This window comes from Rhinolophus sinicus, linkage group LG10, assembly GCF_036562045.2.
Source record: "Rhinolophus sinicus isolate RSC01 linkage group LG10, ASM3656204v1, whole genome shotgun sequence".
Classification (NCBI taxonomy): domain Eukaryota; kingdom Metazoa; phylum Chordata; class Mammalia; order Chiroptera; family Rhinolophidae; genus Rhinolophus; species Rhinolophus sinicus.
The window spans coordinates 80973435-81085161 of NC_133759.1; the positions used below are offsets into that span (position 1 = coordinate 80973435).

At 42.3% G+C, this 111727-nt stretch overlaps 7 protein-coding genes across 23 annotated transcripts; 2 read left to right on the forward strand and 5 right to left on the reverse strand.

The window, feature by feature from the left end:
- The first annotated feature begins 1469 nt into the window (after positions 1 to 1469).
- MATR3 (matrin 3) lies at positions 1470 to 28083 on the forward strand. 17 transcript variants are annotated; one of them, XM_019740281.2, is made up of 15 exons: positions 1589 to 1751; positions 11619 to 12703; positions 17529 to 17590; positions 18564 to 18605; positions 18920 to 19032; positions 19278 to 19330; positions 19771 to 19896; positions 20719 to 20844; positions 20989 to 21156; positions 21537 to 21668; positions 22142 to 22185; positions 22268 to 22637; positions 24426 to 24792; positions 25260 to 25381; positions 26985 to 28083. In XM_019740281.2, the coding sequence occupies exons 2-15, from the start codon at positions 11792 to 11794 to the stop codon at positions 27033 to 27035; spliced, it is 2688 nt and encodes an 895-aa protein (XP_019595840.1). In that variant the 5' UTR covers positions 1589 to 1751; positions 11619 to 11791; the 3' UTR covers positions 27036 to 28083. The 17 variants fall into 17 exon arrangements, with proteins under 17 accessions (XP_074169702.1, XP_074169704.1, XP_074169703.1 ...); XM_074313599.1 differs by having other exon boundaries at positions 24570 to 24792; XM_019740279.2 differs by having other exon boundaries at positions 1646 to 1785.
- Positions 28084 to 35288: 7205 nt separating this feature from the next.
- On the forward strand, positions 35289 to 52756 carry PAIP2 (poly(A) binding protein interacting protein 2). The gene is made up of 4 exons (XM_019740317.2): positions 35289 to 35444; positions 47998 to 48161; positions 49396 to 49575; positions 51968 to 52756. Exons 2-4 carry the CDS (start codon positions 48024 to 48026, stop codon positions 52022 to 52024), a joined length of 375 nt encoding a protein of 124 aa, XP_019595876.1. The 5' UTR covers positions 35289 to 35444; positions 47998 to 48023; the 3' UTR covers positions 52025 to 52756.
- SLC23A1 (solute carrier family 23 member 1) lies at positions 52742 to 65083 on the reverse strand. The gene is made up of 16 exons (XM_019740310.2): positions 64889 to 65083; positions 63719 to 63780; positions 62940 to 63074; positions 62322 to 62479; positions 61523 to 61611; positions 61297 to 61364; positions 60961 to 61142; positions 60708 to 60828; positions 60270 to 60426; positions 59798 to 59945; positions 59133 to 59238; positions 58772 to 58901; positions 58530 to 58673; positions 57938 to 58033; positions 54573 to 54839; positions 52742 to 52854 (listed from the first exon to the last, which is right to left on the reverse strand). The coding sequence occupies exons 1-15, from the start codon at positions 64986 to 64988 to the stop codon at positions 54592 to 54594; spliced, it is 1944 nt and encodes a 647-aa protein (XP_019595869.2). The 5' UTR covers positions 64989 to 65083; the 3' UTR covers positions 52742 to 52854; positions 54573 to 54591.
- A 1224-nt stretch (positions 65084 to 66307) lies between these two features.
- MZB1 (marginal zone B and B1 cell specific protein) lies at positions 66308 to 68372 on the reverse strand. Its single transcript, XM_019740316.2, has 4 exons — positions 68161 to 68372; positions 67242 to 67366; positions 66760 to 66870; positions 66308 to 66663 (listed from the first exon to the last, which is right to left on the reverse strand). Exons 1-4 carry the CDS (start codon positions 68335 to 68337, stop codon positions 66507 to 66509), a joined length of 570 nt encoding a protein of 189 aa, XP_019595875.1. The 5' UTR covers positions 68338 to 68372; the 3' UTR covers positions 66308 to 66506.
- A 33-nt stretch (positions 68373 to 68405) lies between these two features.
- PROB1 (proline rich basic protein 1) lies at positions 68406 to 73688 on the reverse strand. The gene has a single exon (XM_019740388.2). The coding sequence runs from the start codon at positions 73578 to 73580 to the stop codon at positions 70533 to 70535; it is 3048 nt and encodes a 1015-aa protein (XP_019595947.2). The 5' UTR covers positions 73581 to 73688; the 3' UTR covers positions 68406 to 70532.
- Positions 73689 to 75453: 1765 nt separating this feature from the next.
- Positions 75454 to 81086, reverse strand: SPATA24 (spermatogenesis associated 24). The gene is made up of 6 exons (XM_019740389.2): positions 80926 to 81086; positions 79183 to 79248; positions 78823 to 78953; positions 78667 to 78737; positions 75710 to 75812; positions 75454 to 75602 (listed from the first exon to the last, which is right to left on the reverse strand). Exons 1-6 carry the CDS (start codon positions 81040 to 81042, stop codon positions 75473 to 75475), a joined length of 618 nt encoding a protein of 205 aa, XP_019595948.1. The 5' UTR covers positions 81043 to 81086; the 3' UTR covers positions 75454 to 75472.
- Positions 81087 to 88008: 6922 nt separating this feature from the next.
- On the reverse strand, positions 88009 to 108610 carry DNAJC18 (DnaJ heat shock protein family (Hsp40) member C18). The gene is made up of 8 exons (XM_019740369.2): positions 108453 to 108610; positions 106579 to 106765; positions 101378 to 101523; positions 98990 to 99175; positions 98158 to 98267; positions 97079 to 97188; positions 95048 to 95220; positions 88009 to 90181 (listed from the first exon to the last, which is right to left on the reverse strand). Exons 1-8 carry the CDS (start codon positions 108490 to 108492, stop codon positions 90057 to 90059), a joined length of 1077 nt encoding a protein of 358 aa, XP_019595928.2. The 5' UTR covers positions 108493 to 108610; the 3' UTR covers positions 88009 to 90056.
- Positions 108611 to 111727: the final 3117 nt, after the last annotated feature.

Genomic DNA, 111727 nt, shown 5'->3' on the forward strand with positions numbered 1-111727 from the left:
TATAAGTCACCTAACTATAATTCCCATGCCTTCAAACAATGAAAACAGCACCATCCTCCCCATACCTCCAGTTACAGCAAAAGCATGTCATCCTTCCTCTGATCCCATTCTTTTTAGGAGCATCCATTATAAGTTAAAAAATAGGGGAAGAGAGAATTTCCTGTTTTTTCAACCAATGCTTTCCTAAGATAACCATCCTACCAACATAATTGTGCTCAAAACTCTTCCCATAGTAAAACAAACCTTCCTCAACCCTGCTTTCTCCAGTCTCTTACAGCCAAATTTCCTGCTTTCCAAATACTCACCACCTCTGGTCTGATTTCTTCTTCCACTTTGCCAGAAGCAATTCAATGTTAATGCCCATGTTGCTGAATCTTTTGTAGATGGTTTTATGCCTAGTCTTAACCTTGATAGCGTTTGACCCTGTGATCAGTTTGTCCTTTGAGTATGTTGGCTGTCAAGACAGCATACTTTCTGTGCCTGTCCCTTTCCCCATATCTTTTGTTCCTGCTGACCTCCCTCCCTTAATATACCCCCAGCCACCCCCCCACTCTCCCCGCTCCATATTTGGTCTCCTTTGCCATTCAGCTGTACCTGATTAAGTTTCTCAAGGATTGGTCCTAAGGCCTCTATTCACAATACTCCCATTGCTTCATTTATAGCAGCTCATATTTGCCCTAACACACCCTTTTCCCCTGACCTAAAACCCATAAATACGGTACCACTTATTTAAAACTGATGCCAAACAATTTGCCTTATCTCCTCAGCTGAAATATGTTCCAGAGCTCTTTAATAGCACTGCTAACAGTTGTCATTCATCCATGACACTTCTCTCAATCTTCCATAGCCAATAAAATTAACAGGACTTGCTTTTCTGTCTTAAATGATTGCTTCAATTGTCTACTGGTCCCTAGTCTATCTTTGCCCTCCACTGTCTTCACAGCGGACCCAGAATATTTTTTCAAAGACGCGAATCTGATTCAACACACAAGATTTTAAAAATTTGCGTGTTATTAATCAGGACTTGCATTCAGTAATTTACTTCAGACTTCAGGTGACTGTCCCTTTGCATTTGTATTTTAAACTCCAGGGAAATGCCCATTGACTTCAGCCTTAACTATGCAATTTATCAGAGTCCGCCTCACGTTTTTCCACACGTGTTATTCTTTCCCTCATATAGAACCTGTATCAGTCTCGAGTGTTTTACATTCAGTCAATTTCACCAAATGGCGGCGGCAGTCTTTTCCGTGGGATGGATTCGCTGTCTTGCGCCTCAATGACCCTCCACAGAATACCTGAGATCAGCCAAATTGGCATCTGTTCCACCTTCCTTGTGCTACTTACCACTCGGCAAATAATCAGAATAGCAATCGGGTCTAAGCCAGGGACTCCCGCGACTGGCTTCTAACACATACCCTATTTAAATTTTACACCAGGCAATTTAGGGGGTGAGGAAAAGCTTTTTGGGGAAATGGGACTCGAACTTATAGGCTGTGGCTGTCCCATTTCCCGCCACAGGCGGGCTCCGGGATTAGAGAACAACGACCGCCGCCAAGAGCGCCAGTGAAGCGCATGCAATGGGTAGGGGGAGGGGCCTGGCGCGCGCAGACAGAAGACCCGAGGTGGGTGGGGGCAAGCTCTCTCGCGAGAGTGGGTTTGCTCTTGGTCCGCAGCCGCTGCTGCCACCTCTTACCAGCGCCGTTGCTGCGGGGGATTGTGGGATCCTCCGCGTCCCGCTCGCTGGGAGAGAGGTACCTCTCCTTTTTCCCTCTCCCTTTCCTTAAGGTAGGCGTGAAGCGGGTAAGAATCGGGGTGGGGTGGCAGGGGGCTCTCCGCGTCCGCCGGGGGGAGGCAGCGATGGCGACAGAGGCTGCGGGGAGCCGGCGGCGCGCCTTTCTTGCTCGCTCCCGCCCGCCCGCTCTGCCTCCCTCCGCGCTGCGTATGTGAGCCGCCTAATCGGCGGCCGCCATGTTAGGAGCGCAGTGGCGGCGCAACCAGCCTCCTCGGGCGGCGGAGGTGAGCAGTCCCGGAGGGATACACGCGGTCAGCCAAAGGCCCAGGGTGTGGCGGAATAGTCGGGGACACCGAGGGCAGCCGATCGGCTGAGCTTCCCGCGTCTTGGGTTTACTGTGGGCGGGGGCGGGACAACGAGCCCGTTACACGCGAGCTGCAGCGCTGAGGAGAAGGGAGGAGCGCTGGAAGCCTGAGGGACCCACTGTCCATAGGGTGCTGTTTGGGGGAGGATAGTTAAGATAGCGAAGCTCTTGATTAGCGCCAGTCCCATATACGTGTTTGCTTTTTCCCCATTTGCGCCGGAAAATGTGCCCCAAAATGGAGGATTTCGTAGAGTCTGAAAAGCTTAGCCGCTTGAGCAGCGTTTTCGGTGTCACGGCCTCCGCTCTGCTCCTTGCCCATCGCTTCATAGCGCCCCCTAAGACTCCCCTGTCCGCCCACACATGCGCGCGCGATTTTAGCCGGACCTCAGAAACAATTCCTCCCCACCCCCCATCGCTTAAAAATGGCCGAAAAAATGAAACGTTAACGCTTGTTTTTCGTATTGCGTCTTGGATAAAGCCTTCTGCAGTACGCTGCGAGGCAGGAGATTTGTACTTGTTTAGAGAATCACCTCACAGTCCTTTTCCCCCTTATTAAAATACTATCAGTCTAGGTTCCTCCAGAGAATCGTGTGGTGTGGGACCTTCCGGTTTCCAGACAAAGGGTTTGGAGTACCGTGGTGTAGTCGCATCGTTGTTCTTTTCATGCGTTGTGCCATGTTCTGTGTTCCACAGAGACTCTTCCCATTTACCGTGGAGGAATATCTCCGAGGTGTTTATATTGCTTGTGGCCCTATCTTGTGGAATATTCCTGTTGGGTCAGTTACAGTTTTCCAGCCAGATATTTCTAGAATGATTATGGCGATTCCGAAATTTCTAGTCTTGCAAGCGCGCTGGAATAATGAGAGTCGTTGATTTCCCAGGTCGTAGTCATGAGATTTTGTATTGATGCTGCGTTTTGGTTGTTGAACAGAGAGATTGGTTTTAGATTTTTAAACAGTAATGCACAGTTTTCTCCCAGGTAAATTTAAACAATAATTGTCTTGTCTGCGGACAAAAATAATACCTTAGGCTTAAATATTCAAAGTAAAATTTCCTTTTAAAAAATTCAATGGTTTGGTCATCTACGCAGCCTAGCGATGTAATTTTTCAACATTAGTATTGTTCTAGTAGTCAAGAAGGCGAGGAAAACAGGTCTTGTTGGAAAAACGCTCTGTGGTATGCCTTTCCACTTAACTAGAATGTTTTTGCAAACTTGAAATTAAACACAATTGAGGTACTACATGAAGATTTTTTTGGTTGGTTATGTAAGATTTGGAAAAGCGATCTTTAGCCAGACGGTGTTCGTGTTTAAGTCCTTTAAATTTACAATTTTTCCTTTACATATAACATTATATGCTTACAATATTAGTATATACTTTACCCAGAAAGGAAGTTTTCACTTTATCATTTTTATGTATCTCCCTTTTCACTATGTGTACGTATCTCCCTTTTCACTATGTGCTTTTATGTACCATTTTGAACTACTTCGGAAGGATTTAACCACTCTTGATAAGAACATTGTTTATCATAAGGGCTTCTTTAAACATACTAATTTTAGGGCAGTGTAAATGCTAAATAATAATACAAGTCAGTTAATGATAACTAACCAATTTTTAACAACTGCGGAATGCAAAGAAAACGTTTTACATAATTTTATAAATAAAATGTAATTCAAATCCCTAATTTTATAGAAAAGATTAAAGCCCAAGGAGGCTGTGGCAGTGCTGCTAGTGCCTTCTGGAATGCTTGCGCCCTCATTGGATACTTGAGTCAGACTCTTTATGTCTTACTAAATAGGCTTAAAAATGAAAGGACTACTCTTACAGGAATGTAACCTAAGGAAATAGTCTGTTAAGATTTATGTACATAAATGTTAATCTCAGTTACCAAGCATATTAAAAATCTAAAAGATTTAACATTTAGAGATCTAATTATAGTATGGCCCTCAAATGGAAATCTATACAGCTATTTGAAACAATAAGGAGAATAATGATGGGAAAATGATAATGGAATATGGTATTAATTGGAAAGAAAATGTACTAAAACTCAGCTACTGCCAAATTTAATATATTCAAAGGACATATAAATAAGCATAAAAAGAGAAGTATACCCCCCGAAATATTAGCTCTGGGTGTTGGCATTATGGGTGATTTTTCCAAAATTTCCACAAGAAATTATATTTACTTTTGTAATGGGAGGGGACATTTTTGTAAATGTTAGAACTGCTTAATACCAGGATCTCATGTTGTTTTGTATTTTAGGATCTCTTGTATTTTTGAGGGGAATTCAGATAGAAGTGAGCCAGCTTCTTGAAGTCTGAAGTGGAGAGTTTTCAAGTGACATAAAGTTGTCGTTATTGTAAGATAGAAATCTGAAGACATTCTTATGTAAAAATGTTTTCATTGTGATTAATGCTAATTAGATTACAATGTGAACTGCAGCCATTAACTACTTTAAGAATGAGCAAAACCAAAGAATTGGATAACTGTGTATTATATGTTCTTAGAACATTTTTTAGTTAAAAGTGCTTTGTTTTTATATATCGTTTAGTTAGAATTGCTTTAAAAGTATCCCATATTTGTGGCAACAGTTTCTGAGTGCGGGTGACTTAACTTTGGGATAGACAATACAAAGTTGGTTGAGTAGGTTGGAAGGGTTGTAGACTGTAGTTTTGCGGTGTGTGCAAGGTTATTCCAAGGTCAACACTGTCCTGGAAATAAAGCGTTGAAATTTATAATTCTTAGCTATGTAATGGGCATTCTCACTGGTTAAAAATTTAAAAAGCTATTCTAAAGGTTAAAAGCTAATTGATACAGAATACTTGCTTTTTTTCTGGAAAATTTTGAAGATGGCATGTCTCTGACATTCTCTTTGATCACGAGTTACACTAGCCTGTGGTTGGTTGTTGGTACATACCTTAAGGCAGAATTAGGTTAGCAAGAAAACAAAGAAGGTATACCAATGGGGGAATGGGGTGTAGTTCTTCCCAGCGACTGCTGTTGGATAAAAACAACAAAGGGGGGAAACATCTGTGGTACATGTCATAGTGGGCAGGCAGTAAAATGCATCAAATATGGAAAGCAGTCAATTGATATGAGGGTCTAAATAGGATCTTTGATTTGCAGTATCATAATTTGCTAATGAAGGTACAGAACTTTCTAATTTTTCAAGGTGATTTATATGGGTTTCCCACACACGCCCCCTTTGTGGGGATTACTAGGATATTAAACATCTTCCTTTGGTATAGTAACCCATAGAAGGACCTATACCAAATGTGAACTTTTCAAGGGAAGCATTTGAACACCTGATTCATGCAGTAGGTGGGAAAGGAACAGCAATATCAAAGAAATACAAACATTTGTACTTAAAATATTCTTGCTGTGAGGTTTGAGACATCAGAATAATTTTAATACTTAACTATGTGCCCTTGTATGGGCTATGGTATTCTGGGAAACACCATGGAGGAGGAATTTTTACACTTAAGCATCAGGAGACACCAAGAAATATTCATAGCAGCATTCTTGGTAAGGCAAGAAATTGGAAACAGGCTAAATGTTCATCATCTGCACAATAGATAAGTACGTGTGCCATAATGGTGTCTGTATCGCAGGGAAAGTGTAGGTTTAATTAATGAATAAATCAGTTTTTTAAAGCAAGTAACAATACATACATATTAAGTCTGTAAAAAAAATAACTAGAATGCAAAATTACCGTGTTTTTTAAGGATATATATTAAGTGGTAAAACAAAAAACAAAGGACTACAGAAGGGAAGGAGGAATGCATTGGAAATTGGTAGGTAAGAGGTATCTAAGGTCTTGTTAATATTCTGTTTCTAAATTTGAATGTTTGTATACACAGTGGTTTGTATAATGCATCATATAAAGTGAGAGTGCTGTGCCTTAAGAGAATTACTAGTATTAAATGAAGAGAGGAGAAACACATTCCAGCTAATTATATTTGCATGAGTACTGGGCAGTCTTCTCATAAAATGACCTCTCTCATAAGGTGTTGGCATATAGTGGAAAGTGGGTTTGGATAAGTTAGGATGCAACCAGTATGTGAAAGGCATTGAAAACCTTAGTGTGGACTTGATGTGGTGAGTAGTAGGGAGTGGTATGTTTTTGAGCAGTAGAGTGTAAGGTAATGAGATGTTTTAGGACGTTATATTGGGAGCTGTGAACATGGATGCAAGGAGGCCAGCCGAAAGGCAGGAGTACTGAAGATCTCCAGTAAGGTTTTGGCAGAGGAAATAGAGACATACGGACTTTATTTGGAGGATGAGAAGGTAACTTAAAGGTAGATTAGCAGTAGAGAATAAAGAAAGGTTTAATTTGTCCACTTTCACTAGAATTCACTTTTGTTCTATCTTATTTGTCTGGGTTACTACCAATCTCTAAATCTGGTCTTTTAAAATCTGACTTCTAGTTCAGTAACAAAGTTTAAACATGAGTACTGGCTTTAAGTAGAAATGGATAGGACATTTAGGTTGATATATAAAATAAGGAAGTACAGTACAAGTGAAAGGTTTATAAGCTCTTTGTGTGCCGCTGGGTCAGTCATTTTATCAGATTACAATTGATTGTGAAGATCAGATTACATAAAAGGTGGTTACTGTGTGTGCTTACATGTGCCAGACACCATTCTAAGTGTTTTATGTGAACTAATTTATTAAATTTTTACAGCCTTATGAAATAGGTATTATTTTTATTCCCATTTTACATATGAGAAAACAAACTCATGTTAAGTAATTTGCCCAAGGTCACGCAGCTGTTTTGTAATAGAACCAGTATTCAGATCAAGATGTTTGGGCTCCAGAAATCTCAGTATATATCGAGTCAGAGAGTTGTACAGTGTTTGTGGAAACCGGGATAGTAGAACGTAAAGTGAGTGGAGAGGAGAGTCTTAAAGGTGCAGAATGGTTCCTTGATGAAAACCACTAATTCTGCTTTTAAATAAAGAGTTAAGCCAAGTTAGTATCAGTAAATTAAAAATCAAGAGTCAAAATTGTCAGGTAATTGGAGTGACTTTCTACCCTGTAGTATGGGTTTATAAATCAGTTTCCTTCGTTGCTTTAATCTGAAAATTATTTAATATCTAATTCAAAGGCACTAGGAAATATTTTTAAAGCTAGGAAGAAGGAAACTATTCCAAGTCTGAATAGGAATCCCTTCTACTGATATTAACATGTTTTCTATTTTAGCAGCTGAAGGCTCTCTGCAACACTTTTATCATTAGCCTAAGAATCAAGAAGTGGGCGAGAGGTTGAGTCCAGGTCTATAAGATGAAGAGCAATAGTCTTAAAGCATTTTAAAATATGAATGCCTATTTTTCAGCCTTCTTGGCACTATGTTTTATAATGTTTCATCTTTTCCTATTGTGTGATCAGGCACATATTGCATGTATTGCTTTGAACAAAACTGAAATTAATAGAGCTCTAGGGCTTTCTTTCCTAAGGGGTTTACTATTTAAATTAATTTTATTTTTAAAAACCTTTTAAGTCACTCATAGGTATACCATAGTGAGATCAGATTATGACACTAAGGAATGCACATTAAAGTACAAGGTTTTAAAGTGGCTCAAGCTCTACAAAAAAATTGAATAGTTCTTTTAAAAAAATCAAACCTTTAAATGAAATGCAAGTTATAAAATACTGAGAAAAGATAAAGTGGAATGCTGGTGAATGTTAATGTTACTTTACTTTAAAATGATAAGTTATTTATAAAACCATTATAAAATTAAGTGAGAACATTTTAAATAAGGAATAATTTACCTAGCCCTGTATTTTAATTGGAAATGGGTTGTCACTTGATTTAAAAGTTCTGTCTATAGGAATCAGTGCTTTTGTGTGATTGATGACAAAAATTAAGCACCTACCTTTGCAAATCATGCTTCTTTGATATCACTAATAGCTATCCCTGCCATCTATTGGTGACACGATTAGAATTTACTGTATTGGTATTGTTGGTTACTACCTTAAACATATTTGGGATATTTTCACATGAATAAGTTAACAGATCGCAAGTTTGACTGGTGGAACATTAGGAAAATCTGAAATTTCTTGTACGCTTTGTGGTTTTAATTCAGAAGGGGAAAATACTGTAAGAAACTATAGTTTTCTAGCTGTTTCTTGTAAGATTTTTGTGAGATGAAGGGTTAAAATAATGTCAACATGAACACTTTCTTCCTAAATATCTCTATCTACAAGGATTTTATGGTTCTGTCATCTTAAAATCAGTTGTTTCAAACAAGTAATTCACACAATTGAGAACATAGCTAACGATACCTGTGGTAGTTAGAAGGTACCTTTAAAACGTGGAATTTTAAAATTTTGGATTTAGAAGCTGAAGATTTTTTCCCTATATCTTTTAAAGAACTAAAGCCTGCTTATGCTCATTTTAGTAATCCTGCTAAGTAAATAACCCTCTGAAAGAATGATCAATAGGACTAACAGGTAATCTTTATTTTACATAGGAGAAAATCTAGAACAACCATTTGTTTCTGTTCTCCATGAACTTTCTATGTTAAGCTTTGTTTTCTGAAATATTTTTGTATTCCAGTTCTTTAATTGGAGATGAAACTACATCCAGTAAAGAATATCAGATAGGTAATTTATGGAGTGAGAGGGGTTGAATGTTATTAACCGAAGCTTATTTCTTAACCATACATAAACAGATATTTGTTCAGATATTGGACATGAAGCTAGCATATTTAGTAGCATTTACAATTTTTAGGTCATGAACTAGCTTTTAAGTTCTTGGTTAATTATTTAGTAGAATTGTCTGTAAAAATGAGTTTTAAGCTTGTTCATTAAGAATTTGAGTATTAGATATAGTAAACAGCATTTTTGAAGCCTAATGATGAAGTTAGGCATTCTTTTTCTGATTTGGGGTGGAGGTACTTTCTGTTTTGGAAGTGAAAGGTTCTGCGTTGATGCACATTTAAAATTTATTACATAAAGATTATAAATGGGTAAATTAGATTTTGACGTTACATGTTATATTAATCTCAAAGGAACTGTTTTCAGACTTTATTAATCTCTAGTATAATGTACTGTGAAAAGGAAATTTTACAATTGTGGAAATAAAAGAGTAAAAGAAGCTAATCTTTTAAAAAATATTTAGTAATTTAGTAAACATCTCAGTATTATACTACTTTTTAAATGAGCCTTTTAAAATGGCTTGTTTATCTTATGTTTGTCATTGACCAAAGATATTAAAGGAATTGTTTTCATAAATGCTCTTAAACAGTGTTAACATGTCTGATTTCTCTCAATTTCTTCATTCTAATGAAAAAAGTTTAAGAATTTCATTTGGTTATTTGTGTTTCAGTCAAAGGTCTGACTTTTAAATTTTAAGTTTCTTTTCAGTAATACCATCTCATGTTTTTCTGTGGGGCTGCATATAAGTTGAAACTCTGAGTCCAAAATATTAAGGTTATTCTTAATGAAATTACAAGTTGTCATGGGATATATACATTGTTTGTCTTGCCCTTTTTCTGAGTTTTTCTGACATCCATTTTCTGTTTTATCTTTTACCTTCTCTTAACCTTTCTTTTTGCAGATACACCATTTTCATTGTATATGACAAAGAAAAGTGAGCTCTCTGCAATCCAACAACCATTTCCTTAAAATATGATGAATGAAAAAATTTTACGCATGATCGTTATAGTATTGTATAATTTCCCTGAGGGAAAAGAATAATTCTTTCAAAAAACTGGCTTTTCAATAATACAAAGCTTTGGCTATGACATGAAGGGCAAAACTGCAATTAATAATAAGCTTGGTGCTTTGAAATATTGATTTTAAAAAACCCTCTAAAAGTTTTGATCTTTGAAAATAAAGTATATGTGAAAATTTAGAGGGTTCTACCAATGTTTTTACACAGTGTATCAACTGCCATTCTGTATGGCACTTGTACGACATTATCAAAAAAACTTTCATCCAAAAAAATCCACTTAACTCTTGTCTTTATTTTGTTAGACCTATCTTAAAGCCTAAGTTTACATAGCATCCAAAATTAGTTTCTTTGGTGTCTTCTCAAATTCATCTTTCTTGGTGTGCAAAACATCTGTAATTCCAGTCACCTCTGATAGCATTTCTGTGTCTTTAACTTTGTTACATCTTTTTGTAAAATCTAGTCCTGCCTGTAACTTTTTTTATACTTCTTCTGCCACTATCTAGTGTTTCCTTGCTTGATTCTATCATTGGTGGGATTGGCCCCATAATAGACTTGTAACTATTGAATATTGCCTGGTTTTTACTGTAGTAAAGTTTAATATTCTGAACTATCAGTGCTTAGGTGTATGGGTGATCAGATGTATAAAATTTAACAAAACCTCCAGATAGAATTCTGTAGCAAACTACTTACTTAAGACTTAATTTCTGTGTGTAGTGGTGATTATAAAAAGCTGTTTCATCGAGGACATTTATTAACGTACATCATTTAATATTTTGAGAATCATACATAAATGCTTTGCAAATTCTTGCATAACAATTTCTGAGGTAAAATAATTTAAGAAAAAAATGAAAATTCATCTACAAACACGTTTTGGGTGATTGTATTCAGAATTTAAAATTTCCAGGTGATTGTGGCTGTTCTTGTGAAAAATTTACAGAAATCTATGCAAGCAAGATCTCATTTTCATTTTTATGCCTGTTTGGAGCTCTAGAGGTTCTGAAGCCCTGAGCATTAAATGAGTGTTGGTGGATGCTAACTTGGGGAGTTTCACTTCTTTAAATCACCTAAACTTCCTGTACCTGGGTTTTTTCTTGGGAGGTTTCTTATTTCTGTACTGACCATACTTAGTTCTCCTTACCTTGTAAGATTAGAAATGAAATAAGTACTGCCTGATACAGGATGGACAATAAGAAGGCAGTTAGCTATACGGCTTAAATTTGTGCTGAAATCCTTAAACTGTAGGAAGTCACTTATTTTTCTTCACATCTGTCTTCACCTCAAATTGATTTTGCTGCATAAAGGTCTCAGTTACTGTGTTTGGTCTTAGATCTTATACTAGGTACTTATCACCTAAACTTCATTTACTTGTGATTTTTACTTGGTTCTTTCTGATAGTTATAATAGGTCTCATTTTCTAAAGCAGAATACAACTGATTCATCTTTGACTTGCTGACATTGATTTTTTTTGTTTTTGTTTTTAGTCTTCTGGAACTTAAGCATCATACTATAGGGTGTATTTTTATTCTTCTGAAAGAAGAGACCCATCTATATTTTTACTGAAATTTTGATGTACTCGAGACATCTAACCCTTCAATTGAAATGTTTTTAAATTTAGAATGAAATTCCCTTTAATAGTTAAATGTTAGCATGAAAGACTACTTTTTAAATATATGCAGGCTCTGCATACATCTGGAATCTGTTTAAGATATATAATAAATTCCTTGTAAGTTTGAGATCTTAAATGTTTTTTTTTTTTTAATCAACATGATGCATAAGTTTTTTTTCTTTAAAAAAACGGCATCTACTTAAAGGGATTTATGACTAAAATTGCTTATTTTTCTACAGAGTTGTCTGCTGGTTCTCAGCTTGAAGAAGATTCTACAGTCCTTATTGATCCTTTTTCTTGGCGTTACCATTTTTTGAAGCAAAGTTAACCTAGTTTTCTAGTTTGAGCTTTCTTTTTGGCCATCTTAAAAAAATTTTTTTTTAATCTAAACTAGACAAGAGATAGTTCTACAATGTCCAAGTCATTCCAGCAGTCATCTCTCGGTAGGGACTCGCAGGGTCATGGGCGTGACCTGTCTGCAGCAGGAATAGGCCTTCTTGCTGCTGCTACCCAGTCTTTAAGTATGCCAGCATCTCTTGGAAGGATGAACCAGGGTACTGCACGCCTTGCTAGTTTAATGAATCTTGGAATGAGTTCTTCATTGAATCAACAAGGAGCTCATAGTGCACTGTCTTCTGCTAGTACTTCTTCCCATAATTTGCAGTCTATATTTAACATTGGAAGTAGAGGTCCACTCCCTTTGTCTTCTCAACACCGTGGAGACGCAGACCAGGCCAGTAACATTTTGGCCAGCTTTGGTCTGTCTGCTAGAGACTTAGATGAACTGAGTCGTTATCCAGAGGACAAGATTACTCCTGAGAATTTGCCCCAAATCCTTCTACAGCTTAAAAGGAGGAGAACTGAAGAAGGCCCTACATTGAGTTATGGTAGAGATGGCAGATCTGCTACACGGGAGCCGCCATACAGAGTACCTAGGGATGATTGGGAAGAAAAAAGGCACTTTAGAAGAGATAGTTTTGATGATCGTGGTCCTAGTCTCAACCCAGTGCTTGATTATGACCATGGAAGTCGTTCTCAAGAATCTGGTTATTATGACAGAATGGATTATGAAGATGACAGATTAAGAGATGGAGAAAGGTGTAGGGATGATTCTTTTTTTGGTGAGACCTCGCATAACTATCATAAATTTGACAGTGAGTATGAGAGAATGGGACGTGGTCCTGGCCCCTTACAAGAGAGATCTCTCTTTGAGAAAAAGAGGGGCGCTCCTCCAAGTAGCAATATTGAAGACTTCCATGGACTCTTACCGAAGGGTTATCCCCATCTGTGCTCTATATGTGATTTGCCAGTTCATTCTAATAAGGTGAGTTAATGCAACAGATGCTTCTAATTTCTTTTACATTGTAGTGTCTATTCTGTATTTACCTATATCTTTTACTCTAATTCTGTAGTCTGATGACACTAAGTTGATCAAGAATTTTTATACTTTTGAGAATACTTTATTTGGAAGGTAATTGTTTTTTGAGCATTTTAAACCAGGGCTTTACATTAATACAATCTGCCTAGATTACTTCTGGCCACAAAGCTGTCATCCACTGGGATTATCTTGTTGGTTTTTGGCATCAATATGTTCTTCTTAATCATATTTAAGCAGTTTTTTGTCTGCTTTGTTGAATTGTTTTGAGTATTTTTATTTTTATTTTTTATTTTTTTGCAGTCAATGTGCTCTGCCATTCAGGATGCTAGATTTCAGCTCTCCATCTGTCTTGATTGCTGATTTGTATGTAGTAAAGATGGATTCTTGAACAATTCTCTTTTTTTTCTTATCTGTGGCTACAGGGAAAGAGTTAATGTAGAGCCCTGGTGTTTATGTTTCATATTTTAGATTAGTTCATTCTTCCTTTTTTAATTTCCCTTTAACGTAAATTCTCATACTATGACTGAAATTTTTCATCATTTTTTTTCTCCTTTTCCACAACTTTCTTAAACATACTTCAGAACTCACTTTTTATTATCCCATATTACATCTATCCCTTTAGAGACTTGGAGAAATCCACTATTGCAGTATCCTGCTCTGTGTTTCTTCATAAGCATATTCTTTTTCTGACTTAGGCTTAGACTTCTGGTATAGTCATTTGAGGAAAAAAAAGAGATATAGCGTATTCTCCTTTGCTTTAATTATCACATCTGGCAAAATGGGAACTTTTTCAAAAAGCCCTTTTAAATATGTTGTCCTTTCTCTTTCAATGTTTCAATTTTACTTCCTCTGATTTTTTGTCAATATACAGTGCAGTTGACTTAAAGTCAACATTATAGCACTTGACTAGCTTGATCTATAATCTGACCATCCATTTTTCCTGATGTGCTGTATAGTTAATTCTATTTTAACTGGAACATACTGCTACTATGAAATCGATTTGATGGTTATTGTTCAGGGTTTTTTTATTTACAGTAACATCTGGAAAGGTTTTCTTTTCATATCTATCCCTTTTAAATGTATTTTTTAGTGAGTTTTGAGTAAACTAAATCATATAGATCATTAGATTTTGTTTTTAATCTGTTTGGATCACAGTATTTTTGTCACATAATTAAGAGAAAAGACTGTTTGAATTTGGAGTACTTTGAAAAAGTCTTTAAAAAGTAATTCTTAGCTAAATATGTATTTCTATAATACACAAATCTTTTGAATTAATGTACAAATAGTTTAAGTACACAAACAAGGAATATTTTAATCTTTATATCAAAAATTAATACCAAATGCTAAATTTAAATTCATAAGTAAATTTTCATGCAAGACACAGAACCCCAAACTCATAGAAATTAGGACATTCTGTCTGGTTGGTGTTTTTGGTGTTGTCTGTTTTCAAATTTGTTGGATATACTAAGTATATCATGGAATTTAGTTTTTTTGTTCAGTACTCAACTTCGAGTTCTAGGTCTGGTGGGAGTTGATTTAATGAAAAGGTCCATTAAAACTTTGGTGACTCAATTTTTTTCTGTTACTTCTTGCCTATTTGCAATAATGGCAATCTCTAAATTCCCAGGAAAATCGCTAGTTACATTGTCTCAAATTAATTGTAAGGGACTTAAAATTCTTTGTTCTGAAGTCATTGAAATCAAAACCTGTTGTTGGAAGTCTGCTTATCCTGACTTTGAGCAGTAATTTAACCTTGTTGCTCGCACATAAACAATTGAGTAAAGGAACACAAAAGCCATGAGAGGACTTCAATCAGAGAAAAGTTTCTATTTTGTATAGATGATTATTTTTTTCACCAAATTTTGTTACCTTCTAGTTCCTGAACAATGATATTAATAAATAATGATAGTAAATGGACCTAAATTAAAAGAACAGTTTAAAAATATTTGAAACTGTGGATTCGAGAGTAAGATACCCTACCTAGTGCAAGAGGTACTTTTAACCTGTAAAAATGTTTAGGCCCTTACTCTATCAAAATATTGGGAACATTTTAAGAACTATTTTAGAGGCCCTTTGATTGTTTGATTTACAAAATTTATATTTGTAAATAGGACCGATTTTAAGAAGTTTAAGTACCTGGATTTTCAGTGTATTCTAGTTTCCTTAAAGCTCACTTTTTCTGGGTATCTGCATTATTGAAAAAGTAATTAATTTAGTAGTGGTCTTTACTCATTTTAGAGCTGATGTAGAAACAATGACTTTAGAGAAAAATTCCTGTGGTGAAAGTAGATTATGAACATTTTTTAAACATTTAATCCTGCTCTCTGGTATTGCTGCATAACTTGGAAAATCTGTTCTTTTTACCTACTGGTAATGTTAAATAACCTACCTGATCAAAACTTCTTAATATGAAGTAAGAAACTTTTAGTTGAAAAACATCATCTAATTTGTCATCGTTTTTGATATTTTAAGTGACTTTCAGTGATGGTGTTGCTTTTCTTTCTAGGTCATTTTAGAATGTGAAGTGGCTTTTCTGTACAACCTCAAATTCCTTTCACTTAAAGAAAACTGCCCTTTCGCTGTCTTGTCACTTGCGTTCATATTTTTCCTTTTAGTATTATTCTAGAAGCCCTTAAGTTATTCTTTATTCTACCATTCCAGGAGTGTTTCTCCAAATTATCCTTTCTTCATTATCATTTAGGTATCTCAAAGACATCAAGGTGAATGTAGTTTTCCTACAGAATTTCTGAATTCAAAAAATGAATCCTTGTTCTTTAGAAATCTGATGGGAGAGTTACCTCAATGTAGAATCCAAGGATACAGGTTTTTTTTAAAACCCTTTTGATTCTTAATCCTCACCTTAAACCAAACAGCAAAAGTGTGGTAGGACAGGTTAGTAATGAGCGAGCTTGGGAGGTTTGTAACTGAGTCTTTGATCTTGGCCTTCCTTCTAGTACGTTGAAAGATCAGCCACTTTTACCATAAATTTGAACTTTTATAGGGCATGGGGATTGGATATAAATAATTTCTGTTCAACTAGATACCCTTTCCATCTTCTATGAGTTAGAAGCATGCCTAATAGGGTAAACTTACTCCTTTCCTAACACATTACTTCTCAAGGATATTTTATAAATAAAATCTGAGAACATTTTTCATTCAGAAAATTTTAAGTTAATTGTTGAATCCCTCTTCTGAATTTTGCAAACTTTACTCATGGCGCCTCTTGCTTCTAGCAATTTTAAAAGTAGCTTTCAACAAGTCAGTGGTCTGTTGCTTTGCAAGTAAAACCTTTTCATATCCCAAATATCTGGTTGTAGAGCCAACTACAGAGATCTCTTTGAGTTCCTTAGCTATTAGCCATTATTTCCAAAAGACAGTCTAGCTTTGAGAGATAGCTCTTCAAGTTCTGAGAAGTGACATTCTTTTTGAATGTGTTCCATCTTAGTTCTCTCACAGGGTTTTAGCTAATTCTATTATGGCATAGGAATGTATGTAAACTTGTAATATAAGTCAGTTTTTAAAAATTAAGATCCCATTTATAAAATACAATTCTAAAGCTTTTCAAAAAGGTATCTTGTAATTTGGTTTCTTATTTTAGTTCAGCTTTAAGTAAGACCCTTTTTAAAAACATTGCCTGACCATGTTCTATATTCCAAATATAATTGTATTAGGTAGTGTGGGTGTTAGAAAATTTGGTTCATTTTGTGGGAATTTGTAAAACAATAACACGTGTAAAGCAGGAATTGTAAAACGATAGCTTTATGAACAGTGTAATAATCACTTTTTTTGAGCACTTCCTACGTGCCTGGCAATGTTTTGATAAGCAGTTAGTTACCTTTATTAATTCATTTACTGTTCACAGATCCCTAGGAGAATATTGAATCATAGCAAATTTACATATTTTGTGCTAGGGATTCAGGTCTAGCAAGTGGCACCTTGGGAATGGAACCCCAAGCAATGGCAGCAGAACCTACTTTTCCTAACTCTTATATTACCTAAAACATTAATCATTTATATGTGGATTTTTAACTAAAGAAATGAAAATTTATTTGCATAAAATAGGACAAAAGTTAATCCCTTCAAATTTAAAATAACCACAAAGGAGCAAATATTGGCTGAATGTAATGTTTTCCTCCCTAAAAGTTGGAAACAGGCATTCCTGAAATTTGCTTCTTTAATTCTGGGACATGTGAGCTTAGTTTTTTTATTAAATGGGAAGCATTTTCTAGAAAAGCCGTTCCTGTTGAATCAACTTAGCTTTTAATGTCTGTAGTATATTTGGAACATACCTCAAAAGGCTGGATGAAATTAAACATTCTATTTTTAACTAATTGTTCACATTTATAGCATATATTTTCTAGAAGAATAGATACAAGCATGGATATTTTGTCATATTTAGAGTACTATAAAAAACAATTCTAATATAACATGAATAATTTAGTTTGGTCTACAGCAGAAATTAATATGTCTAGCTGATCTCAAGGTCAGTTACTATTCTTGATCTTTATTAACTCTATATCTTTTCCCTGTAAGGTCTATTAGTATGTTAACCAAGTTACCCAGTTTTTCCAAGAATGTGCATGGCGTATTTGAGGGCAGGATCAAGCTACAAGGATTCAGAAAAATCGCTTTAGGTTAAATCAGTGTGATTAGTAAATGGACAGGTTTTTGTACAGCCTATGATGTTGCATATAGATTAACATCCTAGAGTTTGAATGGTTCAAATGAAAATCTTTATTTTTGTTAATTCTACTAATTTACTTTGCTGCAGGAGTGGAGTCAACATATCAATGGAGCGAGTCACAGTCGTCGATGCCAGCTTCTTCTTGAAATGTAGGAGTTTGAAATACCTTTAAAGCATCCTTACCATGAATCAGAAACAGCCATTGATTGGTTTTCGGGAATTCATCATTTACTTGTAATATCCACATTGTTATTCCTGCATAGTTGATACTGTCCAGGCAATACTAACTACAAACAAAATGTTTAGATCTGAAATCTTAATGGAATATTAGATGCAGCGATCGTGGCACTTTGTTATTTGATATTATTTCTAGGGTAAATAAACATTAGTGCTTTATACAAATTGAAAGAATTTTTAATATACTAAAAGATAGCTTTTGGTATATAGCATAGATTCATAAGAACATTCTCAATAACCGTAATACATGCTCTAAAAATATTGAATATACAGAAAAGGGTGGGGGATCGTTAGAAGTTAAGCTGTCAAGCAGAATCCTTCAGGATGTATTTTTTGTGTTGGAGATACCTTTGGTTCTGAGTTTAAGCTGCTAGAATGAAATTGAATTCCTGAAGAATCGCCCTGCCTAAGCAGCACACACAATACCTACTGTTCACGGGGATGGCAGTTTTCACACATGCCTACCTATGTTGGGGCTGTTCTTTCTTTCTAGTGATACAATTCAACTGTGCTCTTAGTACTTAATATTGGAGAAGGAAAACCTGTGATTACAGGTCCCTGTTTCCCTACGTAGCCCATATTTCCAGTTCCTTATGTAGCATGTTCCCTACTTATGACTTAAATACTGAAAAAAAATTTAATTTCAACGTACATTACCTACATTTTCAAGCAGTACAGAACACATTTATTTTCATTCGTGTAGATTAATTTGGAGTTCTGAAATTTTCCTTTGGAAATATCTATATGACAATTTAAATTGTAATATTTCTAACACTTATATTCTCGTACTTTACTAATAAATAATCTCTATTTTAGAGGCCAAACAAGGCTACTTTGTGAAAAGGATAGTTTTATTTTAAAGTTAATTTTCTGGTCTTTTTAAAGCTACCCAGAGTGGAATCCTGACAATGATACAGGACACACAATGTAAGTTAAATAATTTTTAAGCTATGGTTTGTAAAGGAGATCAATATAAGGAATTCAGGTTAAACTTTCAACATTTCATAAAATATTTTCTGAATTATTTTTTATTGACTGGGTGACAAAATTTTTAGTAACTTATTTTATGTAGTACTTTTTATTTTATTGCTATTATAGATTTTTTCCTAATTACTTCGCACATAAATTCCCCTAAAGATTGGAATCATAGTCATCCAAGAGGTGCTTTAACAATAAGTCTTAATTATTTCTGATGGATACTTTTATCATGCTTATTATATTTTATGTCTTCACTTTACTAGGGGCGATCCATTCATGTTGCAGCAGTCTACAAACCCAGCACCAGGAATTCTGGGACCTCCACCTCCCTCATTTCATCTTGGGGGACCAGCAGTTGGACCAAGAGGAAATCTGGGTGATTATAAAATTCATGTTACTTTTCCCTAAGCTTTTACCATAAAAATGAAACGCAGTGATGGTAGGCAAAAGAACGCTTAATAAAATGTTACTCAAAAATAATATTCATGAAAAGACATGGTACTCGTGATATTTGTAATATGTCCTTTTGTTCGTGTTTGAAAGATATTTGTTTTTCAATTGAAGTAGCCTATTATAGCAAGTATATTAGAAGACTGAAAAAGTATATTTTCCCCCATAAAGGTGCTGGAAATGGAAACCTGCAAGGACCAAGACACATGCAGAAAGGCAGAGTGGTCAGTAATAAAGCTCTTGGTTTCACTCTATTTGCTGTTTTGGCAATGTGATTTGATTTAAATAAATCCTTGCTAATTGAATCTGTGTCATACTTCTTAGTATAGTTTGAAAGCCATCAGGATTTTCTGTGGGTTTGATAAAAGTTAAAACTTTAATTTTCATATGCCTGTAGTCTATAGAGATTGCACCTTGTTATCCGATAATATACACAGTATTCAATTTAAAAATCAGAGCAAACTATTTTATGAAACTTTGAGATCTGTCCTACCATACTAACATTTGATTTCCTGTATAGCTTTTAAATTCTCTAGAATGTTATGAGTTGTTACTTTAAATAATCTGTTCTGGTTAACATTAGACTCTAAAAGTTCTAATGCATGACCTGTTTCATGTTGCGTTTAAAGAGATTTACTGACTTGATTTTTTTCCCAATGTATAGGAAACTAGCCGAGTTGTTCACATCATGGATTTTCAGAGAGGGAAAAACTTGAGATATCAATTATTACAGCTGGTGGAACCATTCGGAGTCATTTCAAATCATCTGATTTTAAATAAAATTAATGAGGTATGAGTTGAAAAATGTGTAGTATTTATTCATTACTATATATTTCTTAAAGGGATTACATGGTTTTGTACTAGAAAAACAACCCAGTGTAATCTTAAATCATCAATATGGAATGAAGTAAAGGAAAAAGCCAATAATTGAAGTATGATAATTCAGAGGGTGCGGAAAAAAATGTATACACATTTTAAGAAAGGAAAAACCTGTATTAAAATGTGATACTCAGCATATACCGATAACAAAAGATGAATGAGTCATGTGTATACCTTTTTTTGGCACCCCCGGTATATAGTAAGTCCTCACTTAATGTCATCAAAACATTCTTTAGATGAAATGACAGAATTAAACCATTTTTACCACAGGCTAACTAATGTAAGCAAGAGTTAAGTTCCTGTGGCATCTCATCATAATGAAATGTTATTCACGGACCTGCTGTAAAGATAAATTCTAGTACTGATGGATAATTAGTAACTTTATAAATTGTAGTTCTTAAGCAGTAAATTGTAATCATTTCAAACTTCTACCAAATTGGTGCCAAATCATTATTTCGGATACATTGGGCATAAGTGATAGTTTTAGTAGTAGGAAGATAATAAAATCTGAGATGACCTTTAATAAAATTGCTTAGCGAGTTAGCAATGTTGGGTTTTTTGTTCTACTTTTAGATTCTTGAAAGTACTTTTTATTTAATGATTAAATATATCTGAAAAGACTTTGAGCAATGTTTGTTTATTTGTAATTGTGTACTCCCGTGTGTGTGTGTGTGTGTGTGTGTGTGTGTGTGTGTGTGTGTATGTATGTGTGTGCGCACGCACGTGATTTCAGGCATTCATTGAAATGGCAACCACAGAAGATGCTCAGGCTGCAGTGGATTATTATACAACCACACCAGCATTAGTATTTGGCAAGCCAGTGAGAGTCCATTTATCCCAGAAGTATAAAAGAATAAAGGTAATATTTTTTTCAAATTTGTATTACCAGTTACTTAATACATTGTTTTAATATTAACTTTAGCTATTTAAAGTTGCTGCTAACAACTAGGATAATGTTAACTTGCCTGTTTTTTCTTTGGTTTTTCTGTTTATTGAATGAAAGAAACCTGAAGGGAAGCCAGACCAGAAGTTTGATCAAAAGCAAGAGCTTGGACGTGTGATACATCTCAGCAATTTACCCCATTCTGGCTATTCTGACAGTGCTGTCCTTAAGCTTGCTGAGCCTTATGGGAAAATAAAGAATTATATACTGATGAGGTTGAAAAGTCAGGTAATATACATGTAGATGATAATTGGTGTTTTGTTTTTTTCGTACTTCAACTGGGATTATATTGTTGCTTTCCATATTATACATGATTCTTTTTTTTTAATTCATTTTCCTCATTTATTGTATTTGTGTAGTATCTTCTAAGTATTACTTTTCATTTTTTGCAGAAAACCTACACATAGTCGTTTAATATTTAGTGCTTCTTTGTAAATCTGACAAGTTGCCCTTATTTTATTGGGTGACTTAACTCTTATCTGTGTCTCTGCTAAAGATTAAATTTTCCTACCAAGTGGTTAGAAAAAATAATAAGCACTAGAGTTCTATACTATACAATTTTAAGAAAAATAATGCCCTTTGTAATTTTTTTTTTTTCTTTTTTTAAGGCCTTTATTGAGATGGAAACCAGAGAGGATGCAATGGCAATGGTGGACCATTGTTTGAAAAAGGCCCTATGGTTTCAGGGGAGATGTGTGAAAGTTGACCTGTCTGAAAAATATAAAAAATTGGTACTGAGGGTATGTAGTACTTGGTTCATCATCATTATAAAGCTTGTTTCCACATATTTCAAGCCACAACATTCTTATAAACATTTTAATACGCTAAGAGTATAGGTTTTAGTTGTTGAAAGAGCAACCTTTTCTCTCTGGTTTTCCTCAGTAGCAGGAGATTTTTATCTGGTATTCCATAAAAACACCTTTATTGCTTTTGTCTATTGTATTTTAGCTTTTATTTGAACAAAGTTCTACCAAAATCTTGATTATCCGCTGCTCTATTGAAATGTTGATAGTAATGAACTTCCTGACTTAGGTAGCTTAAATTCTTAGTTATAGTTACAAGGATTGCATAAACTTAGATGATTAAAGGGTGGTAATTGTTAGTTAATTGGATAATTATATTATTCTGCAAATGAATATTTGTTTAATTAATAATAAATTATTATTAAATAAATAATACATTTATGTAACTAATGCAAAATTTTGTCTTTTAGATTCCCAACAGAGGCATTGATTTACTGAAAAAAGATAAATCACGGTAATTCATTCTTTGTGTGTGTTGTATAAGCACGAGTTCGTTAAGCTCAGGGGAATTAATTGAGATGTATGTTTTATTTCAGAAAAAGATCTTACTCTCCAGATGGCAAAGAATCTCCAAGTGATAAGAAATCCAAAACTGATGGTTCCCAGAAGACTGAAAGTACAAATGAAGGTAAAGAACAAGAAGAGAAGTCAGGTGAAGATGGTGAAAAGGATACAAAAGATGACCAGACAGAACAAGAACCTAGCATGCTTCTTGAATCTGAAGATGAACTACTTGTAGATGAAGAAGAAGCAGCAGCACTGCTAGAAAGTGGCAGTTCAGTGGGAGATGAGACAGATCTTGCTAATTTAGGTGATGTGACTTCTGATGGGAAGAAAGAACCTTCAGACAAAGCTGTGAAAAAAGATACAAGTGCTTCAGCAGCTGCAAAGAAAAAACTTAAAAAGGTAAAGGAAGATTGTATATTGATCTATTTTAATAGAAAACTAGATCAAATAAATGTTTCAACATATTTACCATAGTAGGGTCAGATTAAAGAGAATTAGAAAAATCAGATATGAACCACAATATAAACATTTAAGTCTAAACTCTGCAATAAATAGCTTAAATAGGACCTCCTATTATAGTTGCCAAAAAATGTCAGCTCACAAAGAACTTTTTAGTAGTGAAAGAGAAAAACTTAAAACTATGTATGCTTCTATATTGTAGTGGTAGTAAGTACTCATAGGCAGCTGTATACTTTAGCTTGTTTTTAAAAAGATGGAGTATGAGTTTTCAATAAGTTAATTGACCAAAGATACTTAAAACATTTTGCTACTCAGTCAATTATTGAACTTGAAGAATTTTCCTATTTGAGAAACATAAGCTTGATCAGATACTTCATTAGATTTTAAAATATTTTTCTTAGACTATGTTACTAATCAGAGCATATCAGGTTACTGAAGGCGTTAAAAAAGCATATCATGCATATGAATATAAAAATACATACATGGTATAAAGATTAATAAAACAAAAGACCCATGGTATACTGACTACCTGTATTAAGGATTAGAGCATTTAAAATGCCTTTGAAACCCTGTATGTTAAATGGCTCTTGAAATGAAATTTTTGTAATTTTATTCTATTGTTTTCTTTTAAGTAACATTCAACTATTAGAAAGCTAATTTTTACCCCTAGTTTTGTTTGTTTGTTTGTTTGTTTGCCCCCTCCCCCCAACACTGGTTCAAGCCATTGTTTCTCAGTCTAGTTGTGTAGGACACAGCTCCTTGACCCATACTGGTATTATGAGCCTTGCGCTTTCCCCCTTCCCTGCTGAGGCAGTCTGTCGTTGGTCCGCAGCTCATGGCAGCTCTTGCCAGCTCACTCTACACTGGCTGCTGGTCACTCACATTGGCTCCTCATGGCAGCACAGCTCCAGGGAGAGCCATTGTTCACAATCTTAGCTGTAGAGGGTGCAGCTCACTGGCCCATGTGGGAATCAGTCCAGCGGCCTCCACCTGATGGCTCCAACCACCTGAGCCATTAGGCCGGCCCTACACCTAGGTTTTGATGGCTTGGTCAAATAACTTAGTCTTTAGATTATTTTTTTGGCTGAAGTGGATGATTATTGTGTAATATGTTTGTACTCGTAAGAGCTTACAAATTTTTCTAAGCTCTTTGTGTGTGCTAATTAACTTAATCCTCACAACCATCTGTGGTAGGTACCTTTGCTATCCCCATTTCATGAATGAGGAAAGTGGGGCATGGAGAAGTTCAATAAATTGTCCATGGTCATATTGTTTATAAGTGGCAAAGCCAAAATTTAAAGCTAGGCAGTTGTGCTCCAGAGATTGATTTTTTAAAAAAAAAAAAACAACCACTACAGTTTTAGACTGCATATTCTGTAAACAAGTTGTATCATAAGATACTGTCATCCAAAGGACATTATTCAATTCTATCAAATCAGTTCTTTGATACAGTCCCTAGAAGCAAAGAAGTGTCAGAAAGTATAGGATGAGTGTCCTCATATTATTTATTTTCTGCATTTTGTGTGAGGCAAGCCTTCAATTATTTAATTTTAAAACAAGCTAAGTTTGTTTTTTAAAAATCAGTGATTTTGGGGGGAAAAAGAGAAAAAGTCAGTATTTTGAGAGAATGAGTAAAGACAAAGACGCTATCCCTTTCCCTTCAAGTAAAACAAATGGAAGGGATGCTGCAGGATAATTGTTGCAGAGTAAATTTGTCTTTCTTAACAGCGTCGTTTCCCAGGGAGTATGGAAGGTTTTGTCACTCTAGATGAGGTTGGTGATGAGGAAGATTCGGAACTTCAGAAACTTCGTAAATCGGGCATGGCATTTAAATCTGCTGACAAAAATGATGATGATTTGGTTGAAATTAAGGTGGACAAGGTCGAGGAACTTGATCAAGAAAACGAAGCAGCGTTGGAAAATGGAATTAAAAATGAGGAAAATACAGAACCAGGTGCTGAATCTGCTGAGAATGCTGATGATCCTAACAAAGATACAAGTGAAAACGCAGATGGCCAAAGTGATGAAAACAAGGAGGACTGTACAATCCCAGATGAGTATAGAATTGGACCATATCAGCCCAATGTTCCTGTTGGTGAGATTTAAGGCTTTGTTCTTCCCCTCTCACCCTCCCCAAACTCTTACTAAATAAGATTTTTTTAATTGGTCTGTCTTTAAATTGATTTTTAAATAAGCTCTGATAGTATTTAAATTTATTTCTGTACAGAACAATTTGTAAATCTTAATTGATATATTCTCCTTTTTCTTAACCGAGTCTCCTGATTTTGTATCTTTTGTTACCATTATGCAATGTTCTCTTTTCTTCTCATCAAGGTTTCTGAGAATTTCACATCGTTTTTTGTTTTGTATACCTGTTATATTTCTGCCTTCTTAAGAGTATAAATAGGTGGGACCTTACACATCAATTAAATACAACTCAGTTATTAACTAATGTCATTTTTTTTGTTTAATTTTGTTTTAGCTTAGGCCATATTGGATTTGAGAACACTAATTAAAATACTCAGTTTACTGAATTTGTAAGAATGTATGTTTGTGTTCTAGGTATAGACTATGTGATACCTAAAACAGGGTTTTACTGTAAGCTGTGTTCACTCTTTTATACAAATGAAGAAGTTGCAAAGAATACTCATTGCAGCAGCCTTCCTCATTATCAGAAATTAAAGGTAAGGCTAAATCTTAAGAGTTCTTTAGTGAAAACTAACAAATCATGTAATTTATAGAAAATAAAATGTGTATAATACCTTCTGTGGACACAGATAACACATTTTAAGTGTTTTTTTCCAGGACCCATAAGCTCCAAGTCAAGTAGCTGTTTCAATCTAGTTGTGGCGGGCACAGCTCACAGTGGCCCATGTGGGGATCGAACCGGCAGCCCTGTTGTTCAGAGCAACACACTCCAACCCGCCGCCCCCAACAAATTTGTAATACAAATTCCTATTTGGATATTTTTAAATTTGGTATTTTAGTGGCCTCTTTAAGGACTAAGCACTGAAACAAATAATGGGGGGAAACTTGAAAGTAGGAGTTAAACTCATAATTGTAGATAACTTGGTTTTTCACACTGCTGTATAACATAAAACTACAAAACTATCCAGTTATCAGACATGTTCTGTGTGTTGACTAGCTGGATAAAGATAGCATTTAATTGTGGGACAGCCAGTTAGCTCGGTTAGAGCGCAGTGCTCTTAACAACAAGGTTGCGGGTTCGCTGTCCACGTGAGCCACTGTGAGCTGCTCCCTCCACACCTAGATTGAAACAACTGCTTGACTTAGAGCTGATGGATCCTGGAAAAACACACTTAAATAAATAAAACGGTTTTTGGGTTTTTTTGTTTTTTCAAAAAAGGAAGAAAATAAAAGATAGCATTGAATTTAGGAAATCCAGTTCTTGGCTGAATCATTTGTTTTAAATACAAGTGTTCTTTGCTGCTTATACATATGTTTTCATAATGGATATGAAAAGGTTATTTTCAATGGTGGGAGTAATCTTAACAAATTTTATCTGATTTGATATTAAGCTTTTTGGGGGCAGAAACTATGTATTACCTAGATAAATATAAAAAAGTGTTCTCTGGGTTGCTTGATACTTTATAAAGAATATCATGCTTTTGATGTTTCAGATTAGATTTTTTTTTCTTTTTTGTACTTTCATTAATGTCTTGACAGATCTCTTGTTTCCATGAGCTCTAGAAGTTATAGGTCTAATACAAGAGTCAGCAAGCTACACTTTCAACGTAGCCACTGCCTTTTGTAAATAAAGTTTTCTTGGAATACAGCCACAATCATTCATTTAAGTACTGTCTGTGGCTGCTTTTATTGCTATCACAGCAGAAAAGGGTAGTTGAAATAAAGACTGAGTGGCCCACAGACCTAAAATATTTACTACTACTGGCCCTTTAAGAAAAATTTGCCCATTTTTAGTGGACGGGGCATTGAATAAATGCACGTCATTTTCACTAATACGTGTTCTTGGAGTAGCAGCAGTTCTGACTATGGTCGTGTTTTCTCATCTCTATAAGTTAGTGTTAATTTCACCTTGAAAGAAACGTTTTTCACATTTTACCATTTTCCCCCGTCTTATTGTGCTGTCCTAAACCCGTTTTTTTCACTGACTAATAGGAATAACTGAATCTTTAAAATAATGATACGGTTATATAGTTTAATTACACCAAACCCCCAAATTTGGATAGAATATTTTATTTTGGAATTAACCGATTTATGTTCCTCTTAAATAACTTATTTAATCCCTATATGTTTTTTCTGCAGAAATTTCTGAATAAACTGGCAGAGGAACGCAGGCAGAAGAAGGAAGCTTAAGATGTGCAAGAAGCTTAATGATTTCAAAGAAAATAGTGGTTCTTTGTTTTTAATGTTAACCTTTTTTAAATACAGTACTGGTAGTTAGAAGAAAACTATTGTACTCTTTTGTTTTAGTGGAAAAATAATAGATGTCTGTTCATGTGTTAAGTGTTATAGCAAAAATACATACACGGTTAAGTTAATGAAAAATTGTTTTTGTTTTATCAGAATGGTAACAGACAGGAGTACTTAGTAGAGACTGACTTTGTAAAGCTACTTAAGACAACTTGCACCACTAAGAAAAAGATGCATAGAACTATTCAAAGAAATGAAATTTAGTAGTTCTAAGCTTCAAAGAAATGTCAAAACTTTTAATTCCATTCAATAAAGAACAAAAGCAATTGTATTTTTATTACTTTCATCTGAAACATTCCACATTTTAATCTGAGCCTTGCAGACTTTAATTTGGAGTTTGAAGCGCTTTTGGTTGCATTTCATTTTTGGAGAACTTCATTAATGTGAGATTAGCGATTAAAATGCGGGTGCAGTTTTCTTTTAATGTTATGCTGTTGTTTAGGTAATAAGAAATATTAAGTAATTGGCTTTAGATTTTGTAATTTTTTCCCTAAGTTCCTGCTAGATTTCGTATTCTAGTAGTCAATGTATTTTCAGTGAAATGTAAAAATATTCCCGTTCTCTTTGACCAGTATTAATTTCTTGAGACTTTATTGCTTGTCACTTGAATCCTGTAGCTGTCATACATCTGGTATAAGCAACATTTGATTATTGAAGTGTGTAGACCATCTCTTCATATTTTCAAGATGTAATTTTACATTTCTGCATTTTTAAAAACAGTTTGGCCATAATCTAGACGCACGCTTCTAATTCATATATACCTGCACATGTGACCTTTGTGAACAGAAATTTGCATGTATAATCTGTGTTTACTTGTAACTTTCTGGTTATAAACTGCTTATATCTGTGGATTCAAGTTTCTGAAGTGAATACCAATAAAAAAGAACCTAGGCCATGTTCATTGGTTATACATGTTTGGAATGTTAACCAATATATTTGTCAGTTGTGGTTTTTATTCACTATTACACTTTTTTGCATGCTTTAACCAATTTTTACATTTTTAATCTAGAGTGCTCTAAAGACTGCTACTAAAGATTTGAGTTTTAAAGTTTTGGGTGCTGGTGGATTTTTTTGTTCCTGTTACATAACAAAAAAAAAATGGCTATGCATTATTTTTCAAAATCTTGGGAGTTTAAAATGCTAAGGGCAAAGAAATAGCAAACACTAATATTTAGGCATATCTACGTAGTTAACAGTAGAATTGGAAATAACATGGAATAGCAAGAATTCTAGCAGCCTTTCAAAATATGTTGGGATTCTTGATACAAGAGATTATGTTATCAATTTTTTTTTAATTTAAAAAATAAGTAAACTTAAAGGAATTCTTTTCGAAACTCTTAGATCCAAGTGTATTAAACTATATATATCAAATAGTTGGATAAAATTTTGTGGTCTATCTCTGAAGGTCAGGTAGTATTTTTTAATGTAACATGAACAAAAAATCCTTGCCAATTTACTTCTGCAGTTTAATTTTGGTCTTTACTAATTACCCACTTTTGTTTAATTCCAACTTTTAACTAACAGCAACTACACAATGCATTACGTGTACAGTGGAATTCCTAATTGTTTCCTGTCAGTGATAGCTTTTTCCCCTAAGTCCTACTTTATTGGATGTACCACGTTGTGGAAAAGAATGTTTAACAGCTTAATTTGATAGCATTTAAAAAGCAGAAATTCTCAAACTAGTGATGAATAAACCTGTAACTATTTCCCAGATTATGGCAAACCTTTATTAAGTAAGAATATTTCTACTTAAAACTTGCTGGAAAGTTTAAGAACATTTTTCCCGCCTCCATTTTAGCCTTTAATCTTAGTTAATCCTGTGGGAGGAAAACTTAGAAACACCTTGAGTTTGTTTTGCAATATTTTAAAAACCATTCCTGATAAATATAGGCTAAGAGCATGACACTGGTTGAGCTGTAGTATTGACTATCCTAAATATAATTTTGTTTAAAATAAATTTTATTAATGAGGTAGGTAAATTACTAGCCATAGAGTATACCATTGTCTCTAAAGATTTTAAGTGATATGATCTAAGTAACTATAAATTATCTATGAATTCCTTCTAAGACGGAGAGCTCTCACCCCCCCTTTTTTTAGGGCAATGGGGACAAAAGGAAATATACACTATTAAGTATTATGGCAGGTATTAAGAGAACTTATTTTTTGCCTGGCTTTGTTCACAATGAATTTTTGGTTATCTGAACAGTAAAATGCAACATTACCGTGAGTGAAAATAGTAATGAGAGGCTCATGGTGTGTAGGAGAAATCTGTAGGAACACTGCAGAACATTTTTAAAAGTCAGATTAGTAACAAAACTGGTATAATCTCTAGGCTATTTAAAGTAATTTGCACTAGTGCTTGGAGCAGCTCTCTGTACTCTTCTCTATTGGTCTCCATAGAATATGGCTTATAGCTTGAAAGTTCAAATGTTGAATGGTAATGAGTGAGATTTTAGTCCCTGGCAAGGATCCTTAACTATATGTTGAACTGAGGTTGAAGTGCCCCTTCACTCTGATGCAAGCAAGTCCTATGAAAGTCAGGAGTCTGGCTGAGATACTTGTAGACAAATGTTAGCATGCCTCAAAATTACTTGAAGACTTAATTGGAACATTGCTGGGCCCTACTCCTAGAATTTCTGATGTGCGAAGTTTCAGGTGGGTCTGTGTATTTGTAACAAGTTATTGGTGTTTGTGATGTCAAGGCTAGAGACCACACTTTTGAGGAAGATTTCTTACCTACAGATGAAGTGTTTTTGCTAGACAATTGTAATCAAATGCCTGGTTTAGATAACTATTGCTTGAGATACTGGTTTTGCTACTGTTCCAAACCTAAAACTAAGGGTAATAATGGGAAATAATCACCATTTGCGGGCCTGTGCAAATAATTTTTTTAAAGTGAGGCACCCTATTTCAGAACCCTAGATGCTATTTTCCCAAGTCTATCCTTTATTTTTTGCTCAGAACATTTAGAAGTCTTGTAATTTTCTGGGGACCTACTGCAATCAGACATTTCAAGGAAGGTTAGTGGGACAGTAACATGAAGTCTTCAGAATTCACTTTTGCCTGGCCAGAGGTTTTTTCCTTTTAGTTCTTTTTTTTTACTGTGTACCATTGTTAATCGCAACAGGAACTAATTAAAAGGTTTGATATTGACTAGTTTGCAGCAAAATTAAAATAGCTACTTCTCATTGCTCAAGTACATCTATCTAACTTGCTGATCAATGAACTTTATAGTTGATAATAACTACAGCTCAAAGTGCTACTCACAAGGTAAATGAAGATAAAGATCAAATTAAAATTAAGTTGAAAAATTCTGGGTGAGAAGGTAATATATGATTAATTTTTAAAAAACAGTATGTTAAAGGATTTATCTTAATTTTTTATTGCCCTGGACTTTACTTGAACTTAACAGTTCTAGCCTTAGAAAGTTTTATAATTTCCATACAATTCAAGAGCTTTGTAAATCCCAGATGTACAATAGGAAATGTGAAAAAGGAAAGAGGGTAATCTATTGGGTGTAGTAGACAAAATAATAAACATGTCCACCCCAGTAGCAGGGTGTCTAATTTTTTTATGAACTTGGGTGCCTTTTTGTTTTCTCATAGAAACTGGAGCCCATGGAAAATATGTTCTCTCTGTACATTTTAATTTAGTGTCATGAGAGCCTGTGGAAAGGGCTTGCAGTTTAAATGGATGGTGAAACTAATGACACCTAATTTATTTTTAATGTACATTTTAGTGGTAATGCGATCACGTGCAACCATCACCCATCCCCATAACTTCATCTTGTAAAACAAACTATACCCATTAAACAGTAACCCCATTCTCTTCCAGCCCCTCACAACCATCATTACAATTTGTCTTTATGATTTTTGACTACCTCATATAATTGGAATCGACAGTATTTGTCTTTTATAACTTGCTTATTTCACTTAATGTACTCATTTCATCTGTGATGTAGCATGTCGCAGAATTCCCTCCTTAAAATAGGCTGAATAATACTGTATTTCCCTGAAAATAAGACCTAGCTGGACAATCAGCTCTAAGACCTTATATTAATTTTTGCTCCAAAAGATGCATTACAGTTGATTGTCCGTCTAGGTCTTATTTAAGGGGAAACACGGTACTTCATTGTATGTATTAATACAACATTTTGCTTATCCATGCATCCATTGGTGGATACTTGGTTTGCTTCCATGTTTTAAGTATTGTCAGTAATGCTGCTATGAATATGGGTGCACAAAACATTGTTGAGACCTTACTTCCAGTTGTTTTGGATACATACCCAGAAGTAGAATTGTTGAGTCATACAGTAATTATATTTTTAATTTTTTTAGGAACCCCATACTGTGCATAACCGATGTATCATTTTACCTTCTGCACAAGGGTTCCAATCTCATCCTCACCATGTTTTTTGTTTGATAGTAGCCAACCTAATAGATGTGAGCTGGTATTTAAAATTCATTAAAACAATTTGTCTAGGAACGCTGTGTATCCTCAGTAACTAGAGCAGTGCTGGCACATTGACATTTGAAATTTGTTGAATGATGCTTTGTCTCCTCACCTGAATTCTAAACATTCAGAGCAGAGACCATTGCTTACCTTCACGGTGCTAGGTCCTTACTCAGTGGTAGTGTGTACATACTGCTCAGCTTTTATATGATAAAAGGGAGCATAGGGACAAGGCCATTACCAAACCATAAAAACACTAGACTTCAAGTGTGATTTTTTTTTTTTCCCCTGTCCATAAATGCAATTCAAGCTTTCATAGTATAAAAAAGTGTACGGAAGGGAGTAAATACTTCAAAACTTGACCACCGAGAGATATGCTGCTATTCTATCAGATATTTGCATTTTTACCTACATGTGTACATGTTTACGTACTCGTAATGTTAGATTACATGTGCTGTTTTACAACCCTCAAAAAAATACGGGTTATTCCACATCATTGATTATACAACTTTTTAATAACTTCATGATTCGTTTAACCAATATCCTATCGATAGGCTTTTGATTGCGTATAGCATAGCTGTGGATATCCTTATGTCTACATATGTCCAATGTCTGGGCAGACCTATACATGGAGTGTTTGAGTCAAAACTACACATTTTATGTTACAGAAACTCAGATCTGCAGGAAGGTGGTAGTTTAGAGTGGGAGCCTATTCACAGCCATCTTGTGCCTTCATTACCATCCTCTTCTGATTCCTACTTCAACCTCCATCTCAAGTTAGGGTTATTACTACCTGAACCAAATATGAATTTCTACAGTGGCTTATAAACAGCCCACTGTAGTGTCCTTAATTGCAAACTTTTTAGCCTTTGCACTGACTGTTTTCCATTTATAGACCATCATCACCATCATTCAGGTATATCATGAACCCCATTTTGCAAGAGCAGAGAGGGTCCTTAGGATATCCAGGGGATACTAAAGAAGTACATTGAGCGCATCAAACCTCATCCATAATGGTGAACTCACTGTGAGCTGGGATCTGAGATAACTCCTGTATGTGAGGAGGGAAAAAAAATCAAATGATTCAGATTAAGATATCAAAGATTGTCCAATATAACCAAGTGGTTTGTGTTACTAAGTAACAAGTTCAATTAATCATGATTCGATTCTAAGAGTGTCTGGGTCAAGCACAGATTATTTAAAACTCCAGTTTTTATTTTGTTCTCCCTCCTTTTCATGCATCTTCCAGCCTCACGTTTGATAACATACCCTCCAGGTTCCTCGGATGAATCATAAACTCCACAGACCTGTAAAACAGCACCATCTCCTTCCTCCCAGAGCTATTTTTTCAGCAGGCAGACCCTCCCAGTTTAGGGTACAGATCTGCGAACATGGCTAAAGTAAGTAGACCGAGGGGCTATGGCAGCACAACTATGTTCATTGAGGCTTTGGACTGAACCAAAGCAGACTTTCAATGAATGAAATGGCCCTAAAGGGGATTAGCCCTCTTAGATTCAAGCCTTCTCATGGAGAAAACTTTTTTCTTTTCCTTTTTGTAAATATCAAATTTGTTGGCTTTTTGGGGGTTATTTCCCTCCCCTTTTTTTTCACTTCCCCCTCCCCCACTCCGGTTCAAGCTGTTGTTTCGTAGTGTAGTTGTGTAGGACACAGCTTCCTGGCCCATGATGGTATTTTGAGTCTTGCGTCCACCCTCCCCACCCCTGCTGGGGCAGTCGGTCACCAGTCAACGGTCGCTCACGGCAGATTTCACCAGCTGCTGGCTGCCGACCACTCATGGCAGCACACAGCAGCTCCCGATTATCTGCCAGCCACTCATGCTAGCCACCGGCTACTCATGGCAGCACACGGTAGCACACAGCAGCTCACGCTGGCTGCCGGTCACGCTAGCTACTGGCCGCTCACTCACGGCTGCTTACCCTGGTTGCCAGCCACTCACGATGGCCACCGTCCACTCATGGCAGCACACAGCAGCCCATGACAGCAGCTCATGCTGGCTGCTGGCCACTCACGCTGGATGCCGGCTGGCCGCTCATGGTGGCACACAGTAGCACACAGCAGCCGGTGAGGCAGCTCACAACCTCTGGCTGCTCAGGGCAGCCCAGCTCCAGGGAGAGATTGTTGTTCACAATCTTAGCTGTAGAGGGCACAGCTCACTGGCCCATGTGGGAATTGAGAGCAACCTCGACCTTAGAAGCACAGCACTCCACCTAAGTCAACGGGCCGGCCTTATTTTACTTTTTAATTGGCGAACTGTGTGTTTCTCCAGGGCCCATCAGCTCCAAGTCCTCCAGTCTAGTTGTGGAGGGAGCAGCTCAGCCCTAAGTCCAATTGCCGTTTCAATCTTTAGTTGCAGAGGGCACAGCTCACCATCCCATGCGGAAATTGAACCAGCAACCTTGTTGAGAGCTCCTGCTCCAACCAACTGAGCCATCGGGCTGCCCCTCTGGAAGCTGAGGCAGCTCGGCAGCCGGTTGTCTTCAATCTAGTTGTGGAGGGTGCAGCTCTCTGGCCCATGTGGGAATCAAACCTGCAACCCTATTCAGAGCTCGTGCTCTAACCAAAAGCCATCCAGCCGCCCCAAAATTTGTTTTTTTTTTAATTCAAATTTTAGGGGCAGCCAGTTAGCTCAGGTGGTTAGAGCATGGTGCTCTTAACAACAGGTTGCTGGTTCGATCTCCACATGGGCCACTGTGAGCTGCGCCCTGCACAACTACTTGACTTGGAGCTAATGGGCCCTGGAAAGACACACTTAAATAAAAGTTTTTTTGTGTGTTTTTTTAAATCAAATTTTAAAGAAGTAAAATGGTAAAAGTCCCTAATTTTTCTTCCTCAAAGGGAAGACATTAGTTTTTGTGTGTCCTTTCAAATACAACGTACATGTATTCAAACATCCAATATCTTTTACACATACTATATGCACTGTATCTTGACTAGTAAAATTTATATATATGCTTGCTAATAATGATAGCAAGGAAGCATGGGTTGGGTAACATATGGCGATCTGCATCCAGGATCACGGACTAGATAATTCTTGGACCCTGACGTCTCACCAGAGTAATTTCTCTTTTAGCCCCCAAGCATGTTCCACAGTCGACCTGGGATCTATATATTCATAATTTGCGTCTGTGTGAAGGTCTAGCTTCAAAAAGTGTGTATGCCTGCACGTTTCTTGAGTGCAAGTGCTTGTAGATCGGTTAGTATGTCTTTGTGAATTTGTATTGGTTGTTTCTGTGTCCCGATCTCTGGATGTGATTCGGTGCGTGTCACTGTTAATGTAACACCGTGTGTCACATTTGGTGTGTCTGGGTGTTTGAGTGCGCTGTCCTTATCTAGATATTCCTATTTGGTGTCAGTGTATTTGACGTAACCATTGCAGTCTGTGGGTCTGAGTCCGTGTATCTTGTCAGGGACTTCTATGGTGCCCAGCTTCCCATCATTCTTGAAAGATGAGCGGGTGTAGGGACACTGGCCCAGCCCCACTCTGGTCTCCCAGAAAGAATGCGACAGGATTTCCAGTATAACCCGCGGCCGCTAGGGTACACTGAAAGGGCCGTTACGCATGCACACTTGTGCCACCTGGCAGACGAGCACTTTGAGGTCGCGCGCTCTCTAGTGGCCTCGGACAGCAGCGCGTCTGAACGAGGGGGCGGGGCCGACGGCGGAAGTGAAGTCACTTCCGGCCTGGGGTGTTTGTTTGGACTGGAGAAGGGAGGCGGCGGGTGAAGCGCGCGTCGAGCGGGGGAGCGGCGCTGTCTGTGGAGATCCGCGGAGGACGACCAGGATTCGTTGGCTGCCGTCCCCGCTGCCGTGCACTGGGTGAGGGGTTACCTCGGGCGGAGCGGCGAGAAGGGTGCCACGGCCCAGGCGGTCGAGAGACAGCACCTCGACGGCTGAGGGGCCTAGAGGGTCCCCCGGGTTGTTGGCCATCTAGCCCCGTGAGGCCTTTATTCCCTGCCTCTTTCAGCCAAGTCTGAGAGATGAGCTTGGACCGATTTTGTTTCTTTATTCTCTGAGAAATGGCCGTCGTTTTTTTTCTCATTGTCATTATTATTTATGATTTGGATCTCGCAGCACTTTATCCGGGTCCTCGGTGGCGCGCGAGGGTTGCCGGGATGGCACTTTCTCGCGTCACCCCCTCCCTCCAGTCCCTTCACACACACCCCTCCGGTACCCTTTTCCCTTGCCCCCTACTGCTGCCTCGGCAACAAAGCTCATTGTTTCTCCCCACTTTACGCTTGCGCGTCGCCACGCGCAGCTCCTGCTTGCTGCGCTTGCGCGCTCCTCCCGAAACTGGGATGGGGGAAGAAAAAGGGGCGGAGGGACTGGCGGAGGGAGCGTCCTAGGGGAGCTTTCTGCAACCGACCAAGGGCCTGTACCTTTCTGATTCCCTTTCTCCCGTTTCTTCGCTTTCCGATGCCGCCCCCCCCACCCCGACTCTTTTTAGTTATATTGCATCCCATGCTCCGGATAGGAGAGCCTTTGGGTTACTGGGAATCCCTACTTCCCAGGAGGGTTTTGAGCCAGATGAACTTGAAGGGTCCATCCAATTCACATTGTTTGATTCTGGTCACCTTACTTTTAATTTCTCTCTTTGTGCTTACTCCCCTCCCCACCACCAAAAATATATGGTTTGTGGTGATGGTTGTTTCTCAAAATCTTTGTTGAAGCAGTCAGCAATAGTATTTTTTAGTGACTCCAAAAAAGAGACCTTCTCTGCTTACTTTCGTTGTCTTGTCCCTGCTTTTGCAGCCCCATCACCTCACAGAAACCGCAAACTCTAGAAAGAATTTGGCTTTCATTTTTGCCATGGGAGAAGGTCTAACAGCTGACAGCTTTTGGCATTTATTTTAACAAGACAAATTCCCATTTTGCGAGTGCTAATTTTGTTTTGTACCTTGGTGGCATGATTTTTCACAAATTGCATTTGAGCAGTTGGTCAGATATTGGTTTGAGTTTTCTTTAAATAGCTTTTGAAATTTCATCTGCTGCAATTTATGACTGCAAATAAGAAAATTATTTTTAATGCGACTCCCAGTGTTTGCTGTTTTGTGCTTCTGTTTCCGGTTATGAAAAGGATATTTGGGGCATATTAGTCTGTCTATGCTTCTTGTTAATTGTGAACTTGAACATAACTTTTTTCCACAAATAAATGTATGACAAAAATAGGTAACTTTACAAAAGTTATAGCGCGTTTATCTGTTTCTTTAAGGGATGGGAATTAGGCGATGGAGACTCACTAATGGTCAAAGGCTTGGAAGCTTGGCCGTTTTTATTATAGTATGTTGCATATTGTTCCTTAAGAGCTCAAATTGAGGTAGGTAATCTCAACCCTATTTGGGACAGAATGAGTTTATAGTAGCCTCCCCGTCCCCCAATAAGCATTCTGCACCTTATTCGGTTTACCCGTTTATGACTCTAGAGAGTGATGTTCCAATTTTAATAGGAAATATAAACATTTATAAAATGCCCATTAGTTGTTTGCACAGCAACTTCGTGGATGTTGTGCAAGATGAAAGAAAATGGAAAATAAAGCCGCTGCCCCTTTCCTTTTGTGCTTTTACATATTCTCATAATTTACAAACTACTTTCACATCCATTATCATAACAACCTTGAAATAGGCAGAGCAGGTTTTATCTTGCCCGTTTTGAAATTGAGGAAATAGAGGCTCGAGATGATTTTTCTTTTATTAGGCACATACTTCTGTAGCACTTAAAAAAAAAATGCCAGGTATTGTTCTAAGTCCTTTTACAAGTATTTAATCTTCGACGTGTCTCAGTGGTAAGTACTACCTACTAAAGACAACAAATGAGAGATGTGAAGTAACTTGCCCAGTGTTACACAGCTAGTAAGAGCTGGAACTCAATTCCATGTAGTCCAGAAATTATGCGCTCTTAACCATTATCCTGTGCTGCCTGTGATTTAGTGACATCTCCAGGATCCTGTAGGTGGTTAGTAGCATATCTAGGATTTGAACCCAGTCCAAGATTAAAGTTACCCAAGTTACTGCCTTTGTGATCTGGACCACCCTGTTGCACAGGTGCCTTAATAGTTTTCATTTGATACAGCCTAAGGTTCAGCTCCAGTAATTCAATCTTTTTTCCCCTTAATTTTCTCATTGTTGAGAGCAGTTGCTGCCTGATAAGATAGCTACTAAGCAACTGTATCTATTGAACACTTGGAATGTGGCAGGTGCAACTGAAGAACTAAATTTTTAATTGTATTGAATTTTAATTCATTTAAATTTAAATGGTCACATGTAGCTAGTGGTTACGTTGGATGGTATGGTTTAAAGGTTTGAATTGCCCCTGCTGCTTATATTTTGTACCAGTTTTTATAAATAAGGATGGTGTTTCTGATGTGCTTTGGGGTTTTATCAGTAGTGATGATAGGCAGTGGTGAGCCATCCTTACTCTCACTTGATCACCCTTGTTACAGTAGCTGAGATTAGGGTATATAGTCTTTGGGATTTTTCTGACGTTTCACTCCTGTAGGTTTTTGGACATGTGATTTTTTTACCTAATACCTTGCTTTAACAACGTTTTAATTGCTCTAAATGTTTAATAAGCACTGAGATAGGTAATACTATTATATGCCAGGCTCTCTGCCCAGGTACTATTATCCATTTTACAGATGGAGAACCTGAGACACAGCGGTTAAACAACTTGCCCATGAGGTCCAGAGCTCATGCTTTTAATCGTTATTTTATACTGTCAAACATTAAAACAAAAAATTCAGTGCTGCTGACAAACTTCTGAGTGGAAAATAAACTGTCTTTATCTTTTCTCACTAATTGCTAAAGGGACAGCTAGTCCGCTAAAATGGACATATAAATGCAAATAAGGTTAATGAGTCAGTTCAAAGTAGAATCCAGTGGAGTAAGAAAAGATGGTGTCTTTGGAGTCAGATTAATGAAGGAGACAGAAGAAAACTTTATTTGAATTTTAATGAGAATTCTTAAGGTGAAACTGAGGGGAAAGTTTCTAAAACTTAAAAGATTTCCATATTTTAAAATTTCATAGAGACTAAAAGAATGGACACTGCTGGAAACCAGTATGTGTAAGGCATTTCAGGAGGGGAAAAAACAGATTTGAAAGTGCCAGGCAATATTAGTAGTAAAAAAACTGCTCTCATCTAACCAAAATCTGGTGAAATTTCTGAATTTAAGTGTTAAGCTCTCATATTAGACTTTCAGCTAAACAGGATGTTTACAAAAAAAAAAAAATTCATTTTCTACAACAGTGAAAGCGAAGTATTTGTAGATAATTGACAGAAGTCTAAATCTGTCCAACTTAATTATTCAAATATAAAGGCAAAAGACATTTAATATATGCATTGGCTTAGAAACAGATATTCTCAGGTAACCTATGGGAGAACTATTAAACCAAAACAGAGTTGTAATGTTAGGGGAAGACGATGAATAAAAGAAACAATAATGAGCAATAAATCTTGTAAAACAGATGATAATGTGAATTATTAAGTGTTCAATTTTTAAATTCTTTAAAAAGATATATATACTGTAAGGGAAAACCTAATAGTGTAGATCCAACTATGCTAAGTTATTTCCACAAAACTCAGGAGATGGTGTGGGGGAGGAAGCTGGTAATCAAATCATTCTAAAGGTCTTGCCTTGTCTGAGAGCAAGGACTGGGGTGGCTATACTAAAGGAAAAGTGTTTTGAACGTCTCGCATTGGTTAGGGGTGTACAGAGTATATTTTTAATTGACAGGAAAGTATTTAAATCTATTTAACTTCACAATAGATGTAAATCAAATCATTATGCTTACACCTTAAACTTACACAGTGCTGATGTCAATTATATCTCAAACGGGGTGGGGACTGCAATTCTCAGTAGTTTGTAAGTCACAGAAAATAAATCAAGTATTTTTTAAAATCCATTTAAAATAGGAAAAGAAACACTACAGAAATAGAATGTAAAAAGAAACTAAACATGAAATTATGATGGAAGACAAAATCAAATATCAGTTATCAAAAATGTTAATTCCCTATGAGACAGGTTATTTTGTGTCAAATAATTTAACTTATAGTAGAGGGCTTGAATATATCACTTTCAGAATTCATTTTTGTACATAGAAATAGAAGTAACACTTTTTTCCCTTTAGGCTCAAAGAACTTTTGCAAAAATCAATTATAGATGTCTGCAACAAAACTCTAATAAATCCCAAAAAGTAAAGTTTTTTTCTGGCATTTTATAGCACAATAAAAGTAGAAATCAGGGCATCAGAGGTAAGCCAAAGAACTTGGAAATTAAGAAAAATATTCTTCCAAGTCTGTAGCTCATTATAAATTAAATAATTTGTAATTACCTACAGTTGATAAGAACTATATTTTATATAAAATATAGGGAAAATTTATAGGGACAAAATTTTTATTAAGTCAAAGGTTGAAAATAAACATGTTTGTCAACTTGAAAAACAAAGCGACAAATAGGCTGAAATTAAAGAGAAATGGAAAATAAAGTGAAAACAAATTAAAAAAATAAGTAGGGGAGTGGGAGATGAGGGTAAGGGGGATCAAATATATGGTGATGGAAGGAGAACTGACTCTGGGTGGTGAACACACAATGGGATTTATAGATGATGTAATACAGAATTGTACACCGGAAATCTATGTAATTTTACTAACAATTGTCACCCCAATAAATAAAAAGAAAAATTCCATGAAAAAAAAATAAGTAGAAAAGATCAATAAGACAATGCAGGGGTTTTGTTTATTAAAGTTGAAATTTTTAATAGGTAATCCATTCAAATCTCAAAAGATATGACAAAAATATCTCTAGCCACCTAGTTCTCCCTGTGGGTAACCAGTGTTCTCAGTTTTGTTTTGTTTTCAGATTTTTTAAATAGCTCTTATTGAACTATCATTCACAAACCATGCAATTTACCCATGTAAAGTGTATTGTATAGTATTTTTTAGTATATTCACAGCTGTGCATCCATCACCACAGTCAATTTTAGAACATTTTCATTACCCTTAAAAAGAAACCACGTACCCTTTTGTTTTCATGCCATATGTGGTCTTTTGTGACTTCTTTCACTTACCATAATGTTTTCATTGTTCATCTATTATATGTAACATATTGAGTATTTTTTATTGTTGTGTAAATAACATTCCATTGTATAGACATACCACAGTGTATTTTTCCATTTGTCAGCTGGGGGACCTGTGCGTTGTATTCACCTTTTGGCTATTAGAATAATACTACTATGAACAGTGTATACAAGTTTTTGTGTAGATAAATATTTTCTAGCCATTCTAGTGTAGTGTCTCATTGTGGTTTTGATTTACATTTCTCTGGTAGTTAATGATGATGAACATCTCTTCCTGTGGTTATTGGCCATTCGTACGAGGTGTGACCCAAAAACATGGTGAATGTTTAAATAAAAAATGTATTACAGTAAAAGACACATTGCCATTAATTTCCCTCAAAATACCCGCCCCTTTGAACACACTTATCCCATCGTTCTTGCTACTTTCTGAAGCAGTTCTGGAAGTCTTCTTTTCGTTGAGTGTCTTCAGTTGCACTGCTATGGCTGCCTTGATGTCCTGAATCGATTTAAAACTTTTTCCTTTCACGGTCATTTTGACTTTGGAGAAGAGCCAAGAAGCACAGTGCCAGATCTGGTGAATAAGGTGGATGAGGACATACTGTAATGTTTTTATTTGACTGAAATTGCCGTACCAGAAGCATTGTCATGATGTGGAAGATGAAGTAAAGACACTCACGAAAGAGGACTTCTAGAACTGCTTCAGAAAGTGGCAAGAACGATGGGATAAGTGTGTTTAAAGCAAGGGGAAGTATTTTGAGGGGGATTAATGGCAATATGTCTTTTACTGTAATAAATTTTTTATTTAAACATTCACCATATTTTTCAATCATACCTCATCTGTCCTTTGGAGAACTGTCCCTTCATTCAGGTCCTTTGCCCATTTTTAAATTGGGTTGTTTGTGTTTTTATTATTGAGTTGTAATAGTTCTTTATATTTTCTAGATACAAGTCTCTAATCAGATATGATTTGTTTTTTAGTTTTATATCTTTTCAGAGATATTATGCTTTGTAAATTGTGAACACACACAGATCCCCCTTTTTTACATATATGAATTCATTACACTCACTGTTGTGCAAATTGCAAAGCTCAATTTTTGTGTTTTCTAAGATAAATTCCTGGTAGGCCTAATCAAGAAAAAGGAATGTAAAATCAAATTTCCTATGAAACAGAAGAGATTAGAATATTTACATAATGTGCAAATTACATTCTTTGTCATTTCATAACAAAATTGAAATTCTGGAGAAAATAAAGTTTTAGTGAAATATAAATTACCATAATTAACAAAAGACGTAGAAAACCTGAACAGACCAATCATAACAAGAAAAAAACAAAATTAAAGCTTATTAAAGATGTACTGGTTTAAATAGTACCAAGCCTGTATAAGTTTAGATTAATTTACCTTCAGGAATCACCTGGTTCTTGTAATTCAAACTATTCCTGAATAGTAAGGATGGAAATTTTCTAGTTTATTTATGTTTGAAAGCTATTATCTCCAGGAGTCTAGCTTTCTGGGGTTGCAGTTATTTTCCTTGCTTTTCATTATTGTTGAAAAGCAGCTGCTCTTTCTTGTCACTTGTTAAAAAGTATCTTTTTGTTGGATTTTTTTTTCTTTTTTGCTTTTGAGAATTCTTTGATATTCTGCGCTTTGACAATAATGTTTCTTGGTTTCTATCAACTTACCATACTTTGAGATTCTTAGGCTTCTTAAACATGTTGGTTGATATCTTTCATCAGATCTGGAATATTCAGATCCTGCCTCTGCCCCATTTTTTTCTTCTTCTGGAACTTGGTAGTTCTTACTCTGCCCCTTACATTATTTGAATCCTTTTTTGTATGCTTCTTGTCTTTGATGTCTTCTAGATAATCTTTATCTTCCATTTCTTCTGTTGTATCTAATCTGCTTGAAAACCTATTACATTTTTATTTGTGTTGTGATTTCTATATATATTTAGAAATTTTGTCTCTTTCAATGCTATGCACTTTTTATACTTTGCTCCAAAGATATATTCAAGCTTAATATGTAGTAATCATTTGTTTTGTTTATCGTCTATGTTACATAATCCTAATATTTGATGAAGTCTGGTATGTGTCTGATTATGCTTTCTGTAAATTGTGCTGTTTCTTGCTCATTGTGTCTTGTTTTCTCCTTCTGGGTTTTGTTCTCTTTAATCATTTATTGTTCATTGCCCCTGAAAAATTACTTGTGGAGGTCCCTAAGGCCTAGAATGAAGATGCCTTCTTCCCAAGGAGTTTGACATTTGCTTTTATCAGGTACCAGCATTAGGGACACTACCAGTTCCTGACCACTTCATACTCAGTTTGCGACTTGGGGTGTTCTGGACCTCCCAGATGATGAGACTTTATTCCTCCTGTCCACAGTGGGACCAGCCATAGTCACTGTGTTTGTGTTCCTTCCCACCTTTTCCTCTTGATTTGCTTGATGAAGAGTGGGGGTTACTTTTAGTTTACCCTTACCTTGGATCTAGTAGCCCTTAATAGGGTCCCAGCTTAGAATGGGGAGTATTTTCTATTCATTTTTCCATTTTGAGTTCTGTGCCTCTTGCCCCATAATGCATCCAAGGAGTCAACTCAAAGAAGCCTAATGGTCAAAGGCCCTCAGCTCAAAGGCAGCTTCAGTGTTTAAAAGTTCCACTTTACTCTCTGATTTCCCACTTTTTTGTCAACATTTTAGTGTTTTTAAGGATTTCTGATAAAATATGTCCCTTCAACACTTAGTTTTTAATAGAAATACTGGTCCAAATAATATAGCCCACCATTATTGGTAAAAAGAAGTCCTCATACATTGGTTTTAGGAATTAAAACAATTCCAAGTAAATATACTGTCTTCCTGGCCAGAAAGCTTAATGTAAAAATATCAATCCTGATCAAGTTGCAAAATTTAATAAAATGCTAGTCAGATTATTATGGACAGAATGATTCTAAAGTTCATATGAAGAATAAATATTCAAGCTTTTCGCCCCCAAAGAAAGACGGAGAAGGGAATTGTGCTACTAGATATTAAAACTTATTGACAGGCTACTGTAAACCCTCTAGTAACTTCTCATTTTAGTTATTGTAGTTTTCCACTCCAGAATTCCTATTTGGTTTCTTTTTTATAATTTCTCTCTATTGACATTCTCTATTTGATGAAATATCATCCTTATGGTTTCCTTTAGTTCTTTGTTCATGGTTTCTTTTAGCTCTTTGAGCAGATTTAAAATACCTGATTTAAAGTCTTTGTTTAATAAGTCCAATGTCTGGGCTTCCTCAGAGACAGTTTCTAATTTTTTTTCCTGTGTATAGGTCATGCTTTCCTATTTCTTTGCATGCCTCATAATTTTTATTGAAAACTGGACATTTTGCATATTATAATGTGGCAGCTCTGGAAATCAGATTCTCCTCTCTCCCCCCAGGTGTTGTTCTGCTTGTTGTAGTTTATGGCTTTTCTAAACTAATGTTGTAAAACTTTGTAAATTTTTGTGTGTGTGGCCATTGAAGTCTGTTCCATTATCTTAGTGGTCAGCTAGTTATTTAAAAGAGATTTCCTTAAATACCTGTAAATAAAAAACAAAACCCTTCCAGTCTTTGCAGATGGGCTCTTGTGTATGCTGAGGCAAACCTTCACCACTCAGGCAGTTGACAACTCTTTCTTAGCCTTCCCTTTATGTGCAGAGCCTGACGGTCAGCCGGAGGGGAGAGTATAGGGTCTTCTCAGGTCTTTTCTGAGGGCACTCCCAGCACTGGGCATAGGCATGGTGTAGGTTTCCTAGAATTTGCAGGAGCTTTTCAAAGGAGCTTTTCAAAGCCCTTATTCCCAAAGCATCTCCTCTTTACCTTTCTTCCTAGGCTTTTTGTTTTTCTGTTGTTTGCTCCAACTCTTATTTCTTGGCCCTAGGCAATATTGGCTATTATATTTGCCTCTGTTTTCAACATACGCCAATCAAACACTTTAAATCGTAAACTTTATGGTATTTGAACTGGTTTGGTATTCAATTTTTAAAATGGCAAACACACAAAGGACACACTATAAATAGTGTGTTCCAAGAAGTTTCAAGAACAGGCCATAGGAAAAAATTTTAAATACTTTATATTAGAACACCTTATGTTCAATAATTTTTAATTTGTCAACGTTCTAAAAGTAAATGATCCTTACCCGTCTAGCTTTCACTTGACTGGCTGTAGCCAGAAATCTGGTCAGCAGTTGTTCCTTCCCTTAGCTGTATGAGATTAGTGCCGGGGCGCCAGTTCATTCTTTTTTGCTTCAGTTATGATTTGTTTCCCAAATATTGCTTGACAAAGTAATTTCATTTACTGTCCTTCATAGACTTTCACTAGGATTTATACCCAATCCACAGGTTGTTTGATGACATGATAACTGGCAAAAAGGTGGTCTCTAGGGCCTTGTTAAATGCAGGGTTTGGGCCCTGCTTGCTAAGCAGTGTATATTTTATTACTGGTTAGCATCAAACAAGGAGGGAATCCCTTGGGATTCCCAGACTCTAGAATTTGCTAAAGCAGATTTTTCATTGTTTTACACAAGCATGTTCTCATAAAATGTGTGGGAATCACTTTTGAAAAAAACAAAAATTGCATGGAGTGGCTGGTTAGCTCAGTTGGTTAAAGCATGGTGCTGATAACACCAAGGTTGCCAGTTCTATCCCCACATGGGCCACTGTGAGCTGTGCCCTCCTTTAATTAATTAATTAATTTTAAAAATTGCATTTATATATTGATCTATTGAAAGCATATTAAAAACAAGTTGGAAGTTTTGTAGTCAATGATATGTAATAGCTACGCACAATGTCAGGGGTTTGTAGACTTGGGGGAGTTAATCACTTTGTGAAGGGTGTAAATATCTAATCATTATGTTGTTTTGTACACCTGAAACTAATAAAAAATCTTTTTAAAGTTAGAAGTGTTTCTAGGTGGACATGTCTCTTATAAAGAGTTACTACTACTTTTCAATTGCATTTGAATATTGAATATCCTGTACTCTACTAAATATGATTTTTGCTGTTTTTAACTGAGTATAAGTCACTTGATAATATTGTGGTCTTCTGAAAGGTAGGATTTAATGGGTATGAATTGGCATAGGATGCATGTTGGGAAAATAATAATGAAAAGCTGTTATAAATTGGAGTGTCTTTGAACATAGTTTAATGATTGTTTCAAACACTAAGTAAACAAAGTTCCATCTGATTGCAAAGCAGGATTGTTCCCTGCTTTTCTTAGTATTGGGCTAATCTAAAATGTAATTCGTTTAAAGATGAGCATATAAATGTTTGATAGCCTGACATAAAAATGAGTAATTTTCTTTAGAGGAACTGATTGCTTTTCAGTCAGAACTTGTTATCAAAATAAAGGGTTTATTTCATCCAAGATTAATGATAAATAAAAATATCAAAGATACCCATTGTCTGTTTTCTGTCTTCGTCTGTTTTCACAGTGCCTCAAATTCCTAACCCAATCATATTTTCTTTCTACCCACACCCTAGCACATAAATTTCAGAGTCTGTCTCTGCTTCTTTCGTATATATACAGCAATAACTAGGGCAGAAGTGCTCAGTAATTTTTAGTTTGAGAACCTCTTAACAACTAAAAATGTCACCACCAGATGCTATTGTCATAAGCATTCAGTATTTGAGAAAACACATGTATGTCATAATAGGACCCCTACCTGCAGTTTAGCCACTAAATTCATATTATATAAACAGCTCTGAATTTTTACTATACTATTTCCCCTTAAGGGTAAGTCCATAAAATGAATTTAAAGGGCCAGGCAACTCCCATAGAGCAAATCTCTCCCTGAACCTTAACCCAAGGAAAATACTATTTCTAGTAGGAGACTAGTTTCTGTGTTTTGCTTGATTTTGATAACTTCAGAGTAAGAAAGCCTGAAGAAGTTTTCTTTTCTTTTTTTTCTTTTTTTCCACTTTATCCTCATTTAGGTATGCTGTTTTCTTCCTTTAGCACAAGTCACACTACTGTTTGAATTTATGTACAAGTAACTTATGTTGTAAACCCATTTTCAGCAGTTTCAGGCAAAATGAATTGGTAGACTATTGTAGAATCTTAAACTTCATGCTTTGAACTTTTAGCCGGCAATATATCAGTTAGGTTAGATCATGTTATCACCTACAGGCATACCTCAGAGATATTGAAGTTTCATTTCCGGACCACAATAAAAGCATGTCTCGAAATAGAGCCAGTCATAAACTTTTTGCTGTTGGAGGGTCTTGCCTTCAATTTGTAAAAAAACGCAACATCTGTGAAGCACAATAAAACGAGGTATGCCTGTATTGAGTAGAGTGTAAGAAATCAGACCTACTGTATTAGATACTGCTTTTACTCACATAAAAAGAGGTTAGGTGATACAGAGGTGGTTGTACAACATGATGAATGTAATAAAAAAATTCATTGTACAAGGAGTAAATTCAGACATGAAGGAGCTTGACATGGACCTAGAGATAAGCAAACACAGTGACCTTTGAACAACACAGGGTTTAGAGGCGCCCACCTTCCTTCCACACTGTAACTACAGTCAGCCCTCTGCATACACGGATTCTCAGCCACAGAGTTGACCCTTGAACAATGGAGGTTTGAACTGCGTTGACCAGTTGAACTGCAGTCAATTGAAAAAAACTCTGTGTATAAGTTTGAACCCATGTTGTTCAAGGGTCAGCTGTACATGGAATGGGCTACAAAGTTGAGAGACTGAGGAACTAAGCGGTTATTAAAAATTTGTTTTCACTTTGGCCTTTTTAATGTTTTCTTAAAACAATTTGCTTTTTGTAAAATCACTTAAGTCTTGCAGGCCATCCATTTAAGCAATTATTTGCCTTCACTGTTATCTGAAAACATTAGATGAATCTAAGCTGTTCTCAGCTGTTTTTGTTTGTTTGTTTGTTTTATTGGGGAACAGTGTGTTTCTCCAGGGCCCATCAGCTCCAAATCATTGTCCTTCAGTCTAGTTGTACAGGGTGCAGCCCAGGTCCAAGTCTAGTCACTATTTTCAATCTTTGTTGCAGGGGGCGCAGCCCACCATCCCATGTGGGAATTGAACCAGCAACCTTGTTGAGAGCCCGCACTCTAATCAATTGAGCCAGCCAGCTGCCCTCAGCTGTTTTTTAGTTTTTCTTCCCCTCTTCCGCCTCCCCCCACCCCACTCCGTTTATTAAACATTAAAATCATTTTGGGGGGAAAATGGAGATTTCTGGTTGCTCAATGTATCATGTACATAGTAGTAATAGTTGCTCTCACTAAGAGAGAATGACTGATTAACTGTATTGTTCTTTTAAGGTTAAAAACTACAACTAACGCCAGCCATGAAAGATCCAAGTCGCAGCAGTACTAGCCCAAGCATCATCAATGAAGATGTGATTATTAACGGTCATTCTCACGAAGATGACAATCCATTTGCAGAGTACATGTGGATGGAAAATGAAGAGGAATTCAACAGACAAGTTAGTTTTGTGTACAGACATGTTCTTTTTCATACCCCATGAGAGCCCTCAAATAATGTACTTGTCCCAAAATGTGTTTTTCATCTGGTCCCTTATACAGAGGGTGCCAAAAAAATGTATGCACATTTTAAGAAAGGAAAAACTGTATTAAGATTACACTGATGGTAAACACTTTGAGCGCCTCTTGTAATTGCAGAGGTCAAATGTGACTCGTATCCATCTTTTGTTATCGGTATATATTGAGTATTACAAGTTCAGTACAGTTTTTTCCTTTCTTAAAATGTGTATACATTTTTTTGGCAACTTCGGTCTTTGAAATATATGAATGTATGTGCCACCACTTCTGTTTTACCTGGATGCTGATTACTACCAGGTTAGGGAGCTATTTTCATGGTTCCACCCCAGAGATTAAGCTTTAGGAGGACTAGGTAGAGCCTGGGAAACTTGTTTCTCAAAAGTTCCCAGATGGTTCCAGTGAGCAATCAGGTTTGGAAACTACTGCCCCAACACGAGTCATACTGCTCTCTTGCAGTGAAAATCAGAATAAGAATCAAGAGCAGATGGGCACAAGCGCTAGGGTGCAGAATTGTTCTGTTTTTCACATTAGATTTTCTCAATGTAATCAGCCTCAAAAATCTGATATCGCTATTCTCTTTAGAGAATTCTCCTATATTGATAAATGTTGTCTTTTATTCCCGTATTTCTGGTATCTGTTCCCATCTTCCATCATTTCCTCCCTGATTATGGCTTTGGTAATAAGTAGCCAGCTTGATGTTACCATACCAGTCAAGAATAGTCGAGGGTAAAACAGTGAAGTCTTATTTCAATGAGAGTCAGTTGGGTTTTTGTTTGTTTGTTTGTTTTTTAATTACCTGTGTCCTGACCGACTCTAAAAATATTTTTCAGTCATTTTTGGTAGGTTTAAGGTTTTACAGTTTTAAAGTATCACAAGTAATTCTGGCATGCATTCCTCAATGAGAGCACTCCTTTATTTGTTACTTCTTCCCCTCTACCCTCAATGGAAGAAAGTATATTCTGCTAAGACAAGTAAAGACTTAGCAAAACCCTAAACAGATCTTCTCAGGTCTTATGGTAAACATTTTCTTTCCTTAGGACACAAGCAGAAGAGGAAATGCAACAGTATTTTTTTAAATGGTTCAAGATAATTTAAGCTGTTCCTAGTGCTGTCTTACCAAGTATGCTATAAATTATCCTTTATTTATTATAAATCTAGATAGAAGAGGAGTTATGGGAAGAAGAATTTATTGAACGCTGTTTCCAGGAAATGCTGGAAGAGGAAGAAGAACATGAATGGTTCATTCCAGCACGAGATCTCCCACAAACTATGGACCAAATCCAAGACCAGTTTAATGACCTTGTCATCAGTGACGGCTCTTCTCTGGAAGATCTTGTGGTAAAAAGTTATTTTTCATCTTTTTTAAACCTAGCTCATCTTTCCCATAAGTGGAAAAGCTAGCAACCATCTGTTTAAGAAGAGTTCTACATCTCTTCCCCTTCAGAAATTGTACTTCTTTTTACTGTGGAAGCAGAGCCTCCCAGTCTTACTTATGACATGGAGTGACTTCTGGCCACACTCGAGTTAGTCTAAGACTAACCGACTTCTTTTCACTGCTTTTAGGTTTGGTAACTATGTTGCCCTAGGATATGTAAATATCTTAAAGTATTGAGCCAAAAGACGTACACAGTATGTCTATGTGACTTGCCCATACTAAAGTAGCTTGATGGAGAGGTGTTGTTCTTCAATTTTGTCTTATACATTTGGTGAAATTTGCAACATTTTATCTGAAAGGTAAAATTTTGGAAATTCTATTTTTCCTGAATTCAGGATTTTCATTAATTCCTTTTGGAACTATGATTTAATAAGGACTTTTACAGGCTCTTTGCAGAAAAGGAAAAAAACCTATTTTCACTTTTAATTATCTGAGTGTCTCGTTGCTAATGGTATATTTGTAGTAAAAAGTTTTCTTAGGAATTGTGATAACTTAGCACCAGCACTAGAGTAGAAACTAATGAGTTCCTTCACTAAATTTAAGATAAAATAATTTAAAGTCAGAATGTTAACCTGTCCATATTGACAGTCTAGTTGCTTCTACAGGGTCTCTGGAATTTACCCCTTAAACTCGGAAGTACTTTTTGCAGTTGTCTTCTATTCACTGTTCAGTGGTTTCCTAACCTGGCTGTGCATCATAATTACCTATGTAGCATTAAAAACAAAAAAAGTTCATTAGCTACATCTCAGACCTACAGAATCAATCGTTGAGGCAAGTTTATTTTTAGAAAGTACGCCCAGAGAATACTGCCAGCTTGCCCTATTAGGCATTTGGAAACTTCTTCTAAAGGACTGTATAGAGAACACTGAAATTTATATCGTGCTGTAGTGTGTGTTGCAGTGAATGACAGTAACCCACAGAGCAGATGTGTCATCTGAATAGTCTGTTGGGATATGCTTGCTTATGGCTACGTAAGTCACTCCACAAATCCTGGTTGCTCTGATACGTAAAGCCTTTTGCTAGGTATAATATATAACTTAAATCTGGAATCAGTATAAATCCATTGTCTAGAAACTGGTTTGTTCAACTTGGTCTATTTGAGATTACTTTAATTCATTCTCATTATTTTGTAGCTGCCAAAGATTGCACATTCAAGAACACTGCTTTTTTTATTTAAACCTCACACTTTTGGGAGGGGGGGGTTGACAGTGTGAGGGATATAAATGATAAACGTCTAAGTATTACTTTGTCTTGTGCACTTGAAACTAATTTAAAAAATTAATAAATAAAATAAAAAAATAAAAAGCTCACACTTTTAAAGTTTATAATATATCTTTCCCTTGAGAGAAGGGAGACTGTCCTGTACAAAGAAATGGTGTGTATAGATTATGAAACTAAGATTAAAGTATTGCTCCAATATGTTGGTTAATGTGCTTTGGTCTTAAAGTAAGTGACATAGGGGACTCAGAATCAGTCTAAAAACCTGCCAGCACGCCTACATTTCCAGCCCTGGAATCCATCCTGGTTTCTTTTTGTCTTTTTCAACTTGCATTCCAAGATGCAGTAGAGGAAAGTCTTCAGATATTCCCTATATGCTGACATGTCTGCTTAGGAAAGTAAAGATTTAGAGATACAGAGTAATCGTGGTACAAGTCTCTAAGACTCTTAGAGACTTTAGCCCGTACTTCCCCTAACTGATGCAAAACTGGAGTCTCAGAGAAAGTGACGTGCCAGGCTCACTTAGGAAGTTAGGGGCAGAACTGGGGTTCCAACTTGGGTCTTCTGACTCCCCGTGTAGTTTTCTTTTCCTATTATATACCATGCTTCCTGTGGGAATTAGAATACAGCAATTGTAGAAAGACAACTCTGTGTTTTCAGTGAGGATCATAAAGTAAAATTAATCCATAAACAATTCCTTGTTTAATACTTTTGCATACTGTGAGACTTTAAAGAAAGTCAAGTATCATAGTTAAATGAACAGAATTCTTTGTTCTGTGACACCTATTTTAGTTCATGTGAAGTTAGTGGGTTTCTAGTTACACTTAAATAAATTTAATTTCAATTCCTACTTTCTCTTTAGAAAGTTGATAACATTTGATACCATACAAATAGGTTACATCCGGTTTTTGCTTTCCCTGCCATAGATTTTTTAGGGTTAAGTTTAACAATCTGAGTTCTTGCTTTTTTATTTTTTGGAAGATGTTTTTGCATGTTGGTCTGGGTTGAATGCTTCTAAGTATCTGAAGCCATCTTTTAATGAACTTGCTTTTTTTTTTTTATGTACTTATTTTTCAGGTCAAGAGCAATCTGAATCCAAATGCAAAGGAGTTTGTTCCTGGGGTGAAGTACTAAAATATTTGAGTAGACGGGGCCCTCTTTTGGTGGATGTAGCACAATTTCCACACTGTGAAGGCAGTATTAGAAGACTTACTTGTAAAAGCTCTCTCTTGTCACTGTGTTACACTTATGCATTGCCAAAGTTTTGTTAGTCTTGCATGCTTAATAAAAGTGCTGGGACTGTTATTATGTAAAAAGCTGTCAAACATTTACTGAAAATAGAATTGGCCCCATGGCTTGATGTGAAGACAGCGAGGAAAGAAGCACCAATCAAGTTGTGACAAAGCACCAAATTAAGAGACCTCTAAATCTTAGTGAATTTTCTTTTTTGAGGCTGAACCTGATCCCTTAGGGTTAAGTAGCTATCATGTGAGAAATACTGAATTCTCCTAATGTTACATCTGAGGAAGTATGTGATTTGAGAATTGTATCTTCCTGAGGAGTCAGTGCATCATAACTATGCCTGTGTGAAGTCTAACATTTGACCAATCCATAATCCAATTGAACTAAGAAATTGTAATGTGATTTGAGTGGTGCTTTTCCTTGCTTTGTTAACCATCACTACAATAGTCTGCAGCACAACTTTTCTTTTAACAAAGCTAGAACAGTTTTGGCTTCTTAAACTTCATATTTGGGTAGATTAAGCTGCCATACGTGTTCAGTGTGAATAGTGTTTAAGTTGAAAATATTGTAAAAAAATTATATTTTTTCAAAAATATTTAAAAAAATAAATAATAGTAGAACCGAGCTGATGGCTGTGTTTATTGATGCTGAATGCAGACTCTCCAGTGGTGATACTCCAGTGTGGGCTCAGTGCCTCAGGACAACCCTGCTGGCAAGATTTGCTGAGAGAGCAGACTTTATTAGATCCCATTTTGTCAAGTATGTTGTTATGCAAGTATCTGTCCAAAATACAGCAGTCAAATAAACCCCATAGCTCCTTCCATAACCCATGTTGATCGCCTCAGAATACAATGTGAGGGCAATTGTAGATACCCATGTTAAGAAACTTTAGCTGACCAATATAGTGGTAATCTTACTACTGTAACCTTAATTGGCTTCTACCCCTCACATTGCTGGTCTAATTGGACTGGTTTGCTATTTTCATTCATCTGGATCTTCCCCTCTTCCCCCTCACAAGCTTAGTTATAATATGTTTATGACTAATCTTTATTTGGGATAGGCTGTCGGTCAACAAGCAACTTCCTGATTCCACACAATCCTGCCTCATGGCCCCACTCAGTTGCTAATGCCCTCTGTGCTTTTATTGAGCTTATTGGGCTCAACATTAAGAAAGCCATGTAATCAGTTCTTGCTCACCTTCTCCCTGGAGTGTGTGTGTGTGGGGGGGAGCACCTGTGCCCCAGTCGTTTTTAATAGCTACTGCAACAAACTAATAAACAGGTTTTTTAAGAAACTCTGAAGCAGAGACGATCCTGCTTGGTTCTCGTTCTTTTTTGGAGCCATGATACAACCAGTCCCCTTTGTTCTCTTGACAGCTCAGCATCACAAGTGGCACAGCAGGCTGCCAAACACATGAGGCTAACAGATCCTTTCTGAGCTCAGATGGGGGCAAATAAGTTCATTTCTACATTCTGCCAAATTACCATAGTGCAGTATGATTGGAGATTATAAACTTAGGCATTGTAACCTAATGATTAAGAGCAAAGACTAGCCAGACTTCCTGGATGGGAATCCAGTGATCCTGGGGTGACTTAACCTTTCTGTGACTTAGTTTCCACCTCTTTAAAATGTAATAACAGTATCTATTTCAGGAGTGTGTAATTAATGTACATTAAACGCTTAAGATAGTCCCTGGCACATAGAAAGTTCTATTTAAGTGATTGTTGTTATTGCTGTTAAGGAGTCATCTAGGCTAAACTCTCATTTTGTTGGAACTTTTCTTGTCTGTCTTAGGGAACATGCACATTAAAACTACTTTGATGTTTGGCTAGAGAGCCAGGCTTCTGCATTACAGGTAGAAATGGAAAGTTTCAGAGCATTGCTAACTCCATTTTGAAGTCCTTGGGATAAATGATCACCCCATCAGGGCCTATATGGCATAGTTTTAGGGTAACTGAAGTCATTCTGTTTTTGTGTTGTGACCATTATTGAAACAAGGTATATGAGAGGATTTTTCCTGTTCTTGTGCTATGTCAGTATTTGTCAATCTTTTCCATGTCATAAAATGTTACTTGTTTAGCATACTGGAGTACAGAGGTGAAGCTGGCTGTCTGTGGCTGAAGTTTATGGCTCATGGGCTCCAATTGATCCAGCTTCTGCCCAGATACCCAGAAGGCTGAAGGGATCATATGTCAGCATACTTGTAACCTCTCAGTGGCCCACACTTGTTGGGAAGTTCTCTCACTATAAAATAGCTAAGGAGTTCTACTCAAAATCCATATATTGACTTTTTACCCAGTCTACCTTCCCTTTGAAGACACTCAAATAGGTCACAAAAACGGAAACTGACTGAGTAGTTTGCTTTTTCTTTGGTTAAAGCATAAGAATGTTGTAATTTTTTTCAGCCCTCCCACAAGAGCCATAGACTAACATATCCTACCTTTCCTAGAAGTAATTTTTTAGACTTTGGTGCTCGCAGGCCCAGTTTCTCTACTTTCCGGAGTATCTTCTGGAACTGTAAGCTGGTCTTTTGACCTTGAAGAAAATCCTTTGAAGACTGGGCAGATAGGAATGTATTTCAGAAAGGCAATCCTTTTCACCACGTTCATCCCAATAGGGAAGTCATAGCTCTTGAGGCCAGTAGACATCTCACTGTTGGCGTGGGCTCCGGCTTTCCACTGGATCAGACCTCGTTCCTCTGGGCTCCCTGCAAGAGGATAGTGGTGTCACTTAGCAGGTCCAGCCACCCTCTGTTACTTCCCCTTCCCATTACCTAGTCTGGAGGCAGACTTCTGGAATCAAGTGTCTTTTTTTTCCTCCCCCCTTTTTCTGCCAGCTCTTGCTGGCTGCCGGCCACTCACGGTGGCACACAGTAGCCCATGGCAGTACTAGGCAGCCCATGGCAGTACTAGGCAGCCCACGGCAGCCCATGCCAACCTCCAGCTGCTCACCCCAGCCCAGCTCCAGGTAGAGCTGTTGTTCACAATCTTAGCTGTAGAGGGCGCAGTTCACTGGCCCATGTGGGAATCGAGCCAGCGACCTCTGCATTAGGAACACAGTGCTCCCAACCACCTGAGCCACTAAGCTAGCCCCATCGAATGTTTTGATTCTCAAATATCTTCTGGTTCTAAAAAGTTGTTGAATCCATGATTTCTCAGCTCCTAACTTGGCCAGAGCTCTAGGGAACCTTAGAGCAGGGGTGTCCAAACTTTATTCAACGTTTCTCACCAAGGGCCATATGCGGTAAAATACACAAACAGCCCGGCCACTCACTCGAGGTGAAGTACGTATTGCCTCACCTGGTTTATTTAAGTAAACGAAATATATTTTTGGAATTTGCTGTGGGCCAATAAAAAATGGATTGTGGGCCGCAGTTGGCCCGCGAGCCACAGTTTGAACACTCCTGCCCTAGAGGATACTGGTTATGATTAGTATTTATTGCATATCTGCAGTGTGCCAGGCTCTATATTAAGTGCTTTAATTTTATTATTTCTTCAAAATACACCTTTAATGGGGTGGCCAGTTAGCTCAAATGGTTAGAGCAAGGTGCTAATAACACCAAGGTTGCTGGTTCGATCCCTGCATGGGCCAGTGTGAGCTGTGCCCTCCTTAAAAAAAAAAAAAATACACCTTTAAAAGGTAGGTGTAAAGGCACTATTATACAAAATTTTATGATGAAGAAACAGGCAGAAAGCTTAAGTAATTGTCATCTTACATCTTGAGTATGGGACTAGTCTGTGCTGGACCGATGGGCACCAAATAGTAAAACACTACTAATCACTACTATTATGATTCCATATTTTGAAAATAAATTCTTGTTTTTATAACACAAATAATCAAGCTAAGTAAAGTCTTTAGTGGTGGTAGGAATACACGAGATTTTTTACAGCTCGGGGAATTCGCCCTTAGGAAGTAGAGGAGGAGTGCAGGATATTTGTGAGATTTTCACAAGAGGGCTGGGGTTAACAAGACAGGCTCAGTGTAAATCTAGTGGCGAGAATGAGATTTCCACGTGTTGGCAGCCCAGGCCAAATTGCTTTTAACCCAGTTGTATTTCATGTCTTACACTAGCATCTCCTCGAAACAAACTGACTTAACACTTTTTTGTTGTTCATCCCTTTCAGTGTCTAACCCAGGGCCAAGTTGGTAAGTTGCTGTAGCTTTTGGGGAACTAAGTTGACTGTGGATGAGTAAAAGGAAAGAGTAAATGCAAAGTGGTATGTCAGCAAAGTGTGCCCATCAGTTGTGTGAGTCCATGGTTAAGGACTGAGTTCTGAGCCAGCCAGACCTGGGTTTGAATACAGGTTGTGTGACCTTAAGCAAGTTATTTAACCACTCAGCTTCAGATTCCTCATCAATGCACTCTGAAGGACTGTTGAAGAGTATGTGGCATAACATAAGCTCCCTGGCAGGGATGGTTCCTGCGGGCAGTTGGGTTGAAGGATGGGGATATGAGGAACTCAGTGAGAGTCTGAGACTGTTAACACCATCTCATTAGCTTAATCCATCTACTCAAATCACAGTTTATAGCTGCCCACCTGTTGTCCTCCATCTCCCCAGATTCCCTTGGCATTGAGGCTGCCAATTTCCTGTCTCAGGTCCACAGGATGGGCTGTTCTAGCCCCCAGCCCAGCTTCCTCTAAATGGGGAGAGGTGGGTACCATGATCGCGTACCACCCATCTGTTCAAGGGGTAGCTGCTACCAAGAGCTCCCTCATCATCTGCTGCTGTCTAAAATCCCTAAAAGTGCCGGGGATCCCTGGCCCTTCCCCGCCCACACTCCAACCCACCAGCTGTGCACAGCCAGCCAGCCTCTTTTTACTCCTGTGCTCTGAATAGACACTTGTATCTTCAGAGGGAAGGAAGTTGGGTCTACAGCGATGTTCAGGCTGTAAGTGGTAGGGAATGGAGGGCCATTGTCCTGCTACTCCCATCCCTCATCTCCCTGGACTGATGCAGTCATTAGCCCCTTTCTCCACGGAGCTCTCCCTGATCTTCCATTTACCCTGAAATCTGCCAGCAGAGGCAGGCAATGTGCAATGCTGGGACACAGGCCATAGACTGCATCAGATGGACTTCGTTAAAATCCCAGATTTGCAACGTTTTAAATTTGCAAATATGACCTTCAGTGAGTCAGTTAATTTCTCTGACTCTGTTTCCTCATATAAAATTGTATTGATAGTCTCTGCCTCACAGGATAGTTTCTGAGGATGAAATGAGATATTCAACTGTATGCCTGACCCATAGATGTTTGGTAAATGTTACTTACGCTTGATACTAGTTAGAGCATCTGGTAACATTTAGTTTTTATATATTTACTGGGCACGTAAATGTGGTCCAGGAGGGAACATTCTTGGTTGGGGACCCTCACAAAATATCCTCCATAATTCCTGCAAAAAGCCCTAATAGCAAAGAGAAATATTAGGGGCTCTTCCAGTAGCCAGTGCATATTAGGAGTGGGTTTTGCCAACAAACTGATCCTACATTTGCATCTGTCCTACTCTAAGAAAGCAAAGCCACCCCTCACCTCAGTGGCTATCAAGAAATGGAGAGGAAACAACTCACAGGGCCCAGAATGACGCCTAACCCCACCCTCTTCCAGACCTGTGAGGTATGTCTGTGTCTCTGGTCAGTGGACTCCCTCCAGCCAGTGGGCACCCCACCAGCCCATCTGTTCCTGCTTCTCCCTGCCTGCAAGGCCTGCATCACATCAGACCTCGCCACAGCTCTGGTTCAGGGGCCAGGTGTTGGAGTGCAGATGAGCCCAGCCTAGTTACGGGTTTCCCTCACAGGTCTGATCCATACCTGGCACTGTGTTGTCCAATATGAAAGCGAGGCACCCACCCACGAACATTTCCGTGGTCAGCAGCACAGTCAGAATCTGGTCCACTTCAGGGATGCCTGTGGAATAGGCCAAGGGCCAATGGGTGTCATGGCCCCATTTGGAGAGCAGAGCGCAGGGACATTCTCCCAACTTGTGGAGCTTGCTGACTTCCTTGAGCAGGTATGGAGCTGGCATGGTACAGACCTCGACTTTCAAGCCTGTCTGCACCTCTGTCTCTCCTACCCTTGGATTCAAATCCAGTTTTGCCAGTTGCTCCTTGTCTTGGGAAAAATCATTTAAGCCTCACTTTCCTCATCTATGACATGGAGGTGATAATGGTATCTGTCTCGGGAAGCTGTTGTGAAAATTAAATAAGCACATGTAAAGCTCCATACCAGTCCACAGAAAGGACACCTGCTAATTAATTAGCCTCTCAGCCGCTGATTAACATCCAGAGCTGGGCAGGAATTGTGGCTCTCGCTGTATGGAGCCTTTGAGGGAGGGGGCTGTGCTCAGAGTCGGGCTCACCATACCTCCCCCACCCCCTCGTGACAGTCAGACAGGTGGGGGCACCTGTGTTGATGGCGCCGGGGTTGGACTCCAGGTAATTTGGCAGCGTGAGCCCGAAGAACATGGAAAATCCGAGCACGAAGAGGTTGCGGGAGGAGTTCATGTCCACGAACTGCAGATTGGACAGCCCCACGGCGGTAATCATGCCTGAGGGCGCAGGAGACCGCTGGAGGCGCTGCGCGGGCCGGGCGGGCTCCACTACTCTGCGACAGCGCTGAGACCCGGCGCTCGCGCGCGGCACTCACCGAATAGGGTGCAGAACATGCCCCCCAAGATGGGGTCAGGGAGCGAAGCGAAGAGGGCCGTGAATTTGCCAATAGTACCCAGGACCAGCATGATGCCAGCACCGTACTGCACCACACGCCGGCTGCCGACCTGCCATAGAGCCAGGGGGCGGGGCTAGAGCCAGGGGCGGGGCCGAGAAGGGTGAGTTCCAGGGGCGGGTGGGGCTTGGGACAGGAGCGAGACAAATGAGCCAGGGCTTGATGCAAGGCAGGGACTCTCAAAGAGGGTGAAACTGGGCCAAACTGGGAACTGGCTTGAGGCGGGGCGTGCAGCACAGGAGTGGGTGTGGGGTTCTGTGCTGCTCGGGCTCGGCCGCGGCACCTTGGTTATTCCCAGGACGCCAATGTTGGGGCTGGACGAGGTAGACCCGTTGCCCGTGCCCAACAGCCCTGCGATAATGCAGCAGATGCCTTCGGTGAAGATGCCCCTGTAAAGAAAGGGAGCGTGAGGGGTGGGGTTGGGGGCGTTGGTCCAACCTCAGCCCTGGCTTGTGTCCTCTCATCACCCTGGCCTGGCTGCTTGCCTTCTGGGGGCTACGAAAGCGGCAACTATCTGTCTGCAGTACTGCCCACTCCAGGCCAGAGGTAGGTCTGGGAACCAGGAGCCCAGGTCTGAGCACTAGTCCCAGTGCCACTTACTCCTTTAGGCAATTCTGGGCTTCAATTTCATCATCTGTAAAATGGGAATAAGGGTACCTGTCTCACAGAGTCAATAGTGGATTGCGTAAGAGAATGCACACTGACGACTAGGCATGTGGAAGGTTGTCAATGACCGCTGTAGTTTCTCTCAGACTTCATAATCTCCTCAGCTGGTCCCAACACAGACTGAGTGATGAGAATATCCCCATTTCGTAAGTAAGGAGAACGAGGTCTGGAGAGCATAGTGACTTGCCTTAGTCCAGACTTTGGGACTCAACCTTGTCCCCACATTTGCTTCCTGAGTGGCCCCAGAGAGGATCACATACTGGGGAGAGCAGATGGGCATACCTGTTGATAGCATGTATTGGAGGGGGTGGCGCACCAGCCAGGCGGGCACAAGCATAGTAATCTCCAATGGACTCAATGATGCCTGCCAGAGTGGCACTGAACATTCCCAGGACAGCAGCGGCAGTCACTGTGGGCAGGCCCCACTGACCTGGGTGGGGGTGGGGGGAGACAGGAGGATGGATGCCGGGCCCCTGGGTGAGCTGGGGAGTGGACTAGGCAGTTTTGGGGTGGGTGGGTGTGGATAAGGGGATCTCAAGCGAGGGTGGGAGCAGCTGTACAGTTGTGGGAGCCTATTTGGCATCGCTCAGAGTCAAGACGCTGGAGTGAGGCTTTGTCTGCGTTTACAGCACTCAGCCCAGCACACGATACAAGGGCAGCTAATGCTGGTTTTGTCATCATCTGGATTGGGATCAGCAGGGGCCTCACAGATGGTCTCAGTTAGAGGCAGAGGGGCCCAGGTGAGCTCACTCACATGGGTAGGGGATTCGGATCCAGGGTGCAATAGCCATGATGTCCCCTCGGGCATCTGTTCGTGCCTGGAAGCCATAGGCTGTAGGGTCTGTGGGCAGCACGTCCGTCAGGGTCAGGACATAGCAGAGCAGCCACACAGTCATGATGGCCAGCACAATCTGAAGTGCGGAGGGGCAAGGGGCACACCAAGGGCGCTGGAGGTCTTGTTCCCGGCTAACCAGCCCCTCCCTTAGCTCCAGCCCCAGCTCCAGCCTTTGCCCCAGGCCTAGATCCCAGCCCCAACACCTGGTCCAGCCCCTGGCTGGGACCTCATCTCTACTCTGGCTCTACCAGTAGCGCCCCTGTTGTTCCAGCCCTCGCCCCCACCTTGACCCCCGGACACAGGTCCAGCCCCTGCCCCAGCCCCAGCCCCAGCCCCAGCTGCCTGTCAGCAACTCACCGGAAACATCTTGAATATCTGGATGCGGAAGAGAGTGAGGCCCTTGCCCCAGCGGTAGACAGGCAGCAGGAAGGTGAGGTTGCGCAGGTACTGGGAGAAGAGGACTATCAGGAGAATGGAGCTGGGGGCAGAGGCACATGCGAGAGATGGCTGGTAGGCTGGGCTGGGAGCAGGAGCCAGGACTAAGGGGGAAGGGCATGGAGGAGGTGAGGGGGCTGGGGCTGGGCAAAGATCAGTCCTGGTGCCCACTCACCAAGCTGAGATGCCCCAGTGGGAACCAGCTCTGTCACCAGCAGCTTGGAAGACAGAGAGACCAATAAGGGAGACAGTGGGGGTGACTGTGAGAGGCCCAATGTAGCTGAGCAGGGCTCCAGGCAGCCCCATCAGCCCGATCACCACTTCCACTGTGCTGGACACCATGATTGCACCCTGGACCTGGAAGAGCCAAGATCAATGTAGAAGCTATGATCTCTACATAAAAAAACGCTCTTGGACCACCCCCTCGCATACCCCAATTCAGCAGTGGCTCTCACTCCCATCTAGCTCCCTCCTCAGGTACAGATCTCTTCTAACCCATGTGCAAACCCACCTCTCGTATCCGTGGGTGCCAGATATGAGAGGTGTTCAGGGGCAGACTCCAGTTTCCGTAGATCTCCTCTGGGGCAGAGATAGGGACACACACACATATGAACAGGGAACAGAGACAGAGGGAGAGAAGATGCTGCCATGAATGCACCCTGGTGTCTGGAACAGTCGCCCAGACCTCCAGGCTCCTGGGCCCTCCTCTCCACCACAGACCCCAGAAGTGTGCCCACCTTCTGGGGGGCATTTCCATCTCTCCAGGGCCAGGATGGCTTTGGCTGGGACCAGAAATGCAAAGGCACTAGCCTGGAACAGCGGCAGCCTGGAAGGAGAAGCACAGAGCAGCAAGGTGGGGGGCAGGGGCAAAGAGAGGGGAAGGGGGGAGGGGCATAGGGAGAGACAGAGAACCTCTCACAGGTACAGACACACAGAGGAGAAAGGGCAGAGGCACAGCAGAGGGAAGGCATTGAGGCCACAGGCAGGAGTCTAACATTTTGGGGGACCAAGGAAGAAAACAAATGGAGAGCCTAGCCCCACAACCTGCCCCTTTCCTTCTCAACACCAGCTCCTGCACTGTGAGGGGCCACATACACAGAAGTAGACAGCTCCATTCTTGCATCCAAGCTCCACTCACAACCTTCCTTCCTCCTCTCACCACATAAATAACCATGCTTTGGCCACCCTGGCCTAGGGCTGTGTACACAGGGCAGGGGGTCCCCAGGAGGATGGACCATTGAAGAGGCCCACACAGGCCCTGGAAGCAGGGAAGCAGGTGGTCCTGATTACCCCAAGTAGGGCTTAATGAGGGGCACGATCCCTTAAACCCACAGACTGCTCGTCTTTGAGGAGCACCAGGGGCCCAGGGTAGGATCCCAGCTGCCTGGCTCTAAGGCTGGCTTGGGAAAAGAAGCAACAGGTGGGGGAGGATAGCAGCTCTTTTTGTCCCATGAGTCCTCTGAGAGAGACCACCTGTTCTGTTGTGTGGACTGCTGTGGGGAGAGGGGGAGGGAGAAGGGAGGCAGGGCAGCTCACCGGATGCCCAGTGTGGTCTGGATGAGGGTGGTGATGCCTACGCAGGTGAAGATGGTTCCAATGAGCTGGCTGACCATGTGTTGGTCACGGCCCACACACAGCGCCTCAGCCAGGAGGAAGGGCACAGCGATGGTGCCACTGAAGCATGTCAGGTAATGCTAGGAGGTGGGGGGGAGTGCATGAGGCATGGCCCACGGAGCTCAGAGGGAAACAGGGCCCCAAACAGTCCTCATACCTGCCTCAGTGGGCCTGTATCCATGCCACCCTTAGCAATGTACCCACCCAGGACTGACTCTCCCATAGGGGATTCCAGAAGTCTACTGCTCACCTCTCTGGGGATTACTAATCTGCCACCAAATAATTCCTGAATCATCTGTGGAATGGGCCCTCTTCCCTGTCACTGTCACACTGCCGAGCAGGTGATACTTGCTCCCAGGGCGGTTAATTCTCTCTCAGGTCCCATAGAGCCTCTTCCTCACCCCTGTTTGGTGACAGTCACTGTAGCTTGACCTTAGGTTTCTCTTCCTGTTACCCAAGATAACCTTGGTGGCCAGGGAGGGGGCTGGGATCCCAGGGAGCCTACAGAGGGGTGGTGGGGAGTCCCTGGGGGAAGCCCACCTGGAAGCCCAGCAGGATGCACAGGTACCAGGGCGGCACATCTTCGATCTTGTACAACATGTCAGACTTTGGCTCTGTGGGCAGGGCCACCCGCGGGTCCCTTGTGGAGGTCCCTGCTAAGCCCAGGGCCACATGCTGGGGGCAGCAGAGAACAGTAACTCAGGAAGAAGTGTAGATAGTGGTAAAGTCGATTCTGCCCCAGAATCAATCAGGTGCCTGAGTGGCCTGTCAGCTCCTCAGAATGGGGTCTGATTCTGGGGTCCTCACCTTCCTCACAGTTCATCTACCCAGCTGTCCCTTGGCCAGGCTATACCTGGCTCCCACTTCACACTGCTCTGTACAGGGGTGAGTTCACTGCGCTGGCCTCGGGAGTCCTCAGGACCTGGGCATTCTAGCCAAAGGAATGGGCCCCTAAGTCAAGAGGCCTAGGGGGACACCAGGAGAGGAGACCAAGAGGGCTGGAGACTGGACACACCCTCTTGGGCCCACTCTGGTCCCACCTCTGCCCTCTGGAAGTCCTTGGGGTGTTACAGCGGGGAGGGGGTAGTCTGGGCCCCTACTGGCCCCCGAGCTGGAGTCAGCCGGTCCTCAAGCTGAAGTCTTCTTCACCCCCACTGCTACCCCTATCCTATCCCCCAATTGCCGCGTTCAGCCTGAGACGGTCAGTCTTGATCAAGTTCATCAGAAGCTTTGTCTCTGCCCTCCCAGGGAGAAGGCCTATGCAGTCCCTCCAGCCCCCACCCGCCTGCCGCCACCCAGCTCCCCCCCATCCCCAGCACCTGTGTCTGGCCCTCGGGTTCCTCCTGGGCCCTCATCGTTGGGGCATAGGTGTCAGCAGTTCCTGAGGAGAAGAGGGGATGGCTATACCAAGGCAAAGGAGGACTTTACTCCACATATCAGATACTGTTCGAAGTAAATCTGTAACCAGATCCCCAGCTCCAATCGCGATTGCGAAAACAGGATCCTGGGTGGAGGTAATGTATTAACTCTGTCCGTAGTGGAGTGTAGAAGGCCGCCGAAGCCTCTGCCAGGTACACCTCCTGCACACACCTCAGCCTGGGCCTGGGACCTCTTCTTGTCTTCCAAGAAAGGGCCATGGTAGGAGGTGAAGTGTAAACAGTCTTGGAAGTTTACCAAGCCCTGGGTGAGGAGTAGAAACGGGCACTTACTATGTCACCCTTTGAATGAGGCTTTTCCACACTGATTAATAACAAGTTAATCATTGTCATCTTCATAACTACCATCATTATGGAGAGATGACTGCATGCCAGGCAACATATGCATTGTCATGTTTAACCCCAGGTGCTGGGCGCTGTCAACCTCTTTTACAGCTGAGGAAACAGATTAGACGTGATGTGACCAAGTCCACACAGGCAGCGAGATTGTAGAAAACCGTTCCTAAAATTCAGGTTGGCCTGAATTCCCACATTCATGCTGTAAATCATATATTAAACATGATGAGGCACTGCCGTCCCCACCACCGCGGCTCACCCCTCAGGGTCCCTGAGGCACACAACAGATGAGCTGCTGGAGAAGAAGCTGCGAAGGCTGGCTCGCAGCTCGCAGCTTGCATGTCCCTCATGTCAGGACGAGGATTGCCTTCCCCTCCTAGCCAGGACAGGCTACGTAATCTGTGGGACCCAGTGCAAAATAAGAATGCAGGGCTCCTGTTCCAAAAGGATGATGAATTTTAAGACAGCAACAGCAGAGCATTAAACCGAATGTGGAGTCTTTCTAAGCACTGAGCATATCACACAGCCCCAGAAGCCCAGCCTCTTTCCCTCCTGGCAGGTCCAGCCCAGCCTAGCCATGGGACCTGGAGCTGGCTGAGAGGGCCTGGGAGGTGCCCAGGAGCTGAGGCTCTTCAGCTGGTGGGGGCTGGACCTGCCGTCTCCGGTTCTGCTCCCCTCAGTGCTGCCCCAGCCCCAGCCCCCCTAGGGCCCACCTACTCTGGGTTGCTCTGCCCAGGGCCAGGCCCTGCTCAGAGGGCCCACAGGCAGCACCACTGTCCAGCTGGGCAGGAGCTTCATGCCACAGCCCTGAATCCATCAGCCTGTCCAGCTTCCAGCCTGTTCCTCTGTCTGCCTGTCCTTTCCTCTCCCTTCTTGGCTTCTGCTTCCAGGTCCCCAAAGTTGTCTGACCAGTTCGAGACTGCAGAGCTGCTTCTCAGCACTTTCCTCTCCACCCTCTCCTCCCCAGCACTCCTCAGGCAGAGCCCCACCCCTTCCACTCCCCTGGACATTCAATTCAACACAAACCACACACTATACACAGAGACAAGGTTGCACATAGTCTCAGGTATAGTCACACAAAGGACCCACAACACGCAGACTCAGATACAGAGTCTCTCTAAATCACTCTACATAAACACAGGGCCACATCATGTTCTCCCAGCTCTGCGCCTGAAACTGCCAAACCGCCCCTGGCTCAGCCATTCCTTAAGCACTGGCTCCCCTCCAGGAGTGAACCTATGGGTTCTCTCCTGGGGCCGGGGCAAGGGAGGAGGGGCATCGCGCAGATCCAGAACAGGTGATGGAATGTAGGAGGCTGGGCTGAAGTTCAGCTCAGGGAAGCTAGAGTGGTCAGGGCATGTCTGGGATACCCTCATTCCTCCAGCAATGACCTTCCCTCACCTCAACATCTGAATCCCCTCCCAGCCCTACCACTATTCAGCTTGAGATTTGTGCTGAGACTCCTTTGTTGTCTAAGCCTTGGTTTCTGTGTGTGTCATCTGGGGATTAGAGTATCTGTTCTGTCCACCTCCCAGGGCTTCCGGGGATCAGAGAGATACTCATAAAGGAAACTGCAAGTTGTAATACCACCTGACTCCAGGTTCCCAGACCCAAGTGGGCCCCAGATAGAGGGCCCTTTTCTCTCTTGCTAAAGGAAGAGCCCCAGGACAAAAGAATTTCTGGAGGGAGTAGAACTTAGAGCCAAGAGGCTGAATCGAGCCTTTTCCAAGAACCCTGCCCCATCCTGTCCCAGATGGGCATGTAGAGCCCAACTATGCCAGTTGGGGTCAGATGCAGAATCTAGAAAATGAGCAGCCTCTGGGCGTAGACTTAGTGAGACTAGTGTTTTGGGAGATGCACCAATGCGCCATGTGGTCCAGTAGGTATGTCCACAAGGTGGCCTGCTTATGGAGGTTTCCATGGTTTTTCTTTCTCTCTCCTGACAGATCCATGGTTTCACCGTTCTCATAACTGGATCCATATGTCTTTGACTGCTCGTTGACATTTCCAACCATGACAGATCTCATTTACCTCTGGAAAATTGTGAGGGTGTGTATTTGGCTCTCTAGGAGGGACATTAGCAGAAACACCAATGTCTGTCCTTTCAACCACCAAGCACTTTTTGCAGAGAAGGAATGGAGGTCATTGGGTTTTATTTGAGTCCTGTGGGGAAAGCCTCCCCACTCCTAGAGCTGGAGAAGGGAGGGAGAGTGACAACACAGAAGAGCAAGGCCTCTCTGCCCTGGGGCAGCCTGCAGAAAGGAATGGGGCGAATCCAGAAGTCCATCCTTCTCCCCTCTTCAGGGGCGACCACAAAGGGGAAGGAGGAGTTAGACTAGAGTTCTGCCCTTGTGACTGGTGCCTCTTCTGAGCAGGGCCCCTGGAAGCCTTCACACAGCAATGCCTTCAGAGCCCCTTGGCCTTGTTGGTAGGCTTCATAGATCTGGTCTTCTCCAAACTCCCCCAGGTAGTGCAAACACGTCACGGAGAGCCTAGAGGAGCCCAGCAGGAGCCTCAGATCTGGCCAGCCTACAGGGGGCGCACTAAGGCTCCAAGGGCTCCATCCCACTCCCACCCTCCTGTCATACCTGGTGGGCCAGGGGCCCCCTGTGATCATCACACTGATGCTTGGCTCCTGCCCATTGCTAAGTCCTGGGCCCGTGAGACGTTTTACCTGGTTCACTTCTCGGACTCCATAGCTGGAGGCAGTGGGGAGGAGAGCAACACAGTATTAGTGAGAGCTCTGCCAGCAGGGGACTCATTTCCATATGAAGCTGTGCACGCTGGGCATTTGCTGAATGTAGTGCCCAGATTCTGATCTTCCCTTATGGAAAACTGAGGACCAGAGAGGGAAAGCTCCTGGCCCACAATCACACAACGACCTTGTCCCCTGGCCACCTACCCTTCTACTTGCTCCCAGCTCCAGAGCTCAGAGTTGGTCCCAGCCAATCCCCTACCTTGCACCAGAGCCCTAGTGGAGTGTGTGTGGAGTGTGAATGCGAGAGTGGGAACCTCTACCCGACAGCCCTGCCCCTGGAGGAAGGAGGTAGGGACCAGATTTTCAACTCACTCCTGCCAGGTCTGGGAGCAGCTCCGGTCCAGGACGTCTGTGTATTCTGACTCACTCAGCTCCCGACGCCCCCCAGAATCTGGGGTATGAAGCTTGGCCTCTGCCTTTGCCAGATGTTGCCACATCTGGAACAAAGAGGGGCTAAGAGCCAGGGCTTTGGGACTGCTCGGTGTGGGGGAGGGGAGGATAGGAGCCTGGGTCTCTGGGGGAGAATGAGATGACAAGGGAGCCTTTTGAGCAGGAAACACCTGTGAGGCAGCCTTCATGACCCTCTCCCAGGTTCCAAAGCTGGGACTGAGCCAGCTGAGGCAGGATTCACTTTCCTGGGGTGGGGTAGGTGGATGGGAAATGCTAAGGTGGAAGGTTAGGCCTGGGCACTGGGGCCTCTCCCCCAGTTTATAAGTGCCCATCAGTGCATGCTATTTTAAACCACAAGAACAAGGAAAGAAAAATATATATATATACCCATCTTCAATGACACGTGTACTCATAAGCCCCTTCCCTCCCACCGATATACTCAGGCACGCTTGATAGGTTTGTGTGTGAACTCAGACACACACATACTCACATACATGCACTTGGCACACATGCACACATACACCAGTGCTCCTCAGTCAGGTTTCAGGAAGGAGTCCAGACCTGAGGATGGGCCTGGAAAAGGAGTCTGGTGACTCCCTGGGGTCTCAAGATACTGTGGGTTGTCCCAGATAGTTCGGTCTCTTTGGGCAGACAGATGGGTCAACTGAGGCATGGAGGTTCTGGTGAGGTGAAGATGGCAATATCATGGAAGTCTGAGTCTAGCTGGATGACTGGGGGTGGGGGTTTGGCGCTCAAAGGCCAGTGGTACAATCTGAGGTAGATGGAGGGGTCTGGCTTGAGGAGGCGCCTGGACAGGGGAACTGCTGGGGGAGGAACTCACCTGGTAGGAGACCGCTTTGCAGGCATCACAACGCAGATGAGCTGGCATATGAGCCGAATACTTCTCCTCATCGTCCAGCTCTGGGGCAGTGGCTGTGAGTGGGGCACTGTCCCCCAGGCCTCCTGGGATAGCCCAGGCTCCCAGCAACAGCAGTAGCAGCGGCAGTGACAGCCTCATGGTCCGTGGAGCAGCTCAGTGAGCATGGGCTGTGGCTGGGATGCAGGTGTACGCATGAGTGAAGCGGGGGCTGTCCCGGAACACCTGACCCAGACCAATGGGGAACCGACACTTCACCCCTCTCATTTTCTCCCTTTCCCCAGGAAATGCCACGTGTGCACCCCCTCTAGTGGGACTGTGGCGCCAGCCAACTCAGCTCCATTTCACAGATAGGGAACAATGAGGCAAGGAGAGGGCCTGAGCCTGGCAAGGACACATATGGTCTGATACCTCCCATATCCTGGGATCAGGACACATGGCAGGCACCTTAGGGGAGGAGGTGGTTGGTAACTGTCATATTTATTCTACCCCTGAGGACACAAAGTCTTGAAGAGAAGTGACAAATCCAAGGCCACACAGCTTGAGGGGCCTTGCTGAAATTGGAACCCAGGCCTGATTGACCCCAAAGCCCACTGGCCAGTGGCCACCAGGAGGAATGAGGCCATGGGCATGGTTACTAGCCTAGGGCTCCCTCCCTGAGAAGCAAATTCACTGAGGCAGGGACAACCCGGTGTATAACAGACACACATAATCTCTTCCCCTGAGCCCTAGGGTCCCCTTCTCCCCCAGGTTGTACCCAGGCATGGAAGGGTATTGATTGTGGGTTAAGGGGCAATGGCAGTAAATCAGACGCCTTACACCAGTTGTTCCATCCATCATAGCTCATTAGGTCAGTGATTTATTGCATACCAGGATGAGGTGAGGGGCCCAGGAGTGGCCTAGGGCCCTCAATGTTATCAGATCACACGAGATGTCCAGGTTTTTCTAACTCATTGTTCTCCCAGTCAGCTTCTGGTTGAAGACAGTGGGACAGGAACTCCAAGGGACCTGGGCCCCCCAGAGCCTCCCAGGGGTCTGGAACTTAAAGAAGTCATCAATCTCCATCCCTAACACTGCTTCTTCTTCCCCAAACTCATTCATATCACATATCTGTCCAGTAAGGCCTAGACACTTCAAGCTCAGAACTACAGACTCACAGGCAGAATACCTCCCACCCCATGCATCTCCCTCGGCCCTCAGAAGCTCCTGGAATCTCAGGGCAACTGGAACACAGGCTCTGGGTCTTGTCCTTTTCTATGCTGTGACCAACCTGCAGAACCAGCACCTCTTGGCATGGTTGCCACATCTGTTACTAGGGGAGTGGAGTCAGCTGAGGGCTCCAAGTCTCTCTGGCTTGCCCCACACAGGGGCATCCTTTCTATTGCCAGCCCAGACCCACCCTCTAGCCCACCCAGAGGGGTCAAGAGGCTCCTCTGGGACAACAGCTCAATTCCCCCTGCTCATAAGTCCTTCCTGATGTCTCACTTCATCTGCCCCCCACAATGGGTGGGAATGGCTGAAGCCCCCACTCCTGGTCCCAGGATGAGCCAGCTCAGCTCTGAGGACTTCCAGAAGCCAAGTCAGAGGCTGAGGTTAAGGGGAGAAGAATGGGTGAGGCTCCTGGCTGAGGACTATAGCCACCTCCTCCCAGCACTCCCACCACAAACCCCAGGCTGACTCTCCACAGCCCCTCCCATATTACTTCCCTGCTTCATCTCCACCTGCTGTCCCTACAGATCCTTCTCAGACTCAGCCAGGCCTGGCTGCACTAGCCACTTCCCCCCACAGCCTCCCAGGTCAAGGCTTAGAGCCTCTTCTAAAGAATAACAGATTTGATAGCCAGAGTCCTTCTCCTGCCATCCTGCTGGTGCTTGGCGCTCACTAACCTGCTCCACCTCAGCTGGGCCCACCTTCAGGGAGGGACAGACAACTCACTACCTGAGGGAGACCTGTCCCCTGCTGCTCCCAATTTCTGCTGCTCCAACACCCCCTCAGGTCAGCTCTTGACGAAGGTCCTGAGACATCTCACTTTTACATACACACACACACATACACATACACACACAGACAAACACACCACACTTCACCCTGGGAATGCTTGGGAAAGGGATATACAATTTTCTTGGGGAAGGAAGTACGCAGCCACTTCCTGAGCTCCAGCTCCATCAGCCCTGGGGTTCTCTGATACATTCTCTTAAGGTAACTTCTGTTCTGAAGACTGGATAAGATGGGTAAAAGTAAAAGGTGACAGAAAGAAAGAAGGGCAGGGGACTGGATGCCAGAACCTTCAAGGCCATTAACAGGCCCCAACACTATGGGGATCAGGCCCTGAGGCCTCACACAGGGAACAAGGAGCCCTTGCAGGGCTGGGTAGGACCCGAGCTTGTGGGTGGAGCACAGAGGAGCAGAGGAGGTGCGGGACTGGGGGTCCCACTCACAGGCAAGTAATACATCCCGTCCAGGGGCCCTGCCTCAGAGGCCCAGGGTAGCTGGGTGCCGCTGAAGGCCGGCGGGCCCGGGGATGGAGGCAGTGAGAGGCCAGGCATAGGCCCATAGGAGGGCGGGAAGAGGCTGGGGCCCAAGGCCAGTGAGGTGTAGACACGTCGGGGTGGCCCCAGGGGTGAGGGCGGCAGCAACACCTCCACGTACTGCCCGCTCTCGGGGTCGAAGAGCAGCCTTAGCCGAGGCTGCCGCGGCGCTTCCACAAAGTAGTAGCGGCCGCTCTCGGGGTCCACCAGGACCTTCCCCGGGTGCGCGGCCCCGGGCGGCCTGCGCACCCCCTGGGAGGGGCCTTCCGGGGACCGGTCCATAGGAGGCGCTGAAGCAGCGCGGGGCTGGGGCGGGGCGGTTCTGCTCGCCAACGCCTGGGACTCCCGCGGGAGAGGAGACTGGACTGCAGTGGCAGGCTCGGGGGCCAATGGGGGCGTCTCCAACTTGGGTGCTACCCCAGGACTCATGCTAGGGTGCTCCTGAGGGGAGCTGGGGCTGGATGATCCGGGTGGTTGGGCCCCAGCTGGCACTATGGGCGACAGCTGGGGTAAGGTGCGAGCGCCACCTAGAGGGCTGGTCCGACCCTCGCCGTCGGCGACAAGGCGCTGGGCCTCCGCAACCCTGTTCTCTCCTCCAGGACCGCGCACCAGGACTCGTCGGATTCCCTCCGGCTGGCGGCCCAAGGCCAGGGCACCAGGCAGGCGGATCTCAGTGCGCGCGAAGGGTTTCGCCGTGCTGTTCTCGGCCCTCCGCCGAAGGACCCCGTTGGGCTGCGAAGCGTCCCGGGGAACTGTTTTGGGGGACGGCTCTGGGGGCTCGTAGGGGTGCGACACGACGGGCAGAAAGTCCTTGAGATAAACGGAAGTGTAGTGAGCCGGGGCGGGGGTCCCCAGCGCCTGGAGCTCTAGCGTCTCAGATGCGCCGCCCTCCTCCCGGCGGGGGTCCTCAAGAGGCGCAGGCCCTGAGCCTGGGGTTCCCGCAGGGAAGCTCGGCGCGTAGGTGGTCTTCACCATCTTGCGCACGTCGCGGGGCCGCGGAATAGCCACGCGCAGGCGTCCTGAGGCCGCTTCTCCAGGGCCCAAAGCTTCCGGGAGCGCACTGGCGTCCACCGGGCCCACGAGGCGACTGAGGGGCAGCTCGGCTGCAACCACATCTGGCGAAGGCTGACTGCCTCGGAAGGTAAGATCCGGCATCTCTCTCGTAGACCGACCCTGCGCCTCGGTTAGCTCTGGATTCCGGGGTGCAGGTGGCGTGGGCGGCACGAGCTTCTCCTGGCCTAGACCATTCAAAGCTTCCCGCGTAGAGACTATCGATGAGCCCGGTACTGTGGGATCCCACGTCTCTTGGGGTGATGGGCTCCACGTCTCAATAGGACGATTTGGAGCCTCCCAAGAGGACAAGGCCAGAGGGGATGGGCTCCTACTCCCCTGTATTGTATCCCCGACTACCGGATGCGGAACCTCCCACTGGGAAGGAGCTTCGGGGGATGGGCTTCTTGCCTTGGCAATACCCAGATTCCACTGGGAAAGGGTCGGAGGGGAAGGGCTTTTTCTGCTGACAGATTCCTCGACGGTGGGCTCCTGATTTTCCCATGCGGAGGATACCTCGGGGAAGGACGGGCTACTCACCCTTGGAATAGCCCGATTCCACAGGGACAGATTCTGGGGGGACGGGCAGTGAAAACCTCGTACTGTCCCATTTGGAGCTTGCCACGGCGGGGACGGGTTCCTTGGCTTCACGGCCTTAGTCAGAGCTTCCCAGGAGTCCCTGGACTCGAAAGGCGGACTCTGTGGCCTCAGGACGGTTTGACCCGGAGTTTCTCCCGGGAACCTAGTCTTGAGTTCCTTATTGTGCGTCTCCTGGGTCTTCTCTCCTGACTGCAGGAAGATGCTGGAACTAACCGGACCCAGAGGCTCAGTCCCGGGCGCGGGCTTGTCGCGCCGAATCGCGCGTTCGCGGAGGCTGGGCCACGGTCGTGGGGCCCTAGCGGGGGCTGAACTATAATGCACGCGAGGTGGCCGAGACCGGGTATCTTCCTGGATCATTCGGGTACTGAGAGCTGTTTTCCTGGTCTCAGGCTCTGGCCGCTCCGTGAGCTCGGAGGTGACGCTGCTTGGGGCAGGGGCCGCGGGGCTCAGTTTTCTGGCCAGTACGGTCTGCACGAGGCCTGCGGCGGCCTGCAGGCGGCCCAGAGACTCATCCAGGGAGCCGGTGCGCAGGAGCAGTCGGGGGCGCGGCGCGCCGGCCTCCCGTGGGGGACTCCGGTGCCGGGGGCGCAGCTGGATCTGACGCTTGGGCACCGTCCGAGGCCTGGCGGGCGCGGCACGCTCCTCCAGTGCCACCTCCACACACTCGAACTGCGCTGGACTCGGACCACGGGGCCGCAGCTCCAGGTAAGTGGCCCAGCGGGAGCCACCGTCTGTGGCCTGGGGCTGTGGTGCGGCGGGGACGGGAGACGCGGGCCGAGGCGGAGAGAAGCTACGGAAAGTCCTCGCGGTGAGCTGTTGCACCTCACTATTCGCCGAGTCCGAGGGGCTGAACAGGGCCCCGGCGCCGAAGATGACTTCCATCTCCCCCGACGGCAGCATGCGCAGCTGGGGCTGGGGTGGGCGCGAGCCCGGGCCTCGCTGGAAACCCGAGCCGGGCCGGAGCTGCTGGCGGCTATTCTGGGCGCTGACGGACAGGCAAGTCTGTGCGCCCGCCCCCAGCGCAGAGGCCACCCGGGGCCAATTCGCCCGGCCCTCTACGACCGGCCCAATGTCTGGGGGCTCTGGAGAACCCGGAGCTGTGTGGTAGGAGCCTGACGAACTGGAGGAGTCCTGGCGCCGCGCGGGGGCTGCGGGCAGCTGAGCTGAGAGCCCGGGGAGGGCTGGCGGGGCGAGCGCGTTCAGCATGGTGGGCCCGGACGCCGCGCACTACCTCCCTCGCATTCGCCTCCGCTGGTTCCGCGGGCGCCCGCACTGTCCCCGCCCCGCCCGCGGATGCCGTGGGATCACCGCTCCTTAAAGCGGCCGCGTCTACTCCCGAGCCAGCGGCGTTACCAGGAGAGACCTGGGTCCTGGGCCTTACCCTCCCAAGCCCCTTCTCAGGAGCTGGCTGGAGAGCCTGGGGTACTCAGGCTTTGGCTGACAGGAAGGTGAAGGGAAGACAGGTGTCCAACTTGGAGCCAGGAGCTAGGCCCACCCAACTCTTCTCATCACAGGTGAGGAAACTAAGGCTGCGTGGGCACCTGAGGTCAAGCACTATGGCGTGTGGATCAGAGTGAGCTGGGGAATCAGACCTTCAGGCCAAGGAGCTCAGGTCTCGTTAGCAATTTCATTTCCTTCTCAGCCCTAAGCACCTTTCCTTTCCACTACCGCAGGGCACCCCTCCTCCCTGGCCCTGTCATCCCATCCCAGCTGGAGCTCATAAGAGTGCACCCATTTTCCTAAACCGTCATGCCACCATCTTTGATAAAGCAGCATAGCTTGGAGGGCTCCCCCTACTCCAGAGTTGTGCTGGGCCCTCAGGAAGCTGCTGTCTCTGGCTGGACCCATTGCCTGTAGTGGGAACCTATTAGAAGGGGCTGCAGTAGGCAACTCTTTTACAGGCTGCCTTGGCAACCAGAACAAGCCCTGAATGCTGATGTGGGGTCTCTTAGGAACCTTTGGGGTAGCAGTGGTCCCCTCTTTAAAGTCCCTCTGAAGCAGAATTGTCCTGTGCCCCCCTCAGGCACTTCCAGGGCACTCATTCCAGCCCCCACCACCACCTCAGTACTAGCCCTGGGGACAGGTGCTGGTGCAGAAGTAGAAGCACTCACCACCTGTCATTGTCCTGGGATAATGACAATGGGTATCATTTGCCCTTAAACTTCTGACTTCAAGGTCTTGCTATGACTCAGGCCCCAGTTGGCCTTGGAGCAAGAGCACAGGCCCCTCCTGTGTACTCACCTTCACACTGACCCAGGGAAGGCTGGACTTGACAAATCTCACTCAGCCTGCCGAGTGTGTCCCCATGATCACCTACCCATCAGTGATGACTTCTGAGAGGATGAAGCCTGTCCATCACATCTACCCCTAATATTAGTGCCACTTCAGCAAGTCATAGCCCCGCTCACAGTTTTCCCACCTTAAAAATAGACATGGCATTGTCCCTTTTCCCTTCCTCCCATTGGTGAAGACTGATGAGCTTATGTTTGGGGGAAGTGTAAGAGGGTACACATGTGATTCACAGATATAACATTCTTGCTTTGTGATGGAAACTGATTTTCCAAATTTATTGTGGTCCTAGAACCCACTGTCTTTGAAGTCTTTGATGAGGGCCTCTCTCTCTCTCTCTGTCACACACACACACACACACACAGCTTTTTATATAGGCAGGGAATAAATATTGAGTAAGAAGGGACAGAGCCTACTAGACAAAAAGTAGTCTTCCCCTGAGCCACAACCCCTATACCCTCATGGACCCCCACTACTAACCCAGGGAGGGAGGGAAGTAGCAGGGGCTGGTGACTTGAGCAGCATCCACTTCCAAGCCCAGAAGTGGCCTGGCAGGTAGTGGTCCAAGGTCTGTCCCCCACCCAGTCCCTGGTCATTTGATCCTCACTTAGGTCATCAGACCCAGGAAGCAGGTGGGGAGGAAGGAAGGAGTGCCTTCTACTTTACCCTGCTCCTTCTTTAGTAGTCAGGCCACTGGTGAGGCCTGAGGGGGTACCCACAGGCATAAGAAGGATCGGGATGAGGACCCCCACAGCAGAGAAGGCAGAGGTCGGGCATTACAGCCAGAGAACAGAAAGGCGATAACCATTTTATTTTTCTCTGGGACTCTGGTGGCTCCGGGCCTGACGCTTCCCCAAGGCTTTCTTATGCTTCTGGTCCAGCACCTGGGCCATGTAGTTCTCCTGCTGCTTCTGGATCCGGAAGTCAGACATGTGATTCCTGCAATGGAGCCGGCTGGGCGTAGGCTAGGGACAGCCCAAGGTAGGGGCCAGAGGTGTGGCTCCCCACTTCCATCAACATCCCCCAGCCTGGCCCGGACCCCTCACCTGAAGATCTGTTTCTGCTGGCTGATAACTTGCTGCAATTCCTTAATCTCATTCTCTTTGCCATTAAGTATATCTTCTTGCTTTATAATGTGAGACTCAATTTCTGTGGGGGAGAGAGGTAGGGAGGAGGTGTTTCCATCCCACGGGCTCCTTCCTGAGTTAAGGCATTCCCTCATGGGTCTTTTCAGAACGTGGTTCCCCCCACCCAGGGGTTCTTCATGAGTGGTTGCTAATACCTTAGTAAGAATGAGTTTATTATGGAGTCTTGATGGGGTGGTGAGGCCAAAATGTCTGATGAATATGTCAGTGACTTCACAACTCTATTCTGGACTAGATGACTCACATGAGGGCAGGCAAAGGCCCTTGGCGAGAGGTGGGCAGCCCTACCCAAAGGCAGGAGGATGAACGGCTTCTGGCCTCAACTCCTGCAGATCCTTACAGATATCACCTCTTGGGTGAGACCCTTTCTAGTCTAAAATTACAACCCTTTCCAATACTTCCTATCCCTTTTCCCTGCTTCATTTTCCTCCTTGGCACTTAGAACTATAATAACATAGCATATATTTTACTCATTTGTCTTCTCTTCTATTAGGGTGTAAGGACAGAATTTTTGTTTTATTCACTGTTTTAACCCTAAGGCATAAAATAGTACCTGACATATAGTAGGTGCACAATAAATTTATTTGTGGAATGAATGAACAGGATGTCCCCTGGGGGTTTAGGACTTAGAAACATCACCTAGTCAGTCATCTCAATCCAACCAGACCTACTGAGGGCCAACTGGATGCCCAGCCCTGGGTAGGGTCCCTTCCCCCAAGGAGTCAGCTCCTGAAAAGAGAGTTAAGACTCAGGAACTGATGAGAGAACAGAGCAAGGTGACATTCCATGAAGTTAATATTTGTGAGACAGCATTACCACTTTGGGCAAGTTGCCTCCTTTTTCAGACCTGTTTCCTCTCCTGTAAGATGGGGAGAAAGACAGTCCCTATTCCACAAGGGGGTGGGAAGTACCTAGGGAAATTTGTGGTGGCAAAACTTATCCCCTAATTAAGTTGCTCATTAGATACCAGGATGATTTCTGTGACTTGGGTCAGAATCCAATGAGTCTGTAGGAATCTGGGATGCTTCACTTACATAATTATCACTCTCAGGGAGCTCTGGAAAATTCTGATCCTCACAGAAAGAAAATCCCACTGCCTTTAAAGGCTGGACAAAGATGAACTAGAATACCAGCTCTGAAACTGCAAAAATGCTGGAGCATTTAAGGTTTCAGAAGAGACAATCTGGTAAAAAGTTAAGACATAGCATGGGAAAGAGGAGACATAGGTGAAGGAAGAGAAGGGACACATGAGCTCACTGGGTCGTAGGACCAGGACAATCAAAACTCCTTCCTCAGGTCAATCAGCTAATCTAGACTAATTGTTTGTGAAGTTCTCTTGGGGAAAAAAACATCAGAAATTTGTGGAAATATTTTAAAACAAAAGAGATAAAGTTAAAATAAATGGCGACTAATGAGAGAATAGTTAGAAAGCCCCTTGAAAAGATTAAGGAACTATGTAAGTAAAACCAAACTGAAACCACACAAGGGGAGGTGGCGCGGGGGAGGCTGGGGGGTTTCAGGTCATCAGATTTGCTCAGGTGAGAGCTTGTGTCCTACTGAAGGGGTTCAGGACATTTTGGGGGAGGCAGCCAGGCTCTGTCCCCCAACTTACACCTTGAACAGGCAGACGCAGAGCCCTGTGGCCTTGGCTGATCTCTAGGAAATGCCCTAAAGGAAGAATGTCTTTCCTAGCACCACCAGGAAAGAACCCTAGGTTCTTTTTAGGGAAGTGGGGGGGATGTCCAGAGAGAAAGGAAGGACAAGGGACTAGCATCCTTGGGTACGGAGGAAGTAACAGCCTGTTGGACTCCAGGAGACCCCCATGGGAGCTCTTGATCAAACCACCATGAGGCCTGTCAGCCCATCTGGACAGATCAAGATGGCAGCCTGCTGGCAACTTACCAGTGAGAGTACTCAGCAAGGGAGAAGCCTAGGTTGGAGGGCAGAGGGTGCCCAAGGCTCGGCGGGTGGGGGACATCAGGAAAGACCCTGAATCTCTTTTGGGCTTGAGCTTTGGGCTCTGGCCTACTCAAAATCTGTAGCAGTGAATGAAGCAGAGGTTGCATGTGGAATTCATAGCCACTTCTTAAACTAAGTATGGGGAGTTTAGAATTCTGGGGAAGTGAAAGGGGTTCCTGAGGTCTAGGGATACTGGGTAGCTGACTGAAAGTGCCCCGCAACTCACAGCACCAATTGAGCCAACAAAGGGACACAGCAATCTTCATGGAGCCGAGTTGAAAATGAATGGCCCACAGACATATTTTACTTGGCCCATACAATAATTTTTAAATTTCTAAATTAGTTGCCAACACTAAAAAGTCAGAAAAGCTTCCATTAAAACCTGGCTTCCAGTTTCTTTTTTAAAGATCTGACAACAGGGGACCCCCATTCCCACAGCAGAGGCGCTAAGCCCTTGAGAGCGAGGCATGGCTCTGCACATCACCACTCCTCCCTATTGGATTCCACACCTTGAGAATAAGGGTCAGCTCCCAAATAGGACTGTGCTTGCCATGTTGTTCCTCTTGTAATAGAGTTATGAGTAAAGCACACTATTTCTAATATCCATCAAAAGTGGGATAACAAAAGGTGGACTAAGAAGGTTATATGTTTCAAGAAAAATGGGAGCGAGCCCGTTCCTTTATGGCCATGAAGAATATTGTACATCAACTGCTTCCCTCATTTCCGTGGCCTGCCTGGTCCCTGAAGGCCTTTGCGAAGGTGTGGCCCACCTGGGCCTGCCTGTATCCTCAGCCGGGGACAGAAGTTGGGGTGAAACCCTGCCCTGCACGAGGGCACTGGGCTGTTAGGAAAGAACCCATGTATGTAAGCGTGGGAAGGAGCGCGGGCCTCCCGCCTACCATTGCATTTGGTGATGAGCTGGTCCTTCTTGCTGGATTCTTGTAGGGCTCTGCTCTTGACAGTGGAGAGCCTGCATGGAGAAGATAAGAAAGAGTGGGAAGGCTGACAGGCAGACAGGACCCCTAATCCTTCCCTCCATACCAAAGCTCACTCACGCCTTTTCAAAGGCCATCTTCTCTTTCTCCAGCTGTTTAGATAGCACCTCCACCTCTCCAAGGGCAAACTGCAATTTCTCCTCTTCCTTGGCCAGGAGGACCTTGGTCTTAGCATGAGCAGCTTTCTCTTCCTGTAGGAGCAGCAGCAGTGACCTCATTACCCCAAGCCACCTTGGGTTTCCTAGGCTCCCTTAATTAGCCCCATGCTCAGAGGGCCACTCAGAAGCCAGGGCACAGGAAGATTCTGTCCTCATTACTGGGGCTGGAGGCTCTCAGAGGCCAATACTCAAGGACTCTGCTCAACTACAGGGATGCTGGGAAATAGGGTAAGATTAGGAGCCTGTATAGGCCATTACTTACCACCAGCTGCTTCTCCACTGCCTGGAACTCTTCTTTACTGACAAAATTTTCATCCTGGAGTACCATCTGTAACAGAGCCTGGCTTAGGGAGGGTCTGGGACGGGGGTGGGAAGGCTGTCCTCTAGGGACCAGGAGCAAGGATGGATAATGGGATGATGCTCAGGGCGCCTAGGATAAGATTGGGGCCCTGGGAAGGGAGAATTCGGTTCCACGAGACTCACTGAGGCTCAACTCTAGGTCCTGCCCTCAAGGAGCAACCAGTCTCGTGGAGGAGATAACCCATAGTCAGCACTTCTAACACGGTGTGTGCTATAATGGAGAAGTACAAAGTGATGTCCAGGGGCGGGCCCTTGACCCAGCCTGGGGAAAGGTCAGAACTGCTTCTGAAGATGGGACATCAGATCAGACCTGAGACCTGATTGCTATACAGGGGTGGGCCAAAAAAGGGTGGAGAGAAGTGTTCCAGACAGTGAGAAAAAGGCCAGAGATGGAGCCTGCCTCTTAAAGTAGCCAAAAGATAGAGCTGGTTACCTTCAGGGAATTGAAGGTAATTCAATGCTTAGAGCTGCATGCATACAGCTATTAGAGTGAGAAAGAAATGTGAAGTCGTCTTATTTCTGAGATGGAGGTATCTCCTGGCTTTCTAATCAAGATAGAAAACAAAACCAGGGGCTGGCCCGGTGGCTCAGGCGGTTAGAGCTCCATGCTCCTAACTCCGAAGGCTGCCGGTTCGATTCCCACATGGGCCAGTGGGCTCTCAACCACAAGGTTGCCAGTTCGATTCCTCGACTCCCGCAAGGGATGGTGGGCTGTGCCCCCTGCAACTAGCAACGGCAACTGGACCTGAAGCTGAGCTGCATCCTCCACAACTAAGACTGAAAGGACAACTTGAAGCTGAATGGTGCCCTCCACAACTAAGATTGAAAGGACAATAATTTGACTTGGGGGAAAAAAAAAGTCCTGGAAGTACACACTGTTCCCCAACAAAGTCCTGTTCCCTTCCCCAATAAAATCTTTAAAAAACAAAAAAAGGAAACAAAACCAGAAAAACTATGAACTCCACCTGGCCAGGATTTTACCATACCTGTCTAGATAATCTGTGGCTCCACTGCTTTGCACACATGAACTGGGGTTTGATTGAGAAAGCAGAAAGCAAAAGCAAAGGGACATAAAAAGCCCTTAACAAATATATGGTGATGGAAGAACTGACTCTGGGTGGTGAACACAAAATGGGATTTATAGATGATGTAATACAGAATTGTACACCTGAAATCTATGTAATTTTACTAATAATTGTCACCCCAATAAATTAAAAAAAAAAAGCCCTTAAGTTGTGGTATGCAAAGGCCAAATCTGTGCTTACTGCACTCAACACCGCACTGCTTTAGGCACTGGGGAGGGAATGTCCCTAATAGAAAAGATGTTATAGTTTCTCTGCCCCCATGCAAGGGCCTTGGAAAGGCAATGAAGTCATCTCCAATTAGAAACGGGGAAACTGAGGCGCACTGAGTAGATGGGGATATATCTACCAGGCTCTGCACTACCAGGCAGAGTAGAGAACAATTTGATTTTGATTAAAATTCCCTGGTAAATATTCATGAGGCCCTGCCCCTTTTTGGTTCCACCTCCAGCCCTAACACGAGGCCCCGCCTTCTGATTACGCCATTGGCAATGTGCTCTTTGCACGCCCCGCCCATTTAAGCGTCCAGTTCGATTTCAACCCCATCTCTTCTGGCTGCGTACCACGTTCCTCAGTTGGTGGATAAGATCCTCCTGAGACTCAATCACGTCCCGCAGTTGATCGAAGGCGAGACACACCGACCCTGAACCCCCCTGCGACCACCCGACGGGCGTCGCCATCTTTCGCTCCCGCCAGCTCGTTGGAAATGGCTGCCGCTGGGTGGCTCACCACGTCGCCAATGAGAATGCGACGCCACAGAGCACCCTGGCAACCGGGGGCGGAGACTTCCTTTGTTAGCAGAGATGGGGCCCTCTTAAAGGAGCCGTCGGGGGAATTTAGCAACCCTTAGGAATTTAAGTTTATAGAGAATTTACACATCTATTTTATCTTGTGTTTCTCACGCAGTCCTGAGGAGCAGGCAGTTCCCGGCTCATACTTCCCTTAAGGGCCAGCGAACAGGCAACACTCAGGCACCCGCCCTCAGCCTTCTGCCAGGGCTGTAAAACTGAAGCAAGTGCCTACTAAGGCATCACCTGCTTCTTTAGCGTCACGTGCCTCTTCCTCCCACCCTAATCTCTAAATTTCCTTCAGGGTATGCGAGTCCAGCCTCTTGGGATCTCTCTTCCTCCAAGAACATACTTAATACTTAGGGGACCTGAGCCTAAGCAATGAAGGGAGGCTCAAGAATAGAAAAGGAGAGTGATCTCACCCAAGATAACAGTCCTCGTACGCTGGTATTAAGCTCTGGGCAGCTACACTGGAGCCAAAGCGTGACCAGGTCAGGGTGCTGGGGAGAGCCCTGAAGAGCCTGAAGAGATTAGGAGAACTGAAGTGGGACCTGAAGGAGACTTCTAAAAAGGAGATGGGGAAGGATAAGGTGATCACACATCTTCACCAAATCCCCATTGAGGGTTTTTTTGAAACTCAAAGAATATAAGCTTGGGGACTATCAGAGCTAATAATGATCAAGTATTCACTATTTCGTGACACTATTATGCCATATTAGTATTATTTCACGTGATCCTCATAATAACCTTGGGAAGTAGGATTTAATATCCCCATTTTACAGATGAGGAAATGCAGGTTCTATGGGAGTGAAAACTTGCCCAAGGTCACCCAAGCTACTAAGCCTCCAAACAGCGTTTTGACGTGGGCAGTTTGATTCCAGAGTCCATGTTCTTAATCAGGAACATTTTTGTTGACCATAATGGATACTTAAAGTTATGGAATTTGATACCCCCAAGCAGGTAATGACTATATTACGGAGTTAGCCAAAAAATGTTACTAGTGACCAGGAAGGGAAGCTGAAAGATTAGGTAAGCCACTCAGGCTGCTCCCCATAGCTCCCTCCCTAGGCGCCTGTTTTTCAGCGGGATGTTGTCGTCTGACAAACGTGGCCATTCCTATGGGTCTCCCGGTAGGTAGCCCTTGTTTTATTTTTCCCTGTTTTTTTATTTTTTTGTTTTATTGGGAACAGTGTGTTTTTCCAGGATTCATCAGCTCCATGTCAAGTCGTTGTTTTCAATCTAGTTGTGGAGGGTGCAGCTCACTGGGCCGTGTGGGAATCGAACTGGCGACCTTGGTGTTATGAGCACTGTGCTCTAACCACTGAGCAAACTGGCCTCCCCTTTCCTTGTTTCTTGTGTCTGTTCTCATGTCCTTGAGGGCAAGGCCATTTCTGCTGGCCAATCTTAAAGGGTCCAGAACAGTACAGGTCAGTAGGACTTCTGTGATGGAAATGCGCTACACCTGCACTGTCCAGCAGCGCAGCCACTGGCCACAGGTGGGCTACTCAGCACTTGAAATGTTGCTCATGTGACTGATGAATTGCTTTTTAAATTTTTATAAATTTTGATTAGTTACAATTTGCATTTAAATAGCCTTATGTGGCTAGTGGCTGTAGTATTGGACAGTGTGGGCCTGGAGGGTGCTGTATCTATCAATTGTGTGCCTTAGCACCGAGGCTTCCTGGAACTTGGTCTGTCAAGTGTGAATGTTCACCTGAATCACCCTGGACAAAGCTGCACATTCCTCTGGGGCATCGATCCCTGAATCTTCCCCTTGAACTGTATCCCCTCTCTAAGGTTTTGTGAGGTGCTGTTTAATATCCCTTGCCATGCGACATTCACTAGAATAGGCTGCCTTGATCATTTCAGGCAGAACCCAGTTCCCTGGGGATGGGAGGTCATGAGCAAGAGAGAACCCTGGGTCTTGGTCCTCACCCTGCATACCAGCATGGACATAAGGGATGGGTACCCTCGTTGGGGACTGCCACAGATTTCTATTCTCTCTGTCAACAAACACTATGGGTTTCTGGCCAGTCAGGGCTCAGTGGGGCTCGAGATGACAGGACATCACAATAGCTCTGTGATCCTGCCCCAGGAACGCCGCTTTTCTGCTGAGTCGTCATCCTGGTCATCTATTGCTGTATAACATACCACCCAAATTTTACAGCTTAAAAAAAATTTTTATTTTGCTCAGGAATCTTCAATTTAGGTAGGGTTCAGGAGTGAAAGCTTGTCTCTGCTCCATGTAGTACCAGCGGGGATGATTGGTGGGGGGAGGAAAGGCTAGAAGTTCCACTACCGAGATGACTCAGTCACGTAAAAGGCAAGTTGATGCTGTCAGGTAGGAACTCATCTGAGGCTGAGGACCAAAGGTCTTGTTCCTCTCCATGGACTGCTGGGGTTTTCTCATAGCATGGTGACTGGGTTCAAGAGAAAGTATCCAAAGTGATAGGAAAGAAATGATGCCAGTTTTTTAAGGCCTGGGCCTAAAAAGCAGCATAGTCTCATTTCTGCTTATTCCACTGGTTAAGGAGTCAGAGTCCAGCTTCAAGGAGAGGGTACAAATCCCACTTTTTTTTTTAAGGTTTTATTGGGAAAGGGGAATAGTGTATATTTCCAGGACTTTATTGGGGAACAGTGTGTTTTTCCCAGGACCCATCAGCTCCAAGTCAAGTTGTTGTCATTCAATCTTAGTTGTGGAGGGCGCAGCTCAGCTCCAAGTTCAGTCACCGTTTTCAATCTAGTTGAGGGAGGTGCAGCCCACCATCCCATGCGAGAGTCGAACTTTTTTTTTTTAAAGTGTTTTTTTCCAGGACTCATCAACTCCAAGTCAAGTAGTTCTTTCAATCTAGTTGTGGAGGGCGCAGCTCACAGTGGCCCATGTGGGGATCGAACCAGCAACCTTGTTGTTAAGAGCACCACGCTCTAACCCACTGAGCCAACTTGCCGGCCCCACATCCCACATTTTGATGGGAGTAGTTTCAAAGAATTTGAGCTGCAATTCCAGAGGAAGTCCTGACAGATGGCATGTCACTCCCTTTAGGGTTCAGCTCAGATAAAACCAGACTGGGACTCAGTCGAGTGGGGGAGACAGACCATAATCAAATAAACACAAATAAATCTCAAATTAAGTCTATTCAAATAGCATTATCGCCATGACAGGTGCTCAGAAAGAAAGGAATGAGCATTTTAAAGGGAGACTTAGCTCAGTCTGGGGTGTCAGGGAAGATTTCTGTGAGGAAGTGATGTGTGAGCTGAAACTAAGTAGGCACTTAGCAAATGGGGATGGGCCAGGTGAATGGGAAAAGGTTTCAGAAAGGGGGACCAGTATACAAAGTCCCTGGGGCAAAAGGGGTTGGCAAAGTGTAGTAATTAAAAGACTGGTCTGGCAGAAAAGAAAAAAGATCTACCGGGCAACAGAGATAGAGTCTTGTTGAGCTTTAGGCCATGCTAAGGACTTTGGTGATTTTTATTCTGGGGGCAAAAGAAGTTATTGAAACATTTTAAGCAAGAGTGTGACATGATATTTTGCTTTGAAAAGATCTCTCTGGTTGTAGCAAGGTGGGCAGATTGGAGAGACTACTTATACTTGTGAGGCTACTGCAGTAGTTTTTTGTCAAAGGAAGTGGATGGTAGTTTGGGAATCAGATGGTGTCAGAGTTGATAAAGAGAGGAGATGGATTTAGGATGTTTTGGAGGTTAAACTGTTTGGACTTAATGATGGGGGTGATGTGGGAAAAAGGGAGCCGAGGTGTTTTGGTTGTATACTGCTGCAAACAAACTACCACAAAATGTAATTAATGGCTTAAAACAGCAACCATTTTACTATTTGCTCATGATTTTGCAACTTGAAGAGAGCTTGGTGGGGCGGCTCATTTCTGCTCTGCCCATCAACTGGCATAAACAGCTCATGTGTCTGGATTCTCAGTTCCTGCTGCCAGCTTGGCTCTCCTCTGCATACCTTCTTTATGTGGCTAGCTTAGTGGTCTCAGGTTAGTTGGTATAACATGACACCTGGCTAAACTGGAAGCTTCTAGTTTTGCCACATGCTATGGATTAAAGGCCAGATCAGAAAGGGGGACTACCCAAGGGCATGAATGTTAGGTGTGGTCCATTGGAGGACTCCAAATCAAGTCTACTGCACAAAGTTTCCTGGGTTTCTGACTTTTGTACTTGGATGGATGGTGCTTCTATTCATAGAAATAGGAGTACTTAGTGTTGCTTCCATCTCCTCCATTAAAAAAAAAATCACTGTACTCTAGGAAGGGTGATTGTATTTCAGATCTCTTCATCAGTTGCTTTAACTGATCCCTCATACTGGATAAAATTCCTTTGTTATATATTCCCAAGTTCCCTTTCGTCTCCCCTTTGACATTCATCCCACTTGGGAACATTGTCTAAAAATGGGTTCCCCATAAGATTTGACCTCCAGGAACCTTGGTGATAGGTCTCACATGTTCCTGACCCCCATCCAAAAAACTCAGCTCACCTGGGCCATAGTGAATTCTCCATCTTTGTTGAATTGAATCTCATCGCAATCTTTTTCCAAATGAGAGGGTTTATTATGACCAGTGGGGCTCTGGAGGACCCAACTGAACCATTTTTAAACCCCAATTTTCCTAAATGTGGGCCATTGGAACAAAGCCAGCAAGGAACTGGGATAACACCTGATTTCAGATGCTCAGTAGTTTTGATCTGTACACTGGCTATAATACGCTGTAGCTGCAGTTATCTGATAGAAAACAAATACAGAATTGGTGATGCCACCATTGCTGTTTATTGTTCTAAACACCAATAATTCCACTGATGGATGAGGGAAGACTGGAGCAGAGGTCAACAGCTTCTCTAGTCTTCAGTGGCTCCAATGCAGTCAGGCAATATGCAGTGTCCAGTGTTACCATAGACTCAGTCTGCTTGCCTGCGGGCATCAAAACCGGAAAAAAAGAAAAAGACACAAGCAGGAGTTTGCAACAAAGAAAGTAAAGGTTTATTTAGGGAGTTGGTACCTGTGTTCCTCACCCATCGGGTGAGTCCACAGAGGGTCAGTGGTGATTTTGTCCGGCGAGTGATTATCACTCTGGACTGGGGTGCGGGGTCCACAGGCACCAATCCCAGAGACACAGGCGAGCCTGTGCTCTCAAAAACCTGACTCTGATGGCTTCTAGTAGCCAGGTTATAAAAGAGAAAAATTACTAATCATGGTTACTATGGGAGTTGGGGTTGTGGGCTCTACTGATGGGTCGGGGCTAAGGCAGGGAGCAATTGATCATGGCTTCAGGTCCTGCTGTCACTCATGGCGTTGTTTAGTCTGGTCTCCAGGGGATGCGATCCATGGTCATGAGTCTGGAGCTGAAGCATAACTGAGGCCAACACATTATCTTTATTCAACTAAAACCTTATTCTGATTTGAGGTTTGGTTCTTGTATCTTGATCATGGTTGATAGACCTGAAGCTCTGTTCTTGAGTTTGACACTGACCAGAACCTAAAGGCTTAATGCTTAAAAAGAGTGGATGTACAGTACATGTGCAGTAGGGGGGCCTGGGGGAAAGAATGCGGTGAGTTATAGTTCTCTCAGGCTAAACAAAGCTAACTCAGACTAAAGCAGAATGAATGCTGAAGAAGTTCACGTGCGGTTCCACAAGGATGCTATGGACAAAGGTAAAAGAACAAAGGAAAAACATAAAGCAGTTTTTTATATAAAATCATTTAATTTCTTTCTCTGTTAAAATATACACAGTCCAGATGCAGTAGATCAAGTGACCAGATTTTTCAGGATTCAGACTCCACCCAGAGCTGATTCCACCTATGTCAAACCTGGCTCTGGTCACAGAACATTCACATCTTTAATTCCAAATACTGAGTGGGATGCAAATGATGTAATCAATATCTAACACATGGGTATATAGTTACTTGGTGGTCACTGCACGAGGTATCAACAATGCAGGCTCAAAAAATATGTATAGTAACTTGGCCCTTTCCCAAAACAAATATATCAGGACACTAAGCTTACACCTAAATGAATCTAAAATAAATACGAATTAAGTGCTAGCTCCTGTGAGGAACAGTGCATGCAGAGACTACTTGCATATGTTGGCCAGTTGGATCAGAAAGCTTCTGGAATCCCGGCAGTGCCTCCTTCCAGAACCAGTCCTGAGTGTGAGGATGGAGATGAGAAGAACACATAGCTTGGCCAGGCTGCTGGACCCCCTGTTCCAGTGAGGTTTGGAGCTCAATGTAATTTCTAATAGTTCCCAACAGGAAGCATAGCAATGGCATTTTCCCTCGGGTCACTTCTTCCAAGCTGGAGGTGATCAAGGAAGTTCAGAAGTTTTCTGGTTTGAGATGAACCCCAGGGTTGTTAATCTGGGGGCACGGATTCCTTCAAGCTGCAGTGTTCTTTGTGGTGAGGCTTTTCATGCTTCCCCCCTCACTGCTGACCCTGCAGTGCAGAAAGCACTTTCATTCTAACGACTGAGAGCTTCAGTTTCCACTGGAGCCTCAAGCCCCATTTCTCAGCCCCACTCTGATACCACGTCTCCGATTTGTTCTGATGCTCATAGATACAGTCTAGAGCTGCAGCCAAGTTCTGACAGCAAGAAAAAGCCTTACCACAAGAGTTTATATATGACCAGGAAACCTTCCAAAGGATGTAGGCAAGAGGAAGACGCTTATTTTTCACCACCATGCAGACAACCCATCTAAAATATAACCCAGGAAATTATAGTTTAACAATATTCTGGTCCATACTAAATAGATTAAACTATCCTTCAACTGAATGCAAATACCGTTCCCTTGAGGAAAACAAGATGTGAATGTTGTGCTCTATTAAGTAATAAATAAAATAGTACCATCAGTGCTATAAAAACAGACAATAGACCTGACATTTATTGGAGTTAGTTAGTATTGCCTCTATTTAGTATCATCACAGATAACTCATGTCTGCCATGAAATCCATAAAATATGTGACTACACTATTCATGGGCAGCTAAAGCAGGGTCTTTTAACTTGTCAAGTCAGTTTAATTATGGCCCATTTTCTAGCAGGGGCTGGGGAGAGGAGAGCTTTGATTTTTATGTACACAGGAAAATCTTCCATCAGTCTGTCTGGCTCACAGGCACATTTTACCATGTAAATCCCCTCAGTCACTCAGAGGGGATCAAGGAAGCCCCCAAAACCCTGGAGGATAGACATGGGTGGGCAGCAAATCTGGCTATCTCTGGAGCTGCTCCCCCGCTCCATAGCTGAGTAGCTGTCCCCTACCAGCCACCAAAGCCCCACTCTTCACCTCTGGATGCATATCCTGACCTGTGGAATGCCCACATCTTGAATCATACTAGACACATCTGCCTGAATCATGGCTATGCATCCAAAGGAGAAATTCTACTTTGGAAATCAGTTTTCATGTAGACTCTCCTTCCAACAGGAACTTTACTTCCATTCCAGGTTCGGCTTCCTGACAATCTGGGCCACTCAATCCTGGTAGCTTGTCTTTGCAGGAAGGCCCAGAACCACATGGCCCAGGTAACAACTTATGCCCTTTCTTGTCACCAGTGGGAAGGGCTGCCTGTCTTTGAGGGACCTCATGTTTTGTATACAGAATTGGTGTAGGGAGGGGCTTGCTTTCTAAAGACCAGGAAAGTGTCCTGAGTGGATGCAGGACTGCCATAGAAAGGATACAGGGTCATGGGGCCGGGGGGACAGGGGTATCCTAGGGAAATATTCTGCTTTACCAACCTGGCCAGAATCGTCTGAGAAATGGGGATGATCTCACACTTTCTACCTGATAATCAGCCTAGCATCTAGCTCTGCCATTACCAGTGTGTGACCCAGGGCAACCATTCATCCTATCTGGGCGCATGTTCTCATTCATAGAAGCAGGGATAAGATGTCTACTTCGCAGAGCTGTGAGGAGGCTAACATAAGAAAATATATGTGAGAGCCCCTGCTTCATGCTAGGCACTCAATAAATGTTGACTACATGAAAAAGCATCTCATATCACAAACTACAGGGCGCCGGGTTAGACAGTGACTGCTGAGGCCAACCCCAGAACCTCATAGCCCGGTTGGCTGGCAGTACCTCTTCTTAGGTCTGACCACTGTACCTCTGTGGGGTGTAGGGACTAGCTAAAGTGGGCGGCTGAAAAGGGAAATGACAAAAAGAACATTCTCTGATGGACTGGTGAACTTGCACTAATTATTACATTTTACCTTCAGCCCGGGCCCCTCCTGCCTTCTTCTAAATTGTCCATTGAACTGTTTCACTCAATAGCTTTTAATTTCTGGACCCTCTGCAAGGGAGAGAGGAAGTAAAAGAAACTGAAATCAGGCAGTTTGCTAATGCTAGTAACTCTGAATACAGATCAGGCAAATAGAAAACTATTGACTATAATAGTTTACATTTCTCCACATTCCCCTTAGAACATGGAACTAGGAGTAGGAACATGTTCCAAAGGCAGAATCCTAGGGGAGGTGACAACTCTCATGAAGGGAGAGGTATAATTCTTGGTGCACGTTGTAAACAACGAGTATTAAGCTGCTTTGGCTATGCCTAGGAATGACGGGGTATTGAGACTTACGTAAAGAAGGGAAGAAAGAAAACATGGATGTGCTCTGGGATGGCCTACATTCCTAGAGGCAGGGCAGGCATGGAGCAGGGGGGTTGAATCCAACGCTTTGCCATTAATTCAACTTAGATGAACTGTTCCTGACCCCTGGAGCCGATGCCCAGGAAGGAGTCTGTGATGACAAGTCTGGCTCCATGCTCAAGCGCCTTCAACGCTGCCCACCAAACAAAGTTAGCAAATTGTAAAATGTTCATTTCCTAATATTGTATTATAAAATGGAATTAGGAACATAAATAGTAATAAGTAGCAAAACCCCAACCCTGTGTAGGACTATCATACTCTCAGCCACCTCTGCGTAGGCCAATAAGTTTGGAAAGTTTTTCACAGTTTTCAAGTTTCAGCGACTCTGCTTTCTGTTTCAGTCGTTCATCTCTGTATAATCCTGCCAAATTTGTTAACTCCGACTCTGAAAGATAAAAGAGGTAACCAATGAATCAAGAGTTGAGCTCCTTTGCTTCATTTCAACATTTCTAGACTCAAAGCTCCTTTATTTAATGCTTTTTCTTTCAATTAAATTTAAGGAACTCATTTATTCAAGAAACACGTATCAGGCAGCTACACCAGGTGGTAAGGATTAAAGGACACCTGTGGTCCTGGGGTCCTACACTATCTGCGCTCTATTCTATAAGCACCAGCCTTACTTAGTTCTTATCAATAGAACATTTGACACCAGACTTAGGAAGCCCGCACATGTGCAGTAAGAGGAGACTGTTCCACAGTCTTCATACGAATGGTATTCAGATGGCAGTTGGGAGGGAATGGAGTCCAATCCTGTTCCCGTCATCCGAAACAAAGACAGCTGCTTCCTTCTTTCCTGTGTTGCTGGATCATAGCTCCTACATGCTAAGTGACACAGAGCCTACTTCTGGTGGGTATGCCCTCTGCAGAAGGCCAAGTTGCTGGCGGCTTTCTTCATTCCCTCCCCACATGTGGGGTCCTTAACTCAAAGGCCAAAGGTAGCTGGGCTCTTTTAAAAGTGGTTATCTGGATCCGGTGACCTTTGTCTCCTTGACTAAATGAATTTCATTCTCTCTTCATGGTGGACATGATCATTCTATTTTTAACCAGAATGTAATCTCTGCTGTCTTCCCAGACTCAACGCCGGTTGGCTGACTCTATTTTTTATTCTTCTGTAAAGTTTCAGGGACAGTCTTAGGAGGGAAGGCCTGAAAAGCACCTCCAGAGATGTGTTGTGTATTAACATGATGGTATGCTTGGATGGGCTGTGTGGCTTCTGAAAGCCTCCGACAGCCGGCAGCAACTCGTTGTTTAAAGGACCATACTTGTGAAAATGCTATTTTAATCATTTAGAAATGTGTCTACTCATTCTTAATCATCTTGCTGACAGATTTTGTTTCTCTTGGTGGAATGAGAGGCACCTGTCAGATTAATCAGCAAACTGCCTGGAAACAGGAATTAAAACGGGGAACAATGGGCATGGGTTTCTGAATTCGTTTCTGTCAACACAAAACACTGTCTGGCATTTCTGCTCACAATGATTCTATTTACACCAAGTAAGGCCCAAAGTGCAGATTAAGTGCAGGACTCGAGGGTGAGGGGTGGGTATACATGAAAACTCTCCCTCTACAATGGGGGCTCAGAGCCTGGGCCCTAGCCCAGCAGTTGCTTGGCAAGTAGCAGGTCTCCTAGGCTCCAGAACAATGTGCTCTCTTCTCTTGGCATGGGTGCCTGCAGTGCCTGCTAGCCAGAGCTGGCCTTGGCACGGTCATCCTTGCAGGTGACGGGACTTCATGGAGGATCACGTGCCACACCCCAGTGAAAGCCCTCTGCTCCTGTGTCCTACACAGTGTCCCACTAACTCCATTTCTCTGGCACCTTTGCCATGTGAGAAAGCTGTGCAGGAGGCCTCTACAAAATCAGTCTATCCCCTTGGTCCTCTGGAATCATAGTTATGGATCAGATTCTGTGGCTTTGTTTTTCCTTGAAATGATTTCTTTAGGGTTGTTTTTTAATTTTTTTTTCTTCTCGTTCTTTTATTTTATTTTTTTTTCTTTAGGATTTTTTTTTTTTTTTTTTTTTTTTTTTGCTTACCAAGCTTATCTTAATGCCTCATTGACTGAAATCTCATTCCAGAAAACATTAAGGATAGTGATTCTTACTATTTTCTACATTGAAGACCACGGTAACAAGCTGATGAAACATAACTGTACATATATTAATGCTTTTCTCAAAACATAACATTGCTTTTCATAAAGTTCATTGAAATCAGGTTTCAATGCTCTAGAGACTGAGACCCCTGCTTCCGAGCAAAGACCTTGCACAAGGTCACTATTTCAAGGAACCATGTCCCACACTTACACGACCGTGCTTAGAGAAGCTTCTTTCCCAACTGCCAATAAATCCTTTTGCTCTTCAGTAAAGCAAAAGGTTAACTCAATGAAAATGTTACTTTTGACAAGCTCTGTTAATATTCAATAACTTCTAAGAGAAAAAAAAATCTTTGGGAGGGCAGGATCCAGAGAACATCTTTTCTTCTTTGCAAAATGTTTCTTTTGCCCTGAATTCCACTATAACAAATGCACAGAGAATTGAGCTTTCAAGACAAACTGACTCAGGCAAATTGTCAAGAGAACCAAGTCCCAGAGCCTCTCCCAAGGACACTGCACAAAAGCCCGGTTCAGAGTCTTGACATTTGTAAGACCCCAACAGATCCCAGCACCCGTACGATCTAGCCCCACGAGACAGTGCTGCATCCGGTCTAGCAAGACCTGGACACCCCCAGGTACTAGGCACTTACTGTGTGCCAGGAACCTTGCTAAGCGTTATATCCATACCATCTTCTATAATCCAACAACCCTTCTAGAAGGAAGTGCATTTAATCCCATTTCAAAGTTTAAGCTTCTACCCAGTCTGCTACCCTGCTCCAGGCCATGGATAGAAGTGCTCCTCTGTCAGGCAGGGCGAGGATCCCAGCTCAACTCGCCAGGCCAGGAGGTGGTTCCTGCCCATTACTTTTGTCCAGCCCAGCCCAGTGGCATGGCCACTTTCCCTGGCATCAGGTTTATTATCTAGATGTAGCTAGGAAGGCAAAAACAGGGCAATTAGTGTTCATAGGAAGGGCTCACTCACAGAAACTCACACACAATCAGCATTCTAAGGAAGAGCAGAGAAAAGAAATGAACAAAAGATTTTGAAAGACAATGGCTAACTTTGCTAAAATCAGTTTCCATTCGGTATTGTGCCAAGAGTGAACTTTGTTCTCAAGTGGGTTTATTTTTACAACCTCCAAGTACTAAATTTAACCTTGGTGGCTGCACTTGCTGTTGGATCCGGAGGGCAGATGCTGCTTGTTCTCAAATGGCACTTGGGTTGTGTGGAAGCTCCGGACAGCCACCATCCTTAAATGCCAGAAATAGACTTTTAAGGGGTGTGTGCTGATAACCCACCATTTGGAACTTGTGGGTACATGCACCGAGTTTACTCAGTGGATTTTTATTTATACCTGGAGAGTGCCAAAGCCCTGAGACTAGGCCCCATGGGGATGGGACATAAGCCACATTAGGTGCAATCCTTACCATGAGCTCTTTGCATAGTTCCAGCTGGGGTATGTGTGTGGGTGGGTGTGTGTCTGAAGAATGTGAAATGCAGATCATACAGTTCTTGTAGAAGGCAACAAATTCAAAACCCTCCCAGGGGCCAAAACAACGGGGGACTTTTAGGACACACACTGTGGCATTTACCTGATTTGAATCCACGAATATACTGCCTTTTAGTCAAAGGCCTTTATCTTGCTCCAAATTCTTTCCTAATTTTTACAAACTTACAAAACCTAGTTTAACATGAGGTAGTGTACTTTCAATAAAAAAGTGACTTCCTCCTCCTGCTTAATTCCCTTTACACCCCAGAGCCCTTGCCCGCCACGCTCCTAATGCACCCGAGAATTCAGGTGGGCTTTGCCCTACAGAAGTAGAGCGCAGGGAGGTCGCTGAGGGCTCAGGTTAGGACACTAACCCTGTTCTGTGATTACTAATCCTCAGCATTTCCATTGTTTCCCAGTCATGAGAATCCTCTCTTCAAAAGATTTGTTGAGCACCTGTTCTGAGGTAAGGACTCCGCCAGGTGCCTGGGACACAAAAGTCCTCAGACGTGGTTGTTCTCCTCAGAGAGCCCACAGTCCAGCACGGAGCCTGACACGTACCTACAGAACACTAACACTGTGAGAGCAGTACTGTGTTAGCCGGGTGAACAAAGTGCTTTAGGAACACACAGGAAGGCGAGATTAACTTGGAGGTGGGGTTGGGATATGCGATGGGTCAGCAAGGGCTTAGCAGCACTGTGACTGAAGAGCCAATTTTATAAGACACTTTTAGATGTTTAATAATACCCAGTACTAAGGTTTTTAAAATGCAGTAGAGTTTGCTTTTTAAAAGTTACCAAAGCCAAGTTTCATAAGATACAGTTACTAATGGTGTATGTGCATATGTGCGTGTGTGTGTATGTGGAATTCAGTGGCATGAAAGGTGAACATATTGGCTGAGAGACAGCGCTACCCTTGCTACCAGGACTCACGATTAACACTCACTGGAACTGAAAGACACTTGGCTTACAGTTCCCCCCTTAATGTTACCCCCATTGTCTCCAGAGAAGGAAACAGAGTGGAAGGCCTGCTCATACCCACCCGTCTGCCTGCTGAAGGGGCAGACCAGGGAGGCTCACTTTTGCTAGTGTGGTCAAAACCAACTGGATAGGAAGGGAGGGACACAGGACTCAAAACCAACAACCTACAAACCTCTGGTCTGGCTCAAAAAGTTAGACTGGATCAATCAGATTTCCCTCTAGGAAAATGTGAAATTAGGAAATTGGACCAAACCAGCAAGCAATTCAATTAAAACTTACAGAGGAAGCTTGTGATATAGTAGGGAGCCAATGACTGGTGGGGTTGGGGAAGTTGGAAGAGGCAGCAACCAAAACAAACCATGGAAAATAAGGTTATGAAGGAGGAGAGCTCGAAGAAGCAAAGGAAGGCAGCTGGCAGAGAGAGGCAGAGACTCAGAGACAGACAGACAGACAGGCAACTAGTGCTGCCTGCCTAAGTTCCTCAGATTTCCAAGTCCTGACCACGTGTGTCCTGTCAATAAACTTTCCTTTTTCTTTTTTTTTTTTTTTTTGTAGTATCCTGAATGGGCCTCTGTCCTCTCTCTGTTCACATAAACATGTGCGACTCCAGAGAGGAGAGACGAGGGATCGGGAAGCTGGGAACGCCAGGTTGGAAACACGACCGCCAGCTAAAAGCCCTTTTACAGCATCTTACTTTGTTGTTTCTCCTTCCAACAACTCGTCTGTATGTAATCAATGTAATCTTTCTCTATCGTCTTCTCCAGGTCACGCAGAGATGCTCCCCTGTAGGCCTTGTCAAAGTTTTTATCCACAAAGTAAGGCACCTGCAGGTTCTGGGTTTCTCTAGAAATGGTGTAGCCCAGGGCCCTGAAACAAGGAGAGAGAGGCTCAGGTAAGCTTCTTATATGTTAACACTGGCCTCACATATATCATGATCACAATCACGTCTCTTCATAGGGGAGATGAAGATATCATTTTCTGATGCACTTAACATTTATTATTTCCCTAGCAAAGCAGTAAGCATAATGTCATAATTGCTATTCTTTGAGCATGTTCATACTGTGGATTTGGCCTCAGCACAGTTCCTTTATTCTCTTAAAGGATTCACCTCTCTTACTCTGCTTTATGCGCTTAAAGTAGAATGCTAATGCTTAAAAAAACAATTTGTATATTGTGTGGGACCTGGCATAGAGTAGGCTATTGGTAAATGCTGGGTGAATGAACTGATTGTTACAGTAAACTATTGGTACATGACCAGAGGTTTACACCAACCTAGCATCAATCCTTAGGACACAATAATAAGTACTTCACACATAGCTGCTAAGTGAGAACTGCAGAAAAACTCAGACAAGAGATTTCAGTGATGCTTCCTAGCTAAATCTCTGTGGGTCTAAGATATCCAGTGGTATCTGTGGCTCAGAAACATTGACATGTCTGCGTTAACTAAAGTCTAACCATAGAGAAGTATAGAAGGGAGCTCAAATTCAAGTTAGAACAATGTGACAGCAATGTGCCAAATGCAAGCTGATTTATTCCAACTGGACAAATTCCATCTCAAATGAGTTACACTTGACCTCTTTCCGGGCTTCTCCTTTGATCTCTCGACTTAAGGCTCTTGCTGAATTTCTAAGAGCTCAGGCTATGACTGCTCCCACCTTCCTCTGGGAAGCTGTTAGCAGGTTCCTTACTGCCACCACTGGCCTGACAAGAAAGGAGGTAGCGGGAGCAGATGGAAGAACTTAGGAAGTCAGGAAATAGGAGGATCAGGCCAGTGTGAACTGATGGCAATAACCTCTCTCTGAGTCTGATTTCTTCTCTGTAAAACAAAGATATTGACCTAGAATGAGAGTCTTCAGTGGTCACCAACAAAGACTCTTCCCGTTATATATTGCCCCATGGACTCCATATTTTGTAAGGTTTCTATCTACTAAAGTATAACAAAGAGTAATGACTAATTTCTCATTATTAATTTAAAAAATAAAGATTCTTAAACTTGAGTGTGGACCGAAATAATCTGGAGGGCTTGTTAAAACTCAAATTGCTGTTCTCATCCTCAGACTTTCTGATTCAGTAGATATGGAGCGAGGCCTAAGAATGTGCATTTCTAACATGTTGCCATTTGATGCTGATGATGCTGGTCTGGGGACCAAACTTTGAGAATTGAATTAATTGAAGAAATAAAAACATTCCCATCAGAAGTCATAATCTACAGACATTACAATGAATTTCTATATTTTCAGCAGAATTACAGAAATGTGATACTATGGTTTGACTATGTAGCCTTATCATGAATAAATGTCCTCTTCTTGCAATTTCTTAAATTGAAAATAATCACTGGACCTCAGTTAGTATGTTCCCAGACCTACAGCAATCCAGCGATACTATCACAAGCTCAATAAGATCCTTTCTAACTGTAACGTAGTGTGATAAGGATTTAATCTGAACCTGGAGTTATTCTATTAATCCTGCAGCAACTAGTTGTTGCCGCTCTGCAACTGACCAGATGATGTCGCTGTCGCTGTAGAACAAAACAACTCGGATCCTGAGGACACAGAAAACTGCCCACATTAGTTCTGAGTCTGCACTATTACTATCAGCTGTTCCTTTAAACGCAAAATTAGTGTTTTCTACAACAAAAGGTGAAATGAAATGTTAGTAAGGTATGGACAAAACCTGATAGTCTTTCACCCTTCAGATTGTTAAGATTTATAAATATTTGACTTACGATTTGTAGAATAGACTATACGGGGGGTTAGCAGCTAGCAGCTGAGTAATGACAGATATAATCACAATCACAAGAACTGGAAGTAACTGAATAAATGCAGAATAAGTAGTCTGAAAAAGAAAAAAGTATTTGGTGTAAGTGTTCGTCATCAATATAAAGCTTATAGAAAACAGGACTGTTTTCCCAACGAAAATACAAATTACCAATACAGTGCACAAAGCCCCAGGCTTTTCTGAAAGGCTGTACTTTCTGCTGAGAAGTACCAAAGGACTCTGTTCGCTCTGCTGAGAAAGCTGAAGGAGGCCCGCCCACAACAAGGATTGACACCTAGTAATTCTCCCGCAGCCCCCCTCACCCCCTGCATCCAGTGAAGCAGACGCCTCTGGATGAGCCTCATGGACTCTCAACAGGACCATGTTAGTATTATGCAACTTTGTTGCTTTCATCACAGCTGAACAGACTCGGAGACATCTAACCCTAGCAGGAAATAATCACATTCTCCCCGGCTAGGAATTTGGGATTGAGATTCATCACTGTTCACTGCTAGGCAGTCACTAGAAGAAAGGACACATACTCTTAGGCACTGCGGACTGCCCATTTGCAAGGAGAAGTAGAACAAGCCAGACTGCAGGAAGGTGGGAAAACTGGAGACAATCTGGCCTCAACTAGTCATGGGGAGCACAGCTGTATGGGTTCCTGACCACCCCGTTCCTGATTCTCATCTGCCCTGAAGTCCAGCTGCGCTTCCTGCTTCGAGCTCCATGAGACCCCTTGATCCCTTACCTTAACCCCCTTTTAGTTCTCAATATTTTGAAGCGGGTTCCTTTTTTATTCAGTCAAGAAAACCTTGATCAAGACAGCCCACAGGGGAACTGATTTACTGAGACAGCCACCAAAGAAGGGGCGGGGTACCATTCTGGCCTATTTCGGCCCATTACCCAGCTCTTCTTCTACTGCCTCAACTTAACTAAAGCTCATTTTAGTAACGTATTTCAGGTTGAACTTCTAAAACCTGATCAGCCACCATAAAGGCTTCTCAGTACAAGTGTTTATGAGCAGCAGTTCTGTCCTTCCTGTACCTGAGGTTTTTCTTCTTCCTCTTCCTTCCGTGTCTGCATCTTCTCATGTCGGTGCCGCTGGCGGTAATATTGGGTATCATCGGTCACATTTGAAAACATATGAATATTTCCTGGAAAAGAAAGAAAAACCCTTAGTATGTGATGTGGCAGACATTCTTTCCTTGCCTTTTCTAAGGTCCTTCTCTGAGGGTAGAGTATTGTGCCATCTTACCCCGTAGAATAATAAAGCAGCAGGTACGCCAAGTGAACTAGCTGGAAATAGAATGTGTTAGCTCTCCTGCCTTTATTTAAATAGTCCTTTGTAATCAGTGAGTGAGAGAACCCCAAAAAGCTAGTAAAGAAAGCTTTTGGGCCATGAGTCTTCTCTGACATGCTCATGCTTGTTTCCTTGCCCAATATCAGATAATGTCTCTAGTATCTTTAATAGCAATTCATAAAATTCAACTTACTTTCTAGGCATTTAATTACCCCAACTTCAACTCTCTGGGGCACTTTTCTAATTTTTATCTTTATATAGCTGCTATTTTGCAATAATGATAATAATAGGCATTTTGTTACTTATTTATAAAGCACTTAAAAATATCTAATCTTCACAGAAGCCCTGTGAGGTAGGTATCATAATCCCCATTTTTCACGTGAGGAAACAGAATAAGAGAGACGAAGTGATTTGGTCAGAATCATGCACAGTTGGAGGCTAGAGACTAGCCTCAAATCCCAGGTACCTGATTCCAAATTCTTGCTGTTTCCACCATACCATGTCCCTCTATTCAAATCCTCAAACAGGAGCTTGCTGATACATATATTTTTTAAATGATAATTTTGGAATACTAACCTGTAGGAAAATGTCCTCCAAAGAAGACGTTGAATAGCTCTTCTGGAGTGATGTCAGCTTCAAAGTCCCTGTAATAATTATCAGGTCTGGCTCGAGGGGCAGTGAACGTCACCTGTTCATCTCCATATTCATCATAGCGGAGTCTCTTGTCAGGATTGCTCAGGACTGCAAAGGCATTTCCTATCGCTGCAACCAAAACCAAAAAGCATCTGAGTACATTGCTGTCTTTGCTATATAGCTCCAGGTAGCAGTAATGAAGAGCCCAAAGCTGATTAGTGCTGGATAGCTTCACAGGAGCCCAAGGGAGGTGCCTGGGCCCAGAAAGTTCATCAGAGTGCTTGCCCTTGAAATTTTCCATGATCGGATTTTTAAAGCCAGAAACAACGCTGGACTCAAGATGAACTAAGAACTACTGCTCTCATTCATCAAATATGTGTTCTTATTTCACTTGAGAGCAAAAGTTTATGGTTGGAAACAGTTCATATATAAATAGTGGTGGTCTAACTTGAAGTCTAGAAACAATCACCTGAATAAAATAATCAATAAAATTATTGCTTGGCTAAAGCAAAGCCCTCACTCATCGCAATCTTATTTCAGCTTCCTTTAGAAAATGGTCTTTATAGAGATTAAGAAATGTATCTCCAATGTCTCAATGAGAGATCAGAGATGAGACTGAATAGATTATATACGCTTAACCATGACTGCTCCTCCCTATTGGTCCAATTTCATTTAAACATACAATCTGTACCTGCAATCAAAAAAACCTCAAAAGAAAATCTTTTAAGACATTCTCACCCCCTACCTCTGACTCAGTCAACACTACCAGAAACACAGTCAGAAAGAGCATTTCTTTACGATTCTTCTAGCAAGGGAATTGTATTAAATGTTTACAACAATAAAACAGCTAAGCAGAAAAAAACAAAAAAACTTAAAATTGCTCAAACATTCACATCCCTTGAAATCTGGCAGATTTATCAGAGAAAAGGCATTAGCTTGTGAGATCTCTTACATGAAACTATAAAGAGAATGTGGGTTATCTATTTGTTTCCTTGTAGAAACTGTAGGGAGAACTAGATTCACAATGGAACATCATCAAAAGTAGATTGTCCTCTGAGGTAAATGTTGACTTTTTAAAATTTCTCAGATTTATCAATTTTTACTTTTTGTTTTGAAAAATTTTAAATCTATATAGCATTTTGCCATATTGCTTTCCTCAGCTCTGTACATACATACAAACATATATATAATATATACATTTCTTTTGCTGAACCATTTGAAAGTGGGCCGCAGATATAATGATACTTCACCCCTAAATATTTCAGCATATAGCTCCTAAAAAGAAAGACATTCTCCTACATGATCACAATACCATTATCGCAGCTAAGAAAATGAACATCAATTCATTGTTACCCAGTAAATCCATGCAAGGTTCATGTATTGTATTTGGTTTTATGTTCTTTTAGTTTCTTTTAATGTAGAACAGTCTCCTCACCTTTTCATTATATTGAATTTTTTGAAGAGTAAGTCAGTGTTCTTTGTAGAATGTCCCATATTTTGATCGTTTCCTCAGTATTAAATTCAAGTCAAACATTTTGGCAGGAATACCACATAGGTGCTGTATCACATAAGGTTAGGTTATTCCAATATTTGGGGATGGTAAGTTGGATCAATTGGTTAAAGTGTGACAGCTAGATATCTCCATTATAGAGGAATTTTTCCCCTTTGTAATCAATAAATATCCTAGGGGGTGAGGCTTTGACATCATATGAATATCCTATTCAACAATAACCTATCGCCCAACGGTTTTGGCGCCCATTGATAATCTTTGCCTGAATCACTGACTTCACTGGTGGTGAAGCTCTTAAGTAAGATTTTTATTTATGCATTGGGTCCAAAATGTTTTTAAAAATATATTTCTAAAAGTATCATGGAAAGTCATGGAAGAAAGATTTGATCTATAACTGTATTTATGCTTTTTATACACAGAGGTTTCATGAACAAAGAGTTCCACGGTCAAAGAAGTTTGGGAATGCTGTCTAGCTAGGCCCGACTTGCTAGCCGCCCCCAGCCTGTAAGTTCCACAAGAAGAATCATGTCTGTTTTATTCACGGTGGCACCTGGCATCTAGATCTTCAATCGGTATTTGCTGAATCAATGGATGAATGGCTCCAAAAGGTGTTACAGAGAAACCAAATATTTTTTCCAAAAGAAATTAAGGTAAGTGAATGAAGACAGGAGGGAGCTATGTGGGCGATCACTACTGAAGAGGTGTGGCAGGAAAAACAAAGACCCTGCGTGTGGCTTTATAACACAATTACAGGGGAGGCTGCAAACTTATAACCAAATATCACAAGGAAGGCAGAATTAAGCGTCAGTTCAGGATCAGACCTTTGAAAGCATCTGTTGCTCCGGGAGCACAGTTCTTGTCAGGGTGAAATTTCAGGGCGAGTTTTCGGTAAGCTTTCTTAAGCTCTTCATCACTGGCATTTCGAGAAACTCCCAGAATCTCATAGTAATTTCTGCATTTCTTAATCCTAAAAACACACATCAGAAATACGTATGTTTACAAAGGCCCCTTTTGTTCAATTCACTGCAAAATAGTACATCGATCCTTCCTCCAATCTGTGAGCCCCAAAATAAACCTCGAAGAAAATTGCTGAACACATTAATGAAAGATTCAAAGTTATTAACAATGTCCTCCTCCCACCGAGAGCTTAATGCCTTTCAAAGTATTTTTAAATCGAATATTTTATTCTTTCTATAGCCCGGCAAGTGGATAGAACAAGTATGCTAATCCTTACCATCAAGGTGCAGGCTAAGGTCCTGGGAGTTGAACCATAGTAAAGCTGGAAGAAACACCTAACCACCCTATTTGTTCTCTCTCTCTCTCTCTCTCTCTCTCTCTCTCTCTCTCTCTCTCCCCCCTTCTCTCTCTCTCTCTCCCTTATGGCTATCTTTTTAAACTTTGTTTTTAAAAGTTAAATGTACACATAGTATAAGATGTGTATATTATTAAAAACATCCAACAGTACTAAACTACATACAGTGAAAAATCTTCCTGCTTCCATATAGCCTGTCCCCAGTCTCCTGCTGTTGAGTCCTATGTATACTGTGGGTATATGTACAGAGATCTCTCTATTTTTCTATTACCTAAATGGCAGCTTTTTGGTAATTAAAAATCACCTTTCTAAATTATAATCACCATTCTACATCTTGCCTTTATTTTTCTTAAAACTAACAATTTATCTCAGAGGTTAAGCCATAGCATATAGAGATGAGAAGTATAGGACGATAGTTTAAACTAGAGTGACAGTTCTAAACTTTTGATTTCAGAAATTTTTTATACTGTTAAAAATTATTGAAGACCCCCAAAGAGTTTTTGTTTATATGAGTTATGTCTGTGAATATTTACCATACTAAAAAGGAAAAAACAAATTTAAAACACAGTGATGAGATAATTACGTATTGGGTAGGCTCTCAAAAACTCCGCTGTACACTCAGGAGAGAAAGAGAGTGAAAAAAGGCAAATGATGTGTTCGTATTATTATGAAAATAGTTTTAAACTTGCAGATTCTTGAAAGGGTCTCAAGGTTCCCAAACCACACTTTGAGAATTGCCGGACTAGAGCATGAACTCTGGGGTCAAAATGTCTTAGTTGGGATCTGATCTTGCTGTGTACTTAACCTCTGTGCCTCAGTGCTGTCTTCTGAAATGGGCTAATAATGATAACTATCAGGTTGGTGCAAAAGTAACTGCGGTTTAAAAGGTTAAAAATAATTGCAAAAACCGCAATTGCAACCTAATATATCTCACAGAGCTGTTATGATTTTTTTTATTAGTTTTATGTGTACAAAACAATGTAATAGTTAGAAATTTACACCCCTCACAAAGTGATCACCCCCTCCCCTATTCTACTACCCCTCTGACATCATATATGGCTGTTACCGTTCCATTGACTCTGTTCCCTATGCTGTACTCCACATAGAGCTGTTATGATTAAATAAAGTATCCATCCAAGTGCTTGATGGCATCTGACACTACATAAATACTGCCTATTATTATACATCTATTGTACAGTTTTCTATTATACAGTATTATATTATTATTACAATATTATAAAGCTGTACATTATTGCATTTTATGGATGTGTATACATCCCCTACTGATGGGCATTTACAATGTCTCCAGTCTGCTACTACACAATTCAGTTAGGCAGGCAGCTGCCCAGAGTCTTGTTGAAGAGTTTACAGTTAGTCATGAACACAGGCTGGGCTATAATGCGGGGTCTAGAATGTCAGGGCCCTTTCTCCAGAGCTGCCCATGGGGATCCTTTGGACCCCAGCCGTTTCCAATCCCTGCTTCCATGGTAGGTACTCCTCTGCCTCTCTCTCTCTCTTTTATAAATGTACTTGTTTAATAACAGGCTTTATTGAGCTCTAATTCACATATGACAAAGTCCTCTCTTTTAAATGTACAACTCAGTGGTTTTTTAGTATGTTCACAGGGTTGTGCACCCATCACCACTATCTATTCCAGAACATTTTCATTACCCCAAAAAGAAACTCCATACTCATTAGCAGTCACTCCTATTCTCCCATTCTCCAGCCCCTGGCAACCACTAATCTACTTTCTGTCTCTATAAATTTATCTATTCCGGACATTTCATATGAAAGGAATCATACAACATGTGGTCTTTTGTGTCTGGCTTCTTTCATTAGTGTAATGTTCAAGGTTCATTTATGTTGTGCATGTATCAATATTTCATTCCTTTTTATTATTGAAAAATATTCATTGTATGCAGACCCCATTTTGTTTATTTGTTCATCAGTTAATGAATTTCTGGGTTGTTTCCATCTTTGGGCTATTATAAATAAAGCTATATGAACATTCATGTACAAGTTTTTGTGTCGAAGTATGTTTTTCTTTCCCTTAGTATGTACCTAGGAGTGGATTGCTAGGTCATATGCTACTTTTAACCGTCTGAGGAACTGCCATACTGTTTTCCAAACTGCCTGCACCATTTTACATTCCTACAAGCAATATACAAGGGTTCCAATTTCTCTGTGTCTTCATCAATACTTATTATTGTCCAGCTTTTTTATTATAGCCATCCTAATGGGTCGGTGTGAGGTGGTATGGTATCTCATTGTGGTTTTGATTTACATTTCCTAATGACTAATGACACCGAGCAACTTTTCATGTACTTATTGGCCATTTGTATATCTTCTTTAGAGGAATACCTGTTCAAATCCTGTGCCCATTTTTCAATTAGATTATTTGTCTTTTTATTGTTGAGTTGTATTTTATATGTTCTAGATACAAGTCCCTTATCAGATATAAAATTTTAAAGTATTTTCTCCTGTACTATGGTTTGATTTTTCACTTTTTTGATGGTATCTTTGAAGTACAAAGTTTTAAATTTTGATGAAGTGTAACTTAACCTATTTTTTATTTTGTTGCTTGTGCTTTGGGTGACATATCAAGAAATCATTGCCTAATCCAATGTCATAGAGACTTACATTTATGTTTTCTTCTAAGAGTTTTAGCTCTTTTATTTAGGTCTTATATTGTCTTTGGGTTAATTTGTGTATATTTATGAGGAAGTTTTGTAGTTTTCAATGTACAACCTTACATTTTTGTCAAATTTATTCCTAAGCATTTTATTCTAAGCATTTAATAACTTTTTTGATGGTGTAATAAGTGAAATGTTTCTTTTCCATTTTTGTTCATTGCTAGTATATAGAAAAACAATGCTTTTTGTATATTGATCTTGTATTTTGCATCTTTGATGAACTCATTTATTAGTTCTAATAGTGTGTGTGTGTGTGTGTGTGTGTGTATTCCTTAGGATTTTCTGTACTAAATTATATCATTTGTCAATACAGTTTTACTTTCTCTTTCCAATCTGGATGGCTTCTATTTCTTTCTCTCACCTAATTGCCCTGGCTTGAACCTCTAGTACAATGTTGAATAGAAGTGGTGAGACTGAACGTACTTGTCTTGTTCTTGTCTTGTGTCCTGTTCCTATCTTGGAAAGCATGCAATTGTTCACCATTAAGTATGTTAGCTGTGGAATTTTTATAGACAGATTTCATCAGGTTGAGGAAGTTCCCTTCTATTCCTACTGTGTTGAGTGTTACCATTAAAGAGTATTGGATTTTGTTAAATGCTTCTTTTGCACCTATTAAAAAGATCATGTGGTTTTTGTCCTTTATTCTATTAATATAATTACATTGATTGACTTTCATTGGTTAAACAACTTTGCATTCCCGGGATGAATCCCACTTGGTCAAGGTATATAATCCTTTTTATATGTTTTTATATGTTGCTAGAATCTATATCCATAAGGGATATTGATTGATAGTTTAGTATTCTTGTGATATCTTTGTCTGGTTTTGGTTACAGGGTTAACACTAGCCTCATAGAATGAGTTGGAAAGTGTTCCCTTCTCTTGTATTTTTTTGTAATTCATTGTGAAGGATTAGTTAATTCTTCATCAGATATTTAATATAATTCACCGTGAAGCCATCCTGGCCTGGCCTTTTCTTTGTGGGAAGTTTTGTGATTATTAATTCAATCTCTTTATTTGTTGTAGGTCTATATGATTTTCTGTTTCTTCTTGAATCAGTTTCAGTAGTTTGTATCTGTATAGGAATTTGTCCATTTCATCTAGGTTATCTAGTTTGTTGACATACAATTGTTCATAGTATTCTCTTAAAATCTTTATTATTCTTGTAAAATTGGTAGTGATAGCCCCACTTTCGTTCCTGATTTTAGTTTAGTATTCTTTTTTTTCTTGGTTAGTCTAGGTAAAGTTTTATCAATTTTGTTGATTTTCAAAAAACCAATTTTGGGTTTTGTTGAATTTCTCTTGCTTTTCTATATTCTAGTTCATTTATTTCCACTCTATATTAGTTCCTTCATACTGCTTGTTTGGATTTAGTTTGCTTTTCTTTTTCTAGTTTGTTAATATGGAATATTAGGTTACTGATTTGAGATCTTATTTAAAAATATATGAACAGTAACAGCTATAAATTTCCTTTTAAGTATTGCTTTCGCTGTATCCCATATATTTCAGTATGTTGTGTCTTCATTTTCATTCATCTCAAAGTATTTTCTAATTTTCCTTGTGATTTCTTCTGTGATCTATTTCTTAATTTAGGAATATGTTGTTTAATTTTCACATTTGTGAATTTCACAAATTTCCTTCTGTTGTTGATTTCCAAGAACATACACTGTATGATTTTAATCGTTTTAAATTTATTGAGGCTTGTTTTATGGCCTAACATATGGTCTATCTGAGAATATTCCATGTACACTTGTGGAGAATGTGTATTCTGCTGTCTTGGAGTAGAATGTTGTATAGATGTCTGTTTTATTTAGTTGATTTTTCTTGCCTCTCTTACAGTAGAAGTAGGGCAGCTAACCTGAGATTATACCTTAATATTCCACTTTCACCTAGTCTTGCCTCTGAGGCCAAGAAGCTATTGTGCTTCAACAACAATAATAAGCACTCAATACTTATATAGCACATTGTCTGTGCCAGGCACCTACATAAAATCATTCAATTAATCCCACCACAAGCTCACCTTTGTACCCCAAGCAGCTGTTCCTCGGTATAAGTGGTACTCCCCTCACCCTGCCGGGTCTGAGTCCGCTCATTCTCAGACTTCTTTTCCTTTTGCGCCTTCATGCAATTACAGCAACCACAGGGGTCATGACTTTCGGGAGGTCTGTCTTCTGGGTATTTGTTTCTTCTAATTGCATCAATGTAAGCTGGAAAGCAACAGCCCCTCCATTAGGCCTCAGTCTGCCTGCAAATCAACTTTGCTACTTGTCTTAGCTATCTGGGAGGCTGCTAATAGGCATGAGCCAGTGAGTGTGAGGGCCAGACTACTGACCTCATGCTGACTTTTAAGCATTCATACAACACTAAACAAACATCTTCCTTCAGAAAATATGGAGGCAACCACGAACAACTTAAAATGCCATAAACATGAAGCATAATAATGTCTACCATACCTGTAGTGGTTGGTCAGTCAGCAAATAATTTTGACTTGGAACCAGAAAAGGGGCTCAAGAGGCATCTGCCCGATATCTTGCCTTTCGTGCAGTGTTGGGAAGCCTACTTCTCTGTGGTCCATGGTCAGAAGTAACATAGCTCATAAAATAATATTTTTGTTGCAATGCCTCCCACCACTAAGATTGAAAGTAGAGGTGAATTCAATTCTTTTAAACTAACAGTTATAGAACTAATATGTACAAGACATTTGGTTAACTAGATCAAGGAGATGTACAGGTAAGACCTACTCCTGACCACAAAGAGGTTATAGTTTAAAGGACGAAGATTCAATTAATCATAATGCCTACAAAATGTAAAGAGGGCCATAGCAATCAAGTCAAAGAAGGCAGAGTACTCATGCCCTATCTGGAGGATATGGAAAAGGCTGTAAAAACATCTTTCTTCTGCTTAATACCACTGAGTGACTATCCACTGCTACTTGTCCAAATTTCTTATCATGGACCCAGGCTGCCTGTCTAGCCTCATCTCTTACCACGTGCTCTTTTGCAGTCTACAAGAATGCTTGAGCCACACCAAACTCCTTTCAAATCAGCAATGCTTTTTCTTTTCTCTGTGCCTTTGCAAATGCTATTCCTTCTGCCTGCGACATTCTTCCGCTAAGTCAGCCTAACTCCAGCGCATCCTTTATGTCATCAAATGTAATACATTCTCTATGAGGCCTCCTCTGACACCCAGACTGTGTTGGGTGCTTCCCAAACCTACGACCTTGCTGTATTTAGCCCAGGTATTATTGCCCCTGTTTTGTAATTGTCTGTTTACCTGTCAAACTCCCTCAGTGAACTGAGAGTTCTGTGATCTCAGAGGCCCACGTCTGTCACATCCCTGCTGCAGAATCAGCATAATGCAGGGTACATAATAGGTACTGGATCAATATTCTGTCTGACAGTTGGATGGAAAAGGCCGGCCTATCCATCCTGATACTGGCTGCAGGGATTAGACCAAATCGAGACCAAGGACCAGGCGGCCCAGTTTGGAGGTGAGGATAAGGGCCGAGAAAGGAAGCTGCGGGAGACCAGCGGAGCATCACCCCGCTGACCCTCGGGGCCACCCAGGCGCGGGCGGGGCCCGATTGCCGCGGGGGCCCTGGGCGGGGCACGGGCCGGGGCGGGGCTGGGGGCCGGAGGCAACAAGTCGTCACGGATGACTCGGTTCTCGGCGAGTTCCACTGCTTAAGCCAGCGCTCCTGGTTTCTGGATCCCGGCCCCTGCCCTGAGTGGTCCCCACCTCGTCCGGAACCCTACTCAGGCTCAGCATCTTCTCATAGGCCTCCATCCTTCACCTCCGGCCCAGGATCTCAGCCCTCGAGCACCTTCAAGAGCCCTATTCCTGATCTCTCCCGAACCTCGCCCTCTCCGACCCTCTGGCCAGGACCTGGTATACCTTCCGTCCAGCGTTCCCCGCTGCCCAGAGTTGCTGCCATATCGGTCGGTTGCTAGTCAGCAGATCAGCCGAGACTCCCCCTCGCCTGAGGCTGAAAGATATGGGGACGAGAAGCGCGGGGCATGCTGGTTACTGTAGTCGAACCCATAGAAGCTGCGGGACAGTAGGACTACAACTCCCGGTAGGCTCCCCGCGAGGGGGCCCTCGGAGATGCAGCGGAGTAAGGGGCTCGACGCTTGAAAGAGAGGGCTGTGGAGGTGCGTCATCGGTAGTTGACCGCTCCGCGGCCAGTGGCTCACAGCAGGAAACTGGCCCCTTTGAGCCTCACTTTTCCTCATCTGTAGAATGGGGAGAGTGGCTTCGGCCCAGCTTAACACGGGGGACATTCAAGGAGGCGCGATGAGATCCTGCTTGGGAAAGGCTTTGCAAACTGTGGGCTAGAGGGTGACAGTGTAACTATTTTAATCCTCAAGATGTCGTTTTAAAATATATGCTAATGTCTGTTGGAGATTCAGAGACAGGTTTGGGGGATGCCAAATCCAACCCTGGGAACTTAAGAGCCACCAAAAGTAGAAAAGGGTGGTAGATTTATGTAGTTGGAGGGCAGTCAGGGTATGCCCCAGCTCTTCAGGACAGAGTAATTAGAAGGATCATTAGAAGTCAGGAGTAGAGAAAGAAGGAAAAGGCAGGCACACATTGGAACCGGTATTAGAGCCCCTATCTTTGCTGTTCCTTATCCTTCGTCCTATCCTACTCCATAGCCCTCTGACACTTTTCTCCTCTCTTCTACCCCCGTCGTTTCCTTGGCCCATTCCCTTCTTTTCTGAAGGACTGGGACTTAGGAGATTAGTAAAAAGGAAATGAAATATTCCTGCTCAGATTTGCATGGAGCCTTTTAGCAAAGAATAAAAGCAACTCTTCCCAGGTGGATGGGTACAGTGTCCTTACTGACTCATGCCTGCAGGTGAGTTCAGATGGCCAAAGGCCGGTCTGCAAAAGGGAAAAATGATCATGTTCATCCCCAAACAAAAATTTACCTGGAATTTGTTGAACTCTTAGACAGGAATCAGTTGTCATTTATGGTATCAACCAGTAACTACTAAGGCAGTTAGGATGAGGAGATGTACAGCCCTAGACACAAATTCAAAGGGTACAAGCTTTTCGTGATGTGCAGTTCTATCCTTTCTCTTTATACATGGCCTTGGGACAAATGAGCGACAGTGAACTCACAGAAGGCTGGGTCTTGGGCCAGCCCGGTGGCTCAGGCGGTTGGAGCTCAGTGCTCCTAACACCAAAGGCTGCCGGTTCGATTCCCACATGGGCCGGGCCAGTGCTAGATGGCTCAGTTGGTTGGAGCGTGCGAGCGCGGGCTTTCAACCACAAGGTTGCGGGTTCCACTCCTCGACCCCTGCAAGAGATGGTGGGATGTGCCCCCTGCAACTAACAACAGCAACTGGACCTGGAGCTGAGCTGCACCTTCCACAACTAAGATGGAAAGGACAACAACTTGACTTGGAAAAGTCCTGGAAGTACACACTGTTCCCCAATAAAGTCCTGTTCCCCTTAAAAAAAAGAAAAGAAAAGAAAACGCCCACTTTAAAAAAAAAAAAGAAGGCTGGGTCTTGAAGAAGGCACTTGCACTCTGAGATGAGGGACATGATCAGGGACATCTATTAGGTGGTTTTGGAAGACCAGACAGACTGCTCTGGAAGATGGGCAAGGAAAGGTGGGGTGCATCTTGCAGTCCAAGGGCATAGGGCTAAGGTCTGGAGATACTCAGAGATGTGATAGTACTGTGAAGTTAGAGGTATCAGGTTGAGAGTGTGAGTGCTAGAGCACTGTAGGGGGTAAATGGATTGAAAAGGGGTACTATGAATTATGGGGCTACTTAGGAATAGAGTCCAGGGTCAAGAACACTGGACAAGATTTAAGAAACTGGGACCTCTTGGAAGTGTCTGGTACCTCAACAACCTTTCTCATCATCCTCTGAAACCTCACTTCCCGTTTCTTTTCTAGATGACTCATTTATTCCTAGATCAGTAAAAAAAAAAAAAATGATTCAGCGTTGCAGTCTTCTCAGATATTGTCATACAAATGTACCTTTCCACTCATTAACACTTCTGGATGAATTTTTCTATGACTAGCACCAGGACTAATTTAGAACTCCAAATCTTAACGTTTAGAACACTTCTGTGCCAGTTTTTGTTTAAGCACACCAACCATTCAACAAAAATATTCCTACTGTCAAATTCAATCTCTGTGTTTGGTAAAAGAGGAAGGCGTGGGCTCAAAGGGTTCAGGATGGCAGTGTCAGGAGAAAGTAACCAGCAGGAAGAGTGAGAGCAACTGGGAAGAAAATAAGGGAAGGGCAACTGGGATCTCTGAGGCAGTTCTCAAAGGTAAGGAGGTAGGTGTAGAAAGAAGTTCATAGAAAGAAGTTCAAAGAAGTGAGAAAGGACATCCACAAATCCAGGCGGAGACACTACTGAGCAAAGCCTGTTTTCCAGCAGATTCAAATAGAATTAAGTATTACTAGCTTGGCTCTGGGAAATTGTGTGCAGGAACTAGGCCAAAGGGGCCTGCCATGATTCTTTTGTTCACTAAACATTTTACCAAGAGCCAGCCTCAGATCTCTGTGAGTTTTCTCTACTTACCCTTAGAAATACTTGTTGAACTGTAGTGAATTTTTGCTGATGGTACTGAGGTTTGCTGTGTGCCCTATATGACTGAGATGCTGCCCCATCCAGCCCTAGAAGAAATACACTGAGTAAATGAGCCCTTTGTCCAACTGGGCCTCTGTACCTGAACTGGTTTACTGGTTGTCCTCCCATAAGATGCGGGGGAGAAGTGAGAGGACACACTACAGCAACCACCCTAACCCCACCACCTGTCCCTGCTTTGGAGTTATGTAGTCCTGTGTTAGAATAGGGAGGAAGCTGTCTTGTAAATGGCCACTATCCTGTTGTCTAGACATCAAGGAAGAGAGAAGGCTGCACTCTGATTTCCTGTCAGGTGGAGTCTGGTATTTGCATAAATAGTAGGATCCTCCAGCAGAACTCCCTCTCATATATTTTGCTAGAGAGCAGAATTAACATTAAGTGAATTCATCCTGGACCCCCTTCCCAAAGGCTAGTTATTCAGCAACTGGGCAATGAACATGGCTAATGTGGGACTGCAGTGTCAGTTTCAGGGTAAAAGCCTTTCGATTTCATGTTAATACCAGTTTACCCCCTCTCCCTCACATATAAATACCGATGAGCAACAGCTCATATTTG

Bases quoted from the DNA above. Each gene is read 5' to 3' on its own strand.
- SPATA24 (XM_019740389.2), bottom strand. From the start codon at position 81,042: ATGGCGACGCCCGTCGGGTGGTCGCAGGGGGGTTCAGGGTCGGTGTGT. The intron at 78,738-78,822 runs GTGAGTGAGCTT...TTCTCCATGCAG, and splicing joins AAGATGGCCTTTGAAAAGGC to GCTCTCCACTGTCAAGAGCA. The intron at 75,813-78,666 runs GTAGGCGGGAGG...TCTCCCCCACAG, and splicing joins GCTCATCACCAAATGCAATG to AAATTGAGTCTCACATTATA.
- PAIP2 (XM_019740317.2), top strand. From the start codon at position 48,024: ATGAAAGATCCAAGTCGCAGCAGTACTAGCCCAAGCATCATCAATGAA. The intron at 48,162-49,395 runs GTTAGTTTTGTG...TTATAAATCTAG, and splicing joins AAGAGGAATTCAACAGACAA to ATAGAAGAGGAGTTATGGGA. The intron at 49,576-51,967 runs GTAAAAAGTTAT...CTTATTTTTCAG, and splicing joins CTTCTCTGGAAGATCTTGTG to GTCAAGAGCAATCTGAATCC.
- DNAJC18 (XM_019740369.2), bottom strand. From the start codon at position 108,492: ATGGCAGCAACTCTGGGCAGCGGGGAACGCTGGACGGAAG. The intron at 99,176-101,377 runs GTCTGATCCTGA...TTTTGGTTGCAG, and splicing joins AGCAACAGATGCTTTCAAAG to CGATAGGAAATGCCTTTGCA. The intron at 98,268-98,989 runs GTTAGTATTCCA...TTTCTTTTCCAG, and splicing joins TGGAGGACATTTTCCTACAG to GAAATATTCATATGTTTTCA.
- MATR3 (XM_074313597.1), top strand. From the start codon at position 11,792: ATGTCCAAGTCATTCCAGCAGTCATCTCTCGGTAGGGACTCGCAGGGT. The intron at 19,033-19,277 runs GTGATTATAAAA...TCCCCCATAAAG, and splicing joins TGGACCAAGAGGAAATCTGG to GTGCTGGAAATGGAAACCTG. The intron at 22,186-22,267 runs GTAATTCATTCT...GTTTTATTTCAG, and splicing joins CTGAAAAAAGATAAATCACG to AAAAAGATCTTACTCTCCAG.
- PROB1 (XM_019740388.2), bottom strand. From the start codon at position 73,580: ATGCTGAACGCGCTCGCCCCGCCAGCCCTCCCCGGGCTCTCAGCTCAG.
- MZB1 (XM_019740316.2), bottom strand. From the start codon at position 68,337: ATGAGGCTGTCACTGCCGCTGCTACTGCTGTTGCTGGGAGCCTGGGCT. The intron at 67,367-68,160 runs GTGAGTTCCTCC...TCTTTGTTCCAG, and splicing joins GCAAAGCGGTCTCCTACCAG to ATGTGGCAACATCTGGCAAA. The intron at 66,664-66,759 runs GTATGACAGGAG...GGGCTCCTCTAG, and splicing joins GGGGGCCCCTGGCCCACCAG to GCTCTCCGTGACGTGTTTGC.
- SLC23A1 (XM_019740310.2), bottom strand. From the start codon at position 64,988: ATGGATTCAGGGCTGTGGCATGAAGCTCCTGCCCAGCTGGACAGTGGT. The intron at 62,480-62,939 runs GTGGGCTTCCCC...CCCACCTCCTAG, and splicing joins GCATCCTGCTGGGCTTCCAG to CATTACCTGACATGCTTCAG. The intron at 54,840-57,937 runs GTATGGATCAGA...ATCCTCTTGCAG, and splicing joins ATTGGACAACACAGTGCCAG to GGAGCCCAGAGGAACGAGGT.